Below are 144179 nucleotides of genomic sequence, written 5' to 3' on the forward strand. Positions count from 1 at the left end.
CACCAATCAGGGCCTTGATGTGCTCGGCAACAGTAACCTGGTGTGGAAAGAAACTTTTTTTTGGAGAACGTTTCTTTGGGACCATCAGGCGACATCCTAAAAATGTGTTAAGGGACGTCCCTGGAACAAGCTGGGAACTAGACAAAAACCTCCAGCGGACCATGACAGAATGTCCAATGTTTTAAATGTTATTGGACACAGGAATGTTCTTGCAACGTTCCCATGAAACATGTCTAGAACATTAATATTGAATAGTCTGAGAACACGGTAAACATGTTCTGGGTCAGTTTTGTTTCACATTAAGGGCCCTATTCAATCTGTAGTGCTGAAGATCCGCTTTATAGCGTGATGCACAATTAAAGGCAATGTTCTCATGGTCGCGGAGACTCCATTCACGGTTAACACTGCATTCACGGTACGTATTCACGGTAAACACTGCATTCAAATATTACCTTTGCATTTTAACACGGATCTTCCGTGATACTTCGACGATACGGATTGAATTCAGCCCTAAGGGAATAGTCTCTTGGAAACAATCCTTGCACTTCACAGGAACATTCCTATGAAAACGTTATGTAATGACCTAATGAGACTCTTAAGGGAACGTTCTCTAAAGTTTGTCGTTAGCTAGGCTTTTACACACATATTCTAAACGTCTGAAACAATGTTCGCATTTGTTTTTTGAATCTTTGAAATGTATTTCATTTTTTCGGTGTGGTCTTGTTTTCCTGCCGCCACAGGATTAGTGGCAGCTTACTGAGTTTACTGCCAGACTTTAGTCGTCTGTAAGGAAGGAGGGGCTCCTTCTTGCTCTTTGGACTATGATCCCAGCAGGCTTGAGTGTCAAAGAATTGGTATGGTTTCACTTGGAGGTAGTTGAACAGGACTCAGAGTCAACATCACAAATGGCACCCTATTCCCTTCATAGTGCATTACTTTTCACAAGGGCCTATAGGTCAAGTCTGTCTCGCTGGTCAAAAGTAGCGCACTACGTAGGAAATAGGGTGCCATTTAGGAGAGTACCAGAGAATCAGAGTCAGACACTGTCTGGCGAGACAGATAACGAGGACAACATGATTACATCACAGAAGGGAATGGACGATCAATGGCAGCAGCCTGCGATCGATAGCCATGCTCTTTAGGTTGGAGCCGCTGTAGCTGGGCTTTGTCTACTCCACAGCAGTTTATCCCGGCACTAATCTAACACGCCAATTTTATATCTCTACTAACAGCACTATAATTCACAGACAGAGCGAGTGAGAGAGGCCCCCAGAGGAGAGAAACAGATAGAGATGGAGCGGCAGAGAAAGAGACAGAGACAGATTTCCTCTGCTCCTTTCATAGGGGTGGTATTATCAGTGTGGTATGTGAGGTGTGGACTTACAATGTAAAGGACACACCTAGAAGAGCTGGTGCAAGTCCATCTGTCTGTCATTCCAGCAATAGCGTCGATTTGAGTATGTCCTCTTCCCTGAAGTTAGTTTGTTTACCTGAAATGAGGTACCGGAATAGGATAGAGTTTAGTATGGAACATCCACAGGTATGTATGACACATTAGACACAGGTATGAGAAGATACATTTCTACACAGTTACTAACCAGACATGAAAGCCGTTTTAATAGGGGTCAAACCACAATCGTGTGCGCAACCACTACAGAAGGTACATAAACACAAGTGTCTTCAATATATCACTTGCATGTGCTCTCAAACATTAAAAAAATGACGAGATCCGTGAGCAATAAGCACATCTTTTTAACAGGGGCCTGATTGGTTATTGTCAGAATAGTCATGTGTTGTTTGAAATGTCTACGAGGCTTCAGAGCTGAAAGTCTGTGAAAGGGAAGGTGAGCTTGAAGGTCTGAGCTTGATCTCAATGCTAACACACCGTGCGCATCCCAAATTGCACCCTATTCCCTTTTGGGTTCACTACTTTTGACCAGAGCCTGTCCCTGGCAATTCCCAGCCTTACCTCACACTATTCCCATTATAGTGCACTACTTTTGACCAGCGCGCGTCAAAAGTAGTGCACAACATAGGGAATAGGGTGCCATTTGGAGAGACACGACAACGCGGCAGCAATACGCAGACACGACAACAACAGAAGTGATAAGACCTTTGTTAAGGTGCCTTGTTTGCGAGGGAGATTATATTATTCTGGGAGGTGGTGAGGGGGGGTGAGGAAGAGGGGTGGGGGGGGTGAGGTGGAGAGGTGAGGGGGGTGAGGAATGACTGGCAGGGGGTCACTAGAAAGGTGTGACTCAGAGGTGCAGCGCCGGTCGAGGTCTAATCAGCTCACTACTATCCAGGCTCATCCTCCAGAGCGCCGTTTGACATATCCCTTCAACGCCGCTCACAACTCTGCTCTCCTCACCTTGGTTCTCCAGTCTCCTCCACACTGGGCTGGTCTCTCAGCATGCTTCCCAAATGGCACCATATTCCCTATATAGCGCGCTACTTTTGACAGAAAGGGCTCTGGTCAAAAGTAGTGCGCTATATAGTGAACAGGGTGCCATTTGGGATGCAATCTCAGTCTAAGCCCCACTGCCTGTCTGCCTGCCTGCCTGCCACACTCTATTGACATTAACCCACTCCGCTATCAGTCCCTCGCCTCATTAGCTTCTGTTTAGCTGTTTTTTCTGAAAGCTAGTCTAGGCGCACACGCTCACAAACACACGAACACTCGGAAAGCTCACAATTCTTCCCAGGAGTAAGTCAGTTTGACGGTTTGGCGTTTTGGAGGTTGATTGTGAACTATGTAGATGACTTTCACTCCCGGTGTGATGTCCATGAAGAGAAATGGTCATCAAAGTCGCTAGCTGGTTCCGGTTGACTGAACTGTGTCTGTGTCGGTTGTATTGGTATGAGGTAGTTGTCTACTTTTGACTCGTTGGCTTTATGATGTCTAAGCAGACATTACAAATATGCAGCCTGTGACTCATGAAGTTAATGGTTACTTTACCTTTGGTTAATATCATAATCAATTAGGAAATAGGCACCGACTGTATCTTCAGACAGCATGAGCAGTACTTTGGAATCAATCCAGGACAACATTTCCTCCAAGCTTACTTCTGACAAAGAACCAACGAAGTGAGAATCTGATGCATTGTTGCTCCAAGGACAGAAATCATTAACTTAGATGGTAAAGAGCAGATTGAGAAGACGTGTGCTTGGCTAGCATGTTATCATACCATAATAAGTAGCAGATACTGGCGTGGTTAGTGTGGTTGGCATGAGGAAGCGCAGTAGCCTGTTCCTGTGGCATAATTAAGCTATATTGGCGTTTGCAAGGTTCCTGGGTTAATTTATAGACTCTATTCGATAGGCCTGAGGTGAAATGGCACACACTTGAAGGACTCGGGATCATTACACAGATAGTATCTGTGTCCTCAGGTTTCGAAAACCGCAGATTGAACAGATCATGCCGAAGCAGAGTTTTCTCACCATAAACATTGATCTTGCATATCCAGATTTGTCACGTCAACGCAATTATCATTTGTTTGTTGTCTGTTGCTGAAATGGCCATTACGGTTTCACAACAGAAGAGGGCCTTGATTTCATGCACATGAGTCATTGTGTTTTTGCCCTTGGTTTCTAGCTATGATTTCAGCACATTTAAACCCATATGTGTGACAAACCACTCTTATCACAGAAACACAGGATCTATTTAGCCATCCTCTAAAACAATCTATAATTTGGTATTTGTGTGACTACCAGTGAAGGAATTGGGACTGATGTTACACACGGAATGTGATATGTCAACAGAAGTGGCATGAGACTCTCTCCTAATCAAGCATTATCCCAGTTAAGGCCTGGATGTTCTAACCATGCCCCTCCACCCCTCCACCCCTCCCCTGCGCGTTGGGTTCACCCTACTCCGTAGTTCAAAGTGGTTTTGCCTGTCTAGCCTTGGCGCTTAATGTTGAAGTACTGGGAGCGGCTGCAGGGAGCAAATAAAACATCTTTACAGACTCTGTGACACACCGAGAGCTACAATCCCAGGTACTGTTATTGTGCAATCTCCATTGTAACTCAAAATGAAATGCCTTCAGGACATATCAATCCTTTCAATACAAATCACGACCGATGTTCTCTAAAAGTGTGATTGTACCGTCTTAAGTGATTCAAAGATAGAAAGATAATTCCACCTGGGGAAAGGTTGTGGGATAACTGGCGTAAGTGTGCCAGTTTCACCTTTTGCAGATTGGCAAAGGTTCAGGCCAGGATGAAAGCCCTCAAGCCCTGAATCGGGACACCTGCCATTTGAAACTCTCAACCTTGTCCTTGGTGATGGTTTTCTATTGGGTCGAATAAAGGAACTTCCTTTTACCAAACAAAAAGAGAACTAGCTGGCACAGGGTGTGTGTGTGTGCGTGATCACTCTGCAGCATTAATCCATCAAAACCTCAGACAGAAGGAGGACTTAGAACAGTCATGGAAGGACTTAGACCAGCAAAAGCTCTGTTCAGCCCCTTTCTTTCTGCCTCGCCACATGCTTGGTTAACACTGTGTTGTGCAAAATTAGCCACCTGGTTAGCTTTGATCAGATCAGAGGCAAATCGAGATCCTCCATGCCGGCTCAAACTGGTGAGGGGAACATGCTCGAACAACCAATGAGTGCTTTATTTGGGTATGGCTGAGGTGGATGGGTGTTTTCAATCAAGGCCTATGGAATATGGCCCCAATCACGTGGCAGAAAAAAAGGATTGCGAAGGTGGTGTAGGCTACATCCCAAATGGCACTCCATTCCCTATATAGTGCACTATGTAGCGAATAGGTTGCTAAATAGGACATACCCGTAGTCACCTGGAAGGGAGATGGCCATGGAGAGAACTGATGAGTCATCCATCTCACTACTCCTCACAGTGGATTATCCATCACATGCAACAGGCTCAGAGGTGCTACGCAATTCATAATGCCCTCAATCCCCCTTTAATGATTTCATCAAACAACTCTTATTGTTGCTGTGTCACTCCTGGTAGCAGTTAGCATGGCTCTCTGCTACTGCTCTGCTGGTCCCTGGTGACTATGTTCTACTATTTATGAGAGCTTTCCCTAAATGGACTAGTCTCTAGCACTGTATAAACATTATGCTGTTGAGACTCTGCCCCAGTGTTCAGATCCTCCAGATATTTCACATCCCCTCCCCCACCACTTTATTTTACCTTTATTTAACTAGGGAAGTCAGTTAAGAACAAATTCTTATTTTCAATGACAGCCTAGGAACAGTGGGTTAACTGCCTTGTTCAGGAGCAGAATGACAGACCTTGTCAGCTCGGGGATTTGATCAAGCAACCTTTCGGTTACTAGTCCAACACTCTAACCACCAGGCTACCTGCCGCCCCACCCTCTGTCCATGGCCTCAGAGTAGGGTGAAGTTGCCCATAGATGCTGATCTTGGGTCAGTTTTGCATTTCCCCCACTAATAGGTGAGGATTGGGGGAGGGGAAGCTGATCCTAGATCTGTACCTAGGGGAAACTTCACCCCGGAGGCTATGGCTGTGTCAATGCTGGAGAAGAGATGCTTGGCTGGGCTGTGTTCTTGTTGTCAGCTGTGCTTCCAGTGGACTGGTTGGTTCCCTCGGAGCCCAGGCAGCAGCACAGCCTCCTAGTCGTCTGTACAGGTTGCATTATTCATGGCCTCCAGTCTGCATTATTTACATTGCTTACCATTTTTACATTTCACACATTTAGTTACCAATTTACAGGGAGACCTTTTTCTCTTCTCCTCGTGTGATGGAGGTAATGTACCCAGTCGGTTCGTTGGCACAAGACATCATGGCGTCAGCCACCAGGGCAGAGCGGAGGTGGTGGTGGGTTGGTGGAGTCTGAGGGTAAGGGCTCCACCTGCCTCACCAGTCCCCACCACACCGTGTGGCAATCCCTGTGGTTTTGAGGCACCTGGGTGACATCACTGGCATGTCTGCCTGGGTCTACATCTCAGAGTAGTGATACCTGAACTCCTGTTCACTGCCTGTGACCTCAGCCCGAGCACTGCCCTTGGTTTTTGGAACGTCTCCTGCAGCTGCAGGCTAGTCCTCCCTGTGTTTACTCAGGACTTCCACGTTGACGGCTGCTGAAATGTACCTACTGCCGAGACAACTGAGATTCTCCTGTCACTCTGGAAACAAAGAACATAGAGGCATTTCAAGGGTGTGTGCACAGCTATACGTAGATAATCAAGTTATTTTTCTTGTACTCTGAACAGAGGGGGACTCTCGGTTTGGCCTGACGCTCTGCTAGCTAAACTGGTCATCTTTTGGCAAGGGTTTCATCATGTTCCTGCGCACATTAAGTGACATGTAGCCACCTGTCCTAATATCACCTGCCCTAAGCTGGCATGAGCCTGGCACGTGCCACGGACACAGGGCTGGCAGTGCTGGAGGTCAGCCAGGGCAGGTTTAAATTAGACCTAACCCGTCTCTCCTGTGGTGGCAGGATCTCCCCCGCTCTCGTGCCACATACAAATATAGGTTCATCATAACTATTAATATTTCTGCATGATCACTATGATATGGAATACCAATGTTAACCAATAGTTCACCCAGAATACATTATTTTTTACTTATAGCCATTTTTAAGAATAATCTCCAAATGCTAAGTAATCCATTGTTTGTTCGACCCAAATCAGCACCTCCTTACTGAACAAAGGGTTTTGTGATTACATACAAAGCTCCTCCCATTAGACTTTTAGTCAACCAAGCCCCAGATTTTTTCCCCTGTGATACTTATTTATGTAGTAATATGCATATGCAGTATCAGAGCAGAGAAATACTACAATTTACAATATGAGCTTTTCCAGAGCAACTTACAGTAGTGAGTGCATACATTTTCAAACTGGTCCCCCGTGGGAATCGAACCCACAACCCTAGCATCACAAGCGCCATGCTCTACCGACAGCCTCACAGGACCACTATTGCTTCTACAACGGTCATTCACTGTGGCAATATCTTAAAGGTCTCTGCTAATGTTTTCTATTGTGTCAGAACAGAGTGGTTCACTCATTACCAAGTCCTAGATAAGGAGTTTACTTAGGTAAACCCAGAAAATATTGATGAAAGCAATCTAAACAGATCACAATCTCTTTGTGAAGCTCAGATATGATCTGCCATACAGCATCAATTGGATACTGATGAACATTATATGCATACATTGAGTTTTGGTCATCTCCAGAAGCAAAAAAAAGGAATCATTATCCGCAATGGGGCCTGCTAACAAAGGCCTGACCATCGAGGAGCAGAGGCAGAGCGTTAATATGTCTCCCAAGACAAACAGACACCATCTTTGAGAGCGGTCCTGCAAACGTGTGAAGACAAGAGAAAGTAAGACAATTAACGCACATACCTCGCCTGCTGCTATGGGCCAGTGAATACAGTGGTTACCATGGCTTAATCTGTCAATGAAGTGGACTTTGGGGGACAAGCTTTGTGGTCTGATCCCTGGCCCAAACAGACAGCAGCGTGTTTGTGTACACTTGACAAGCCATTTCCAATAACCAATGGCCCAGGATGTGGAGGAAGGAGAGGCCTGGGATAACAACCTCAGAACACCCCAAGTCTCTTCCCCCAAAACACCATTCAAACCAGGACACCTTTTTATGCTGATCTGGTTTTATCCATATTTTGGGGATTATGGTTCCATTCATTTGGGGGAATTTATTAAGATAGGCCTAAACATAATTATATTCCATAATAGGCCTGGATGTTATTAGTTAGGAGAGAGACTGAATAATAAAATATGTTTAAAAGTTTAAAATTCGTTTTTAAATGTTTAGTGCTAAGGAATTCCCTTAGTTCCAAGGCTGAACGTCTGACCCTATAGGCTTATATGCTTCCACACAACATATTTGTTGGCCTATTGTAACAATAAAGAAAATGTAATTCAACATTTGTATTAAAAGGTGTTACACAAAGTAACAGAAAAGTGTTGGCTACTCTTAGAATTTGTGTTTGCACATGGTATTGCAGTGTCGTTTCAATAATTACCATTTGGCGAATTTTGGAAAGGCTCATGTACAGCGCGCATTACGCATGTATCATTAACATAAAATTTGAATTTGAGTTAGACCTAATTTGCCAGTTTTGTCCATTTAAAAAAAGCCTGCTTCCTTGCAACGCTGTATCTGAAGAAAAATTGGATGGTGGCTCTTAAACGTGAAATGCATCCACATAGCATATGTGTGCTCCACGGCCAATGGCAGTGTCATGCGCATTGATATGTTTTATTTATTTTTATGCAAGAAAATAAACGCAAGGTTTTTCACATAACATAGGATGTTCTCTTTTTATGCAATATCAGACTGAAACGCAATTTGTCCTGCTACTTTCTGTTCTGACTGAAAACGGGTCTAAAATGCTTAAACTAAAATGAGGGGTTTCGTGCCCGAGTCAAATTGTATAGTTGGATAGGTGTGCATGCATTAGTTTAGTCTAAATTATATTTCCTAATAGCTGTTTTAAAAAGGTTTATTTTTGTTCTCTGACCCGTCTAGTTTCCAACCAGCGGCTATGAGATGCAATACTAACACTGGGCTGTATGGTTAACCAATTGTACAACTTCTTGACAACTTCTGGCTTATTCATGCAGCCTTTCCACCCAGACACTCTAACATAGACGTACTCTTACACAGTGAGGAACACCCAGTCAGTCAGAGACATGCGCACCGGTGCGTGCACACGGATTTTCAAGCTATTTCCCACAAGTGGGGAGTCAACGTGTACCAAAGTTTATCTAATAATTCTAGACACAACATTCGAATCACCCACACTAAGTCAAATAACATAACAACATAGGCCTATAGGCTACTAGGTGGGTTTTCATCAATTGGTTCGTTTCAGGAACAGAGGAAGAGAGAGAGAAAAAAACTGCAATTGATGTTTTCCCATGGAGTACAGCCCCTCCCCTCTAACCCACCCTTCAGGTGGAAAAAAATCTTGAAAGATTGTTTTACTCTTTGTGGGATAACATCAGAAGGGTTTGTCTGGGCGAACCAATCAGGTCCCTCCCTGCCATAGATCGGTGCTATAATACATAGCAGTAAAAGCGGTCTGCTCGCACAAGCGGCTGTAGCTCGACTACGCAGAGATTCCGTGGCTAATTTTCTCACTTTTTACCCACGCAGCAACGTCTTTCCTTCGATGTGTTCCGTTATTCTTTTAAAGAGGCGTTCATTTCCGCACCTGCCACGGTAGTGATCGGGGGGCACGGTAGCCTACAGACGAACTAGAGGAGGAGACAAGGACATTGTGGAAGCAGCGGAGCGAGAGGCAGGAGAGACAGAAACCGCCGCCGGTTGACAACATACTGAGGCTCCGAGTAATTTAGATTTTTATGGACGAAATGCTGCTGTTGACAAGAATCGTTCTGGTCGGGTTGATCTCCTTGTCCTTGGTGTCCTCTGGGATGGGTTGTGGACCGGGCAGGGGCTACGGGAGGAGAAAACATCCGAAGAAGCTGACACCTCTTGCGTACAAGCAGTTCATCCCAAACGTCGCGGAGAAGACCCTAGGGGCCAGTGGAAGATACGAAGGCAAGATCACGCGGAACTCCGAGCGATTTAAAGAACTGACTCCCAATTACAATACTGACATTATCTTTAAGGATGAAGAGAACACCGGTGCGGACCGGCTCATGACTCAGGTAAAACGGATACATGTTTTAATGCGGTGCATCTTCTAGCACACTGTCTAACACAACCTTTCACATAAGGGTGAAGATTGCGCACCACAAATAAGGACATATTTAGGTCTCGGGTCTGTTCTTTTCAAAGCAGATGTGTGAAAAGGTTGCGTTTCAATCTCAGAGCATTGCACTTTTGATTAGGTCCTGCATGGGTAAGGCTTTCATAATCAACCCGGAGACATGACTTAGGCTCTACTGGCATTTCGGTAAGACGCCCGGCCTTCATGATTGTGGCAGTTTATTTGAAATATTTATGTGGTTCTCTCTCCACATATCTATATTTGTATCAAGGCCTTGTCTTGTACAGACGCACACAGGCTGTTTATGCATTAGCCTACTAGACATCATTTGGATATTCAGCTATCGCACCGTTAAGATTTAGATGACATCTTGTCTTAAATCTTAATTTCAGTCATCTGATCTGACATCTATGACTATAGCAGCGGTGTTGTTTATGCGTGGTTGGCGCATTCAGATATATTCTTGCATAATGTTATTCACCCTTTCGCAGTATAGTGTTTATCGGCGCGGGAGACTGACATTTCTTTGAGAATGTTCTGAACACTGTCTCTACTTCATAAATGGGTGGGCCGCGGCCAATTAGTGCAATGATATAGCAAGGCGCACCGACTGCGTCTTGCGTAATGCATTTGCTTTGGAAAGGCTAAGTGGCAAATAAGCATTGTGGTTTCTGTGAATCAGATTTCCCTTAGCCGAATGCTAGTCTGTGATGTCTTCATAAGATTCTGGGTGGCTAGCTTTCATGCATTGTCCATAAAAATATGGGTCAGAAATGCACAGTCTGGATAGCATGTCTCGCGCCCATAAGGTTACTTGATTTCCAGCTACTGTTAGGCTAAATTGGGTGTTTATTACGCTTATGCCGCACTTGCTGTGCTGCTATTTTAATAATAACCGAATTACTTCAGTCCGGCCACCTTAAAATGCGACTGAACCTGAAGTAGTGTGATAGAGGTGCGCGAGCCGGACTCCCTGGACAGTCTACAGCGACATGGGCACGAGCTCTGATTAAATATTCACCCTGGGTGCAGTCTCAACATCTCTCTTAAACGCTCCCTTCCCTTCCTCTAATATATACGTTATCACACTTTAAATGGAGGCTAGAGTGAGATTCAACCATATATTCTGTCTATAGCCCTCGGCCACTACCCGTTAAAGCTGTGGTTGAACAGGGAACTGTGCCAAGGACTCTGCTTTTTGGACACACCATGCGCGTTCATCTCCATTTACCTGCCTTCTTTATCGATCTGAATAGAGTAGAGGATGTATTTTGGGTTTTGTTCTGTTATCACTGCATAAACAAATGCGCAAAACCATAAAAAAAAAAAAACATGAATTCCATTGTGAGTGACAAAATAAGATCATTGCTCTCTGTTTTGTGCTAGACTGTAATTCAAAGAAAGGACATGTTTGCATTAGATCAACCAGGCAAGGCAAAGGAGGCTCATAAACATAGGCGGGGGAATTTGAACGCATGACCTTTGGTCAATGAGAAGAGGAAGCATAAACAAAGTTCAGACAAAACATGTATTAAGTATGGAGTGCTCAGTATTTAATTGCTGTTTAGTGGCGCACTGCGTAGCCCTAATGTATAGATGCACCTGCAACAACAGCACGAGTTAGAGATAAACCAACGTTCTATCTGAATAATATTTAGAGCTAATGCTTAGCATCTAGAATATGTTTGCCATCTTCTATATTGGATGGTTGTTGTGCGTAAAGGTCAATCCAGTGGGCTGTCGTGGGGACCGCGCGGACGCTCTGTGGGTGCACAGGCGCACTGAAAGTTATAGGCTATACGATCGATTCCTGGAATAGTCTCACTGTTGTTTAATCAAACTGTCATTTCAACTGAGATTAAACGTGTGTCTGTTGTGGTTTCCTAAATGTAAATAAAAGTCCAGTTAAAGTGATGACAACTCATTTTGAGTGAGCGGCTTAACCAAGCCGCTCCATCAACTACAAAGACAAGTTCGTTTCGAGGAAAGTTAATGACGTCCTCGCTTTACAGACATTTTTTTAGCGCGCAGCCCCCGAAGAGTCTGTCGCGAATAAAAACATCACATGGTCGTCTGTAGCAAGCACAGCTTAATGTGAACGGAATATTGCCACGCAAACGAGGCGATATTGAGACGGACCAGTGGGTTGTTTGCACTGACAGGTAACTGATAAGTGTTTCCTCTAACCAATTTATTTGTGAGAAGGTTAAGAGGCAGGCTGCGGGCTAGGCTTGTTGAACAACTTTAGTCTGAGCACAAAGCGCCGCTGAGGGATCCTGCTGGGCTTCACGGTGGCTGAACATAATTTGGCTTGATTTGCGGCACACGACTCAATGAATTAATAAATAGTTTAGTCTTCACGGCTCTTGACTCCGGCTATCGTACTCAGAATGTTTTTTTCATCCACTGCATGCTACAAGTGCGAGTATAATGTTGGTTTGTTTTGACCTCTCGCAGGAAAGACCGTTTAGGCTAATTGAGATACCACTGGTAGACTAACCTTATGACCAGCATGTCTTGGGGATCGTTGCCTACAAACGGAAAAGAATTGTGTGTGTGTGTGTGTGTGTGTGTGTGTGTGTGTGTGTGTGTGTGTGTGTGTGTGTGTGTGTGTGTGTGTGTGTGTGTGTGTGTGTGTGTGTGTGTGTGTGTGTGTGTGTGTGTGTGTGTCCACCTCCAGTTGAGTAGTCCTGTCACATCCCAAGAGCTGTGGCGACAAGACTAATTCAACTTTCCCTCTGGTTGCGGTGAAAATACGCTTTTGGGATGTTTTATTTTACATAGGCCCTATTTGTTAAATGTGAAGAAGAGTTGTCTTGGAGAAGGCCAAGCATCTCACAAAGGGTCCCGATATAGGTTAGGAAGTGCAACGTTCCAATTACAGGAAACTATTTTATAACTCAGCTATTTTTGAAGATTATCCTCAATATCAATTATTTATTCAAAGAAAACACACATCTTAGCCTACTAAAGATTCTTGGTTTCATTAAGTGATATATTTTTCTCATTCTAATGCGTTTTTAATATGTCATTAATTACAGCATTTCGTTTTTATTGGAGTCTATCACATCTTATATAATCTTGGGAGAGAGTACAATTAGGCCATTGAGCGGTCGCACCTGTCCAAGGACCAGATCTATATATTTTAGGCCAGTGAAGCGAATGCAATGCCTTATCAATTTTTCATCACAAGCTTCTCTATCTGAGATGTGCCCCTCTGACGCTGCTCTTCACGCAGAACATTCGAGCTTAGGTAATTCAAACAAACCATTCACATGGTTGTGAGTAGGCATATATCCCATCACATAGGCTATATCACTCCATACAACATCATGATGGACGGTATTGACTGAATCTCAGTTGACGTTTAGTGTGGTGGAATCTTGGAGATATTCAGGTTTACCAGATGTAATGAAATGTTAACTATTTAATGATTTGTACTTTGGAAAGACCATTGAAGACCTTGAAATATAGTAAAATGGCAACTCTATAGGACAATGGTTTTGGCCTCGAACCATGCATCTACAAAATCGCCCATACCTTCAGGCATTGAATTAAGATTATGAGCTTAATATCATAATATCTTCATTTATTACTTAGGCTTAAGGTCTGATACACATGAAAGGGTATTAGCATCTAGTGAATCGTGAATTTGATATATCTTAATAGACAACTGGTCCATTTTCCTTTCCCCAGAGATGTAAAGACAAGCTGAACTCCCTGGCTATCTCCGTCATGAACCAGTGGCCAGGGATAAAGCTCCGCGTCACCGAGGGCTGGGACGAGGATGGGCACCATTTCGAAGAGTCCCTACACTACGAGGGAAGGGCAGTGGATATCACGACCTCCGATAGAGACAAGAGCAAGTACGGCACGCTGTCCAGACTTGCAGTGGAGGCTGGATTCGACTGGGTCTACTACGAGTCCAAGGCCCACATCCACTGTTCTGTCAAAGCAGGTAGGGTGTCAAGTTAAGAAGCCGTTCGTCACCATCACTGACATTAAAAACGAATGTGAATGGGAAAGATGGTAATAACAGGGAATATAGCCACCCGCCCTCCCCTTCAAAGCATTATTATGTCCGATTTAAACTCGCACATTTAGCTTGTCTAAATTCCAGTTACTGACATTAGCCTACATCAAACCCACAAAGGAAGTTGCACGGACGTCGTATAAAGGCCTATTTCTCACCGATGAACGAATAAAGTTATTGATGATAAAACGTTTTTTTTTTTTTTTAACAATATGCTACTCCAGCTAGACAATTAATCAACATAGATGATTGGATAGAAATAAACAACGTTTCTATAAATAAATAAAAACGTTTCTAGGATATTATCTGATGCTTCCTCGTTAACCAACCTTCAGCTCTCCACAATGTGTCCTCGCGCTATTCACTTGTTATACCGTGATCTCTTATCCTTTCATCTTAGGCCTATCAGTTATATTTCTTCCAGATTTATAGGCCTATTTAGATTTCAAATAAGTAGGCCTACTCCATCTTTATAGTAGTTGTGTTGTGTATGGGTCATTTCCTGTTCCTGTTTAATGCATAGACCCTACCAGACTTTTTTTTCATGATCTTTTATTGCCCCACACCGTCTCTTAGATGGAACCACGACCTTATATTTTCACAAAATCTATTCCCACACTCATAAAATGCCTTGACCTATACTTTCATGTTGTGCCCTGTTCCTGTAAGCTAACTGATAGGCTATGGACTCCAATATCATTGCACGCCAAGAGAAGGCTATTCGAGTTAACTAACCACATTACAGCTTTAGAATGTGTAGATTTGTATTATTTTCCGAACGAATCAATCAATTCTAGGCCTATGTTTGGATCAGTGTTAGCCATCCAAAATGTAGATGAATTTTACCAAAGTACTTCAGACAAATCTTTCGGGTTGATATCATCTCTTTGAGTTTCCTAAAAAACATATGGAAATCGACTCAGCCCTATTCTTCCTGAAGAGCACATTTGCGTTTTGAATTGAATGGAACATCAATTTAAAATTCAACACACTCGTTTGGACATCATATATTCCGTGTCATTAGGGGTCATGTGACTTTACCAAAGGGATTTAGACTTACAAATGTTGAACTCGTTTGGGGCAAATCTAGTTTTCAATTGTCACCTTATTTTCATGCCACGGAATCTTAAAATAAGATTAGATCCAGAAATTCAGAGCGGGTCGGTTCTATTCTGTGGATGTGTGTATTTACTGACAGTGTGATCCTGGAGATCGGAATGTAAAGAGTTCTCCAAAGGCCCGAATTATTGTCATCAAGATTGACAACAAAGCGGGGGGAGAGGTGGTAAAAAGAAGGGACATTGATGTTGGTCGACTGCAAGCATTTAGAGTCTTGGCCCTCATTTAAATTCAAATCTGCATCTTGAGAGGCTTGGAAAAGTGGCTCCACTGGGTAAATAGTCTTTGCGGCGCTCATGTTTTTTTTCTGAGAGTACTAGGCTATGTGTGTGAATTGTCACATAGAGGTTTCTGCACCTGAGCAAATATGGGAAGAGAAGCTGGGAAAGGCGCAAGTGTTCTTTTCCAAGAATGGCTCGGTCCACAAGCTGATTTAGAATGACAATGTTCGCTCTTTATTGGTTTTTAATTAACGTCAACAGACCCAGGGCTTTCGGTTTTCTCATCTTGTGCAACAAGAAGCAGCCAATAGGTCTACGTTAATGTGTGAAGGGGGGGTAATGTAACCTATAGGATATTGATAAATGCGCCTAAAATCACAATTGTCATTCCTCTTTCCTTTAAAAAGTATGGATGGAGACAATAGGCTTATGTGACAGTGGTTCATTCATAGGCAGGCCCATGCGCTATATACATATTCCACAGTGCTGAGCTCAACTCGCCCTGCTCTCATGGGTAAATCAAATAATTGATGGATATATATTCACAATCACTAATACAATCTCTTCTATTTCAACAGAAAACTCTGTTGCTGCCAAATCAGGAGGCTGCTTCCCAGGCACCTCTTCGGTAACTCTCAAAGATGGAAGCAGGAAGGCAGTGAAAGACCTCAGAGTTGGCGACAAAGTGCTGGCAGCCAACAGTGATGGGAACCTCGCATATAGTGACTTCATCATGTTCGTGGACCAGGACTCTGCAACCAGAAGAGTGTTTTATGTGCTAGAGACTAAAGAACCAGCCCAGAAAATCATCCTTACTGCTGCACATCTGCTCTTTGTGGTCAACAACTCAACGGATGATCTCCACAGCATGTCAGCAGTATTTGCGAGCAAAGTCAAACCTGGACAAAAGGTGGTCGTCTTTGATGATTTGCATAGCCAACTGAAGTCGGTCACCGTGGAACGGATTTACACGGAGGAGCACGAGGGGTCATTTGCGCCTGTGACGGTTCAAGGAACCATCGTGGTAGATCAGGTGCTTGCGTCATGTTACGCGGTAATTGAAGACCACAATCTAGCGCACCTGGCGTTTGCACCTGTCAGAATGAGCTACTGGCTGTCCTCGTTGCGATCCCCGAAAGACTACTCCATGCCCAACGCCACCTTACACGAGGACGGAGTGCACTGGTACTCCAAGATTCTATATCAATTAGGAACGTGGCTCTTGGATAGCCACGCGCTTCACCCACTGGGGATGTCAATAAACTCAAGTTGAAACCTCATATGGAAAAACAAAATGAGACTAATGTAGAACAATAAACAATAGTAGAATAAAAAAAAGACAGGCCCCAGCGGAGTTGGGATATTTATTTCAGTGACTTTTACATGTGTCCCTTTCAAAGAATGAATGGAGCCTTAAAAGTTTTATTTGAATAATTTATTCTTATGTGAACTAGCTGGTATCACACGGATGGATTCTAAAACTGTGTGACCAGCAAATTGTGCAGAATCTATTTTTGTATATCTCAAGTAAACCGCAAAGAAAAAGAAGACCATGTAAAAAGCAGCAAACTTCTTGACAGGTTGCAATGTTCTGTGCATATTATGTGCAGCTGACTGTTATATTTTGGGGATAAACAAACTTCGTGGGGGTCCATAAATTATATATTTTTATACACAGAATTGTAAATTAGATTTTGACAGATCGTTACCGAATCACATTTCGTTATTTGAAATAGTGTAAGATACGAGAATATATTTTAATTTAAATAGTTGGGAAACGACTTGGAAATCTTGTACTGTTTTGTTTATTATTAAGAAATCAATTATTTTGGAAACGTTTCGTTTAAGTTGTCAGAGTGGGACAGATATTCTGCCTCGTGTATATTTCCTCTGCTTTTGTTGTATTTCTTTTTTCTATTTCTTTGAGAAAATGTGAAATGCACATTCTGACAATTCAGTAACAGTATAAGTAGTAGCCTATAGAAAAAACGTTTCGTTTAATAAATGAATAAGTAACTCCTGTAAATTTACTAAAATGTATTTTTCTTTTCATATTTTGTAATAGGGAAATAGTTTTATAGAAATTACATGCGGCATATGCACAGTTTGGATAGTTTATAGCGTTCCAGTTAACTTTCATAACAGGGCGATGTGTCAAAAATGTCTAGAGTTTATTATTTATATGTTTATTACAAAATGATATAAAGAAAATATTCAAACCTGCAGTTGTTACATGTCTTTTTCTAATAGCTCTTGGAAATTGACATTCTGGGTCCATAAGGGAACATAGACTACCAAAATTAAAATCAAAATTCGAACTGTTGCTTCAATTGCATAACTTTGGCGCAAGTCTCCATGCTTGTGTCAAAAATGCGAGTTAAGCGCGTTTTTTACTCAACCCATGGAATAGTTTGGTGTTTAGCTATGAATACATTAAATGTGAAGTTTAACGTATCGAGATAAAATTGCAGGAATTCCGCTCTGCTTTGAACCGCATAATGTCTGCTTGTGAAATGTAGAGACCCCATGTCAAATTTAACGAGGTTAGCCTTTCGCAAATAACTTCTGAAAAACTTACAGACAGAACCGTGTTTGTTAGCCCTAAACCTGCTTGAAGACTCTGTGAGCAATTCCATTTACAGGAAACGTAGTTAAATCAAATATTTGCTCAATGAAGAGCTCACTGCCACATAATACACAAATGCCTGTCCATCCAAGGAACAGCGACTGTTGCGCTAAGATAATGGCGCAGTATTCCAAGTCCTGCTGGATGCATGCCCACCAACGCATGGAATACGGTCTGTATTTACTTCACACATTATGGTCATACAAATGAAAGATAAGCTGGCAAATGATTAAGCTTCTATTTACATTTGAGTAATTCAGCAGATGCTATTTTCCAGAGCGATGTGCCTTTCCTCAAGGGCACATCGACAGAGTTTTCACCTGGTCGGCACGGGAATTCGTTCCAGAAACCTTTCGGTTACTGGCCCAGCGCTCTTACCCGCTAGGTTACTTGTCGGCCTAAATCTATTGAACGTCTGTGTTCTGGTCATCACGAACCATTCGATTATCGATACACATCAAATCCATTTGATTTTAACTCAACAAAGTGAAAACGGCGGCATCAAGTCAATCTGTTAACATGTACAAGCGCGACACCATGTGGTTCTGGCACTTGACATGTTTCCTTACTCAGGCGACAGAGCAAGAGGGCGACACAAGCATCAACACCCATGACGTTCTATCTAGGGTGCAATTGTCTGAACGTTCTTTAACCTTCCAATTAAGAAGTGACTAGACAAAACGGACCAGCAGCAATAATAGGAACACCACTTTTGGTAAATTGGTAGGATGTCCCAGAAGACAATACTGTTGATGAGATTGCTGATGCTAAATGTTTGGTCGTGTTCTGTAAAAGGCTCTAGCTGGGAAAGTGGTGCAATGGTATTGGACACATAAAATATTACATTTATTTGACATACAGTGCATTCGGAAAGTATTCAGACCTCTTGACTTTTTCCAAATTTTTTACATTACAGCCTTATTCTAAAATTGATTAAATACATTTTTTAACTCATCAATCTACACACAATAACCCATAATGACAAAGCAAAAACTGTTATTTTTATTTCAGAAAATGTATTAAAAATTAAAAACAGAAATACCTTATTTACATACGTGTTCAGATCCTTTGCTATGAGAATCGAAATTGAGCTCAGGTGCATCCTGTTTCTATTTATTATCCTTGAGATGTTTCTACAACTTGACTGGAGTCCACCTATGGTAAATTCAAATGATTGGACATGATTTGGAAAGGCACACAAATGTCTATATAAGGTCCCACTTCTGCAGCATAAAAGGTCCAACTGAACACAATGCCCTCCATCATTCTTAAATGGAAGAAGTTTGGAACCAGCAAGACTCTTCGTAGAGCTGGCTGCCTGACCAAACTGAGCAATCGGGGGAGAAGGGCCTTGGTCAGGGATGGTCGCTCTGACAGAGCTCCAGAGTTACTCTGTGGAGATGGGAGAACCTTCCAGAAGGACAACCATTTCTGCAGCAGTCCACCAATCAGGCCTTTATGGTAGAGTGAGCAGATGTAAGCCACTCCTCAGTAAAAGGAACACGACAGCCCGCTTGGAGTTTGCCAAAAGGCACCTAGAGGACTCTCAGACCATTAGAAACAAGATTCTCTGGTCTGATGAAACCAAGATTGAACTCTTTGGCCTGAATGTCAAGCGTCACGTCTAAAGAAAAACTGGCACCATCCCTACGGTGAAGCATGGTGGTGGCAGCATCATGCTGTGGTGATGTTTTTAAGCGGCAGGGACTGGTAGACTAGTCAGGATGGAGGGAAAGATGGAACGGTGCAAAGTACAGCAAGATCCTTGATGAAATCCTGCTCCAGAGCTCCCAGAACCTCAGACTGGGGCAAAGGTTCCCCTTCCAACAAGACAACAACCCTAAGCACACAGCCAAAACAACGCAGGAGTGGCTTCGGGACAAGTCTTTGAATGGCCCAGCCACTCAAGGACAAAAAAAGAATAAGGCTGTAACGTAACAAAATGTGGAAAAAGTCAAGGGGTCTGAATACTTTCCGAAAGGACTGTATACATCAAATACACACCCCAGGTAAAAGGTAGTTAACACTTTACATGAAGGGGGTATGTTTAAGGCATTTATAACACCTTTATGTATGTTGCAGTAGCATTCATACAACATTCTTAACACATTTATTCATTCATAAGTGGTCTTCAAAATAAAACTCAGTTTTTATTTTAATACAAAAAGTTATGCTAGTAGAAAAATCTGGTGGGAGTAAGCCAAATGGTTATTGGTGTTACTGGCTGGGTGGGTTAAAGTCTTGGTCTTCTAAAGTCTAGGGCTAAGCATTAGTTTGTCAATCTATTACAAGTCTTCAGGTCTCAGTTAAGATTGCTTAGCACCACATTTCAATGGCAAACAATTGCTCAGGTGGCATCCAGGCATCCAGTTCAATAGTATTTAAAATCTTTCAAATACTGTGAGCTTTCCCATGAGCCTGACCTGAAGTGCCAGATGGTCAGGTGGGGTTTTCACTTTTGGGACTATTCCATTGGGCCAGGCAAGCTCAATCAAGCACAGCTAGCTTATATATTTAAATATTTACACTGAACAAAAATATAAACACAACATGTAAAGTGTTGGTCCAATGTTTCATAAGCTGAAATTAAAGATCCTTGAAATGTTTCATAAACACAAAAAGCTATTTAGCTCAGATTTTGTGCACAAATGTGTTCACATCCCTGTTAGTGAGCATTTCTCCTTTGCCAAGATAATCCATCTACCTGACAGGTGTGGCATATCAAGATGCTGATTAAACAGCATGATCATTACACAAGTGCACCTTGTGCTGGAGACAATAAAAGGCCACTCTAAAATGTGCCGTTTTGTCACACAACACAATGCCACAGATGTCAAGTTTTGAGGGAGCGTGCAATTGGCATACTGACTGCAGGAATGTCCACAAGAAGTTTTGCCAGAGAATTGATTGTACATTTCTCTACCATAAGCCGCCTCCAACATTGTTTTAGAGAATTTGGCAGTATGTCCAACTGGCCTCACAACAGCAGACCACGTCTAACCACACCAGCCCAGGACCTCCACATCCGGCTTCTTCACCTACGGGATCGTCTGAGACCAGCCACCCGGACAGCTGATGAAACTGTGGGTTTTGCACAACTGAAGAATTTCAGCAAAAACTGTCAGAAACCATCTCAGGGAAGCTCATCTGCATGCATAAACTACGGACAACGAACACAATTGCATTTTATTGATGGCAATTTATATGCACAAAGATATCGTGACGAGATCCTGAAGCCTATTATTGTGCCATTCCTCCGCCGCCATCACCTCATGTTTCAGCATGATAATGAACGGCCCCATGTCGCAAGGATCTGTTCACAATTCCTGGAAGCTGAAAATGTACCCAGTTCTTTCATGGCCTGCATACTCACCATACTTGTCACCATTGAGCATGTTTGGGATGCTCTGGATCTACGTGTACGACAGCGTGTTCTAGTTCCCGTCAATATCCAGCAACTTCGCACAGCCATTGAAGAGGAGTGGGACAACACTCCACAGGCCACAATCAACAGCCTGATCAACTCTAGGCGCAGGAAATGTGTCACGCTGCGTGAGGCAAATGGTGGTCACACCAGATACTGACTGGTTTTCTGATCCACGCCCCTTCCTTTAAAAAAGTTATCTGTGACAATATTCAATCCATCAATTAGGGCCTAATTTATTTCAATTGACTGATTTCCTTATATGAACTGTAAGTCACTAAAATCTTTGAAATGTTTGTATGTTGTTTATTTTTTGTTTGTTTAGTGTATTTAAAAGATACACCCAGAGCTGGTGCCATCCCCTACAGCCATTGTGGCCTTTAGCAATTAATTTAACCCTCAAAACTGTTACAAGGGTAATGCCCTTAAGGCTGACCTTGTGCTTTCTCCGAACATGCTGTGTGAATAGTTTCTCAGAAGGTTGGCTACTGGGACACTAAGAACACACATTTCAGTTGTAAAATGGATGAATCGAGTTTTATTTGAGGGGACTTTAATTTTGAATAGTCCTTATAAAGTATGTTGAATTCATGTGTTATGAATGATACTGCAACATTCAAAGGTGTTACGTATACCCCCTTCATATAAAGTGTTGTCGAAAGGTAAACAAGGAATGATGACTTTCAGAGACCGATCGATCACAAATACTAAGACTTAGGCTTCACTCTCTTGAATACATTGCGGTAGGATTATTAACCTATTACATGAATGAACTGTGATAAAAAGGTCTATAGAGCCAAGGTATGGTTGGTCAATGTTTAATGCTGTACTACGGAGTAGCTCTCTACATCTTATACTGAGCAGAGTGTAAGAGCAAACGAAGACTAGAAGTACAGAGTAAATGGCCCCCACAAGTCTCGAAAAGAGGTAGGGCCACTGCAAGGTTTCTGAAGTCTGAACATTGTTGCAACACGACTAGGAATTCCACTTCCTTCTCTAGAGTCACCTACATTGTGTATTGTTGTTGATATTGTGAGGTGGAAACTTGGGAGAGACAAAGCGGCACGTCTCCTCCAGAGCGTTGACCTTGAGTCTCTGGCAGATACAAAAGCGGCTGAGAGAAAGCATTCCGCAGTGGAGGTAAATAAAGCTCTGGCTAATCCCTGTGGGGGCCTTGTGTTTGACTGCTGCAGTTTGAACAACCATTTCAACAATTGGGGACATTTGCAAACATGAGCAGTCATCTGGCATTTTGGAAAACACAACTTGGGTTTCTTAGGGGGTCAAGTTGCTGCAATGGCAGGGACAATGATGGCTGCTTGAAAATGAAAGTTTGCATAATTTATTTTGTATTGATGTATTGCATCTGCTGTCACCAACAACCATTAGGTGTGTCTGCAACACTGTAAATGGTTGGTAGTAAGAAGGAAAAAGCTACAGAGGCTCTTCCTCAAAGAGCACATGTGCATGAGTACATAACTCCAAATGTTCAAAGGAATTTACAGTTGAAGTCGGAAGTTTATACACTTAGGTTGGAGTCATTAAAACCCGTTTTTCAACTACTCCACAAATTTCTTGTTAACAAACTATAGTTTTGGCAAGTCGATTAGCACATCTACTTTGTGCATGACACAAGTCATTTTTCCAACAATTGTTTACAGATTATTTCACGTAATCACAATTCCAGTGGGTCAGAAGTTTACATACACTAAGTTGACTGTGCCTTTAAACAGCCTGGAAAATTCCAGAAAATGTCATGGCTTTAGAAGCTTCTGATAGGCTAATTGACATCATTTTAGTCAATTGGAGGTGTACCTGTGGATGTATGTCAAGGCCGACCTTCAAACTCTGTCTCTTTGCTTGACATCATGGGGAAATCAGCCAAGGCCTCAGGTAAAAAACTTGTAGACATACACAAGTCTGGTTCATCCTTGGGAGCAATTTCCAAACACCATGGGACCACGCAGCCGTCATACCGCTCAGGAAGGAGACGGGTTGTCTCTTAGAGATGAACGTACTTCGGTGAGAAAAGTGCAAATCAATCCCAGAACAACAGCAAAGGACCTTGTGAAGATGCTGGAGGAAACAGGTCCAAAAGTATCTATATCCACAGTAAAATGAGTCCTATATCGACAAAATCTGATAGGCCGCTCAGCAAGGAAGAAGCCACTGCTCCAAAACCGTCATAAAAAAAGCCAGACTACGGTTTGCAACTGCACATGGGGACAAAGATCGTACTTTTTGGAGAAATGTCCTCTGGTCTGATGAAACGAAAATAGAACTGTTTGGCCATAATGACCATCGTTACATTTGGAGGAAAAAGGGGGATGCTTGCAAGCCGAAGAACACCATCCCAACCATGAAGCACGGGGGTGGCAGCATCATGTTGTGGGGTGCTTTGCTGCAGGAGGGACTGCTGCACTTCACAAAATAGATGGCATCACGAGGCAGGAAAATTATGTGGATATATTGAAGCAACATCTCAAGACATCTGTCAGGAAGTTAAAGCTTGGTCGCAAATGGGTCTTCCAAATGGACAATGACCCCAAGCATACTTCCAAAGTTGTGGCAAAATGGCTTAAGGACAACAAAGTCAAGGCATTGGAGTGGCCATCACAAAGCCTTGACCTGAATCCTATAGAAAATTTGTGGGCAGAACTGAAAAAGCGTGTGCGAGCAAGGAAGCCTACAATTCTGACTCAGTTACACCAGCTCTGTCAGGAGGAATGGGCCAAAATTCACCCAACTTATTGTGGGAAGCTTGTGGAAAGCTACCTGAAACATTTGACCCAAGTTAAGCAATTTAAAAGGCAATGCTACCAAATACTAATTAAGTGTACATAAACTTCTGACCCACTGGGAATGTGATGAAAGAAATTAAAGCTGAAATAAATAATTCTCTACTATTATTCTGACATTTCACATTCTTAAAATAAAAAGTGGTGATCCTAACTGACCTAAGACAGGGAATTTGTACTCTGATTAAATGTCAGGGATTGTTAAAAACTGAGTTTAAATGTATTTGGCTAAGGTGTATGTAAACTTCCAACTTCAACTGAACATAGGCATACTTTTATAATCATAAGAATGACTTGAGTATAATTCGTTTCTACCTATAGTTAGCACATCATACTAGGCATCAATCGCACTGTGATATTTCACCTGGTTAAATAAAGGTGAAATACATTTTTTTTTAAATCAATCACACTGCCTTTAATTTCAAAGTTAATTCAAGAAAACCAAAAGACAAAATACATTGGTGTTTATTTAGGTATGGAATCACTTAATTATTCAACAATGTACATTGTATCTTGTATATTTTGTAAAACTAATAGCATATTTCAACATGTTGCATCTCAGTTTACAAAGGCATCTCAAGCAAACATTTCACAGACAAACACTGAAATTCTTGAACAACGTTGGTTTGTACAATCTTGATTGATCAACATTTCTTTCAACACAAATGTGAAACATACATTTTGGTATATTTTCAACAATTCAAGTCAGTTTTGTCAGTGCTTGACAATATCACACCGTACACGGTATAAGAAATCAGTGGTGTCTTTTTTATGATCCAACCAAACATTTGAATGCCGAGCATAGCTGGCATGACTTGGGTGGAGCGGAAGCGTGTGGCTTTAAGCGTGTCTGATCTGTGAACCCGGGTGTCGTCACAGATGTTAACCTCCATCCATTGGGCTAACAAACAAAGGTAATCCAGGCAGGGCCCCTGCTTGATACAGAGGGTTAAGAGCAGCAACAACCACAATAACAACACACCTCAACTGAGTCAATGCCAACCTTGGAGGTTGGGAGGATAGGGTTACAGGAAAAGTTGTTGATGGAAGAAGCGTAAGTCTGACCAATGGGGTTTGAGGCCCAAAACCATGCTGCAAAATCAACTGAATTATCAAGAGGAAAAAGTAGTCAATCGTGTTCTCACAGGACCTGCAAACAACCAAATCGTGCTAACATTGAGAGGCAAGCCGCCAGTCCACGGGATCACACCTAAAAAAGAAAGAAGAGGAAAGGAGTCAACTATGGATATTCAGCCGTGGTCCTGCAACAAAAAAACTAAGCGCTTCAGGAGCCCATCCAATACACCTAAGTGAAGAATAAGAAACGTTAGTAGTTTCAAAGTTCGGAGATCTTTTAAACGTCAGGCGCGTCTTCAACCCAACGGCCACGATAACATTTTAAGCAGCATGTACAGTAGTTGTATCTTAGAAAGCCATTGACATTTAAAATAATCAATAGGAAACAATTAGATGATGTGAGCAGATCAGTCAATCAGTAGATGTAGCATCCTGTTTAAAACCTAAATTAGTGCAGTTTTCCCAAAAAATTATCAACATTGAAACAGCTAAAGTGGAGTGCTCCAAACCTGATGACACAAAAAGCATAACGTTCATCGTAAAGTACATGCAAGTACAACGGCAATAAAAACCTTTGAAACAAGGTACAAAAATAGGTCCAATATGAACCTGGTTCTCTGTTACAAGACATAACCTTCATGTCTTTTACTAATGGGACTTAAATGGCATTGCCAATACTTTTCAAATCCATAGGATTCAAATTCAATACAAAAAAACATTGAACAACGTGCAAAGAAGCGGCCAGTTCAAACATATAACAAAACAAAATAAAACCTCAGTAGAGTCAGAGAAAGCACAAAATGGGAACAGTGACAAAAAAAACAAAAAAAAACTTTAAAATTGTACTCAATTGTAACATGTAGCCCTTTGCGACTTACAAGGAGTACAGGAAACCACTAGGTAACACATGAGTCTTCCTCTGCTCCTTATGCTTACAGCTAATACTATGGCATCGCAAATAATTAATTATCAGTGCTGTGTGTTGGGGAGGATGGGGGTAATTAAATGTAAAACTATGAATATATACACTATGAATAAAGATACTCAAATACTTGACAAAAAAAAAAAAAGATTCATTGCCAGAAATAATGGCATATTGTACCCAATTAGCATGTAATGGAACTATGTAGCCTACATTCAAACTACGTAGCCTACATTCAAAAGCACAAGTTACCTAATCTTACTGATACACCTAGTTCCCAAATTGAATTGTGCAACAGGAAATTGTTAAAGGATTTGGTAAAACAGCACAGGGAGGGGAGTCAGTATACTGTAAGAGACAATAACCAGGGAGGATAAAAACTAACCAATACCTTAAGAAAAATATTAAATTACAATGAATGACAGCTGGCATCCGAATTGAGCTACCTCACCGCAACGACAAATAGACATCAGACACACAAAGTTGCGGGCTAGAATAGTTCAATCGGCTTCACATAACCATATTTCCATGGTATATATAGGCCATATTTTATTTTCCCTTTAAAACGTCTTCAAATATCTACAAACAGAAACAGGGTCCAGGCTCTCAAGTTTTTGTTCAACATACAAATGAAATACTTGTAGAATAATGAAAGTCTGGACACACATATCTATATATAGATATATATATATATATATATATAAAAATAAAAAAAAAGGTTAACGTGATACAACAAAGCACATAATGAGAACTCAAAACGTTTGGAAAAGTGATAAACATTCAGTGAAAGTTATAATTGTTTGATGTTATGTACATGACTACTAATACACTGACAATGGTTGCCCCCACACCTTCCCAAATGGAACAGGTATTGCACTAAATTATACAAAATAATGGAATTATACTGCAACTGTTTTATTCTGATATCTTATTATGGGAGGTTGGTCACTTTTGGAAGCAAAATAAAAACCTAACCAAGCTTTGATCCAGCAACACTGAAAGGTACTATGTTGTTCACTGATACAAATATGCATTTGTTGCACCAGATACCAGGTTTCAGTAAACCTGAAATCCATCATTAATAAATAAAATACACCATGAAAAAAAATATGATGTATATATGCGTGTGTGTATATATATATATATATATATATATACACACGTTCATTACCTAGATAATCACTCAGGTAGAATGAGTTTGTAAATATGTTTTTTTTCTTTTAAGTAAAAAAAACAAGTATGAGCTTTCCTTTTGCAGCTTGGTGTTCTAATCAGAATTATAAACAACAAAAACATAGATTGGCAAGACTGCTAGAACATTCTGAATTGTGGCCAAATGCAAAAACCAGTATCCTTGTTTAACTATTGAGTCAAAGTAAAATGTACTATTAAATTAAAGTTTACTATTAAATTAAAGTAGAAGTTGTAGCTCAGGTTAGAGTTCTATATGATCAGAAACAAAACTCAACTGTTTCTAAATGACCCATATCAAAAATCTTCTGAACGTATCAGCCAACAATAATCATATCAGCAATACAATACAGAATCTAAATTTATGGCAACTAAAACACATCTGCTGCAATGTAAAAATTGTACCCTGCAAAAATTGGACGCTTCAAAAAGTTTTTTTCCCAATCAATCTGTAAGAGATTTTGTTGACAAACTATAAAACTACCAACCATACTCAGCATTTGAATCATTATACCAATGTAGCATGACAATCTTAAACCCAGTGTTTCCCCTGTATTCATTTAACAGCGGCGCACCGGTGCGGCTAAATTGTTGCCGCCACACCAAATATATATATAAAAAAGTGGAATGGAAAAATGTTTTGTGTAAACTTAAATGACAAAAACCAGACAAAGTACTTAGAAATGATCATTTAATCTTTGAGAACTAGAAATCCACAAAATAAAAGCTAGACAGTTCATATTTTACATTTTGGATTCTCCCTATGAATTTATGAGTATTCTTTGGCCTGGCTGGATTACCTACCGGGCACATACCCAGGGGCCCGATTAGGGTACCCATTGCTTTTGTTATGTGTGAGCATAACACAGCCATGGCAAAACGCGATACATAGAATTGCAGGACATTTTGCTGAGAAACCCGAAATTTGTCTCTCCGCCGCCAATTCTGAATCGAATTAAGCTGCGCCAACGGGTTGACCACGCCTATTACCACGCCCCCCCCCCCAACACGAACACCAGATAAACCCCTTTATGATCCTTGCCTGACCCCCCACCCCCCTTCTGCGACAGTTGCCACCACTGCTAAAACAAATTCTAAGGGAAACACCGATAAACCATTAAAATGGAACTTTAATGACGATTTACTATGGAGCGAACACACACCCACTAAACTTGACATGTACCAATGAAATAAGAATATGCCAACAATACACAAAACTAAAGTTGAGTGCGTCGCAAAAATGTAAATAAAGTCTAAAACGGATTCCGAGATCACACAAGCGTAGACGCCCTATTCATGTTTACCCAGTTAAAAGACAGAACTAACGGCTCCCTATTCAAGTACACGGTTTTTCCGATGGTCAAGTAACGCTACTGGTCAAAATGGACACACTAGCATCATAAGGGCAATTAAACCAGTCTTTCCGCGTAACGTCAATGAACTTAAATGTAGAGAAAACCTAACAAATACACACTATTTATCCATGTCATCCAGCCTAGTATTCCTCCAGAAGTGAAAAGTGAAGACATGGTGGTCAGTCAAAAAGGGCTTTCTTTAACAGAACTGTGTAAAGGAATAGGTTAAGAACGTCCTGTATTTTGCATGGCTAATCAATCGAAATTCTATTTGAATAAAAATCCTTGGAATCGTTACCTGATGCAAGTGCAAGTTTGAATCACCATAATCATACCCTCAAACCAGATTTAAAAAAAAAAAATGTTTAAATGGCTTAAATTCTCCACTAGGCTGTGCCCTTTACTCAGAAACAAAACACTACTTGAGGAAGGGCTCTACCCAAAAAGTCAACCCATCGCATCCAACCCACAATAATTATGAAATGCTGCCATCTGTAGAAGGAAAATGGCACTGCCAGAAAGGAAAATATGTTGTGGCAAGCTTCGCACCTATTCTACACCGGTTTCTTTCAGTCAAGACCTACATCAGCAGCTTGCCTCGAATCAGAAACACCTGTTCAGAAAATGTGTAAAATCTCCAGGTACAAGTTAAATGTCCTAAACTCTTTTCCCTAATCGTTGATATAGATGGTGTTCACAACTGAGCTGAGGGTGGGAGCAACCATTATCCAGTGTTAACCACTACTTCTTGTTGTCGTTAGATGCAAACCTTTTACTCAAACCTTTTCCCCATCTCAAATTTCTTCTGTCAAAGTTTGAAAAATCACAGACTATCCAGCATCTTCCCTCTAGTCACGTCTGTCCAAGTGTCCAGACCAGCGACCATAAACATATTTGTCATATGAAACCGGCATTGAACCTCCCCCTTAACGGCAATTCAAACATGAGCAAAACATGCTGCTTTGTGTTGACGTTTTCCCACAGTAGATAGTCAGCAGGCAAGGCGGTCGGGGGTGCTTGTTGTGAGGAGGATGAGGGTGCTGTGTAGGTTCGTGTTCCATAGGGCTGTGGTTACATATAGCTGAAGGATTTGTACACCGTAGTCTCCAAGCCACATGAGCGTCAGGCGTGACGTCCTGCGCTGGGCCCTCGCCGCCACCTTCTACCGCGCGCTTCAGACATCAATCAGTGACACATCAATATGGGACAAATCTATCATATGCCTGTATGGTTCCAAAAGAAAGATGCATCGATGAGTAAGCGTTCTAATTTGGTGTTAGGTGTAAACCCTTTTCATAATGATACATTTGGGGGGGGGGACACACTACATTTTCAGAGTAGTGACAGAGGATTGGGGTGTTTTAAAAATGGAGAGTGAAACAAAGTGGTTTATTTACCTGTTGAAGCTGACTTGGAAACTCAAGGCATGCTGTGGATTGTGAAATTTGGCAATGGCTTTCCTCTGCTGGGGCAGCATTTTGAACATCTGCGGCAGCATGAGCAGAACAAGGGGAGAGCAGGCGTGTTTACAACAGAGCAGTTGCTGCTACCCCCATCGCAAGCTTCTCTCATCCACAAGAGGGCGCAGGGGTGGATGGGGCAGCCAGGTGTGGTTATATTACATTCTGTAGCTAGGGGGTGCTAGCAGACCACAATCGGATCCACATTAGTTAAGAGTCCAACAATATGAGAGGGAGCATAGAAGACATTCTACCGGTGGAGCAGGGAAGCATGGAGGGAGAGTAGGGTAAGCGTCCCAAATGGCACCCTAGAATGCCCTACTTCAAAAAAATTATAATACATGTCATTTTTTATTTAAAGTTGAGCATTCTAGGGTGCTATTTGAGACGCAAACACAGATGGAGACAAGGAAAGCAGGCCTACCTGGATGGGGCCGATTGAGTTGAGCAAGTTTCGGAGTTGCGCGTCGGTGGTGGATGTGGAGAGGCCGTCTATGGACACAGTGCAGGCCTGGCTGTCCCCTGCCCCTCTCTGGCTCTGTCTGGTAGGAATCAGGCGCCCACGGCCCAGCTGACTCACCCCTCCCGCCCCCGCTGCCCCTCTGGCTCTGCCACACCCCGGGACAACCACCTGCACCAGGCAGGGAGGAAAGAAAGGGGGAGGGGGGAAAGAGAGGAAACTGCTTGAACCTCTTATGCAGGTATGTTGTTTTAATACCGCATTCAGCCGAGTGGCAACGAGATGCGTGATATCTACAGTGCATTCAGAAAGTATTCAGACCCCTTGACTTTTTCCAGTTACATTAGACTTATTCTAAAATGGATTAAATAGTTTTTATTCCTCATCAATCTACACACAATACCACATAATGACAAAGCAAAAACAGTTTAGAAATCTTAGCAAATTTATAAAGAATAAAAATGAAATATCACATTTACATAAGTATTCAGACCCTTTACTCAGTACTTTGTTGAAGCACCTTTGGCAGCGATTACAGCCTCAAGCCATCTTGGGTAAGATGCTACAAGCTTGGCACACCTGTATTCTTCTCTGCATATCCTCTCAAGCTCTGTCAGGTAGGATGGGAGTGTCTTTGCACAGCTATTTTCAGGTCTTTCCAGAGATGTTCGATTGGGTTCAAGTCCGGGCCCTGTCAGAGTGACGATCGGGTTCTTGGTCACTTCCCTGACCAAGGCCCTTCTCCCCGATTGCTCAATTTGGCCGGGCGGCCAGCTCTAGGAAGAGGCTTGGTGGTTTCAAACTTCTTCCAATTAGGAATGATGGAGGCCACTGTGTTCTTGGGGACCTTCAATGCTGCAGAAATGTTTTGGTAACCTTCCCCCAGATCTGTGCCTCGACACAATCTTGTCTCGGAGCTCTACGGACAATTCCTTCAACCTCATGGCTTGGTTTTTACTCTAACATGCACTGTCAACTGTGGGACCTTATATAGACAATCATGTCCAATCAATTGATTTTACCACAGGTGGACTCCAATCAAGTTGTAGAAACATCAAGGATGATCAATGGAAACAAGATGCTCCTGAGCTCAACTTCAAGTCTCATAGCAAAGGGTCTGAATATTCCTATTATAAATTGACAAACATTTCTAAAAACATGTTTTCGCTGTCATTATGGAGTATTGTGTGTAGATTAATGAGGAAAAAACTTTCATACATTTCAGGATAAGGCTTTAACGTAACAAAATGTGGAAAAAGTCGGAATACACTGTACATTTACATCCTTTAGCAGTCTTATCCAGAGAGACTTACATCTACCAGAGTCTACTGTTTTCAGCATGACTGAAAATTCAAAAACCTGCTGTTTTTTTCTCCATTTTCTCATAAACACCTCCAGGCTGCTGAGCTGGTGCTTTAGCTTGATTGACTTATTATATTTCTACATACAGTGTCAACGTCAAAACATGACTGCTGCCTACATGCATCTGTTGTATCTTCATACGAGAGCGAGGGAGGGAGTGGTGTGTTCGTTCGTCAGCCACCGCGGCGGAAAGGGGGAGCGACCCCAGAGTACAAAGAAGGAGAGAGCCAGCCAACCAGGCGTCATGGTGGCTGCCTTTCCCTGTCAGTGTCGCCGAGCCAAGAGCGTCCGTCCTGTCCGCCGAGACGGCGGGCTGGTGACAAGCGTGCAGAGGCCAGGGGACCCCATGTAGCAGTCGTGTCACGCCGACTCTCAGCTTGTCAACATTACTACACCTGGCATACTGTCCTGTCTTAAGTTATTACCAGACCTGCTCCAAATGGTACAGCTGCTAACATAAACGTCAGGGGAACGCCAGAGGCATGAAAAACATAGCGAATAGCAATGTATTAAGAGAGGATTTTCTTACATCTATATTTAAAAGATGAGTTCTAGGTAGCGCTCCTGTCAAAAATACACCTGCCCTTAATATGACAGTACTGGCTGGTGGACCAAAAACACAGTTTCAGGCCCTGGTAAGTAACGCTATAGCGTGTTAGCTCGGCCCTGTTTAGAGTCCACCGGTTCCGTCCCAAATGGCACCTCAAATGGCTATGTAGGGAATAAGGTGCCATTTGGGACACAAACACATTTTTTTGTGTAGTGCTCGTAATGGTGATAGGTGTGAGTGGATATAACCTACCCTGTTGCCCATGCCCCCTCTGCCCCCCTGTGTGACCAGGCCCTGTATGGGCTGTCCTCCGGGGGGGCTGGCTAGGGTTACCTTCCTCACTGGGCCCTGGCGGAGCTGGGGGGCTGGCCTGGTGGCCTGCTGCTGGATTGGGGCGCTGGCACCACTCACATCTCCTCCCTAGAGATCACACAGTACAGGGAAAGTAAATAGACTGCAGGGCTCTGTCCTAAATGGCACCCTATTCCCATTATAGTGCACTACATTTGACCAGAGTCCTATGGGGGGCTCTGGTCAAAAGTAGTGCACTTTGTATGGAATAGGGTGCCAACGTAGTGCACTATCGCAGGCCATAGGGTGCCATTTGGGGCGCATTCGCTAACCAGACTTTCGACTCATTTCTCGGTTTTAACTGTTACAGTGTGGTCCGGATGGAGTCCTTCGATTGGATGCAAGGGCCTGGCGACGCAGAGAACACAAGACCGATCACGGATTCCAGACATCAAATCGAACATCAAAACGGTCAAAAAAGGTCCTGTTGAAATGAGCCAGTCTGGCTTTCCTGTTCTCACACCACAATACCCATGAAGACATTAGCTTTGAGGCGGAGCACTGTGGGCCTCATGCTGAGAATGGATCCAACATGGTTACGCTCTCGTTATTAAATAGTTAGATAGCTAGGGCCGTACAGCCTACACACATGCACACCCACACGCGTAACGAGATGAAGGCTGTCTCTTCTCTCCTCCTCCTCCTCTTAATGTGACAGATCAATACTAGGAAAAGAGAGAAAGACAGCAGAGCTATCTGACTCGGACCGGTCTCCTGCTGTCATCCCACAGTAAATGGATTAATCCTCCTATAGAAATCTACAGCTGCTGATTGCACCCATCAGATGCTAAGCTGCATTACACCCGAGTGACACCGGCTTCACATGTTCCCCGTCCCTTTACCCCACCCCGTCTCCTCCCCACCCCCCTGGCTTTTGTAGCGCATGTTGCATTGTAGGGCCCTATTCTGCCTGATTAAACCCCCCCCACCCCTTATCTGCACTGCCTAAGCTATACAAATCCAATTCCCTCAAAAGTGGCGACTCTTTCTTACACAGGTATTATGGCGCAGAGCCGCCCTGCTAAGGGAAGATTAATTGACGCGAGTCGTGGGTTGACGTTTCTATGGCTCACACACCTGAGAGGCGGCTGCTGGAGAGAGGGAGGGAGGGAGCGAGATAACATTGTCAGGCTGCCGATGACAGCGGAACAATGTGTGGCGGAGGAGAGAGCATCTGGAGAATCTGCTTTTTCAGCACAGCTATGGGCTTCCTCTCTCCCTCGGAGATGCGGCACTTCAGATAGCTAGGAACAGGTTTCTATTAACGTGGCTGACACTCCGTTATCTTCATTTAGGGCATCAGAGAGAGAGAGAGAGAGCCTGCGATGCAGCCTTTACAGCCTTATCCTCTGGGATGTGAGCAAAGCAGCTTACTCCAAAATACATCACATCTCACAACTGCCTCATCAACGACAGATACGAATGTTTATACACAAAGCCTTTTCCAATTTACAACCGTGATTAATTCATAATTAAGGCGGCGGCAGTAGTGATTTGAACCAACGAGAATAAAATGATCCAACGCTGACAAAGGAGGGATTTCTGAATCTGGACCGAGTTGGCTCATAACCGTCTGTTTTGCACTTAAAGTTCCGCCGTTTAGATCTTTTAAAAACAATATGGGTATGCCTTCAAAAAGGACAGTGGTGTCTCAAACACCAAATACATTTAATATATGTCAGAGAAATGCCAGACAGTTCACATTAATGACTGGTTCCTATTAGTATTTTAAAGCTAAGATGGGTGTGGAAGCGCCTCATTTTCAATACCACCACAAAAACAAAGGAAATGGGACACTTTATGGATACATCTTGCCAAAATGACACAGAGAGCCATATAGCATTCCAAATAGGTTACAAAACATGTGGTCCGAGGGAGTGGGTGACATTTAAAAGTATCTGGAAATTCTTAGGTTGAATTCACTTTCAAGGAAACAATAGAGGGTACCGAACGAACCGCAGGACAAAGGCAAAACGAAACAAAGATGCTGTTAATTTAGGATTGCAAAATTCCGGTACATTTTCCCCAAATTCCCAGGTTTTCCTGTTTATTCCCTTCGGATTCGGTAATTCTCCCGGAATTTTGCAACCCTATTTCTGTCAGTCCAAAAGCAAATCACTAAACCAGGAACTCACCCCTCCTAGAAGCTTGACCACTCTTACTTTCTGTGGGACTTGTGGCCCCGCTCCGTCTCCACTGTTGGCTCGCTGCATCACAGTTCTCTTCACCCCTGATTTAGGCCCCAGAGCCTGGGCCTGGCCTGAACCCAGACCCGCCATCGGGACTCCCTGAATGGGCATGTTCCCCATGAGAGGGGCCCCACCTGGTCTGACAGGGTTCAGCTGGGTAACGTTCCTCCTCTGCTGCCCGTGTTGCTGTTGCCACTGGACCTGCTGCTGAGGGTTGGGACCAGGGCCACGCCCCTGCTGGCTGCCCTGCCAGCCTGGAGCCAGGGCTTGCTCACCCTTGGTCAGGCGGGTCTTGACGTTCTGGCGGAGTGCGGGGGGCGTCTGTGGGGTGCCGTTGGGAGGGAAGGCAGAAGTGCCTTGCTGGGGCTGTTGAGGTTTAGGAGGAAACTGCCTCTGCAGTTGTTGTTGGGGCGGTTGTTGATGTTGTTGTGGGTCACCCTGGCCGTTGATGCGTTCCAGTAGCTCCTTCTTGCGGACGCTGGCCTGCATCTGCCTCCTCATCTCCTTCCTCTTCAGGATCTCTTCCCGGAGACGCTTCTGCTCCTCGATCTTCAGACGGTACTGCCGCGTCTCCTCGTCCTCGTCCGGATCCTACAACAAATCGAACAATACGAGAAAAATCACAAAGACACAAACTCACAATGTGTTAGCAACACAGACTTGCTTCCCCAATGGAACCCTATTCCCTATATAGTGCACTACTTTTGACCAGAGCCCAATGGGCCCTCAGACTAGTGATGGGGAAAGAAATCGATATCTTTCTGACAATATTGCATTGATATTTTTGCGCTAGCTTGCTGTACCTGCACCAAAACTCCAGTGTTTTTCCTTCATATCTTGCTCTTTTTAAATAGAGAGCACATTTTGTTTTCAGCACTTTTATTTCCACGATTGATCAAAACTGGTTCTCTCATGGCTCTCTCTTGTCCCTCTGCAGCAACCTTTTGCACTCAGAACCTGGACTCTACAAGGTGTCGAAAGCATTCTATAAAGGATGCTGGCCCATGTTGACTCCAATGCTTCCCACAGTTGTGTCTAGTTGGCTGGATGTCCTTTGGGTGGTGGTCTATTCTTGACACACACGGGAAACTGTTGAGCGTGAAAAACCCAGCAGTGTTGCAGTTCTTGACACACCCAAACCGGTAAGCCGGGCACCTACTACCATACCCCGTTCAAAAGGCACTTAGATCTTTGTCTTGCCTATTCACCCTCTGAATGGCACACAATCCATGTCTCAAGGATTAAAAAAATCCATCTTTAACCGGTCTCCTCCCCTTCATCTACACTGACTGAAGTGGATTTAACAGGTGACATCAATAAGGGATCATAACTTTCATCTGGTCATTCTGTCATGGAAAGAGCAGGTGTTCCTAATGTTCTGTACCCTCAGTGAATACATAGAATCGTGATAATAGCAATACATAATCGTATTGTAAGGTCCCTGGCAATTCCCAGCCCTTCCTCACACTATTCCCATTATAGTGCACTACTTTTGACCAGCGCTCGTTAAAAGCAGTGCACTATAGGGAATAGGGTGCCATTTGAGACGCAACCATAGAGTTATACAGTGTTTACCATTGGGACCGTCTAAATTGGAGTGACATTCACAGTAGCAATGAGAAGCAATACCCCCCAGAGAAATATACTACGATGGTATTGATTCATCTTCTAATGGACTCCTCTGTGAACGAGTCTCATCTCATTTCTAACCTTATGATTGGGCCATTAAATAAATAGAACTACCTCATTTAGGATCGCGGCGGGCTTCGCTCGGCTTATCTCAGGTTACTGAATTTTACAGGCACACCGTCTGTCAAAATAATAAAGCATTCTCAAATTAGCTTCATGCCTTGAATATGTGATAAAACAGAGAAAATGATTAACAAAATAAAACTTAAAGCCCATTTTCTAAATTCTTCCAATATTGCAAATGAGTCGCACATGGAAATCCCAGCCGTTTCCCGTTGTTTTCCCGTTGTAGCCATAACACTGTTTAATTTAGACAGTCCTTTTAGGTGCGTCCGAAATGGCATCTTATTCCCTACATAGCACACTACTTTTGACCAGAGCTTTATTACATTATATAGGGAATAGGGTGCCATTTACATGTGGTGCAGAACTGACCTGTACTGCTGTGTTTGGCCGAGTGCTTGTGGAATCCCTGCGAACCACCGTTCTTCCAGGTGGCCCAGGGAGCTGTGCTGCAGCCATGTTGGCAGCAGCAGGCTGGGCTCTTCCTCTGCCACCGCCGGGTACCGGCCGAGGGTTCAGGCCCGGTCGCGCCCCTCCTTGCATTGCCCTGGAAACGGGCCTGACGTTGGAGGAGTTTGGCGCAGAGGCGGGGCGGACGTTGTTCGCGTTTTGGTTGCCAGGTGCCACGGGGAGCTCGCGGAGGTTGCTGTTGCGCTGGGGAATGACTTTGGGGGCAGGAGGGCTCTGTGGAAAGGGGAGGGATGATTTGTATTGACATTTGCTTGATATGCGTAGCCTATATAACCAATGTGATTTTCTTTTTGTGCCCGTTTGGGTTTTTGATTAGTAAGTAAAGCATGTCAATTCATTCAAAAATCGTTTGGAACTTGCCATAAACCTAAACAGTCCTATGACCGATTGTGAGCACAATCATTTCACAATTCTGAAACGAAAAGGGAAAAACTAAAACGCGGCTCCTCACCATCCTCGGCCTGATGGGGGCGTTACGCTGCTGGAGGTTCTGGGGGCGGGGCCCGCTAGGGTGCATCTGTCTGGGGCTGCCGTGCTGCTGCATCTGCTGCTGGTGGAAGGGGGGCTGGCCCTGCCCGCCGCGGTGCATCATGGGGCCTTGCCGCTGCTCATTGGGATGGGGGTGAGAGTGGTGCTGAAGGGGCGGCTGAGACAGGTCCTGTCTGTGGTGCTGCTGATGTTGTTGCTGCTGATGGGATAGAGGCAAGTCATGATGCTGGAGCTGCGAGTGGAGAAGGCCGTGCTGCATCAAGCCCTAGTTTAATTTTTTTTTTTTTTATCAAAAAAAGACAAAGCGGGCAGAATGAGTGATTTTAAGACGTACTGTTTTGACAAATAACTTGAACATGGAAAAAGCCACAGTTCTGAATTGTCGTACGCACACGACTCAAGCTTCAAGGAGAAACTGTTACATGCATTTGATTAACCTCCAATCGGTGTCCTCATATAGCCGCGGTAACCGAGGTAGAACTATGAGTCGTACACTAGAGGGCACTCTTGTCTGTGGCTCACCATACATACCACATGGGAGGGAGGTCTCAGAAATACGAACAGCTTTTATGACTGCTTCACTAACAGGGAATATTCAACGAGCTTGACTTATTTATGTGATCATTACTCGGGTTTCCAACATTTTAATAATCCAGTGAAAACTGGGTGAAATACCCGATTGGTTTATAAAATAAGAAAAGGCCCATATTTCACATGACATGCATCTCAACAGGTACTGTTTAATTGCGGATCGTGAAGAAGCCTGGAAAAAGCCAGAGTTTACAATACAAACTGAACAAATTCCCTTTCATGCAGAGTAAATACTAAACAAACGAATTAACAAAAAGATAACATTCCCATTTGTGGACCAACGCTTTAATCATTCCGCACGCCTCTTGCACAGGCAGAGTGCAGGCCACCACCACACATGTTATTGGTAGTAGATTCACTTACTCTCATCCGTACCTGCATCCCAAACTGGAGCTGCTGTGAGGGGAACGGCCCGGGAGTCCCCTGCTGCTGGGGGAAGCCGGGCTGACGGTGGCCCATGAAGAGCCTGGTGTTGGTGGGTCCGCTGTGCCCAGTCAGGCTCTGGGGGTGGCCCTGGGGAGGCAGGTTAGGTCTGGGGGGCTCTCTCTGGAACATCCCTAGCTGGCCCCCTGGACCCTGGCCTGGCTGGTTGAACCCTCCTGGGCTTGGCTGGTTGAAGGCCATGTGGCCCTGGCTGGAGAGCTGGTGGTTATTACTGTTCATGAGCAAGCCGGGGTTCTGGTGATCGAACATGAGCAGCTGCTGCCCTGGGAACCGCCCTGGCTCTATAGAACAGGAGGGGAAATAGGAGGGAGGAAAGAACCACAACTGAGACGTCAAGTTGTTTGCCGCATCTCCACTCACTTTCAATACATCAGACAGCGACTGCCAATACATAGACACGACACAAATATTTGATGGTATTCTCATTCCACATAAGCAGTAAATGGAGAAGTGATACGCATGTACATTAGGAGCCCCGACTCATTTCGAATGCATGCATGAGCACATGCATAACATTAATTGAGTTAATGGAACTCCGCAATTACCCTTGCAGCGTACCCTGAAGGTGTACTGCTAGGGGTTAATACCCAGAAGGGTTAGATATGCTAAGAGAGAAGACGTAACCCCTTAAAGGCAGGGAAGGAGGCATGGGTGGGTGAGTTGGGTGTGTGGGGCTAGGTAAGCAGGGCGACATCCCAAATGGCACCCTGTTCCTTATGTGGTGCACTATTTCTGACCAGAGCTCCCTGGTCAAAATTAGTGCACTATGTAGGGAATAGGGTGCCATTTGGGACACACTAATAGTGCACTAAAAAGGGAATTAAGGTGCCGTATGGGACGCAGAGCTGTGGTCTCACCCCCGATGAAGAAGGGTTCTCTGTCCTGGGGGGTGGGGGGAGGCTGGTTCCTCCAGGGCTCCATGTGATGGGGGGGCCTCTGGGGCGGCTGGCCGAAATTACCCGGCACGTGCTGTTGCTGGAAGTCCCCCTGTCCCTGTGATGGGGGGAGAGGAGCACACAAACGCTCATGCATTTAATTCCACATTGGGAACCACTGTAATCACAAACTAATTAAACCCCCCCCCAAAATGGACATTTCGGGTAATAATATTATACTAGAAAGGGAGTGAGTGCTCAAAATGTAATGGCTAGGATTATTCTCATTAGGCACGATGTTGACTTGCGTGAAATGTATATTTGTGCACACAAATATTCAGAGAAAATACCAAATACCTCTAATTCACTAGAGTAGTCATTGGATCATAGCAACATGACAAATCTGCCATTTTGGTCAGGAAAACGTCCATTTGAGAAACAGTTCCAATATTGTAAAATATCGTATGAAACAATGTGAACTACAGGATCGCTATGGTAAACCTGCACTAAAGCCAACATATACATTTAGTTGACGTGACCTGCTCGCGTTCCGGGAACAAGGATGGCAAAGCATTTTGGGCTTGGGTTAAATCAGTGCTAATTTCTTTGTCCCAGCCACCCATTTTGTATGTACAACAGCTTTCCACACAGCACACAATCCCCCCCACCGTGCTGCGTCTAATCTACCTTCAAGGAAAAGCAGCAGATAACGATCCTCTAATCCCTCCTTGGAATAAGAAGCCCCCCTTACAGCCCGTCTCTCCTTTATCCTCTTAAACATCAGTCTCTGTTGAAAAATTAACCTTCAACTCAACATGTGGCACTTCCACAAATGCGGTGATTAGACCTCCCTCCCTCCTTGCCGCTTTATAAATGACTTAAGATGCTATCTAAGCTTAATCCATCCTGATTCGCCGGTAGACTGACGGCATTTAGAGAGGGATCGAGGGGTGTTTTTGAATGCTGGACTGGCGAGAGTCGCCAAAGTTGCTTAACAGAAAGTTAATCAACGAGGCTTAACGAAGCAGAGGAGGAGAGGGAGCGGATCACATTGTTAGTTTGGACGTTAAAGCTCTGTTGCAAAGGTCAGTCCGGTATACACAATGGAGGCTTGGGTGTCTACATAATACCTCTGGAAATTTGTATGAATTTGATAACGCAGCTCATCCTCTGAGTGTTAATCCTCGATAAACAGGCTGAGAGGTGCTCAATGTGTAACTGATGCTGCAGATATCCCCCTCGGAAAGAGAAGAGGGCTAGCTAAGACAAATGTCATACAATGGACCGGGCCAAAATGTCAAACCATTCAATGAGAAATGGAAACGAAGAGGATTAGAAGTGACATTTCTTTTGGTCGTTCCCTCTTTGGACATAGTGTTTTGTACAAATTGCATATTGTTGCCACTGATGAGGGAGGGATTTCACCTTTCTAAGGACAATGGTACTGTTGACCAATGAGTCTGAAAGACATGTTAGATAAGTGCCTCTACCGTCGCACAGAAAATGTTCCCGATGGAACTTCAATGTCATCGTTTAAAGTTCTTTGTAGCTTGGACAATGTGGAACCAAGGCTACTTTCATGTTTTCAATATCTAACCTGATGATATTACAATGTATTCATACTTGGAATAAAATGGCTAAATATAATGATACTTTCACCACAGTGTTTCCCCTAGGATTTTTTTCAGCAACGGTGGCAAAGTTAGCATGGGTGGTGTGATAGCGGGCATGGCCAATTGCGCGGTCTCTGACCAAAGATTTTAAAGGCTATCCTCTTTGGCTGCTTTAAAGTAAATTTCCTGCAATTCTACACATTTTGCCAGGGGGCAGAGACCACGTTAGTTTATAAAAAACACATTTCCTGCAATTCTACACATTTGGCCATGGCTTATGGCGTTTTATGTTATCTGAGGGACTAAAACATAACAAAATCAATGGGGGCCCCCATGCCATAACATTTTTATTTTAGATTCTCTGACTAGTTTTTATTGCCGATCATTAGTTCTCAAAGACATATAGCTCCTTTATCTTTTCTATATACTTAATATCTGGTTTTAGTTTTACCGTCGCAATTTAAAAAAAATGTATATTTCTTGCCGTGGCTGCAACGATTTAGAAGCGGTGGCCAGCTACGGCTAAATTAATATACGGTACGGCACCACCAAGCACTTGATATAATGGATACTATTTCAACTACATGCAAATTACAAACATAAAAATATATTCTTGACTAGCAGTTTTTTCATCATGATAGCCCCCTAATGAGCTCTTAATTGGAACCCCTGATTAACAATATTGTTCATATAACGCTATTACAGGGGCATAATCTCATAATCTCCGCCGCCTCCTTGAACAATTACATTTGATAATCATCTGTAATCTGGTGCCCAGTCGTACATGGATATTGCAGGTCTTTTTGTCACATGCATTTCAAATCACGTCTGTGGCAACAGCAGCCTAAAAGTGATTGACAGCTGGGGAAACCAACACTATGCTTGGCGTCAGCTTAGCCTCTCCCTCAAACTCTGACAAATGTGTATAACAGCTCTGCTACACACACTGAAGCACTCTCTCTGCTATCAATGTCCACCGCCATCACAGACTGATGGAAACTGGCACTGGAAAATTGAAATGGAGAGGAGACGAGGAAGACTGAATAAAATGTAGGCAATTTCCAAATAACAGACTAACGCGAGACCCTGGCTCATTTGTAAACCTTTTGCCAAATGCAATTGGACGCAGCCATTTTTTTAATGTTTAAGCTGATTTGCATAAATCCATATAAAACGCTCTTCCCGGGAAGGTGTCAGTCAGCACCAGCGCCACCTGATGCCTAGGCATCATTAGCTGGGAGAACTGAGTGTGCATTCCAAATTGCACCCTATACCCTACACAGTGCACTACTTTTGACCAGAGCACTATGGGCCCTGACCAAAAGTAGTGCACTATGTAGGGAATAGGGTGCCATTTGGGATGCAGCTGAGTAACTTGAGGCATATTTGGCTGCCTAGCCAATCCACTTCCCCCACAATGTTTGTAATCACTTTTTTAAAAAGCATTCCTTTCCTGCTATCTCTGTAATGGGTTCTAGTTTACTCTGAGGCTCTTCAATGACTCCATATTCCTTTCTTTGACTACCTGACTATCTTTTTAGCTCAGAGTATGAAACAAAAACTGTGTTTTGGCCATGTTTTACCCATTCAAACAGCCTTCTAAAGGACTGTTCTGCTTTGGGACAAACTTGTCCTAAAAAGTGGTATTTTCACTGGCAAAAAAAAGTGGTATTTTCACTGGCGGTGGTAGGCTTTATCCCGGGCTGCGTGCCAAATGGTACCCCATTCCCATAGGGCTCTGGACAGATGGAGTGCACCATGTAGGGAATAAGGTTCAATTTGGGAGGCCGCCCTGATTTCAGGATTTCATTATGATGCCAACCTCAGAGTCTGAGCCCTAGCGCATCCATGAAGAGTGCAAACTAAACTAAGCCTGCCACCATAGCCACTGCCTAAAGCCCCTATCAACCATTTCCAGTTGTGCAGACAGACTTGGTATCAGAGTTTACAGATTTGCTCTAACAGTATTTGGACCCGAGTGGGCATCTAATTGCCATAATGACATTTCTCTCACAAAAAGGTCCACACTGTTAACGGAGACGGGGGAGCAGCTGCTACTCACAGGGAACCTCTGAGGACCCACAGCAGGTCTGGGCTGGCTCTGGGCAGGAGACAGCAAGGGCACTGCAGACAGAGAAAGATGTAGAAGATTGGGGGGGGGGTCGAGAAAGAAAATGGGAATAGGAAGAGAGAACGAGTGTGGGGAGAAGGAGAGGCAGTCCATTAGACACCCCTTTGTGAGCTGTTTACACAGGCACGTTTTAAGGCTCTCACACGTCGCACCGAATGTGGATCTGGCGTTCGTCTGAGAACCGTTTTTATATTTCACCTCCAAAATGAGGCAAAAAGGAATTAAAGAATGAACATAGTAAAATCATGTTGTAGTTCTCTTAAGGACCACAGGTTAAGGTAGATAGGTACATTTGGCTCTGAGGCCACTTCATCATACACTATTAGCTAGGGTTTTTTGACTTTAGTAAATATTACATGCATCTTCAATTCATAATCAGTTTGTTGTAACTGGTAATAGGGATTAATTTAACGGCAGAAATTGTAAAGGACAGTATGTTGTATATACAGCACATTCGGAAAGTATTCAGACCCTTTCCACTTTCCCACATTTTGTTACATTACAGCCTTACTCGAAAATTGATTAAATAATTTTCCCCCTCCTCATCAATCTACACACCATAGCGACAAAGTGAAAACCGGTTTTCAGAAATTTGTGCAAATGTATTAAATCTAAAAAACAGAAATAACTCATTTACATAAGTATTCAGACCCTTTTCTATGAGACACGAAATTGAGCATCTTGTTTCCATTGATCATCCTTGAGATGTTTCTACAACTAGAAGTCCACTTGTGGTAAATTCAATTGATTGGACATGATTTGGAAAGGCACACACCTGTCTATATAAGGTCCTACAGTTGACAGTGCACATCAGAGCAAAAACCAAGTCATGAGCCACCGGGACAGGATTGGGGAAGGGTACCAAAAAATGTTTTCAGCATTGAAGGTCCCCAAGAACAAAGTGGCCATCACCATTCATACATGAAAGTGGTTTGGAACCAACAAGACACTTCCTAGAGCTGGCCACCCAGAGAAACTGAGCAATTGGGGGAGAAGGGACTTGATCAGGAAGGTGACCAAGAACCTGATGAACTCTGGAGCTCTTTCACTGACCCTCTGTGGAGATGGGAGAACCATCCAGAAGGACAACCATCTCTGCAGCACTCCACCGATCAGGCCTTTATGGTAGAGTGGCCAGACGGAAGCCAGGCCTCAGTAAAAGGCACATGATAGCCTGCCATAAAGGCACCTAAAGGACTCACAGTCCATGAGAAACAAGATTATCTGGTCTGATGAAACCAAGATTGAACTCTTTGGCCTGAATGCCAAGCGTCACGTCTGGAGGAAACCTGCCACCATCCCTACAGTGAAGCATGGTGGTGGCAGCATCATGCTGTAGGGATGTTATTCAGCGACAGGGCCTGGGAGATCCATCGAGGGAAACATGAACGGAGTAAAGTAGTAAGAGATCCTTGATGAAAAGCGCTCTGGAGTAGGTTAGGATCTTAAGACTGGGGTGACGGTTCACCTTCCAACAGGAAAACGACCTTAAGCACACAGCCAAGACAAAGCAGGAGTGGGACAAATCTCTGAATGTACACATCTGGACAGAGGCAAATAGGAACTAAAGAACGAGGTTGCAATCACTGCCAAAGGTGCTTCAACAAAGTACTGAGTAAAGTGTCTGAATACTTATGTAAATGGTTATTTATTTATTATGGGATATTGTGTGTAGATTGAGGGGGAAAAAATGATTTAATCCATTTCAGAATAAGGCTGTAACGTAAGAAAATGTGGAAAGAGTCAAGGGGTTTAAATACTTTCCGAATGCACTGTATGGGTTCAGGGACATTTGCCAACCTATTTATAACACTCCTGTTGTCCTGTCCCCCTCCACACACACACTCTGTCACACACACACACTTTAATGGCAGTCTGGAAAGACAGGGCAGATAAACAGATTGAGGAATGGTGATGCTGCCGAAAAAACAACAAACCCATTACTGGCTTTGAGAAGTATCCTCATGTCATTCAACCCAAACATGACACTTTTCAAAGCAGTGCACTGATAACTGCCAACGAAATTGCATCTTATGCCTTCACCTAAGTTGCAAATACAACATCCAACAGAAGAGGCACTATCAATAATAAGTCAGAAGCCAATGAAAGAGGACCAGGTGTGCATATCAAATGGCACCCTAATTCCCTATATAAAGCACTACCAGGGCCAACAGTAGTGCATTATCTAGGGAATGGGGTGCTATTTGGCCCTGCAAACATGCGGAGCAGCCCAAAGTGCAGACCTACCTTGTGCAGGGGAGGATGCAGGGCCCCTGAAATGGGGGTTGATGTGGATGTTCTTGGGCTGCTGGTGGTTGTGTGAGGGAGGGGGACTCATCATGCGGTGTGGTGGGTCCATCTGGGGCCTGACTGGTGCCCCGCGTTGGGCCATGTGCAGGGGGAGGAGGGGCTGCAGGGGCTGCTGGGCCAGCAGGCCGCCACTGTGCTCCTGGAAGGAGGGCCCTCGAGGGCCACCCTGGCGATGGTGCTGCTGATGAGGATGATGACGTTGGTGGTGAGGTGGAGTCATTCTCGAGGGAGACTGCTAATTGGAGGTAACGGGAGTGATGGAGAGAGAAAGTGATGGAGAGAGGGAAGACCGACAAGTCAGATATGTCGAGTAACAGAGGCTATATACGGCTCAAGATTAACGGCTCAAGGCAAGTGCCCAGAGGGACAACGCACTGTACATATCTGATATTAGAGAAGCTTCCATTGAAGAACACACTCCGGGTTCTATTGGATAAATAACTCTCCAACCATGTGATGGCAAGCAATGTATGAATTTAGTTGTCAATAACAATTTATGATCAATAACAAAGGCTGCACTGAATTCTAACAATACAGCTCCAACTATCATGTTATTATCCATTTATTTGAACCAAATCAGTCATCTGAGTCAGTGCAGTACTGTTGAGTGCCCTATATGCATGTTGAAAGGCAGTAGTTAACTTATTTGGGCAAACAATTCTCTCCATCAGTTTACTAAGAACAGGTAGCAAACTGATTGTGCAGCTGTTAGAACCAACAATGAGTGCTTTACTATTTTTAGGTAGTGGAATTACTTTAGCTTCATTCCACACCTGTGGGGACACACTCCTTTAGGCTTTGGTTAAATATATACAGTGGCTTGCGAAAGTATTCACCCGCCTTGGCATTTTCCTTATTTTGTTGCCTTACAACCTAGAATTAAAATAGATTTTGGGGGGGATTGTATCATTTGATTTCCACAACATGCCTACCACTTTGAAGATAAATATTTTTGTGTGAAACAAACAAGAAATAAGACAAAAAAACTGAAAACGTGAACGTGCATAACTATTCACCCCCCATACTTTGTAGAGCCACCTTTCGCAGCACTTACAGCTGCAGGTCTCTTAGGGTACATCTCTATAAGCTTGGCACATCTAGCCATTGGGATTTTTGCCCATTCTTCAAGGCAAAACTGCTCCAGCTCCTTCATGTTGGATGGGTTCCGCTGGTGTACAGCGATCTTTAAATCATACCACAGATTCTCAATTGGATTGAGGTCTGGGCATTGATTAGGCCATTCCAAGACATTTAAATGTTAATCCATAAACCACTCGAGTGTTGGGCCTTTCAGTGGGGCCTTTCAGAACAGGTGTGTATATATACTGAGATCATGTGACACTTAAATAAAGTCCACCTGTGTGCAATCTAACTAATTATGTGACTTCGGAAGATAATTGGTTGCCCGTGTCTTATTTAGGGGCTTCATAGCAAAGGGGGTAAATACATATGCACATACCAGTTTTCCGTTTGTTATTTTTTCAATTTTTTTTTGAAACAAGTCATTTTTTCAATTTCACTTCACCAATTGACTATTTTGTGTATGTCCATTACATGACATCCAAATAAATGTATATTACAGGTTGTAATGCAACAAAATAGGAAAAACACCAAAGGGGATGAATACTTTTGCAAGGCACTGTAGCAAATAGGGGTGGGAATAAAGTCTGCTACCATTCTCAATAGTTTCCCATTAAGGTTTTCTATACCTGGTGGCTTATCATTAATGATGGATAATAGTTTTTCCACCTCTCCCACACTAAACTTGACCAAATTGAAAACAGCAATCCTAGTCTTTCATTACTACATATTAGAGGTCAACTGATTAAAAATCGGAATCGCCGATTATATAGGGCCAATTTCAAGTTTTCATAACAATTGATAAATCGGCATTTTTGGACACTGATTATGGCCGATTACATTGCACTCCACGAGGAGACTGCGTGGCAGGCTGACTACCTGTTACGCGAGTGCAGCAAGGAGTCAAGGTAAGTTGCTAGCTAGCATTAAACTTATCTTATAAAAAACAATCAATGTTAACATAATCACTAGTTAACTACACATGGTTGATGATATTACTAGTTTAACTAGCTTGTCCTGCTTTGCATATAATCGATGCGGTGCCTGTTAATTTATCATCAAATCACAGCCTACTTTGCCAAACGGGTGATGATTTAACAAGCGCATTTGCGAAAAAAGCAAACATCAATGCCTTTCTTTAAAATCAATACACAAGTATATATTTTTAAACCTGCATATTTAGTTCATATTGCCTGCTAACATGAATATCTAGGGAAATTGTGTCACTTCTCTTGCGTTCCATGCAAGCAGAGTCAGGGTATATGCAGCAGTTTGAGCCGCCTGGCTCGTTGCGAACTGTGTGAAGACCATTTCTTCCTAACAAAGACCGTAATTAATTTTCCATAATTGTACATACTTATGACATAACATTTAAAGTTGTGGAATGTAACAGCAATATTTAGACTTAAGGATGCCACCCACTAGATAAAATACGGAACGGTTCCGTATTTCACTGAAAGAATAAACATTTTGTTTTTGAAATTACAGTTTCCGGAATTTGACCATATTAAATGACCTAAGCCTCGTATTTCTGTGTGTTATGTTATAATTAAGTCTATGATTTGATATTTGATAGAGCAGTCTGACTGTGTCCACATCAACGAACGATCATGGTCCAAACACACCAAGACAGTCGTGAAGAGGGCACGACAACACCTATTCTCCCTCAGGAGACTGAAAAGATTTGGCATGGGTCCCCAGATCCTCAAAAAGCTCTACAGCTGGACCATCGAGAGCATCCTGACTGGTTGCATCACCACCTGGTACGGAAACTACCCCCTCACTGTTTATCATCTATGCATAATCACTTTACCCCTACCTAGATGTATAAATTACCTTGACTAACCTGTACCCCCACATTGACTCAGTTATTGCTATTTTGTTACTTTTTTCCTTTTACTTCAGTTTATTTAGTAAATATTTTCTTAACTGCATTGTTGATTAAGGGCTTGTAAATAAGCATTTCACGTTAAGGTGTACACCTGTTGTATTCGGCGCATGTGAGACATAAAATTAGATTTGATATTGCCAATCATTTCAATCACTATTTCACTAGTAAAGTGGAGAAACTCGGAAGCTGATGCCGATTTAAAATCGGCCGACTTTTATACATATATTTGTAATAATGACAATTACAACAATACTGAACGAACAATGAACACTTATTTTAACTTAATATAATACATCAATAAAATCAATTTAGTCATAAATAATGAAAAACATTTCAATTTGTTTTAAATAATGCAAAAACAAAGTGTTGGAGAAGAAAGTAAAAGTGCAATATGTGCCATGTAAAAAAGCTAACGTTTAAGTTCCTTGCTCAGAACATGAGAACATATGAAAGCTGGTGGTTCCTTTTAACATGAGTCTTCAATATTCCCAGGTAAAACGTTTTAGGTTATTGTAGGAATTATAAGACTATTTCTCCATGCCATTTGTATTTCATATACCTTTGACTATTGGATGTTCTTATAGGCACTTTAGTATTGCCAGTGTTACAGTATGTCCCGCTCCTTGCCCCTACCTGGGCTCGAACCAGGAACACATCGACAACAGCCACCCTCGAAGCATCATTACCCATCGCTCCACAAAAGCCGCAGCCCTTGCAGAGCAAGGGGAACAACTACTCCAAATCTCAGAGCGAGTGACGTTTGAAACGCTATTAGCGCGCACCCCGCTAACTAGCTAGCCATTTCACATCGGTTACACCAGCCTAATCTTGGGAGTTGATAGTCTTGAAGTCATAAACATGCTTGAAGCATTGCGAAGAGCTGCTGGCAAACGCACGAAAGTGCTGTTTGAATGAATGCTTACGAGCCTGTGGCTGCCTACCACCGCTCAATCAAATATCAAATCATAGACTTAATTATAACATAATAACACAGAAATACGAGCCTTAGGATCATTAATATGGTAAAATCCGGAAACTATCATTTAGAAAATAAAACGTTTATTCTTTCAGTGAAATACAGAACTGTTCCGTATTTTATCTAATGGGTGGCATCCATAAGTCTAAATATTCCTGTTACATTGTACAACCTTCAATGTTATGTCATAATTGCGTAAAATTATGGCAAATTAGTTCGCAACGAGCCAGGCGGCCCAAACTGTTGCATATACCCGACTCTGCGTGCAATGAACACAAGAGAAGTGACACAATTTCCCTAGTTTAATATTGCCTGCTAACATGAATTTCTTTTAACTAAATATGCAGGTTTAAAAATATATACTTCTGTGTATTGATTTTAAAGAAAGGCATTGATATTTATGGTTAGGTACATTCGTGCAACGATTGTGCTTTTTTCGCAAATACGCTTTTGTTAAATCATCCCCCGTTCGGCGAAGTTGGCTGTCTTTGTTAGGAAGAAATAGTCTTCACAGTTCGCAACGAGCCAGGCGGCCTGCATATACCCTGACTCTGTTGCACAGAACGCTAGAGAAGTGACAATTTCACTAGTTAAAAGAAATTCATGTTAGCAGGCAATACTAAATGGTGCCTCTAGAGACAAAACCTCTCATCATCACTCAATGCCTAGGCTTACCTCCACTGTACTCACATCCTACCATACCCTTGTCTGTACATTATGCCTTGAAACTATTCTTCCGCGCCTCGAAACCTGCCCCTTTTACTCTCTGTTCCGGACGCACTAGAGGACCAGTTCTTTTAGCCTTTAGCCGTATTCTTATCCTACTCCTCCTTTGTTCCTCTGGTGATGTAGAGATTAACCCAGGCCCTGCAGCCCCCAGCATCACTCCCATTCCCCAGGCGCTCTCATTTGTTGACTTCTGTAACAGTAAAAGCATTGGTTTCATGCATGTTAACATTAGAAGTCTCCTCCCTAAGTTTGTTTTATTCACTGCTTTAGCACACTCCGCCAACCCGGATGTCCTAGCCGTGTCTGAATCCTGGCTTAGGAAGGCCACCAAAAATCCTGAAATTTCCATCCCCAACTATAACATTTCCCGACAAGAAAGAACTGCCAAAGGGGGCAGAGTTGCAATTGACTGCAGAGATAGCCTGCAGAGTTCTCTCATACTATCCAGGTATGTGCCCAAACTATTTGAGCTTCTACTTTTAAAAATCCACCTTTCCAGAAACAAGTTTCTCACCGTTGCCACTTGTTATAGACCACCCTCGGCCCCCAGTTGTGCCCTGGACACCATATATGAATTGATCACCCCCCCATCTATCTTCAGAGTTCATACTGTTAGGTGACCTAAACTGGGACATGCTTAACACCCCGGCCGTCCTACAATCTAAGCAAGATGCCCTCAATCTCACACAAATCAAAGAACCTACCAGGTACAACCATAAATCCGTAACCATGGGCACCCTCTTAGATATCATCCTGACCAACCTGCCCTCTAAATACACCTCGGCTGTCTTCAACCAGGATCTCAGCGATCACTGCCTCATTGCCTGCGTGCATACTGGGTCCGCGGTCAAACGACCACCCCTCATCACCGTCAAACGCTTCCTAAAACACTTCAGCGAGCAGGCCTTTCTAATCGACCTGGCCTGGGTATCCTGGAAGGATATTGACCTCATTAAGTCAGTAGAGGATGTCTGGTTGCTCTTCAAAAGTGTTTTCCTCTCCATCTTAAATAAGCATGACCCATTGAAAAATTGTAGAACTAAGAACAGGTATAGCCCTTGGTTCACCCCAGACCTGACTGCCCTTGACCAGCACAAAAACATCCTGTGGCGTTCTGCATTAGCATCGAATAGTCCACGTGATATGCAACTTTTCAGGGAAGTCAGGAACCAATATACTCAGTCAGTTTGAAAAAGCTAGCCTTCGCTTTCCTAACAGAAATGTGCTTCCTGTAGCACTAATTCCAAAAAGTTTGGGGAAACTGTAGTCAATGGAGAATAAGAGCACCTACTCCCAGCTGCCCACTGCACTGAGGATAGGAAACACTGTCACCACCGATAAATCTACGATAATTCAATAAGCATTTTTCCACGGCTGGCCATGCTTTGCCCCTGGCTACCCCTACCCTGGCCAACATCTCAGCACCCCCTGCAGAAACTTGCCAGAACACCCCCACTTCTCCTTCAGCCAAATCCAGCCAGCTGATGTTCTGAAAGAATAGCAAAATCTGGATCCCTACAAATCAGCCTGGCTAGACAACCTGGACCCTCTCTTTCTAAAATTATCCGCCGAAATTGTTGCAACCCATATTACTAGCCTATTCAACCCCACTTTTGTATCGTCTGAGATCCCCAAAGATTGGAAAGCTGCCGCGGTCATCCCCCTCTTCAAAGAGGGAGACACTCTAGACCCAAACTGTTATAGACCTATATCCATCCTGCCCTTCTAAAATCTTCGAAAGGCATGTTAATTAACATAACACCGTCAATTTTAAATCCCACCGTACCTTCTACACTATGCAATCTAGTTTCCAAGCTGGTCATGGGTGCACCTCAGCCACGCTCAAGGTCCTAAACAATATCATAACCGCTATCAATAAAAGACAGTACTGTGCAGCCGTCTTCATCGACCTGGTCAAGGCTTTCAACTCTGTCAATCACTACATTCTTATCGGCAGACTCAATAGCCTTGGTGTCTCAAAGGACTGCCTTGCCTGGTTCACCAACTACTTCTCAGATAGAGTTCAGTGTGTCAAATCGGAGGGCCTGTTGTCCGGACCTCAGTCTCCATGGGGGTGCCACAGGGTTCAATTCTCGGGCCGACTCCATTCTCTGTATATATCAATGATGTCGCTCCTGCTGCTGGTGATTCTCTGATCCACCTCTACGCAGACGACACCATTCTGTATACATCTGGCCCTTCTTTGGACACCGTGCTAACAAACCTCCAAACGAGCTTCAATGCCATGCAACACTCCTTCCGTGGCCTCCAACTGCTTTTAAATGCTAGTATAACTAGCATCACTACTCTGGACGGTTTTGACCTAGAATATGTGGACAACTACAAATACCTAGGTGTCTGGTTAGACTGTAAACTCTCCTTCCAGACTCACATTAAGCATCTCCAATCCAAAATTAAATCTAGAATCAGCTTCCTATTTCACAACAAAGCCTCCTTCACTCATGCCGCCAAAACATACCCTCCTAAAACTGACTATCCTACCAATCCTTGACTTCGGCGATGTCATTTACAAAATAGCCCCCAACACTCTACTCAGCAAACTGGATGTAGTCTATCACAGTGCCATGTGTTTTGTCACCAAAGCCCCATATACTACCCACCACCGCGACCTGTATGCTCTCGTTGGCTGACCCTCACTTCATATCCATCGCCAAACCCACTGGCTCCAGGTCATCTATAAAAGTATTTTCTAGGTAAAGAGCCGCCTTATCTCAGCTCACTGGTCACCATAGCAACACCCACCCGTAGCACACGCTCCAGCATGTATATTGCACTGGTCATCCCCAAAGCCAACACTTACTTTGGCCGCTTCTCCTTCCAGTTCACTGCTGCCAATGACTGAAACGAATTGCAATAATCTCTGAAGCTGGAGTCTTACATCTCCCTCTCTAACTTTAAGCATCAGCTGTCGTAGCAGCTTACTGATCACTGTACACAGCCAATCTGTAAATAGCACACCCGACTACCTCATCCCCATATTATTACTTACCCTCTTGCACCCCAGTATCTCTACTTGCACATCTATCACTCTAGTATTAATGCTAAATTGTAATTATTTCAGCCTCTAGGGCCTATTTATTGCCCATCTCCCTACATTTGCACACACTGTACATAGATTTTTCTCTTTTTCTTTTCTGTATGTTTATGTGTAACTGTGTTGTTTTTGTCACACTGCTTTGCTTTATCTTGGCCAGGTCGCAGCTGTAAATGAGAACTTGTTCTCAACTGGCTTACCTGGTTAAATAAAGGTGAATTTTATTTATTTTATAAAAACGGAATTAAATGCCTCTGTTCTCTCTTATCCTGTTTCAAAACCATGGAGGAAGGTTGCATGATCAATTCTCATTCCCTAGGCTTCCAGGCCTAGTAAACATCTCTTTGTCCATGCTTTGTCCTGTTCTGTAATCTTTGGATCTATATTGCTTAGAATAATGCCTTGTAATGCTTCTTAACGCCTTATGCCTTGTTTGTAAATCCATTCATTGTACACTGTTAATTAAATATCTGCCTTTGATATAGACCATTTTCAGACCAATTCTTGCTAGTCAACATCAACTCATTGCCTAATGCTGGCTTGAATATTTTATTGTATGTCTTGAGTCAGATAATGTTAATATGTTAATTCCTTAGTCTAATTACGAGTCGCATGTGATGTATAAATAATATACTGTATAAAAACAGGTCAAATATTGCAGCCCACTATAGCAGTCCCAGCCACAAGGACTATCTGCATCACGGGCTGTGTTCAAGCTGTAAAAGAAACCTTGATAGCTAGTTAACAGCTAGGCTAGATGCTACGCCAAGCAGCTCTTCATTCTAACTTTTGGTAAGCAGGATCCCCGGACAGATATAGTGGTCGAAGCAACTGAGGCTAACTTGAGTTGCAGGATCCCCCCCCCCAAAAAGGGAACTAGTAACCAAACTTTTTCACCAGAATAATTTTTTCAGACACATTCAAAACATCAAACCGAGCTCGACCTCTTTCCGCGTTCAACAACTGATATTCAACCTTCAAAGGCGTTGCATACAATTGAAGTCGGAATTTTACATACACCTTAGCCAAATACATTTAAACTCAGTTTCACAATTCCTGACATTTAATCCTGGTAGAAATTCCTTGTTTTAGGTCAGTTAGGATCACCACTTTATTTTAAGAATGTGAAATGTCAGAATAATTGTAGAGAGAATGATTTATTTCAGCTTTTATTCCTTTCATCACATTCCCAGTGGGTCAGAAGTTTCCATACACTCAATTAGTATTCGGTAGCATTGCCTTTAAATTGTTTAACTTGGGTCAAACGTTTCGGGTAGCCTTCCACAAGCTTCCCACAATAAGCTCCTGACAGAGCTGGTGTAACTGAGTCAGGTTTGTAGGCTTCCTTGCTCACACGCCTTTTCAGTTCTGCCCACAAATTTTCTATAGGTTTGAGGTCAGGGCTTTGTGATGGCCACTCCAATACCTTGACGTCATTGTCCTTAAGCCATTTTGCCACAACTTTGGAAATGTGCTTGGGGTCATTGTCCATTTGGAAGACCCATTTGCGACCAAGCTTTAACTTCCTGACTGATGTCTTGAGATGTTGCTTCAATATATCCACATAATTTCCCATCCTCATGATGCCATCGATTTTGTGAAGTTCACCAGTCCCTCCTGCAGCAAAGCACCCCCACAACATGATTCTGCCACCCCGTGCTTCACGCTTGGGATGGTGTTCTTCGGCTTGCAAGCATCCCCCTTTTTCCTCCAAACATAACAATGGTCATTATGGCCAAACAGTTCTGTTTGTTTCATCAGACCAGAGGGCATTTCTCCAAAAAGTACGATCTTTGTCCCCATGTGCAGTTGCAAACCGTAGTCTGGCTTTTTAATGGCGGTTTTGCAGCAGTGGCTTCTTCCTTGCTGAGCGGTCTTTCAGGTTGTGTCGACATAGGACTCGTTTTACTGTGGATATAAATACTTTTGTACCCGTTTCCTCCAGCATCTTCACAAGGTCCTTTGCTATTATTCTGGGATTGATTTGCACTTTTCACACCAAAGTACTTTCATCTCTAGGAGACAAAATGCGTCTCCTTTCTGAGCGGTATGACGGCTGCCTGATCCCATGGTGTTCATACTTGCGTACTATTTTGTACAGATGAACGTGGTACCTTCAGGCGTTGGGAGCATTTTCCAAAGGATGAGCCTGACTTGGAGGTCTACAATTTTGACTTGGCTGATTTTTTTGATTTTCCTATGATGTCAAGCAAAGAGGCACTGAGTTTGAAGCTTGGCCTTGAAATACATCCACAGGTACACCTCCAATTGACTCAGATGATGTCAATTAACCTATCAGAAGCTTCAAAGCCATGACATCATTTTTCTGGAATTTTCCAAACTGTTTAATAACCTGTTGGGGATAGGGGCAGTATTTGCACGGCCGGATAAAAAAAACATACCTGATTTAATCTGGTTACTACTCCTGCCCAGTAACTAGAATATGCATATAATTAGTAGATTTGGATAGAAAACACTCTAAAGTGTCTAAAACTGTTTGAATGGTGTCTGTGAGTATAACAGAACTCATATGGCAGTCAAAACCCTGAGACAAATCCTAACAGGAAATGGAAATCTGATGTGTGGAATCACTTCAAACCTTTGCCATTGAAACACACAGGGACTTATTAATCATTTAGCACTTCCTAAGGCTTCCACTAGATGTCAACAGTCTTTACAAAGTGGTTTGAGTCTTCTATGGTAGAAACTGACCCAGAGAGGCTTGGGAAGTTGGTCACAGGGGGAGGGCTATTACTACTAGGACACGGGCGCCTATGGGAAACCTTTTGTTCCGAAACGTTTAGTAAGACAATGCAATCGTCCGCCTTGAATATTATTGAAGCTCTGGTTGAAAAAGGCCCTAAAGATTTATGTTATACAACGTTTGACATGTTTGAACGAACGTAAATATATTTTTTTTGCACATTCGTGACGACAAGTCCCTCGCGCTTCAGTACATTATGAGTAGCCTTCGGAACGCGCTAACAAGAAGGAACTATTGGGACATAAATTATTAACTTTTTCGAACAAAACTACATTTGTTGTGGACCTGGAAGTGCCTTCTGATGAAGATAATCAAAGGTAAGGGAATATTTACAATAGTATTTTTGATTTTAGATGGTTCCAAGATGGCGCTAACATGTATCGCCTAGCCTATTTTTCTGAGCATACCACGTCGTTTATTGCAAAGTGTGATTTCCCAGTAAAGTTATTTTTAAATCTGGCAATGCGGTTGCATTCACGAGATGTTAATCTACTATTCTTTGAATGACAATATAAAATTTTAACAATGTTTTCGAATAGTAATTTTGTAAATTGTAGCGCTGATTCACCGGAAGCATTTGAGGGAAAATATTTTCTGAACGTCACGCGCCGATGTAAAATGCTGTTTTTATATATAAATATGAACTTTATCAAACAAAAAATACATGTATTGTGTAACATGATGTCCTAGGAGTGTCATCTGATGAAGATTGTCAAAGGTTAGTGCTGCATTTAGCTGTGTTTTGGGTATTTGTGATGCATCTAGTTGCTTTGAAAATGGCAGTGTGATTTCTTTTGGGCAGGGTACTCTCCTAACATAACCTAATGTTTTGCTTTTGCTGTAAAGCCTTTTTGAAATCGGACAACGTGGTTTGATTCAGGAGAGGTGTATCTATAAAGGTGTATCTATGTTTGAGAAATTGAAGTTATAGCATTTATGAGGTTTTGTATTTCGCGCGACGCGATTCCACTGGCTGTTGACTAGGGTGGGACGTTTGCCCAGACAGGTTAAAGGCACAGTCAACTTAGTGTATGTAAACTTCTGACCCACTGGAATTGTGATGCAGTGAATTATAAGTGAAATAATCTGTCTGTAAACAATTGTTGGAAAAATTACTTGTGTCATGCACAAAGTAGATGTCCTAACCGACTTGCCAAAACTATAGTTTGTTAACAAGAAATTTGTGTGGAGTGGTTGAAAAATGAGTTTTAATGACTCCAACCTAAGTGTATGTAAGCTTCCGACTTCAACTGTATATGGATGAACATCTTAAATAAATGGATTATATGCTTCAAGAGATGTCTAATAATAAAAAGGCTACGAGAAATTAAATCCAATAGGCGAACGAGAAACAAGAAAAAAATTGCCTACATAGCTGTGCCTTATTAGTTTTGCAAGTAAACATTGCGACAATATTAAGCAAGCATAGCTTTAAATCGTCTTGCACACATACACTCAAGCTAATCGTAAACAATTCTTTAATTTAAAGTGACATTACAGAATATCAAGAGATAGATAATCCTTTTATATTGTGTCAGATTATTTTAATAAGATTTACCTGCATGCCCATATGTAGAGGCACCATTGGGAGCCTCAGGTCATTCATTCGTCCTCTTCCTCCCCCGAAGTCTCCCATCCCAAATCCGGGGAACCTCCCTCTTAATCCTCGACCTCTGAATCCTCCTCTATCTCCTCCTCTTCCTCCTCGGCCCCCAAAGCGGCCCTGCTTCCTTTGGCGCTCCTTCTCCTCAAACTCCATCAGGTCTGCTTTGGCCTCTTCAGACAGCTCTGGTGGGCAAAACACATCCCCACGAGGTTAACATTAGAACATTCAAATACAAGCCATTCAGTAAGACTTGCTCAATTTTCTTTTGATCCAAATTGTTTAGGTACAGGAGTTAAACTTGAAATGCCCTTCAACCAAACAACGTAACCAAACAAAGCACAAAAATCTATTAGTTTATATAACAGTGCAAGGTTGTACATAAATGTACCTAATGTTTCAGGAATGTTCCGTCTTTTGGTTCCCGCATCCGCCAGCCGCACAACACCAGACGTGACATCTTTGCGCTCCGTTTTGAAACGCAACCGTCCAGACTCTCCATCGTCGTCTTCCTCTTCATCCTCGTCTTCCTCCTCCTTCACTTCTTCCTTTGGCTCTGGTTCATTCTCAGTCTTTAGAATTATAGGGATCATCTTAGCCATCAATTATCAACAACCCATCAGATACAGGTAACTGCCAAAATAATGGAACACTTCAAAAAATAAGGGTACATAGTTATATTGAAAACAGGTGCATCCACACAGGTGTAGTTCCTGAGTTAAACAATTAACATCCCATCATGTTTAGGCTTATGTATACAAATGCTGGGCAGGCCATTATTTTGGCCCCATATTCCCCCCCCCCCAATAGGAAAACGATGCCCCTATCCACAAGACAGGAGTGGTTACTGAATGGGTTGATGAGCATGAAAACAATGTAAACCATATGCCATGGCCGTCTCAGCGTTCTCCACCACCATCAACAGAACAGCAAATGATAGAATTTCTCGTGGAAGAATGGTGTTGCATCTAGTGTTGTCACGATACCAACACTTTACTAACAATACAATACCAGGCCAAGTATCACGATATAGAGTAGTATCACAGTACCACGGGGAAAATGATTGATTTTTAAATCTGTGGCCTAGCATCCTGCTCGCCCCATCATGTACATGTGCTACACAAAATCCTGTCACTGAAATTCACTCTTGAATTTAAACTTCACACTGTTCAGTGTATAATAGAATACTGCAGAGAGCTGATAGCCCAGATTTGCAAAGGCGTACCTGGGATTTGGCTGGAGGAATGGGAGGAAGAAATATATTAATATATATGCATGCCATTGTGGCAGTAAGGGAAAAACTTGCCTAGTTAAATAAAAGGTTAAAAAGTAAAACTAAAAAACAAAAACGGCATGACAGCTTTACTAGAGTTAACAGACACACAACCTCCTCGCCCACGCACCGTCTCCCTTGCTCTCAAACTTACATCACTCTCTCGCTCTCCCACAAACACTGCTCCCAACTTTTAAAAGGTTAGGCACTGAACAAAATTTAAGGAGCACCAGAAATAGATTTTTTATATAGTTTAGGCTCACATTAGGCCAATATGAATCCTACCTTTGAAGCATATCATGAGTAGCAGACCCTTTTCCTTTCTTCCTGTGCCAATGAAATTTGCCTAAACCTACTGTCAAGTTACCAGGTTGTTAGCTAGCTAGGTAACATGACTGAACAACGTAATTTGTTATCAAGCCAATAATTAGCGACCAGGGATTAGTTCAAAAAACAAAACACGACATGGTTTGTGAAATGATATTAAATGCGCGCAAATCCCGATAGAAAAAAAGGCATCTCTGGAAATATGAGTCATACTGTTGTTTTGAACCGTTTATGCTAGTTTTCTTTGCTGTAAAGCTGCAAGCATGGCTGTCAATTTTTCCCTTTGGCACTCAGAGGCTACATGAAGGTGATCTTGCAAAGTCTACTCAGAATGATCTTTGCTCTTGCTTATAACAGGTGATGAAATGATACAATGTATCAACGTCGCTCACTGTGCGCTCTGCTCCAATGTAACAAATGTACAAATCTACCAACAGACTCATCTGGGTCTGCATCCCGCTCACCATCACGGCTAAATTACACTGAACAAAAATATAAAACATATAAAAAGGTGTCAGTCCCATGTTTCATGAGCTAAAATAAAAGATCCCAGAAAGATTTCATAAGCACACAAAGCATCTCTCAAATTCTGTGCATAAATTTGTTTACATCCCTGTTTGTGAGCATTTCAGCTTTGCCAAGATAATCCATCCACCTGACAGGTGTGGCATATCAAGAAGCTGATTAAACTGCATGATCATTACACAGGTGTACCTTGTGCTGGGGACAATAAAAGGCCCTCTAAAACATGCAGTTTTGTCACAATGCCACAGATGTCTCAAGTTGAGGGAGTGTGCAATTGGCATGCTGACTGCAGGAATGTCCACCACAGCTGTACCAGAGAATTGAATGTTAATTTCTCTACCATAAGCCGCCACCAAAATCTTTTTAGAGAATTTGGCAGTACATCCAACAGACCACAAGTAACCACGCCATCCCAGGACTTCCACATCCAGCTTCTTCACCTGCGGGATCGTCTGAGACCAGCCACCCGAACAGCTGATGAAACTGTGGGTCTTCAAACAAAGAATTTATGCAAACTGTCAGAAACGGTCTCAGAGAAGCTCAACTGTGTGCTCGACAACTGCAGTTCGGGGTCGTAACCAACTTCATTGTAAAATCTTTGAAATTGTTGGAGGTTGCGTTTATATTTTTTGTTCAGTGTATATTTTAAAAGCTGATGGAAGAACAGATGCGCATGAAGAGCGGACAGAGAGAAGCAGGTGAGTGAGGGCTGAAACAGCATGTAGCTGGCTGATTACAGCTGCCACACGTGATATGCACATGAGTGAAGTGGATATTATTGGCCCTGCGCATACAAGAGACTAGTGGCTATTACTTGAATTCAACTGAATTTATAAACTGACTTTATAAACATGCACTAGCAGGATCTTTAGATCAGTAGGGATGAAAAATATGGCAGTATCATATGAAACGGAACTACGATATAAATCAATATTGGTGTCAGAAGTATCATGACGTTTTGGTACCGTGATACCGGTATACCGGGGCGGCAAGTAGCATAGTGGTTAGAGCGTTGGACTAGTAACTGAAAGGTCGCAAGATTGAATCCCCGAGCTGACAGGGTAAAAATGTAATTCTGCCCCTGAACAAGGCAGTTAATCCACTGTTCCTAGGCCATCATTGAAAATAAGAATGTGTTCTTAACTGACTTGCCTAGTTAAATAAAGGTAAAATAAAAAATGTGGAAACCCATGCAACACTAATCGCATCCCTCCAATAGAGTTCCAGACAATCTATGCCAAGGTACACTGAAGTGGTTCTGGCCCAACGCCCTGTTAAGACACTATGTTGGTGGTCCCTTACAAAAGACGTAAGTCTAAAGTCTTGAATAAGCTACAAACAACATTTATCATTTTCATAAATTATGCATTGTCCATAGCAGAATTGTCAGCCATTGACTCAATGCAAGGCACCAAAGAGGCATCAGAGAGAGAGTGGCTTTGACTTATTGGTTAGTGTCCCAAATGGCACCCTATTCCCTATATAGTGCACTACTTTTGACCAGAGCGTCTTAGTAGTGCATTATATAACAGGGCTCGACATTAACGCTTGTCCTCTTGTCCAGGTACAATTTTAAATAAATAGTCGGACAAAAATACAGATTTAAGTTATCCGTATGGACAAGTAAAACTTTTTTTTTTACAGAATAATCATAACAATCTAACAATTATTAGATCAGAGAAGACAATAATTGGATCAGAGAAGCAAACATTGGAATAACATTCAAATCTATTTTTACATAATCATGTTTGACAAATATAATGAAGGATAATTAACATTAATGTCTAAATGGTCACAAGACCAGAGTGAGAAGGACAGTGCGTTGCGCACCACACATCACCCACCTTGAATCTGAGCGGAGGCGGTCAGCATTTAGAAAATGATTCAACCATAAACTTAATTGTTTTAAACCTGGACATTTTATATCATTTTATGAAGCATGTCTTTCTTCAGAAAGTATTCACACCCCTTGACTTTTTCCACATGTAGTTGTGTTACAGCCTGAATATAAAATGTTTTTGTCACTGGCCTACACACAATACCCCAAAGCGGAATTAGGTTTTTTGAAATTTTTACAAATGAAAGCTGAAATGTCTTGAGTCAATACGTATTCAACCCGTTTGTTATGGCAAGAAGAAATTATTTCAGGATTAACAATTTGCTGAACAACTTACATAATACATTGGACTCACTGTGTGCAATAATAGCTTAAAACCTCTCTGGGATAGGGTCTAGTTTCCTGAATTTCCGCCTGACTGACGTGCCCAAAGTAAACTGCCTGTTACTCAGACCCAGAAGTCAGGATATGCATATAATTGGTAGCACTGGATAGAAAATAGAGGTCGACCGATTAATCGGAAATAGAGGTTGACCGATTAATCGGTTCCTGGTTCGAGCCCAGGTAGGGGCGAGGAGAGGGACGGAAGCTATACTGTTACACTGGCAATAATATAGTGCCTAAAAGAACATCCAATAGTCAAAGGTATATGAAATACAAATGGTAGAGAGAGAAATAGTCCTATAATAACTACAACCTAAAACTTCTTACCTGGGAATATTGAAGACTCATGTTAAAAGGAACCACCAGCTTTCATATGTTCTCATGTTCTGAGCAAGAAACTTAAACGTCACCATTTTTTTACATGGCACATATTGCACTTTTACTTTCTTCTCCAACACTTTGTTTTTGCATTATTTAAACCAAATTGACATGTTTCATTATTTATTTGAGGCTAAATTGATTAAATAAATAAAATTTGGCATCGGCTTTTTTGGTCCTCCAATAACTGGTATCGGCGTTGAAAAATCATAAATCGGTCGACCTCTAATAGAAAACACTTTGAAGTTTCTTAAACGGTTAAAATAATGTCTGAGACTATAACAGAATTGATATGTCAGGTGAAAATCCAACATGATTTTATTTGTTTTTTGAGGTCCCCGGCTCTTATAATGGAAACCTATTGTTCTTACGTAAATCCGTCTCCCAGATTGCAATTCCTATGACTTCCACTAGATGTCAGTCTTTATTCAAGGTTTCAGGCTTGTTTATTGAAAAACAAGCAAGAATTGAGTTTTGGTGAGAAGAGCACCAGAACAATATCAGTCTTTCGGGGCGCACGCTTACTAATTTTCCTTTCCTGTTGAACATACTACTTTTGGTATGAAATATTATAGTTTATTTACATTTTAGAGTACCTGAGGATTAAATAGAAACGTCGTTTGACTTGTGTGGACGAAGTTTAGCGGTAGCTTTTTGGACTTCTTTGTCTGCATCTTGAACGAGTGGATTACTGAAATCAACGGCGCCAACTAAACTGACTTTTTGGGATATAAAGGATTTTATCTAACAAAACGACCATTCGTGTTGTAGCTGGGACCCTTGGGATTGCAAACAGAGGAAGATCTTCAAAAGTAAGTGATTAACTTAAAAAAATAATAATAATAATAAATAAAAATTAAAAAAATTAAAACATTTAAAAAAAAAATTAAATAAAAAAATACAAAAAAATACAAAAAAAATACAAAAAAAATACAAAAAAAAATAATTTAAAAAAATCGCCATTTGTGATTTTATGAAGCCTGTGCTGGTTGAAAAATATGTTGATGTGGGGCGCCGTCCTCAGACAATCGCATGGTATGCTTTCGCCATATAGCCTATTGTAAATCAGACAACGCAGTTAGATAAAGAATTTAAGCTTTTAAACGATATAAGATACTTGTATGTTCATGAATGTTTAATATTACGATTATTTATTTGAATTGCGCGCCCTCCAATTTCACCAGATGTTGTTGGCTGGTGTCCCGCTATCCCTAATGAACATTACCCAGTCACTACAAAAGGTACAGGCGTCCTTTACTTCCAGAGAGGAAGTAAACCACTCAGCAATTTCATAATGAGGCCAATGGTGACTTTAAAACAGTTTAATGTCTGTGATAGGAGAAAACTGAGGGTGGGTCAACACTGTAGTTACTCCACAATACTAAGCTAGAGCATGAAAAGGAGGAAGCCTATACATAATACAATTTTTCCAAAATATGTATGCTCTTTGAAAACAAGGTACTAAAGTAATACTGCTAAAAATGTGGCAAAGCAATTAACTTTTTTGTCCTGAATACAAAGTGTTATGTTTGGGGCAGATCCAACAACAGACATTACTGACTGAGTACCACTCTCCGTATTTTCAAGCATAGTTGTGGCTGCATTATGTTATGGGTATGCTTGTAATTGTTAAGGACTTGGGAGTTTCAGGATAACAAAATAAACGTAATGGAGCTAAGCACAGACAATCCTAGAGGAATACATTTGGTTCAGTTCTTTCCACCAGACACTGGGAAACAAATTCACCTTTCAGCAGGACAATAACCTAAAACACAAGACCAAATTGACACTGCAGTTGCTTACAGAAGACAGTGAATGTGGTCGATTATCAGTTTGACTTAAATCTACATGAAAATCTATGGCAAGGATTGAAAATGGTTGTTTTCAACGGGACAGGTACAGGATAGCAACAACTGCCCGAGTTACACCAGGAATGCACAATCCCTCCATCAGTGCTCTGACTGTCCGCAATAGGCTGAGAGAGGCTGGACTGAGGGCTTGCAGGTCTGTTGTAAGGCAGGTCCTCACCGGCAACAACATCGCCTATGGGCCCAAACCCACCGTCGCTGGACCAGACAGGACTGGCAAAAAGTGCTCTTCACTGACGAGTCGCGGTTTTGTCTCACCAGGGGTGATGGTCGGATTCGCATTTATCGTCGAAGCAATGAGCGTTACACCGAGGCCTGTACTCTGGAGCGGGATCGATTTGGAGGTGGAGGGTCCGTCATGGTCTGGGGCGGTGTGTCACAGCATCATCGGACTGAGCTTGTTGTCATTGCAGGCAAACTCAACGCTGTGCGTTTCAGGGAAGACATCCTCCTCCCTCATGTGGTACCCTTCCCGCAGGCTCATCTTGACATGACCCTCCAGCATGAGCAGTATGGCTGGTGGCATTGTCGTTCTGTGCATGATTTCCTGCAAGACAGGAATGTCAGTGGTCTGCCATGGCCAGTGAAGAGCCCGGATATCAATCCCATTGAGCATGTCTGGGACCTGTTGGATCGGAGGGTGAGGGCTAGGGCCATTCCCCCCAGAAATGTCCGGGAACTTGCTGGTGCCTTGGTGGAAGAGTGGGGTAACATCTCACAGCAAGAACTGGCAAATCTGGTGCAGTCCATGAGGAGGAGATGCACTGCAGTACTTAATGCAGCTGGTGGCCACACCAGATACTGACAGTTACTTTTGATTTTGACCCCACACCTTTGTTCAGGGACAAATTATTCAATTTCTGTTAGTCACATGTCTGTGGAACTTGTTCAGTTTAGGTCTCAGTTGTTGAATTTTGTTGTGTTCATACAAATATTTAGTTTGCTGAAAGTAAATGCAGTTGACAGTGAGAGGACGTTTCTATTTTTGGTGAGTTTATGTGCAGTGGTTGTATGAATTTTAGATGTGTCGTCCAAGAGTCTGTTTTGAACCGTAGACATGTTTTTGGGGGATTGTAATTGTAATGGTAGCCTATAAAATATTGCAACAAGGGTGACCAGCCATCCTCCAGGAGAGCCTTAAAGGGGCAGTGTTTTATTTTGAGACAAGTTTGAATATAAGAACCCAATAGTGTAGCCTACATTTTTATCTGTTTCTCTATGGTAAAAAAGATAGTAATGCATTTTATTTTGTAAAGTGGTTTCTTGCATCATACAATGATGTAAAAATGGTGTTACAGACCATTAATTTTTGAGGGGACAAGCGACTTGAGCTTTTCGACAAGTTATAATAAAAATACTTGTCCAAAGGACAACTGGCTAAAACGTAAAGTCCTGTATAGGGAATATAGAAGGAATAGGGTGCCATTTAGGACGCACACAGTGAGTGAAGGAGACCCGTTCTGTTCCTACCACTGTGTCTGCGAGCTGAGAGACTTCCTCCTCCTCTGGGGCTTCCTGTTGCTCTGCCTGCTCCTCCTGCTTTTCTCCACCTCCATAGCTTGGTGAGTAATCATCCACCTACAACAACAAGTGGAGAGATCCAGAGTGTCATAGATGTATTGTACATTCTACCATCCTATTATGGCTCATATTTACTATCAATGCTAGCAGGATATTAACGCTGGCCTGAGATTACAGCCTGTGTGGGTTTAGCCTAACTTTATCCCCATGGAAATGTGAAAGGAATAACGGTTGAACCAAAAATACTGCTGTGTTTCCTTTTAATGAAAATATTAACAGCAAGCATAAAAGGAGAAAACATTATGGGGGGGGGGTTAGAAAGGGGGAGCCTCTTGAATTAACATAACAGTGGGAGCAGGCTTTGTTACCAATTCCTGACGGCATTTGAAATTCTATGAGATGTAAATGTTTGACATGATATACAGAAATGTGGGGGGAGATAAAAACAACCTCTGGCTCAGTGGTGAAAATATCATCACGCTAGCTACTGCTTTAATGGCCCCCTCTAGAAGTTCACGACTCAATGCCAGGAGGAACATCCCACACAGGAAGCTGAATACAGTTTCACGGTGCCGAAACCCGGGATTCCAGTTATATGATAATAAAAAAAAATGTTGGCTCTCCAACGTGTACTTGATATACCATGTGGTCACAACTCACGTAATTACACTCATTTCAAAACATACTTCCAGTGAGAAGCCACTAGGTGATTCATGACTGTCAAATGAGGTCAGTGTGTAGGTCGCAGGACAGTGTTTGGTGTTCCGCACCATTAACCTGCCAACCCAAAACATAATATTGCAGACAAATACCCGTTGCAGCAGAAGGATAGACGGACAGACTGTCCCAAGGGAACAGAAAGGAATTAATCCTTTAAACTGTTCCACATGTTACCTCTGAATACCACCGCAAACAGAAGTATTTAAGCACGGGCAGTCGAGTGACCTTGTAAACATAGTTATTACACACAAACGTGCTCTACGTACTCACTGGGGTTTTCAAAGTAAGTATGAAGTAGAACCGTGCAACCCTACTTAGAATATCAAAGGCTTTATCTTCAGTGTGTAAAAAAAGTGATGTCTTTTGTCAGCCATCACGCCTTAGTAAATAGGACAATAACAGATGTCACATTGATCTAGTCTTCATCTTTTCCCCTCTTCACTCTTGGCTTAGGGGTTTGGGAAATAACTAGAGGAAATCGCATCAATCATTTCATCCCACTTCAGGACTGTATGGGGTGTCCTTAGGAAGGTCAATAATCTTTCCACCAATGTGACACTTTATCCGAGTCGAGTGCCCGATATAAAAGCCCCCCGCGTTAACCTCTGCCGATTGGCAGCGCGTCTTCCTCGCACAAAATGGCTCTTTAGCCAGACAAATATACAGGGCTACCTACCTACTGCCAAACAAGATGTCAACACCAACTTTGTCAACGAAAGGAAAAAAATCAACTGGCAGAGAGTGATAATGAATCCCCCCCCACCTTCAACCCCTATCCAACGTACATCTCCTTTAGCGTCCCCTGAATATATTTGATACGTGCCCCCTGAAACCTGAGACAGGGAAATAAATCCAAGTTATCGTTTCAAGATGTAATGGAGTAAAAGAGAAAGAGGGGAGACGAGGACTCACTTGAAATTCATCGTCTAGAGGCTCATTGATTTGAATGTCTAACACTCCGTCGCCCCCAGCCTGTTCTCCTGAGTATTCCATTTGGCCGTCTGGTATCTCCATGTCATTGGGCAGGCTGTACTCGTCCACGTACTCTCCCCCCTCCTGCTGGTAGCCCCCCTCTACATCTCCTAGTTTTTCTTGGTAGTCTATGGGGTTCACCTGCTGGTCAAATTCGCATAGAGTAGCATTGAGGCTAACGCCCTGGCCACTGAAAGGCAAAAACACACAATTATAAACAAAGGACACTGTAGCTCAAAAATTGCCACATAAATTGTCTAAAGACTAAGTATGGAAACACAAATAGCATGATCAGACAACGTGGATACAATTAACTTACATGTTTTGATCTTCTTCATCGCTTTGTAGAAGGTCGTCGTTCAATTCCTCATCTGACACTTCTGAGGGATCCTAAAAAAAAAAAAAAAGAAAAACAAGCCAGAACGGATCAGTATGTTTTAGCTCATGTTGTTTATTCCTTGCAAGCCCAGGCTTTAAAATGGCAAGGTCGACTATAACACAACTCCTCGAATATCAACCAAAAGTTACAATATGATTGAATGTGCAGGCCTAGGCATGTTCAAATCGGATTGCTAATCTAACAGATTAAGTCAATATTTGAATCAATAAAATAGTGAGTTTCAATAAACATGGGGGGGGGGGTCTCCTCCAGTCCAAAAGTATGTTTTTTCCCATGTGGTGAAGGCAATCTGGGCAGGTTAATAAATAATCAATAAACGCCCCTGTGGTAGAGCCCCCTGTCAAAAGTCACTGTGAACTAACTATGGGATCTAGGCTATTTCACCTATCCTACAGCTGGTAGGCTACATTAATAACAGCATGCATAATAGGTTAGCATGGCAGAGGCATCTATGAATGCTATGAAAATAATCACAAACAGAAGCCAGGGAGAGTTCTTTGTCTTACCTTTTTGGCTGTCAGCCAATCCTCCTCGAGCAAATCACTCTCAAGATCACTTTAAGAGAAGAGATCAACCAAGTTAGCGTAGATCCTTTTACAAAGCTAGATATTGGGCTACTCTCCACGCACGTTTACAGCTAGCCTAGACAAGATTATTTAATGAAGCCTAAATTGTCATTCTCATGAGCAAGGCCGGGCAATAGGCTACATTCTTACACGGCATGTTTACGATAAGCAGATGCCAATGTTCCACAATATTTACACTAGGCCCGACTCTGCAAGGCCCATATAGTAGTGATAGAAATGTTGTTCTCATAGGCTGCAGTCACTGTATCGCTCCTGGGTCATGTTCAGTTGGTCCCAAACATGAGAAAGCACTTCAAAATGTACCACCTCAATTACTCTCCTACCAGGTCTTCTCATATAAACCTACATCATATTCAGATCATAAGCTCATTATAGTCATATTGTTTCTTATAGTGTTGTGAAAATTGTTTAGTCTAAATTACAACAGTATACTTTGTGTACATAATCGCCAAGCTCCATTCATGAACACACGTTGTGACAAAGTCTCCGCAAGAGACAGTCTCTGCCTAAAATCTATTTTAGGCCTATATTTTGTGCATGAGTTATGGGCTTCATAGTTGGAGTAAGGAACTACTGTACTAGTATAGCCTAATGTCAGAGGACAAGCCCAAAACTGCTGTCAGTAAAAGGAAAAGGCATGTAAAACTTGCAAAAAGGTTTAAAACATTCATGTTACACCTAGCCCTTGATCATGACTCTCAGTTCCATCACACATAAGAGTCATTGGACGAAGGCGACTTCTGTATGGGGAAAGTGTTGTTCAGAACTAGCGTCGGGGCTCTAAACATTAACACCCATCGCTTGTGGTACGGTTTTAGAAGCGTAAGGACCTTATCTTTCATATCTGTGGCATTTTTTATTTTTATTTTTTTAAACAAAAGATAAGGTTAACTTGATACACTTTTATAGGGTTAGTGTTCCCACACGGCCATATCTCCATCTTACAATGCTTGTTTACAGAAAACAGAAGGAAGACAAGAGGCAACCACCTGTGCTAATTAGCTATTTAGGGGCATGGCCTGAGGCCGTCGGCCTATTTTAAAAACATTTGCGGACGTCTAGTAAGGGACCGTACATTTGGAATATGGAGTTCCTCATCAATCATACGGGAAATGCCATCGGCGTCCCTTATGTAGGTTAGTGTTCCCACACGGCCATTTCTCCATCTTACAAAGCTTGTTTACGGAAAACAGAAGGAAGACAGGAGGCGACCACCTGTGCTAATTAGCTATCTAGCATGTCCCGAACACCTGTGGGTAAGTGTAACTCGGGAAGTGTAGAAGTGTACTTTCGTCGGATGGAGGCACCCATAGCTGTATGGATCTGTGCAAAACTGCTACAGTAAGTGTATATTTTATTTTATTTACGTATTCTTTCTCGCTGATGAAAGATCAGGGCCGTAACACAAGCAATGATTATTAATAGTTGAGAATGGCGCAGGAGGGGATGGCTGCCATTTTACGGGCTCCTAACCAAGTGTGCCATTTATTTATTTTTTAAACTTGTTTTGTACATATCGTTGCTGCTACCATCTCTTATGACCAAAAATAACTTCTCGACATCAGAACAGCAATTACTCACCTCGAACTGGACAAAGATGTTTTATTTAACGAGTCCAACGCGAAGGAAATACTGCTTTCCTTGGGAACGGGCCCAAATCCCCGTCATTTGCGTGAAGAAAAGACATAGAAAAAGGGGGCGGAGGTCAGGCTGCCTTCTAAGAATTCGTAGGCAAGTAAACCCCCACTACCATCCGTTCTATAGGCCAACATGCAATCATTGGAAAACAAAATGGATGATAAACGATCAAGACTATCCTACCAATGGGACCTAAAATCTGTAATATCTTATGATTCACCGAGTCGTGGCTGAACGACAACACAGATAACAGAGCTGACGGGATTTTCCAACCATCGGCAGGACAGAGAAGCTACATCTTGTAAGACGAGAGGCGGGTGTGTGTGTATTTGTCAATAACAGCTGGCGCGCAATGTCTAACAAAGTCTCGAGGCAATGCTCGCCTGAGGTAGAGTATCTTATGTAAGCTGTAAACCACACTATCTACCAAGAGAGTTCACAACTATATTATTCGTAGCCGTCCATTTACCACCACAAACCGAAGCTGGCACGAAGACCGCACTCAACTGGCTGTATTAGGTCATAAGCAAACAAGAAAATACTCATCCAGAAGTGGTGCTCCTACTGGCCGGGGACTTTAACCTGTTGAGGTGTAGGGGGCAGTATTTTCACGGCCGGATGAAAAACGTACCCAAATTAAACTGGTTACTACTCTGGCCCAGAAACTAGAATATGCATATTATTAGTAGATTTGGATAGAAAACACTCAGAAGTTTCTAAAACTGTTTGAATGGTGTCTGAGTATAACAGAACTCACATGGCAGGCAAAAACCTGAGAAAAATCCAACCAGGAAGTGGAAAGTCTGAGAATTGTAGTTCTTTTGATTCTCAATCAAAACTACAGTTTCTGTGGGGTCACGTTGCACTTCCTAAGGCTTCCATTGGCTGTCAACAGCCTTCAGAAAGTTATTTCAGCATTCTCCTGTCACTGGGCAGATAATAGGAGCTCAGTCAATGAGTGGACTGCCTGTGGACAAAGGAATTGGATATGCGCGATCCCGCGAGCACGCCGTTCCTTCTTTTTCTTCTTGAATGAATACGCTATTGTCCGGTTGGAATATTAACGCAATTTTACGTTAAAAATACCATAAAGATTGATTTTAAACAGCGTTTGCATGCTTCTAAGTACGGTAATGGAACATTTAGACTGTCTCTGATACCTCGCTCGCGCGTTATGCCTTTGGATAGTGCTCTGAACGCACGAACAAAACGGAGGTATTTGGACATAAATATGGATTATTTCGAACAAAAACAACATTTCTTGTGGAAGTAGCAGTCCTGGGAGTGCATTCTGACGAAGATCAGTAAAGGTAAGAGAATATTTATAATACTAATTCTGAGTTTAGGTGACCCCGAACTTGGCGGGTGTCTGTATAGCTTGCTGTGATGGCGAGCTATGTACTCAGAATATTGAAAAATGTGCTTTCTCCGTAAAGCCATTTTAAAATCTGACACACAGCGGTTGCATCCAGGAGTAGTCCATCTATAATTCTTTAAATAATTGTTATATATTTTGTCAACGTTTATGATGAGTATTTTTGTAAATTGATGTGCACATTCACCGGAAGTTTTGGTGGGAACACATTTTCTGAACATCACGCGCCAATGTAAAATGCTGTTTTTGGACTTAATCGAACAAAACATACATGTATTGTGTACCATAATGTCCTAGGAGTGTCATCTGATGAAGATCGTCAAAGGTTATTGCTTCATTTAGCTGTGTTTTGGGTTTTATTGACACATGTCCTTGCTTGGAAAATGGCTGTGTAATTATTTTTGTCTATGTACTCTCCTAACATAATCTAATGTTTTGCTTTCGCTGTAAAGCCTTTTTGAAATCGGACAATGTGGTTACATCAAGGAGAAGTGTATCTTTAAAATGGTGCAAAATAGTTGTATGTTTGAGAAAGTTGAATTATGGCATTTTGTTGTTTTGAATTTGCCGCCCTGATATTTCACTGGCTGTGTCCCGCAGGTGGGACGCTAGCGTCCCACGTAGCCCATAGAAGTTAATGCAGGCAAACTTAAATCCGTTTTTACCTAATTTCTACCATCATGCCATATGTGCAAACCAGAGAAAAAGAATAACTCTAGACTACCTTTACTCCACACACAAAGATATTTACAAAGCTCTCCATTTGGCAAATCTGACCATAATTATATCCTCCTGATTCCTGCTTACAAGCTAAAACTAAAGCAGGAAGTACCAGTGACTCGCTCAATACGAAAGTGGTCTGATAGTCCTGTGATGCGGATGCTGCACTGTTTTGCTAGCACAGACTGGAATAGGTTCCGGGATTCATCCAATGGCATTGAGGAGTATACCACCACAGTAATCGGCTTCATCAATAAGTGCATCGACGACGTCGTCCCCACAGTGACCGTGTGTACATATCCCAACCAGAAGCCATGGATTACAGGCAACATCCGCATCGAGCTAAAAGCTAGAGCAGCCGCTTTCAAGGAGTGGGACACTAATCCGGACGCCTATGACAAATCCAGCCATGCCCTCAGACGAACCATCAAACAGGCAAAGCGTCAATACAGGATTAAGATTGAATCCTACTACACCGGCTCTGACACTCGTCGGATGTGGCAGTGCTTGAAAACTATTATGGACTACAAATGGAAACCCAGTCGCGAGCTGCCCAGTTACGCGAGCCTACCAGATGAGCTAAATGCCTTTTATGCTCGCTTCGAGGCAAGCAACACTGAAACATGCATGAGAGCACCAGCTATTCCGGACGGCTGTCTGATAACGCTCTCTGCAGCCGATGTGAGCAAGACCTTTAAACAGGTCAACATTCACAAAGCTGCGGGGCCAGATGGTTCTTCCTGCTTTAGTTTACCAGGACGTGTACTCAAAGCATGCGCAGACCAACTGGCAAGTGTCTTCACTGACATTTTCAACCACTCCATGACCGAGTCTATACCTACATGTTTCAAGCAGACTACCATAGTCTGTGCACAAGGAAGCAAATGTAACCTGCCTAAATGATTACCGCCCCATAGCACCCACGTCGGTAGCCATGAAGTGCTTTGAAAGGCTGGTCATGGCTCACATGAGCATCATCCCAGATACCCTAGACCCACTCCAATTCAAGAGTTTCAAGTTCCTTGACTGAAAAGTTTTGGCATTGATCACCTGATCATCCATAAGTTCTACAGCTGCACCACCGAGAGCATCCTAACCGGTTGCATCATCGCCTGGTATGGCAACTGCTCGGCATCTGACCTTAAGACGCTACAGAGTGTAGTGCCTACGGCCCAGTACATCACTGGGGCCAAGCTTCCTGCCATCCAGGACCTATATACTAGGCGGTGTCAGAGGAAAGCCCCAAAAATTGTGAGACTCCAGTCACCCAAGTCATAGACTGTTCTCTCTGCTCCCACACGGCAGGCAGTACCGGAGCGCCAAGTCTAGGACCAAAAGGCTCCTTAACAGCTTCTTCTCCCAAGCCATAAGACTGCTGAATAATTAATGAAATGGCCAGCCGGACTATTTACATTGACCCCCCCCTTTGATGTTACACTGCTGCTACTCACTGTTTATTATTATCTATGCATAGTCACTTTACCCCTACCTACATGTACAAATTACCTCGACTAACCTGTACCCCCGCACATTGACTCGGTACCGGTACCCCCTGTATATAGCCTCAGTATTTTATTGCACTACTTTTGATTATTTGGTAAATATTTTCCTAACTCTTTCTTGAACTGCATTGTTGGTTAAGGGCTTGTAAGTAAGCATTTCACCTGTTGTATTCAGCGCATGTGACAAATAAAGTTTGATTTGATGTTTCTAAACGTTAAAACACAGTGTCGGGATCGTAGTTCCCATGAGACAATCGTGGGCGAAGTGAATGGCTGAGAACCGTAAGGAGGAGGCAGAATGCCGCCTAGAGTTTGAGAGCTACAGTATGTTACACCAAGCAGCTGAGATACCTGTCTAAATCATCTTCGCCTCTCCTCCTGCGTGATCTCTCTGCACCTGGCTTGTCATAATCTTCAAAGTCATCATCTGAAAACAAAAAGACAAGGCTCTGTTAACTTGTTTGATGGCAGGGTCTTCAACCCCAGTCCTTGAGGGCCACAAACATTGTACATATTTGCTTTCTAATTGGCAAATGATGATGATGATGATGTGGGAAACCAGATGTGAAAACTCGCGCCAATCAATCAGAGAAACGAAATCCCGCAATTGACCACCCCTGCTGTTTCAATTAATGAATGATGTGGTCAACTAGCTATAACAGTTTACTAAGCAACAATTGTTTAGTACTTTTAATGATATTTAGGCTGTTTTAGATAGTTCAAAGCAATGAAAATGTAGCAACAAGCTAACGTTAGCCAAATTCAACGTTAGTTAGCTAACGGTAGCTAGCTGGCTAACCACTTGGTTGTTGGCTAAAAATATCAGCACACTACACAACACGTAAACATGCACATTTAAACGTTGGAACTAAATACAACACATAATGAACTTGTATCACGATGCCTAGAGTTTTTGTGGATTAATGATCGTAGCTAGCTACATTTTAGGCCCATCTCGTCTGGCTAGCAAACCAAACGTGTTAGCTAGAAAGCCAAAAGTCTACCGAAATAATTGTGGTAACCATACCTCCGGGGCTGTCCGCCATTACGCAAGCCGGTTTCCTCAGTGTAGGCGAAATTCTATATAATTGAAGAATACATTGAAATGTTTACTCCTTCGTGTTTAAATCAAGCTAACGTTGTTTACCACAATAGGCAGAGAACCTGAACATAACCATTACAGAGTGAATAAGTTCTGATGCATTCTGGGATAGAATAATGTCCTTCCTAAACGCTGATCCGAAGAAAGTTTATTTTACCTACAACATATCCATTTAATATTTGTGTGTAGGATAAACTGGTCCTAGATATTTTGGTCAACCTCTGCAGTTCATGAGACCCAATAAGTATTCACGATATCTAATTACAATACATAATGAATGAAACTGTAAAAGTATACATATTTTCTTAATTAGAGTAGGAGATACTGAAACATGAAATATAGCCTACAATACACTAGCTATACAATATCAGTAATTTGGGTAACGTGGTATAACTAGCCCCCCTAACAACAATGTCCAATTGCTGACACAAAAAAGCAAAGTTTGGAGAAAAAAAATGGTATGTGGATGATGGTAATGCTTAGGCAAACAAACTATGAAGGGAAATTAGTGGCTACAGTTTACACTTTTTAAACTTTTTTACAAAATGGTATTGCACATCTCACTATTAATATTCTCACTATGATGAGATTTTGATGTAAGGTCCCTCTTCTAATTTCCGCACCAAATCATGTCCAAGTCATCCTAAAGTATCTAAAAAAATTACGCTGTAACTCAATTAAGTTACTTGTAGATGATTTGGACATGACTTGGAAACATTGACTTGCATTGGATTGCTGGAGGGGCAGTTTCCCCCAACACTCACCTTAAATGTCACTGCTTTATTACAATTGTTATCTCTAAACAACTGTATTACGTATCTTTAGGCTCCCCTAATAGTATATACAGTAGAAGTCGGAAGTTTACATACACTTAGGTTGGAGTCAACCACTTCACAAATTTCTTGTTAACAAACTATAGTTTTGGCAAGTCGGTTAGGACATCTACTTTATGCATGACACAAGTAATTTTTCCAACAATTGTTTACAGACAGATTATTTAATGTATAATTCACTGTATCACATTTCCAGTGGGTCAGAAGTTTACATACACTAAGTTGACTGTGCCTTTAAACAGCTTGGAAAATTCCAGAAAATGATGTCATGGCTTTAGAAGCTTCTGATAGGCTAATTGACATCATCTGAGTCAATTGGAGGTGTACCTGTGGATGTATTTCAAGGCCTACCTTGAAACTCAGTGCCTCTTTGCTTGACATCATGGGAAAATCAAAAGAAATCATCCAAGACCTCAGAAAAGAAATTGTAGACCTCCACAAGTCTGGTTCATCCTTGGGAGCAATTTCCATACGCCTGAAGGTACCACGTTCATCTGTACAAACAATTGTATGCAAGTATAAACACCATGGGACCACGCAGCTGTCATACCGTTCAGGAAGGAGATGCGTTCTGCCTCCTAGAGATGAACATACTTTGGTGCGAAAAGTGCAAATCAATCCCAGAACAACAGCAAAGGACCTTGTGAAGATGTTTGTTATGTTTGGAGGAAACGGGGAGGCTTGCAAGCCGAAGAACACCATCCCAACCGTGAAGCACGGGGGTGGCAGCATCATGTTGTGCGGGTGCTTTGCTGCAGGAGGGACTGGTGCACTTCACAAAATAGATGGCATCATGAGGCAGGAAAATTATGTGGATATATTAAAGCAACATCTCAAGACATCAGTCAGGAAGTTAAAGCTTGGTCGCAAATGGGTCTTCCAAATGGACAATGACCCCAACTTCCAAAATTGTGGCAAAATGGCTTAAGGACAACAAAGTCTAGGTATTGGAGTGGCCATCACAAAGCCCTGACCTCAAGCCTATAGAAAATGTGTGGGCAGAACTGAAAAAGCGTGTGCGAGCAAGGAGGCCTACAAACCTGACTCAGTTACACCAGCTCTGTCAGGAGGAATGGGCCAAAATTCACCCAACTTATTGTGGCAAGATTGTGGAAAGCTACCTGAAACGTTTGACCCAAGTTAAACAATTGAATGGCAATGCTACCAAATACTAATTGAGTGTATGGAAACTTTTGACCCACTGGGAATGTGGTGAAAGAAATAAAAGCTGAAATAAATCATACTCTCTTCTATTATTCTGACATTTCACATTCTTAAAATAAAGTGGTGATCCTAAGACAGGGAATTTTTACTATGATTAAATGTCAGGAATTGTGAAAAACTGAGTTTAAATGTATTTGGCTAAGGTGTATGTAAACTTCAGACTTCAACTGTATATACAATGTTTATAGATCTAACTTACTTATATTATGTATATAACTCTTTCTAAATGACAAAATATTAGATCAATTTACCTCAGAAGGGGGGGGGGGACAGTTACTATGGGGGGCTGTTTACCCCACGTTACTTTACTAACCCAATTACCCATTCTTCAACAATGTTGTTTTTCTACCAAAGATATGGCACCTTTCAGTTTTCCAACATACATATTGAATATATTTTTTTCAATGCTATCAGGTTTCACTATTCCTTGGTTGCATTATTGTGACTGATTAATATGCTTTCTCGTCCAAATCATGCAGTAGCACCATTGCTCTTGTCTTATTTTCTGTATCAAGCTTAGTGCTGTGCTGCGTTGAAGCATCGCATCAATTTAATTTCTGGTCTGACTGCATAGAGACTTTCCTCTGGGATTGTGGTTTGGATAGGATTCAGACAAGGTTTATCAGTCTCACTGGCAGCTATAGGAATTAAGAGAGGGGAAATGTCACAAAAATTATTTGAGGATAATGAGTTTGTCACAATGATGTTGGAGTGGAATTGTGAATAAAACATGAAGTATCCTTGAAACAAAGAACTCAGTCCCTTGGGAATAACATGAGATTATCAATCACTCTCAGACACATATTATTTAGTACAGTAACTGACTGGTGTAAACATGACCAATGTAAATAGATTGTATTTTACTTGATGTTTCTAGATAAACACACGCAATTTACATTGAGGTCTAGTCATTATGCAATTCCAGAAATGGAGTTAATCTTATTGAAGTGATTCAAGTCAGTCCTTAGATTTTTTTAAAATTTTTGGACCAAAGCCTTTTTCAGTTAACGTTACAAAGGTTTCCATTCTAAATTCTGGGGTCTATTAAGCTCTGAAGAAGGAATCCAAGTAGTTGTCTGTCTGACTCTTCAGCCAGACTTTGCAGCTGGGTCGTTTCACCAATTTAGTGCCTTTTGAGAAGTGTAACTTGGTCCATTTTGGGGGGGGATTTCACCTAGTTAGTCATAAAGAGCACATGTTCATCTTAATAAAAAACAAGTTTTCCCATCTCAAGAGGTTAAATAAAAACATGACTATAGTACGTGCCTATTAAGTGCCAAATAATGCAACAGGGTTGTCTTAACAAGGTTGACCGCAACAGGGTCAATGATTTTCTCTTAAGTCAGCCATAAATCCCCTTGTGACAGGGGGAATGGAAGCTTGTTGTGTGCAACAGGGAGTGGCAATTTAATGCAAGCTTCACAATTTGTTTCACTGTTAAAACATTTCTAGCCTGTCTATCTATGGGTAACATGGTTGACATGTTATGCTTGTCCCACTCGGTTTTCCACCACAAGCACCAGAAAATTGCCAAAAAGAGTAAAATCAGATCACTTGCTTTTACACAATGATTTGACTATTAATGTTCAATGTTTCTTTTGAAAAATATATTTAAAAAGGAATCATTTCACCATTTTAAATTGAGAGTTCAGTTCACGTAACAGGGTTGACCTTAAATTGAGGGACAGACGTAAATGAATCACTAATCACATGAAATAAATGATAATCTTCAGTAATGACTACATCAAACAAAATGACTAGGGCTTTACAAAGATGGTGAAAACTTACAGAAAATCTGGGGTTAAGTTGGTTAAAATTTTCCTAGAATTCACAGAGGGTGCAAAGGGGGACATGTCAAAATAATACATTTTGGCACTTTAGCAAAACTTTTTTCAAATTAAAAACATGAATAAAATATGAAAAAAATATTTATTGAATTATACATGTGGTCTTTATTAAAGGGCACTTCATTTAATATATAATGTTTTTAAAATGCAATGTTGGTGCACAATTTCTACTTAAAATATCAAAGAGATGCAAAAGGCACTGTTTTCGTGGAACGACCCAGCTACTGCTAAAGTCTAACCCCCAAATTCCTCTAGGGCTGACAAACGTCAACAAAGACCCCTAGAGACACCAAAGAGAGGTGAGCAGTGAAGTGAAGCCTCATTGTATTGGCTTATTATGGGGTCCCGCAGTGAGGAAGAGGCCATTTTGTAGCACCACAAGGTCAATATCTGAAAGCCAGAGCGATGGAGGGGATCAGCCGTGAGATTTTTAATTTGAGAAGGTGTAAAGGGACTTTCCTGGTGAAAGACAGTCTGTGAATTATAATGGACTGTGGGGATTGGGAGGATAAGATGTTGAGCTGGTGAATGTTTTCCTGCTTTCGTGTGGAGTGGTGTATTGATAAAGCATACAGCCTTTTCCCTATTTCTCCATGACTGTCTGTTGCCTCCCTTAGCATGGCATGCCATTTATTTTGGTGTTTGGCAGGTAGGCTTACCTTCTGACACACATTTTTTTAACAATATCTCACCAATAGTGTCTGTAAACAAAGACAAGCCTTTATGCATGCAAGTACAAAAGGAAATCCTCAAGCAGTGAATAATTAAACCCTTGGGGCTTGTCAAGGATACTCCAAATGTGTGTCCAATGTCCAGTATACAATGAGCACAGAACAACATTAGCTATCAGTACTAACATGTAACCAATTATGGTAAAGGTACAACTGTAAAAACATGAATTGAAAAGATTATAGATGAGATATAAGTTTCAGAAAATAAGACAATTATTTTGACTTCATACATTTTACACATACAAAACAACCATGTCATCATAACTAATAAGTACTTTCATCATGATCAACATTATTGCTATGCATATTAATATACATAATGGGGATACCATCTTAAGAAATATTAACAACTGAACACAGCTGCTTTTAAGGTGCTGTGTGATGTTTTTTTCCCCCCCGACTAAATGCTGAGTGGTTGTATATACTCATCCCTCCATCCTGATTGTCTTTCCCAAGAATATGGTGTTATTTCCAATAGCAAGTGCCGAAGGGAGCTGTCACATTCTATTACGGCACCCTGAATGATTCTGTGCCCTTTTCCAAATCCAGCGGTTTTCCATAACAATGCGAGGGTGCAAAGCCAATGGCGACAATCATTTATCATTTTCAGTTAACGGAGAAAAGTTCTTCCCGCAACAAATCTGTCAATTTGCCTTGTGTAGATTCACTTGACAAAGCCTCAACCTCATCTTGTTTGTTTTTGTATGTAAGCCATTTGTATGTGCAAATAATGAATCATTATTACAACAATACAAACTATCCTGAGAAAGCCCTATAGCATTGCAACGAAACATGTACAGTACCAGACAAAAGCTTGGACACACCTATTCATTCAAGGGTTTTTCTTTATTTTTACTATTTTCTACGTTGTAGAATAATAGTGAAGACATTAACACTATGAAATAACACATATAGAATCATGTAGTAACCAAAAAAGTGTTAAACAAATCAAAATATATTTTAGATTTGAGATTCAAAGGCAGAGGTGACTCTGGGTCTTCCTTTCCTGTGGCGGTCCTCATGAGAGCCAGTTTCATCATAGCGCCTGATGGTTTTTGCAACCGCACTTGAAGAAACTTTCAAAGTTCTGGAAATATTCCGTATTGACTGACCTTCATGTCTTAAATTAATGATGGACTGTCATTTCTCTTTGCTTATTTGAGCTGTTCTTGCCATAATATGGACTTGAGCCCGTGTGGCTCAGTTGGTAGAGCATGGTGTTTGCAACGCCAGGGTTGTGGGTTTGATTCCCACGGGGGACCAGTACAGAAAAAAAAAAATGTATGAAATGTATGCATTCACTACTGTAGGTTGCTCTGGATAAGAGCGTCTGCTAAATTACTAAAATGTAAATGTACCAAATATGGCTATCTTCTGTATACTACCCCTACCTTGTCACAACACAATTGATTGGCTCAAACACATTAAGAAGGAAAGAAATTCCACAAATTAACTTTCATCAAGGCACACCTGTCAGGTGTGCCCTGTCACATCCTGACCAGTAAAAGGGGTTATTTGTTATTGTAGTTTGGTCAGGGCGTGGCAGGGGGAGTTTGTTTTGTGTGTTTCTGGGTTTTTGGTTTATGTTCTATGTTATCTAGTTCTATGTGTTTATCTAGCTTGTCTATTTCTATGTTAGTTTTGTCAATTAGAGACAGCTGGTTGTTGTTATCTCTGATTGGAGGCCATATTTAGTTGTGTGTGTTTTCACTTGTGTTTGTGGGTGGTTGTTTCCTGTATAGTCTGTGCACCTTACGGGACTGTTTTTGTCTTTTGTTTAAGTGTTTACCTTCACCTTCAATAAATAAGAAGATTATAAATATTCCCGCTGCATTTTGGTTCACTCTTTACGACGACAGTGACAGAACCACCCACCAAAGAAGGACCAAGCAGCGGAGGAAGGAGCAGCAGGAGAGCTACTTGGAGTCATGGACATGGGAGGAGATCCTGGATGGTAAAGGACCATGGCACCAGGCTGGGGAGTACAAGCGCCCGAAGGAGGAGCTGGAGGAAGCTAAAAGGGAACAACGGAGCTATGAGGCATTATACCCTCCATTTCAGGAGGAGAGGAGGCAGCCCCCAAAACGTTTTTGGGGGGGCACACGGGGAGTTGGGGTAAGTCAGGCAATAGACCTGAGCCAACTCCTCGTGCTTATTATGGGGAGCGTTTGGCGTGGAGAGCACCGTGCTATGCGGAAGTGCACACGATCTCGCCCATCCGCACGCACAGTCCGGTGCGGTCGATACCAGCCCCTGCAAGTGCCGTGCTAGAGTGGGCATCCAGCCAGGAAGGAGTATGCCTGCTCAGCATATCTGGCCACCAGTGCGTCTCCTAGGCCCAGGCTACCCTGCGTCTGCTCTACGCACGGCAGCCATCATTCCTCAGCACAGCCCAGTTCGCCCTGTGCCAGCACTCCGCCCGTGCAGGGCTATAGTGACAACTCAGCCAGGACGGGCTGTGCAGGTTGTGCGCTTCAGACCTCCGGTGCGTCTTCAAGACCCAGTGATCCTGTTCCTGCTCCTTGCACTAGCCCTGTGGTGCGTGTTACTGTTCTGGCGCCTCCAAAGCCAGCCCCACGCATCAGGCCTCTAGTGCGCTTGCCCAGTCCAGTACGTCCTGTTCCTGCTCCTCGCACTAGCCCTGAGGTGCATGTCACTAGTCTGGCGCCCCCAAAGCCAGCCCCACGCATCTGGTCTCTAGTGCGCCTGCCCAGTCCAGTATGTCCTGTTCCTGCTCCTCGCACTAGCCCTGAGGTGCGTGTCAATAGTCTGGCGCCTCCAAAGCCAGTCCAGAGCTTCTGGCGACAGTTCCCTGTCCAGAGCTTCCGGCAACAGTTCCCCGTCCAGAGCTTCCGGCGACAGTTCCCCGTCCAGAGCTTCCGGCGACAGTTCCCCGTCCAGAGCTTCCGGCGACAGTTCCCCGTCCAGTGCTTCCGGCGATGTCCTACAGTTCGGAGCCGGCAGAGATGGCCCACAGTCCGGAGCAGGCAGAGACGGCCCACAGTCCGGAGCCGGCAGAGACGGCCCACAGCCCGAGGTCTCCAGCGACGCTCCTCAGCCCGAGGTCTCCAGCTACGCTCCTCAGCCCGAGGTCTCCAGCGACGCACCTCAGCCCAGAGCCTTCAGCAGTGGTCTACAGCCCTGAGCCTTCAGCGGGGGTGGGCAGGTTAGAATGGGGACTATGGCCGGAGCCAGAGCCACCTCTGTAGTTGGAGGATTGGGGGGGGGAGTGTAGCACAGGAGCCATCGTTGACGGTGGCCACCCTCCCTTCCCTCCCTTTAAGTTGGGGTTATTTTTTGTGGGGTTTTTGTTTTCAGGTGCATTCGGGGTCTGCACCTTTGGGGCGGGTACTGTCACGTCCTGACCAATAAAAGGGGTTATTTGTTATTGTAGTTTGGTCAGGACGTGGCAGGGGGTGTTTGTTTTGTGTGGTTCGGTTTTTTTGGTTTCTGTTCTACATTTTCTATTTCTATGTGTTTATCCAGTATTTCTATTTCTATACTGCTCAAAAAATAAAGGGAACACTTAAACAACACAATGTAACTCCAAGTCAATCACACTTCTGTGAAATCAAACTGTCCACTTAGGAAGCAACACTGATTGACAATAAATTTCACATGCTGTTGTGCAAATGGAATAGACAACAGGTGGAAATTATAGGCAATAAGCAAGACACCCCCAATAAAGGAGTGGTTCTGCAGGTGGAGACCACAGACCACTTCTCAGTTCCTATGCTTCCTGGCTGATGTTTTGGTCACTTTTGAATGCTGGCAGTGCTTTCACTCTAGTGGTAGCATGAGACGGAGTCTACAACCCACACAAGTGGCTCAGGTAGTGCAGCTCATCCAGGATGGCACATCAATGTGAGCTGTGGCAAGAAGGTTTGCTGTCTCTGTCAGCGTAGTGTCCAGAGCATGGAGGCGCTACCAGGAGACAGGCCAGTACATCAGGAGACGTGGAGGAGGCCGTAGGAGGGCAACAACCCAGCAGCAGGACGGCTACCTCCGCCTTTGTGCAAGGAGGAGCAGGAGGAGCACTGCCAGAGCCCTGCAAAATGACCTCCAGCAGGCCACAAATGTGCATGTGTCTGCTCAAACGGTCAGAAACAGACTCCATGAGGGTGGTATGAGGGCCCGACGTCCACAGGTGGGGGTTGTGCTTACAGCCCAACACCATGCAGGACGTTTGGCATTTGCCAGAGAACACCAAGATTGGCAAATTCGCCACTGGGGCCCTGTGCTCTTCACAGATGAAAGCAGGTTCACACTGAGCACGTGACAGCCGTGACAGAGTCTGGAGACGCCGTGGAGAACGTTCTGCTGCCTGCAACATCCTCCAGCATGACCGGTTTGGCGGTGGGACAGTCATGGTGTGGGGTGGCATTTCTTTGGGGGGCCGCACAGCCCTCCATGTGCTCGCCAGAGGTAGCCTGACTGCCATTAGGTACCGAGATGAGATCCTCAGACCCCTTGTGAGACCATATGCTGGTGCGGTTGGCCCTGGGTTCCTCCTAATGCAAGACAATGCTAGACCTCATGTGGCTGGAGTGTGTCAGCAGTTCCTGCAAGAGGAAGGCATTGATGCTATGGACTGGCCTGCCCGTTCCCCAGACCTGAATCCAATTGAGCACATCTGGGACATCATGTCTCGCTCCATCCACCAACGCCACGTTGCACCACAGACTGTCCAGGAGTTGGCGGTTGCTTTAGTCCAGGTCTGGGAGGAGATCCCTCAGGAGACCATCCGCCACCTTATCAGGAGCATGCCCAGGCATTGTAGGGAGGTCATACAGGCACGTGGAGGCCACACACACTACTGAGCCTCATTTTCACTTGTTTTAAGGACATTACATCAAAGTTGGATCAGCCTGTAGTGTGGTTTTCCACTTTAATTTTGAGTGTGACTCCAAATCCAGACCTCCATGGGTTGATAAATTGGATTTCCATTGATTATTTTTGTGTGGTTTTGTTGTCAGCACATTCAACTATGTAAAGAAAAAAGTATTTAATAAGATTATTTCTTTCATTCAGATCTAGGATATGATGTTTAAGTGTTCCCTTTATTTTTTTGAGCAGTGTATGTTGGGGTTTTGGTAGGACCTCCAATTAGAGGCAGCTGGTTGTCGTTGCCTCTAATTGGAGGCCACATTTAGTTGGGGTTTGTTTCAGTTGTGTTTTCTGGGTGGTTGTTTCCTGTATAGTCTGTGCACCTTACGGGACTGTTTTCGTCGTTTGTTTTGTTTAAGTGTTTTCCCTTCAATAAATAAGAAGATGATAAATATACCCGCTGCATTTTGGTCCACTCCTTACGACGACCGTGACAACACCTGTTAATTGAAATGCATTCCAGGTGACTACCTCCTGAAGCTAGTTGAGAGAATGCCAAGAGTGTGCAAAGCTGTCATCAAGGCAAAGAGTCTCTATGAAGAATGTCAAATATAAAATATATTTGGATTTGTTTAACACTTTTTTGGTTACTTCATAATTCCATATGTGTTATTTCATAGTTTTGATGTCTTCACTATTATTCTACAATGTAGAAAATAGTCAAAATAAAGAAAAAGCTTTCAATGAGTAGGTGTGTCCAAACTTTTGACTGGTACAGTACATGAAATGATCTATGTAACAGAGCATTCTACTTGTGCAGGTTGTGATATTATCAGAAACACTTCGGAGTGTGAAATAACACACACATAAGACCTTTAAAATCAAAAGGATATAGTATCCAGCCTATACTCTGTCTACTCTGATCCCCTGAAAATGACAATCATCTTGTAATGTAGGCCTACGTGTGACAGGATATATACCTTAGTTTTGGTCCTTGTTTCTAAGGGAACCATAAGTAGTGGTGAACATGTAAAAATCTATAAAAGCACCCAGAAGATGGTAGCTAAATGAAGATGTCTTACTCAGGCCATTTACCATTGGGAGGGGATTGGGGGGGGTAAGTACTGGTCTGCCTGACAGGGTGGCTCTCCCATAGGCACCAATGTAATAGCAGCTGGATCTGGTCAGCTTAATTCATTTTTATTGTTCAAGAAAAAATGTAGTGGGATGTCTCGCTTCCTCTTCTGTCTGTGTCACCCCCTTCTGTCTCTGTCACCCCTTAAAGTTATGGCACTGCAATAATCTATTTTGTTTTCAGTTGGTTTCATGTGTTTGGAGTATCAGATGGGGGGTCCAAGCACAATGAATCTGACCTACCTTGTCATTGTTTTTGGTCAATTGTGAAGTAGGTAAGCAGCTTCTAAAGTCTGTGAAAACACTTTAGTATTGTAGGAAGCATTGAGCCATCCAGTGAAAGTAACAGAGATCTAAGAAGACATTTGTCTTTTGCTATGAACCTGTTTCAAACAAGCAAACCTAAGCATTTATACTTAATACATAAACATTGGTTGTTTACCTTACAGAAAAAACACATCAACTTCACATGTGATCACATGTGATCTTATGTGAAGAGAATGTGATAACATGTGACGAGAATGTGATAACATGTGACAACATGTAAAAGCAACATGTTATAACATGAAACTACACAGGTGAAAACATCATCTTATGTGATATAAATGTGATGACATGGGAATGCAAAATCTCTGTGACACCATTAAATTACAAATTTGAGCACATGTGAAAACATGATCTGAATCTGAAATAAATGTGACAGCATGGGGATGCAAAATTTCAACAGTTTTTCACACGTGAAAAAGCAATTCCACATGGGAGTTTGATTTTCACGTTTTGGTTTTTCAGCAAAAACACGTTATTCTCATAATCTATCTGTTTATTTATCTATCCTATGTATCTATCCAGTCATAACTTTCTTTTAACAGTTTTATCATTTGATTAAGAAATGAATGTATGGTTGAAGTAAGGGATAAACACCTGGGATAAAATAAAGTTGTTTAATTCATTTTAAACTTCAACAATGCCTCCTTGTCGTTTGTACTCTATTATTACAGTTGGCACATACTGTGATATTCTAGTAGGAGAGTGTATAAAAGTGTAGTAGGCTAGTCTGAGTGTAGTTATTTGAGATGAAATATGTGATCTATCTGCCCCACAATCCAAAGTAATAAGGTTGATAAACTACACTATCAAAGTAATAAGACCAATTATTTAACTAAATTTAAGTTTGACTATATTTAACTGCTTTGCTTAAATAAAACATTTTAAACTTCTTCCACTACACCAAAAATATTTGCTACGACTTAAAGCAAGTTCCACAAATTTTTATTTTTATATGGTCAATTACCATATAGGGTCAAGATGTCCTGGGACACACTATTGGGATTGTCAAGAATAAAAATGTTACATTTCATGATAAACTGTAGCCTCTGTGAACGGATGTTACAGAATTGATAACTGTCTGTCTGCTGGCATTTTGCTCAATTATTGCATGTAAAATGTGCATTTCATATATTCAAATAATTATTTCAATTGTGCATTAATTCAGTTAAGGATTCATCCAGAATAGGTGCACTACACTAACATATCCACAATGCACTTTATTTCACAATAGATGGGCTAATCAAGTGTTTTGACAGTTTTCCCAATTCTATTTTCAAGTTCAAGCTTGACACAGTTAAACGTAGCCCAGCCTAATGATTCTTTTCAGCCCCAGTATGCAAGCACGAGGGTTATCATTATGTCCTTTGTCATTGGATGCCAGGTTCAGATTCACAATGCCATTGGCTCTTTGGCTGTCAGTCTGAAGTGTTGCTCTTTTTTTTTTTTCGCGGGTCGTGCACGCGCAACACAGACAGGCACGTAACTGTTTTGAGTCTGTCTGGTGTCTGTCTGAAACTGAACAAATTGGAGATGGAGTTTTAAGTCTCCATCTAAATTGATAAGAAATAATGAATTCAATATGGGAATTTACAATCACTCAACAACGCTCGCGATTGAATTACAGCGCAATTTAAATCAATATTTAGGCTGACGCTTTGAAAGTTTTTTCAATGTTTATCATCAGACAATTCATTATTTACAGGTAAGACAATCAACCGTCTGTAGAGCGCGATAGGCTACTATTTTATACAAGCTTACTAAATAAATGCTATCATTCATTGCTGTTAAAATTAATATGTTATGATAAAGAATCGGAAATGTGAATCGGAAATGTGTTTTTACACATGCTGTTAAATTGACTTCATTGCTGTATATAACGCATGCCTTATGTGATGTGAATTATGCACTGCCAAACAGACAACAGCATTGTTGCTTTTGAGGAAATATGCATCCCTCATTCTTCGTCCTGTTGACTACTTTGTGAAGATGCACAGGTGACGCACCTTTGCTCACGTGAATACCTATTAACCATTTGAGCACCTCACAAGAGAGTGCCGCTTATTTGTTCAGCATTTTCAGAGCCAGAGGATGATGGCCCTTTTTTAAATGTTACACGAGTAACAGTGTGTTATGCCGAGTTCATGTGGTAGTCGGAACTAGGAAAGTCGGAAATGTCCGACTTGCTAACTGGTTTAACGTGGCACGTGTATGACTACAACCATTTAGGAAGTCGAACATTTCAAAGTTCCGACAAGCACTTGAACGCTGGATACATGTTACTCCCAAATATGTGTAATTTGTTGATTGATGACATTTTTTTACAACAACATTGTAGGCTAAATGAGAAATTTGAACTGATGTAGACCAGCTGCACTGCGCGTGTGGTAAATACCACGGCATTGTTGGCATGTGGAAAAAATAGTTTTCTAGTGTGCTCTTAACCCGCAGGTATCATCTTCTTCCGTCCTGACAAAAAGCCTATTTGCCCGAAGTTTAAGCCTAATGGAGCGTTTCAATGGAGCAGTTATTTGAAAGGTTGGTTCTGGTTGAAAAAGTAAATTACAAGTAAATGATGATAAGTAAATTACTGAGGTATTGTAAAATTGCCGTCTACCTGTTAATGTAAGGCATATGAGATGGCCCATAACCCAAAAAGTACATTCTAAGCTACCAATTGCCAAAAGAGCTCTTAGTCATGAAAATTGGATGTTGGAACTGTGTCAAAACACGAGTAACAGGTAGAAGTTTTCTTTATTCACACAATCAATGTAAAAGCCTATAAGGCAATATAGCCCTGAAGATGAACCAAAACGTGATTTGTGTCAGCCAGTAGGTTTATTAACCTATGTTTATTAGCTGTAGTCTTCTGTACCTGTCTAAGGTGGTTTCCTGTCATCTCTTGCCATTCACCGAATTTGGTATAGGACACTAGAATTACTGTTAAGTTTTTGTTGAAGAAGCCATTCGAATTGACTGTGTTAAAAAAAAAATGAAATTGTGTAGCCTGAAACATTTACATAGTTCATAGATTTTTCCATTGCATGCACAATAAGCTTCTACGAATTTGACATGTTAGATAAGAAGGTGCTCTTCAGCGGGTATATCCACATTTTTTGTTGCCTCAGTCAGAGATTCTACTTTGCATGTGAAATAGACACCTTTGCTTAGTCATTGTAGCTGTCTAAAGAAACAGTAGTCACATGACTTGGAAGCTACCCTCATACCCGCCTCTGGTTTGACAGGACAAGATGGCGGCTGCTGAAATCATAAGGCATTGTTATTTTCTATCGCCTATTGATTCTTTGGCTATTTGATGAGACAAACCTTGGACAGAATACTAGAACACAGTGCGGTTATCTGCAATAGATCAGAGAAAGCATAGATTTATTTGTTACTGCTGAATGTAAAGTGAGCATTCATTGCACCAAAACCCCCTTTTTGTTTCTTTGATAATATAAAAAAATTCTCGGCACTCTTAGTCTCTTTTTCCCACATCAACCCTGTTGTTCATATGCACAAATGATATGGACTATCCCACTGTCTGGTTTTGTTTATCTTTCAGTAAAAATATCCATAGTATTCAGTCTTACGCCCCTCGTCGTCACTGTAGAGGGGAGTGACAGAGTTCAGAAAATGAGCAGGGCAGCCTGGAACATTGAGATCTTACAGGCACAGCCATCAGCATTTTGCTCATGGTACATAGTGGCTCATGGCATTATGGTTTGACATAACTTGTGCAAGTAATAAACATGTCTTTGATGCTGATTCTGATGTAACAAATGTGGTTAATGGACACAAGATCCCTTAGCCAACATTTAATAAAGTGAAAAGTGTACAAAACCACACATTATCAGAAGGAGTTGTAATGACAAGTTGATGTACAGTAGACCTCTAAAGAGATATCGTAATAGACGCAAGGCCTCTTTGGGTGCTGTTAAACACCCATAAGGGTGTGGTAGTCGGAAAATGCTATCATTCATTGATGATAACTGTAAAAGTTATCGCTGGTTCTGTTATGTTTATCTGTGAGTCTTATCAGTGACCGGCCTGGACAGATCACTTAATGATCACCTGTTAAAGCTTGATTTGTGCATCTGCTGTCCAACCTAACCCTCACTGAGTCTTAAAGTAACTGTCTCGAGTTTCTAGATTTCTATGAAATATGACCTATAATTACAATATGAGTGAAAAAGATTTCCTTCCAAAAAAATGGTAATTAAAAAGCAGCTTTTCTGTGTTTGAATGGCGTGTGTCACGTTCTTGAAAGTGAGCGGACCAAGGCGCAGCGTGAGTATAGTTCCACATATTTATTTAAGTGAAACTAACAAAAACAACAAAACTTACAAAGACCGTGAGGACGTAGTGCCCAAACACACTAACAATCAATATCCCACAAAACACAGGTGGGGAAATAGCTACCTAAATATGATCCCAATCAGAGACAACGATAAACAGCTGCCTCTAATTGGGAACCATATTAGCACCAACATAGAAATAAACATACTAGATCACCCCCTAGTCACGCCCTAACCTACTACACCATAGAGAACCAAGGGCTCTCTATGGTCAGGGCGTGACAGTACCCCCCCCCCCAAAGGTGCGGACTCCGGCCGCAAGACCTGAAACCAAATGGGGAGGGTGGGGGGAGGTGATTAGTGTCGGTGGCGGCTCCGGTGCAGGTCGAAGCCCACGCCCAGACCCCGGATCCGGCCATTGCGCCGGGCTGAATGCCTTGCCTGGACTGGGCATCGGCACAAAGGAAGACTCCAGCCATGGAGCTGGGTTGGACGCTGTGCCTAGACTGGGCACCGGCGCAAAGGAGGACTCCGGCCCTGGAGCTGGGTTGGATGCCGTGCCTGGACTGGGCACCGGCGCAGAGGAAGGCTCCGGCCTTGGAGCTGGACTGGACGCCGTGCCTGGATTGGGCACCGGCGCAGAGGAAGGCTCCCGCCCTGGAGCTGGACTGGACGCCGTACCTGGACTGGGCATTGGCGCAGAGGAACGCTCCCGCCCTGGAGCTGGACTGGACGCCGTGCCTGGACTGAGCACCGGCACAGAAGAAGGCTCCGACCATGGAGCAGGACTGGACACTGTGCCTGGACTGGGCATCGGCGCAGAGGAAGATTCCGGCCTTGGAGCTGGACTGGACACCGTGCCTGGAAGCTCCGCACCGTTGACCGTCGCTGGAGGTTCCGGTCCGTGGACCGTGGCAGGAGGTTCCGGACTGGGAACCGTCGCAGGAGGTTCCGGACCGTGAAGCGTCGCGGGAGGTTCCGGACTGGGAACCGTCGCCGGAAGCTCTGGACTGGGAATGCGCACTGGAGGCCTAGTGCGTGGAGCCGGTACAGGTGGCACCGGACTGGTGACACGCACTTCAGGGCGAGTGCGGGGAATAGGCACAGGATGTACCGGACTGGGGACACGAACTTCAGGGCGAGTGCGAGAAGCAGGCACAGGACGTACCGGACTGGGGACACGCACTTCAGGGCGAGTGCGAGGAGCAGGCACAGGACGTACTGGACTGGGGACACGCACTGGAGGCCTGATGCGTGGGGCCGGCACAGGTTGCACCGGACTGGTGACCGGATCTTCTGGTTGAATGTTGAGCAGAACACACTTGCACAACATCTCTCTCTCCCAACTTCTCCATTGCCTCCCTGACAGTCTCTGGCTCTTCCCGCGGCTCAGCCGCCAGCTCCATGTGCCCCCCCCCAAATAAATCTTGGGGTTTCTGTGGCTGTGGTCTGACGACACGCGCCTCCGGAGTTTGCCATTCGGCTCTGGCACTCTCCTCGGCTCAACCGGCCAGCCCTTGTGCCCCCCACCCAAAAAACTTGGGGTTGTCCTTTGGCTTTCTGTGGCTGCGAACCCTGGCGTTGTCGCTGTCCTTCATTATTACCTTCCGTCTGCCGCCAAGGGAGGGTTTCGCATCCACCCATCACTTCTTCCCATGTCCAAAACTCCTTTACCTGGTGAACACGCTGCTTGGTCCTGGTTTGTTGGGATATTCTGTCACGTTCTTGGTAATGAGCGGACCAAGGCGCAGCGTGAGTATAGTTCCACATATTTATTTAAGTGAAACTAACAAAACAACAAAACTTACAAAGACCGTGAGGACGTAGTGCCCAAACACACTATCAATCAATATCCCACCAAACACAGGTGGGGAAATAGCTACCTAAATATGATCCCCAATCAGAGGCAACAATAAACAGCTGCCTCTAATTGGGAACCATATTAGCACCAACATAGAAATAAACATACTAGATCACCCCCTAGTCACGCCCTAACCTACTACACCATAGAGAACCAAGGGCTCTCTATGGTCAGGGCGTGATAGCGTGGGCGTGCCCCAATGACAGAATAGTGTGGGCGTATACCGGTCATTAAAAATATTAATGCGAGTAGACCGCTGACTGGCCATTTCATTTCACTATCCTCTGTGAGGAAATAGCAAGCATTTTTAAAACTGTCTGTTCGAGATACAAGTTTGAGGTGGGGTTTTTGAAGTGTTTTTTTCCCCCCTCCAATGTATGCTTTGGCCACATACGAGTATAGGATGAGTCAATAACGTTATTTGGGTATGAGTTAACAGAATATGAACTTTTAAAAGTGATATTTTCACAGGACAGTTACTTTGATGGTTTTTGAGTGGTTTAAGATTATGTTTGCAGTGTAGCCTAACTTGGGAAGTTTTATCTTTGCAGGTTTGTCCCCAACCTGACCTGAAATGGTTGACATGTACAATTTTCCAATTGCAATTAGAGAGGGAGAAAAACATTGCAAGCCATGCTCACGGTGATGTCTGTAAGCATGTTCATGACGGTCCAATGGACCTGGTTTAAATTCAAAAACCATACAATCTGTGTACGATGACATTGTAACAAAATCGGCTTCCTTTGGGAAACCTGCTATGCTCATCAACATATGTTTGAAATACATTTTGAATACATTTTTTGAAAGTACATTTTTCACTAACACTTTACTGAAAGCAGACATGTACAATGGATTATTATGCAATTATAATAATTAAGAACATTTCTGTTACACTTAAAATGGACTCTGTCCTTAATTTCATGTCTTTAATCCTATGTCAAGCATGGGTTATTTTTTTTGTTTTTCACGTTAGCAGCATATTAAAATGTTTCTTGTCTTTGTTTACAGAAGGCCCTTATGACATCTTGAACCCTGTACATAAACCCCATGTCTGTGGTGAGGACACTGTTCCATGGCTGATGGTAAGAATATTGTTGACCTGTTCGCTAAAGCACATTTGGGCATGTTGCAAGGAGAAAATAGTAACGCTAGGAATGCTATAAGGTGTTGGGTAAAGAGAGCAAGTGTTATCGCCTTGGGGGAGCATGACTCTGCTGCACAGGCTAATATTAACAGAAAATGAGTAGCAGCTTTCATCGTCAAATCTGTTGCTGAGAAATGGCACTTTGCATTCAGCTCTGCAGTCCATTCATTTTCAGCAACCACTTCTAATAAACTCAGATTGTTGATATCTTCACAAGATAATTACAAAATGTGGATCTGAAATCGAATAACTTTTCACCAGAGGCTTTTAGCTGGGGAAAAATACTGACGTATATCTCAGAATCATTTTACTACTCTGTTATTGGTTCCTTTTTGCTTACCACGCTCTAGTCACGATTTACATTTTAGCATCATGGAAATGCCCAGAGAGAATGTGGTTCATCTTAAAGCCCTTTTTATATTTTATTTTAACACTTCTTGGGGGATCTCTGTGCTCATACAATATATTACGGTAGGTTAAATTTGGTTGTTTAATCTTTTATCAGTGCACTGCACAACAGCGACACCAGCCAATGCTGCTTTCTAAATGGCTGGTTGTTTTTCCTATCCTGACTACGTAATGACGCTGCATTCTGGAAACAGGGCGTTTCCTTTGATATTGGTGTGGCATATTTTTTGAATCAAAGCATTTGCTGTATTTGAAGGGGTCTCCTGGCAGTCTGCCAGAATATGGGCCCACTTGCCTCTTCCCCCATGGCTGCACAAGATCATGACTATTTGCACAGCTGTACTCTTTGCTGGTCTTAGCTGTCGAAAATTCAAGGCCAGCATCCTCCATTTTATGGTGCAGCCGAAGGGGAAAGAGTTTGCGCTGTAATGTAGCTACTGGATCAGGCTAATTGAAAATGCAGGGCGTATGATTAGGAACCAGGACAATTTCGACAAAAAAATAACCCGATATGCAACTGAACAATGTTAAATCGTCAGTGAGGGAACTAATATGAGAGAGGTCCCTGAACATGGATTTATGTTTTTATCTTTATTTCATCTTTTTTTCCCCCTTCGTACAAGGTCGTTCGATTTTAGATGATTGCATTGAGACGGGTAACCATTCACTTTTTATTGGGTATCCCCAAAAGTTTCTTGTCAAAATCTGCGTCAAATGTTATCATATGAATTTGTCTGTTTGTGGTTGACTGTTCTCCACAGTTAAATTATATGATTTTACATTTGATCGCGATCCAACATATCCTATGATTCAAAATTAAGTGAAAAGTATAAAATATAAAACAATTAAATTAAAAGATTTCACTATATATTATATATAATTTTTTTCAGTTTTCAGGTTATTTACAACAGGTTATCCCGTTGTTTTGTAATGTCTTAAAATAAACATTTAACCCTGATAAATACAGATAGTGTGACACATGCAGACCTATATATTCCCTAATTTAAAAAACGTACCAAATCGTGTGTTATCTTTAGTATCAAATATTATCAGATGCTGCTTCTATAATGCATATTAAGAAAAAATGTGTTTAGTACATTTTCAAACCAAATGATTATTTATCGTGAACTTGAAGAATTGCAATCGAATTAGATGTATACATATACAGACCACAATATATAATATTAACTGATTAGATTATTGTAAAATACAATAGAATGATTCTTTGATACGTTACTTGGCATATAGTTGAATATCTTTTTGTTGTTGTTGCAATTTCCCATCGTTATTTGACTGCTTTTCAAACAAAGGTTACACAACAATTTTTGTACTTTAATATTGTATCTTTTGGCAGTCATTTGCTGTAACACAGTGAACTATTTATTGCGACTCATCATTACTGCAAAACTCAAACGGTATATATGGGGATATTATGAGTGTACTTTTGCAATAAAGGTAACTTTAATGTTTCAATCAATTATTGCACTATAACTGACTGGATGTTGCATGAGGAATGAATTAACAAATCAACTCAATCCCTGAAGTGGACATTTGCAACTAAACCTTTAAAGCTATACGACTTTGAGTGTGCAGTTTTATAGTTGCCCGGCATGATCTTTGAATTATTTGTAATTACCTTTCTATATATTATATGCCAACATGTTTTTAAACAAGCAAATCATTATCAGGTCTTTTAAAAGTAAAAAACTAAAAGTGAGAAAAAAATGTATACCAAAGAGAATCCATAAACTGTAAATCTCCTTACATTTACCTTTCTCTCTCTGTCCTTTGTATAGTCTGGTTGAAAGTATTTCATAATGTAAACTTAACATGTTCCCATATAGTAAAAACTGTAGCTACAAACTATTTTCTAATTGTGGGGTGTGTGTTTCTGGTACCGCTCTGAATGGTGGCCTTAGTTTTACTGTAAAAAAAAAACTTTTACGAAGGTCAACCTGTGTTTCTATACCACCTAACACAAGAATGGCTGCCAGTGACACGTTAAGCTGGCATGCTACTCCCTCGCCACAACAGTAGAAAGAGGACTGTTGGTTTGTGTGCGTGTCGGGATGTGGAGGGCGGCGGTGGTGGTGCGGGTGGGGGGGGGTGGGGGGGGGGGCTTTGAGGGTTGGTGGTGTAGGAGAATCAAGCTTCGGCTTAATGTCAGGTTGTCTGCACTACAGTCCTTGATTTTTCACTGTTCGCTCAAATTTCTTGACCTTTGGGGTGAGACAAGGCAATGCCCAGTACAGTTGTGTTTTGTGCCTTGAGTTTTGTGCAGTGAGATTTCTGGGGTACATTTGGGTTTGGAAAACAGGGGCTGATATAACAGGTATTAGAGATAATTTGACATTGGGGGTTGTGGCTGAAGTATTTCCTCAACAACCAAAAACGTAAAGATGTCCTAAAGTTTGAAACAAGGCACTGCATGACTGAGCTTTAGTAAACTGTTGTACTGTACAAACAGTACAACAATAACACAAATTCTGCTGGAGAATAATATAACTTTATTTGGTGTTAAACCGTGTTATTATTATGAATACTCTGAGGTTTGAAGTAAGTTGCGAAAGGGTTGGCTGTGTTTAAAAGACATGAGAATTCAGTTCTAGGCAGCTACGATAGTTTAAAGTGTGTGTTTCGATATAAGGAAATGTATTTCGTAACATAGTGTAACAATCTACCATTTAGCTTATCCTCTGCTCCATTGTAGCTCACTTGGTAGAGCATGGTGCTCACAATGCCAGGGTTGTGGGTCAATTCCCACGGGGGACTGGTATGAAAAAAAAGGTATTAAAATGTATGCACTGGATAAGAGCATCTGCTAAATGACTATACATGTAAAATGTAATCCAGTATGTATAAGTAAACTAACTTTGTTTTTACTGTTGCCTAAAGGGCTATCCATATATAGGGCTATGGGTATGAATTTAGAAAAGATGTCCCCTGACCATATATTAGTATTTTCTGTGTTTTATGTCCAAATCATCACAACGACACTAAAATGGACTGCATAGCTTAATTAATACAGTTACTTTAAAGCTAGAATCCTTAGTTGCTACATCAATTTTTGGACTTATGTACATATACCCATTGATTCTTAAAGAATATAATTTGTAAATACCTCATGAGCTTAGTTCAGATGTCGTACGCCGTCAGAACCCCAAATATACTCCAATGTTTGTAAACAAAGTAAATGTAAACAAACTGTGTATAGCCTCAAAACATGGTTAAAACTATAATGGCGCTATCATGGATGGTCAGGCCGTGCATCCATAGATCTGTTTATGAATTTGAGCGGTTACATTTCTCCTGGCCCAACCCTCAGCTTTTTACCAAAACAGAGGTGGGGTGGTCCGCTTTGTTATTATTTCAATTAAAGATTCTAGCTTTAAGATGCCATGAAATTCCAAAAATACTCACATCAGGGATAATGTCAAAATTGCTAAAAGGTAAGCACTGGTCAAGTAAACAAAACCAAAACAAGTATTGTGGTCTTGTCCATAGACTGCATACATGGTAAGGAAACCAATGTATGTATTTTTGTAATTTGAGTGAACTATCTCACTTTTAAGGTGTTGATATTTAGGACACTTTCTCACACAATATTTCTTCTGATATTACAAGGCCGGAGCCTTCACGAAGTGTAAAATCATTTAAGGAGACATTGTAATAATAACAAATAATACTGTGTCATGTTTGTACAGTATAGTACACATTTCACGTTACTCATGCGTTCAAGTCTGGTACGCGTGTACCAGGATCCTGGGCGAACTTCTCAGACATTAAAGCCTACCTGATGAGTATGCGCTTTCGCCTCACTTATAAATGAGAGAATTGATCAAGCCGTCTTGAAAGTTGTCTGCATGACCCCTCTGTATGTCTGGGACAGGCAGATCTTTGATTACTGGGAGGTCATCTGCAATAGGATGGACGTGTCGCTCAAAAGTCAAAGGACAAGGTTAAGACAATGATGACGCTATGCGTTTATCCGAAAAAAGCAAGAATATCTTGGAAGTCATCGAAGGTCCTCTTTTGACTAGTCTCTATTTGAAGTGTCTGCCTTTTTATTTGGGTGGGAGGGTCTCTTTAGACAGAAAAAGATGAGCGGGACAAATAATATATGCCAATGGAAACATGGAGTAAACATCAGCTTAAAAGCACAGTTGCAAACGCGCAATTTAGTTTGAATGGTAAATAAGTGAATGGTTTGTTTCAGATGTTGACCGCGCTGCTCCGTGTGAATGCTAAGTGCTTTCCCATGTTCCACTGTTCTAGATGCAGCTGCTGGTTTTAGGATGTGCACACACAGCGTGTCCTTCCCACCCAGCTGCGTAACACTGACAGCTCCAGCAATTTCCCCTGTTTTCATTTGACTGCAAATCCTTCAGCCACTGCCTTTTAAATGGGGTGTACTCATCTATAAAACTCTCCATAAGAGTAAAGAAAAAGCGGTATGGGGTGGGTGAGCAACGTCTGACTGCGACCCCTAGCCTTGAAGACTGTCCAGATTGAATAGAGAGACCTTTTGGCTGGAAACTTTTGTCCTCGGGTGGTGTCTTATGTTAAACACGTTTTGTTTTCTTACTACGAAGTGCATCACTTTCGTCGTAAGATACAGTACGACGCATTCATGCCACGTCGCTGCCATGGTTACTTTTTTTCCCCCCACTTGGGATAAATTGGCCAATGGTACAGATGGTCATGGGTTGCTTTCATGCTATTCCGTCGTTATTGCTTTGTTTATAGGAAAAATGGAAAGTGTTTAATAAAACGGAAATGAGAGAAATGTATTCCTATCTGGAGGTGTCGGTTTTGCAGATTAATGAAATGGACTGTTTCTCTCTCTCTCTCTCTCGATACAAATTTGGTTGAACTACTTGTACTTTTTGACTGACCATTAGTCAGCTGAGTTTTTTTGAGATGACATAAAAAAATCTCAAAGGAAACAAAATACAGTACATGGCCTATCACCTGCATAGTTAAGTTAGCGACCCTCCTGGAGTATTCCTTCCAACGCGCTTCCTCGTATGCGTGGCACTTTTTGTCCTGCAGGTGTGTTCGCATATTTTCTTAATTAGGGTCTCTCATTAGCTTCAGCTGGAATACCTCCTCTCTCTCCTAAAGCACTGTGACCTTTCCTGAATTGACGGCCAGGCAGAGCAGAGTTTGAACCAGTCTACCCCGCCGGTTCCTCGTAACTAGAGTACGATGCACCATGACTAATTAGTAAATCTCACCTCGCTCAAAGGTGGAGGAAATTCTTTATTGTACAGGGAGGTTGGGGGTTGGGGGGTAAATGCCCACCTGCTGCAAACCGTGGAAACCCACATCAGTCATGAGACCTTTAGGGTGGATTTCATATCTCACTGAGCGCGAGCTAGCATGCCTTTTGGCTTGTTTTAAACATTTAACTTCACAGAAGTCAAAATGAGCAAGGGAAATGTCCTTTCTCCTGTCACACAATGGTGTGGAAAGGTCAGGCCTAATGAAGTCAGAGGTTTAACCCCTGGTATTCAGTGACTGTGCGCGGGCCCCCGCACCACCTCACCCCATCAGCCATGTGGGTTAATCCCCTTTTGATGCTAATTGATAGGCAATAAACACAATCCTTATCCAGGAGCTGTGTTTTGTCTTCCACAGCCCAACTCTCAGTGTCGGTGACACAAGGTGGTAAAGTGCTAAACCAAATGTGAAATTGATATTTTTCATGTTTGTGTGGCAGTTCTTTTTTTATAGACGCTTACAAAGTGCTCAGTGTTCAGTTTGTGTCATCTGAGGCTCTTAGCAGGGCTTACTGCCATGACCTCTAGGATCCCTCGTTGATCTCAATGGTAAAGTTTGTTTTGACTTGACCTCTTTCATCTTCAACGCCATCTTATGGATGGTTGCACAGCTGTAAACTGTTGGCTAATTACTCGCTTCCACAAAGTTTTAATGAGTTGGCTGGACTTGGAGGAATCACTTGAAAATGGAGGAAGCAGGAGTAACATATTATTCCATTCTCTGTACTATTGGTCACCTGTGGACAGGCCGTTACACAAGCCCTTATTCATCAAGCAATCAGAAGCTCAAATATGAGCACCAAGTGAACATCATTTTCATGAAAAATTCAAGCTTGATCAATATTAAAGGGATCTTCCGGCAGAATGATATTTTGTGTCAACTCTCAGTTGCTGTATGCAAATGTCTAGTGGTGAAAATGCGGTGTTCCGTGGCATTTGTGACCGAGCAGTATATTTGGGTGGCTAGGGCATAATTAAAGATGGGTTTATGATCATGTCAAGTCTTGTGCGTATTACAAAAAAAAGTCTGGTGAAGTCCAGTTTATTAATAAGGAACCGCATATCAGTAGAATACTCAAGTTTATGAGTCAAATGTGGGGTTTGTCTTTTTTTTTCCTTTATTTTACCCATTTTCATAAAACATCACATTTGATCCTCTGGTTTGCCATCTAGTAGCTTTACTCTCCCCCTTTTAAGCGTTTTGCATGTTTTTCCGTGGCGCTCATTGTTAAAGACTTTGCTTACTTTCATTAACTTCAGGACTGTGGGCAAATAGTGGTGCCAAGGAAACCACAGGCTATGTCTTTTGGATAGCCGTTATGCATCGACAGCTCGCATCACACCAGGCTGCAATGGAGTTAAGCATTTTATTTCTACTGGAAATCTTTTATCTCTTTTTTTTTTATTAGTTACTTTTAGCAGAAATTGTGCATAGCGAGAAGAAAAACAGTTTTCAGAAGCGTTTCGTCAATAAAGCCCCAGGTTTTTTAGAATGTTGTTGGAGTAAACAAAAGTGGAGTAGGTTAGACTGCCATTTCCACCAGTCTCTTCAACTAGCACAATTAAGCAGGCTGTTCCAGCAGTGTGCTCAGCGGTGTACAACAGCACACTTTGGCTGGGAAATGCCAGGTGTCGTGTCTGTTCTTGTTCATTTCACACGGTGACTCGAGTCCCTCCCTGGAACGCCATTCGCTGGTCTCCGTAGGATTGGAAGTTGTTTACAATTCGTTTGTTACCAGAAGTAATGGGGAGCCGTAAGACCCGATAACGTCATTTGTTGCACGGAAAAGACTCATATGGAACAAACGCTAATTGCAACTGGGACTGTGCTCATATACTCCACTTGACTGCAGACACCTACCCTCTTCATGCCACGGTCACCCATGTCATCCCAAAACGGTCGAAGTGAACTGAGTCAGTCTCAGACATCCATCTGTAGACCTCATCCTTAACCCCCAGACAGCAATATCACAATGACCTTTAACCTTAAAGTGTCATTTGCGGAGGAACAAGTCATTAAAAGTGATTACAGTCCAGGATGAACTGACGATCATGGATTCAAAGTCTTATTGTTCAGCACACGTTCACCCTGAAGAATGTTTCACTGGTGCCTGGAGGATTATTGAACCATGTAAAGAAATCTTCGAAATATTGCTACGGTATGACATTTACATTTTGGTCATTTAGCAGACGCTCTTATCCAGAGTGTAGGGGAGAACGGCTGGTCGTCACACTTTCTGCTCGCATCTGTACGTTTTATTGACAGCACCAGTATATCACCATTTTCAGTATGAGGAGAAAGGCCAATGTCTTGGGTTGAAATGGGGACCCATTTTATCCTCGTATCTTATTCCATCATGGAGTTATAAGCCATCAAACACACACCTGCCCCATCGTGGGGTTGGCTGTCACACAGTATAGAGTTGGTTGTCGCAATGTTTGCTAGTAGCTTATTTCTTCCTTTCGTAACAGGAAGTGAAGCGATATAGCAAACAAAGTCTTAGAAATAGCCAACGTTCTTTGATCGAACGATATTCCTAACAAAACGCCGCATTTTATGTCTTTGGAATAACATCTGACATTGTGAGTAAATGTGTGTGTGTGTGTGTGTGTGTGTGTGTGTGTGTGTGTGTGTGTGTGTGTGTGTGTGTGTGTGTGTGTGTGTGTGTGTGTGTGACAAAAGAAATGTGTGTGAGAGACAGAAAGGTAACGAAGGGAGCTCTTTACATTACAATCAACCAAACAAGTCCTACAGGCCCTAGTTTTAGCCCACCTGGACTACTACCCAGTTATATGGTCAAGTGCCACAAAGAAGGACACACCGATAGGCAATTACAGTTGGCCCAGAAGAGACCAGCACGGCTGGCTCTTAACTGTACATGAAGGGCTGATACCATTAACATGCATGTCAATCTCTCCTGGCTCAAAGTAGAGGAGAGATTGACTGCACCACTACTTGTCTTTGTGAGAGGTATTGATGTGTTGAAAGCACCGATCTGTCTGTTCAAACAGCTAACATACAGCTCAAACACCCATACATACCCCAGAAGACAAGCCACCAGGGGTCTCTTCACAGCACCCCAAGTCCAGAACAGAGGCTAAGAAACACACAGTACTATAGAGCCGTGACTACATGGAACTCTCTTCCACATCAAATAACTCAAGCGAGCAGTGAAATCAGATTAAAGAAACAGGATAAAACAGCACCTCACGGCATAACACGGACTGTGGAGAGAGACACGCATACGCAAACACAATCTAACACACGCACTCTACATACACACATTGTAATATTGTATTATTGTAATAGTGTACATTTTATATTGTACATTTGTAATAATAGAGTAATAATATATTGTATAATTGTTTTATTTATGATGTAGGCTGTTGTTGTGTTGTGATGTAATTGTTTTATTTCTGTTTGGACCACAGGAAGAGTAGCTTGGCAGCAGATCAAATCAAAATCAAATCAAAGTCTATTGTTCGAGGACACAGATTTGCAGATGTTATCGCAGGTGCCGCGAAGTGATTGTGTTTCTAGCTCCAACAGTGCAGTAATACCTAGAAATACTTGCAGTAATACCTAGAAATACAATCATGGGAGAGCGTGGACGCAGTCCCCCACTACCACAAACTATGCAGTCGAGATTCCCACATTTGGGGAATTCGCAGGGGTCAGCATGGCCGGAGTGCGATGGGCGAGACTCGCCGTAGGTGAACCTCCTTCGTGGTCAAGGTGTCTGCCAGGTACAGTAAGTATTTAATGGGGATCCTAATGAATACTAAATACTAAATGGCACAAGCGCAAAAGAGCTTGGGGTGTATTGTGTACTGGCAGTGGCAATGTTGATAGTGACAATCAACCCCACATTCCATGTGCTCATTAAGATGCTAGTTACCATATGATAACTAGCATTTTAATGAGGGCGACGATCCGAGGGTGACGATCCCGAACTCCGAAATAGGTTTGAAATATAGCTTTCCGTTTTCTCCTTTCCACAACATAATTGTTCATGGATACTCCCATAGTTCAAACATTTTCAAAGAAAATACCAATAATTCATTTTTTTACTTTCACCAATGAAAAATATAAATTCCCCTCACCTCAATGTTTTGTCATGCTGACATGAATTGACCAGGTGGATGAGTTCTTACGCAGTGCCATTTAGATTGGGAGTAATTAGCACTGTGTCAAGCAACGCGTGAGACCTCCAGCCCTGGTCTCCCCTAATCTTATCATGATGCCTGATAATGATAGTTATGTAATTGCAACGTTCTCTAAAATGTTCCACAAAGGCTTGATTTTGTTTTATATCTAGTCGTAGACAACATTTGATGAGTTCTCTGGAGATAATTGCAATCTGCAAGGATTTTCAGCTTCTGAAACGATACATAGAGACCAGTTTCTGTCCAGTGTCTTTTCAAAGATGGCCGTCCATTCCTCCAATGGGGATACAATGGATAAAGTGTTAAGGGGCCTCCTCTCTTTGAGGACGGCTGGCCGGTTGGATCCTCTTGTTCTCGCACTGTACCATGTCCAGAGAGACACCATTCAAATCCCTTATATTGGCCAAGAAGAGACATCGGCATGTCATTGTTGAGAAAGGACAAGCTTTGGTAACTATCCCCTTCAGATCAACCAGGTATAATTTTACCATCAGAATAATTAAGCCATTCCTTTCTACGCTACAGCAATGTATTTGTAAATTCAAAGACATTCTCAAATGTTTGATTAATTCATTATGAATTCAAATGTGTGGTTATTAACAGATGGCTTGAGAGTGGTGCTCAACAGCCGAATTTAGATTTTTGTTGTTTTCTGCTGTTATGCAGCAAAATCCATATTTACATAAATCCTCCAAAATGGTTAGAGCCCATCTGACAGAGCTGTACACACTGGCTTTATTTGCAAATGCAGATTGGGTCCCAATCTCTGGGCTGAATGTGTGAGGCTTTACTGTATGTTTGCTTATCTGTCCAGCCATCCCATCTATTCAAATAGCATCCCTTTAATTAAAGGGAGGCGTGGCTCGGTGGGCTTATTCTCTTCCTGGGACCCTTTCTCTTATTTTGGAGACCAGATGGCGGAGGGGCACAGAAGCTCCCCTTTTGTGCAAACGGCCCCTGTGAAAAGAGCCTCTCCTCCCTAATGTAATCAGTGGCACCGGAAGGGTCCATTCTGGGCTGTGAAAGGAGACAATTTGGTCTGGACACGTCCAGATTAGAGAAACACAGAGTTCATCTCCCGGCCCTGCCCCCTTTGACCAGGGCCCTGGCACAGAGTAGCGTCAGCTTTGATCAGTGGAGGGAGGAGGGCGACGATCCGACCTGCCTTCTTTACCCTGTACTTGGCTGCTGCTGACACCGCCTTCCGGAAAGAGCCGGGGGGGGGTTGGCCTGGGGTGGTGGCCACCATGACCTGTCTAGACAGTGTCGCAGGTTGCTGTGGTGTTGCCAAGGGGAAATGATGAACTCTGACCTTAAATGCAGTTGGTTAAGAGTCACTCTGGTCATCCAAAAGGATGTTTTTTATTTGGAGGGGTTGGGGGTGGGGAAAAAGGGCGGGGCGTGGATGTGACCCACATAATATACAATCTTCTGGAAAGGATCACTAGCATGAATGCAAAAGTTTTTCTGAAGTTTCATTTATTTAGTTTTCCGTGAAAATATGTGGCGCTAACTGTCCTGAGAAGCAAACAAACATTTAGGTTTAATAGGTTTGTTAGCAGATTATACCTGCTCACTTGGGGACCAAGACATGCAGATGATCTACATGGGAGCTTTTTTTCAGGATGTTCAGTATTTTACAGTTGGACTTCCTCTGACATCTAATTTCATAAAGTTTTCAGTAAGTTATCTTTTTTAATATATATATATATATATATATGTGTGTGTGTGTGTGTGTGTGTGTATACACATAAATAAATGTATTACTTTGGTTATGTGTAAAGTAACCCAACGTACTTGTATTCTATTATTATAATATTTCAGTAATTTGGGATTTTTTTCCCCCTTAACTTTATGTACAAATACAGTGTAATAAGAAGGTAAATGGTTTTTAAAAATGTTTTGGAGAAAAAAAAAGTTGACTAAAAAACAGTATTACTGTTTTTGTTTTGAGGGACACGAAATTGCTGTATCATTTCATGAGATATCCATTTGGTCTGTTGCCAGTTTTGACTCAGCTTAGCCACCCACTTGACTATATGAGAACAGAATTGATCAAATATTGTAAATAAATTCAGTTATTACAATATGGTTTCTCGATTTAATATATAATATCACTGTTAATAAATGGTCACAAAACGTGTCAACGTAGTTTGTCGACTTTTGCTGCGCCTTGTCTAAAAGAAAATAATCTGCAACACATGCATATTTACAATGCACATTTTTTAAAGGAAAAGCCATTCGTGTAGCATTAGTACCACATAGTACCACTATTTTCTCATAGTCTGTGATGACTGGCGCCTATTCACCGGCACACAGCCAGCTGCAGGAAGCAGTGGTTGTTCCTGTGGAACGGTGGGTGAAGTGATTCTTCCATCATGGCCGCCATTGCCACCCCGCCCTCTCGCCTGCCACTCAGGACTAGCAGTAAAATGGAGTGAGCGAGACTAGAGAGTGATGTGCTATGTGGCTGCTGTGGCACACTCCACTGAACCATAACCCTTCCCGTTCACCATACCCGAGCTTAGGGGCTCTCTATACGTCTTAAGGTGCTTTTAAACTGTGTTAAAGCACAGTAGTGTACGAAGGCGAGAGTTATTATGTGAGTGAGTGCTTAGGGAATGAATCGTTTGCGTAGGACAGCACAGGTAGAAGATACTACTGATACAGATGATGGGTAGCCTCGCCCGCCACCATTTTCTCAATGACTGTAGCCACAAGAAACGGTTGACAGTGCAGGCCGTTCAGAGTCTCAACGATAGAATTGACGTCGCCTCGCCATGGTAGTGCGTGGCAGACCGCACAGAAGTATATTGATCTGGATTAGCGAGTAGTGTTACTTGCGAAAAATGACTTTAAGGTGGCTGTTTTTGCATTTGTCTAGGAAGCAACTAGGGATAGTCATCCCAGTGATGACACTGGTTGAAATGATGTCTTTTTAAACCGGTTTTACAGCCAAAATGACGTCTTTTTAACCAGTTGTGTAGTTAAAAGGATGTCTTTTTAGCCAGTTTTGCTCACTGGGATACAGTAACCAGTACATCGTGCGTTGAGGCTTATCTTCTTGCGTTGGATATGTTTTTGTTGTCAACACTAGAGATGGAGGCGAGGATGTTTTCTGCACAATTTCACCAGCTACTCTGTTTAGCAGTGAAACGTCTTCCTGATGATTTATGTGTTATGTGGGCAAAACAGAGATTTGGTTATATGATCATATCTTCTTCCCGCTTACATAACACGGCCGCGCCATTTATCTGCGGTGTCATGTCTCCGGTGATCCTTCGCGTCACCATAGAACACTGTGTCATTTGAATTCCAGAATTGCACTGTATCTCAGAAGTAGAATGGGTTTCTGCGGTGTAGGGAGGGCATTGAGTGGTCTGAAACGTGGTAAACCTTGAAATGGGGGAATATATTTGACCTTCGGGTTCATTGCGGTGATTATACGTCATTGATGCCAAATGACTGTTTTTTACGGAATACGATAACGAACCCCATTTGCGATACTCTTATCTGTTTGCTTCTAAGTCACTATACGTATTACATGTATGTTATTTTGTTGCTCATGTGCACCAGCAACTTTAGACGTAGCCTAATTCTGGGATTGTTCTTTACAGTATATTGACGAACCTGAATTTTGCCTGAGAAATGAATTGTGTGATGGAGTATACAGCACATTGGCATCCAATCTACACACAATTCTTAGGAAAAATGGGTTGGATCATGCAATAGTGTTAATATTAGGTTGGATCATATAAATCAAAGTTCTATTTTTAGGCACCCCTGGTAAATATGACATTCTCATTGGTTCACAATGTATATTTGTTTCTTTGTTGGTTTTTTTCTCACAGCGTGTGAGGAGGATGGCTGTGCTCTGCACCACGAAGAAGATGTCATGCTGAGGATGGGTTTCTGCACTGATGTTGTTGGTGTGATGTACTGTAGCGGTGGCTCTCTCACTGTGTCTCTGTTGGCCATGATGCGTAACCATAGAGAGTGAGTGACAGCCTGGTCTCCACACAGCATAGGGGGCCTGAGGTGAGTAGGATGTGCCCTTGGCCCTGCCTGTCTGGCTACCTTTGTTTCTCGCAGCAACACAGACACATACAGAGCCTTCAGAAATTCAAAATGGCTTCAATAAATAAAACATTCTCACCCATCTACACACAATACCCCCATAATGCCAATTGTTTGCAAATGTATTGACATTGAAATACAGAAATATCTAATTTCTCTGAGTCAATACTTTGTAGAAGGACCTTTGGCAGCGATTACAGCTTTGAGTCGTCTTGGGTATGCACAACTGGGTTAGGGGATTTTTTTCCCATTCTTCCATGCAGATTTTCTCAAGCTGTTAAGTTAGATGGGGAGCGGCTGTGAACAGCAATCTTCAAGTCTTTCCACAGAATTTCAATGAGAATCAAGTCTAAGCTTTGGCCGGGCCACTCAAGGACTTTCACATTCTTGTTCTGAAGCCATTCCAACATTGCTTTGGCTGTATGCTTGGGGTCATTGTCCTGTTCTAAGGTCGTTTGCACTCTGAAGCAGGTTCTCATCAAGGATTTGCCTGTATTTGGCTCCATTCATTGTTCCCTCTATCGTTACCAGTCTCCCAGTCCCTGCCACTGAAAAGCATCCCAATAGCATGACGCTGCCACCACCATGCTTCAAGGTAGGGATGGTGTTAGACGGGTGATGAGCTGTGTTTTTGTTTTTCTCCAGACATAGCGCTTTGCATACATTTTTGTCTCATGAGAACACAAAATATTTTTGCCTATTGAAATCAAAATCTCACATGCCTTTTTGCAAACTCCAGGCGTGCTGTCATGTGCCTTTTTCTCAGGAGAGGCTTCCATCTGGCCACTCTCCCATAAAACCCAGATTGGTGAAGTATTGTAGAGATTGTTGTCCTTCTGGCAGGTTCTCCCATCTCAGCCAAGGAACTCTGTAGTTCTGTCAGAGATTTCATTGGGTTCTTGGTCACCTCCCTGACCAAGGTCCTACTTCCTCAGTTTAGTCGGAAGGACAGCTCTAGACAGAGTCTGGGTAGTTCTATATTTTTTTTCCATTTCCCAATGACAGAGGCGACTGTGCTCTTGGAAACTTTCAACACTCTAGAGATTGTTGTATACCCTTCCCCAGCTGTATGCCTCATCACAATTCTATCTCGGAGATCTACTTACTTACTTACTGACTTTATTGTTTTGTTGCAGTATCATGTACACGTTTAAAGTGGCATTTAAAAAGAGCGCCACACCAAACATCGCACACACTGAGGGATGCAAAAGTAAATACATCTGTTTTGGGGATATAAATAAAGAAGAAAAATTACAATGTTCGGTGTTAAAATGAAGGATTTGAATATGGTACGGAATATGGACTAAGAGAAACCTACCTTCTCTCGCTGTGTATCCCACGGTTTGGCACCATGAGAGATTGATCATGACAGTTCAGCATGAAACAAATTATGTGCGGACTCCATTTCCTATGTTCATGATCTGCGGTGTGTTTGTCAGTGCTCCCAAAATGGTGGGTCAAACCCAACCGCACACTGTGGCCAATTTCTACTCGGGAACGTCGTTTGTGGGGTCTTAAAAAAATATTGAATGTCTAAAAATCACAGCAACAAAGTTTGGGAACCACTGTTGTAGTATTGCCGAGTTCAGCATTTAGTTCATCAGGGGGTCTCAGATTGCTTCTGTGATGAAAACTGCATCATGGCTGCGTTTACAAAGGCAGCTCAATTCTCATCTTTTTTCCCACTATTTGGTCTTTTGGCCAATCACATCAGATCTTTTTCAGAGCTGATCTTATTCATCAAAAGACCAATTAGTAAAAAAAAAAGATCTGAATTGGACTGCCTGTCCAAACGAAGCCCATGACACGCGGGGTGTCAGAGTCTGTGCTAAAAAGGTTTATTGGTCAACTCCAAATTATAGACTAGGTGTAGAAATGACTGAGGCGTAATGAAAAATCATACAGTGCAATGAACATCCTTTCATACTAGTCTGTCCATACTGCTCCTTTCATAATCTGTTATGTAAGTGAAATGTGAATAGAAACCAGAAACCATGACATGAAATTAATGAAAAACCACCTACACTGCTATTGTATTTCACTGCAGCATTTATAAACATTGAACAGAAAGTTTATATGTGGGTTGTTATGTCATATGTGGACTATATACTTTCAGCATTGGATGAAAAAGCTGTTTAGGCATGAAAATTAAGGAATTGTGGGGAATTGGAGCTAATGCTTTATTGATGTTCATTTTTGACTATTTTCTCTCAGCCCTACTGCCAGTCCCTCAACAATATCGTAGCATGTTTTTACTTTTGCAAGTGAATCGAATCGTCCAGCAATTCAATTGAATTCTGTCTGGTATGCATCCATCAATCAATCAATCAGCAACCTTATTTCATTGGTTAGTTTAGTCCAGGAAGTGGTTTTAACAAGTTTCTAGATTCTTAAATTCCATGGCATATCTTTCTTCTCTTTTTTTCTTTAAAAAAAAACTTTTTGGATGAAAATGCTTCCTAAGTGAGAGAATGGGTAGGGTGGCCTACACCAGGAAGGGTCATTCGATATCCTACATGAGAAAAACAGGCAAATGGAAAGTTCCCTAAAAACTTCTAGCATTCCAATGAAAACTATCCCGTGTCTCTTTTGCCAAGGGGTCACTCAAACACAGTGTGTGAAATGAGAGTTGCCTTCTGTGTGACTTCTTAGAAGGCGTCCGCTTCTCATTGTCTGCCCAGTCAACTTCTACAGGCCCCAGTGCCCTGAGTCCCATACATAAGAGATCAAGGGTTACCAAGGTGCTATTGAGAGAGAAGGGCTCAATGTGAAAGGGGACAAACTGGACCACAAAATACTAATTTCCTTTGCATGTTAGGTGCCCTGGTGGGGATTCAGACAGGGTCACTAACACAACTGCTGGAGTTTCTGTTTGTAAACGGTCCCCAGCTCTGTGCAGTGTGTGTGTGTGTAGCTTGATAATGCATTGAGGTGGTTGCCCAAGGAAAGTTGGACCTGACTATGGTCAAGCAGTGCCAGATAGAAGTACCTCATTTAGAAAGGTAAAAGGTGCATCTGTCCACTCGGGTTCTCCCCACAATGTCCAGTCACTGAGCTCTGGCATTAACTTGTATTCTAACAAGATTAAAATATATTTGTCCTGGGGATTAGCATAGTTAGGTGCCCTTTTGCCTTCTTTTTTTTGCAGTGGTGCGGTGACACTGGGCTTTGATCTGTGTTGCATGGCAAGGGTCCTGGCTTGGGCCTGGCCATTCGACTGCCAAGTGTGAAATTGGCCTGATGTCATCCCCATTCTCCACCTTTTACATCTTTCACCACTTTAATTATGTTTCCGCTACAAAGCCTGGGCACCTCGAAGCAGATTCAACTCGAGCTATAGGAAGCATTTAGAAACTATGGTAAAATGACACAGTAGGGGAGGGTGAGGGCATAGCAGGATGGGATCCTTTGTAGGAAAGGTAGGCAAGGGACATTGATACTTTTCTGTTATTTTCTGTTATCTCCCGCTTCCTCTTTCTTGGTCTCTCTCTCTCTGCCACCTAACTACCTGTTGGTGGAGAACTTTTGAAAAGTTCTATGAACTTTCAAAGCAATTACTTTTACTCTCCTTTAAAATTGTTGTTTTTGAAGTGCGCATTTTAATGCACACATGCATGTTCATACAGTTGTTTCTTAAGGTAATGTGCTCCCTCGGTTAACTAACCATTCATCTCAATGGGAACCAATCATGTTTTATTTGGATAGGTAGCTCTCAAACACAGTAAAGTTATGGTTTCTAAACCACTTTCTATGCTTACATTTAACCTTCACACGACAAGCAATGGTTTTGGGGCTTAGCAGTTATTTTGGTTTTTGAAGTGTGATGGGGTTTTGATGTTGGGTTTGAAACTTTGGAAATTGACGGAGGTTCCCATCGAAAGGCTGCATAAAAAGCTGCAGAAGTGTGTGGGTGTGTGTGGACGAGAGGGAGGAAGGGAGGGGAAGAACGGAGGGAGGGAGGGAAAGAACGGAGGGAGGGGAAGAACAGAGAGAGGGAGAAAGAAATGGGGGAGTGAGTTTGAGTTTGTGGGTGAGAAAGTACTGTGTATTGAGAATGGGTTACGGGGGGGGGTGAGCCACCTGCAGCCATGACAGGAGGATTTGACCTTCATTGGTCTCTCTCTCTTTCCTTCTCCCTCCTCTTTCTGTCTCACTCTCTTCTTCTTTCTCCTTTCCTTTCCCGCCTGGCCACAGAACCACAGACTCCTTTCAGAAGCAGTGAGGACTGACCAGTCTGCAAGCGAGACACTGGCCTTTCTCCCATCATGCCAGTCACTGACTGTTCTAGGCGTTGTGTTCAAAGACTAGTGCCACAAGTATGGAAATGCAGATAAAGCATTGTAACAAATGAAAGAGGGAAAAAAAGGGTTAAATGCCTGGAAATGGTCACCGTCCACCACTTGTGCCACTGCCTGGTGCATTTTCTTTTGTTTTGAAAGTTTTGCCAACATTTTCAGTTGTTGACGGATCTGTAGAGCGGAGGTATCTATCTACACACGCAGATTATGAGAGCCCTCAATGTAAATAACATATTTTTGTTTCTTTGAATTTAAGATGACATTAACAATGACCTATCACAGTTTGCTGATGATATGCCCGAATGTACTCTTTCAGGTAAACATTCTACATAGTTTGTTAGATACGGAAACATACAACTGCCATGTAATGTTTACGAGAAAGCAATCAAAACAGTATAAAGCAAGCCTGTTTAGTATTACGTTTTGCAGGCTATATGTTATTTGGGTAATTCATAGAAGCTCTGTAAGTATGTAAAACATGTTTTGTTTTTTATATTTCCCCCAGAAATATCCACAGTATATCTATTGTCTTAATCAAGTATCCCCAAACAGTCCAAATGGAGGAGTAGTCCAATGGTGGTTTTGGTTATATTGTGATGATTGAACGAGTTGAACCAGTCGTAGGCTGTGATATAAGGCCCACCTGAGTAGTATGAGAAAGAATATGGGAACATAGCAACATTTATCTAGAATTATATCCAATACATTTGATCCATCTTTAATTTGTAAAAAAAAAATGTTTTGTCAAAGTGATGAAAAAAACATTATTCACCATTTTGTGTAATGTTGTGATTGTCCTTCTCATAATAAAAATGAAGACATACTCAATTGTGATGTCTGTGTTTTAAAGTTATATGTTTGTGTCACCTTTTTATGAACTAACCTGACTTGTGTGATGACAACACAAACCTGGGAACGTAAAGCTGTTGGTTGAAATTCACTTTACGGCTTTTCATGAGCAAACATCACGGTTATAAGACCTACTTGGAACTTAAGCCAATACCAGCTTTGTTGTGATATTGCTATTTTCTTGTAGGCCATTGTAAATGAAAAAGTGTTTTGGTGTTGTTATTCCTTTTTATTTATCTAGTAGTCTTATTGATAAGGTAACTGTAATGTCAATGGTCTTGAGAAGGGAGTGTCAGTTTGGGGGAGTACTAGGCCTAATAACAGCTCACCACTTAAACTAATGCACCCTTCTGGGCTGGACCTAACCTCTCTGGGGTAGTAATAGTTGCAACAAATGGTGGCAAAATCCAAATCATGTAAATGTTCTAGATTTTAGCTTTTTTTGGTGCATTTTGTCATTGACCTTTTTGGTCGAAAGGTTACTACAAATGACATTGGTGATTTTCCCAGTGGCGTTGCCAAAACAATGACGCCATCCAAATGGACTCCTTGGAACAACTCTGACGTCACCCCATTGAAGTTGAAATGTAAAACAGTTAGGTAAGGGTTAAGGTTCGGGTTAGGATTAGGTTCAGATTATGGGCAATGTTTGATGTAAGGATAGTGGCTAGGGTTAGGGTTTAGGGTATGGCCATCACAAGTATCCCGGATAGCACTAACCATTTGTCAGTGGAGGGTCAACGTTTTCTTTCCGATTTTTCGGAAAAAAATGATGATGCCAGAGAAGTGTTAAGTGTATTATCTTCGAGGTTTATTTACTTTTCTTTTCCAGTTTTTCAGGAGGAAGTTAATTACACAATGAATACATACATGATACAAATGATGTACATTATACCAAAGAATACTTTTGAACATAAAATAATTAAAAATAACATTGTATAATAATACAACTCCGTGTTGTAATTTCATTTAAAACATATTAGCCTAGGCCTATAGATAGATATTCGCTGATGAATATATTCTTTATGTCATACCAGCAGTTTTCATAAAGGCAATAATCTTGAATCAATAGTCTGCATTTTGAAGTGATAGGCTACTGCTTCTCTGATTCGGCACAGTTCTGTTTCATAAAAAGTTCGCACTTGAACTTTAAGGCAAAGTGTGTTCAGTTTGGTGGATTTTAATTCACACACACTTTTCCCAGATACACAACAAAACAATTAAAAGGCAAAAGTCCACAATTTGGTATGGATACAGTCTAAAACTTAGCTCGATCATACTCTCGTTGACAAAAAACAAAGTTTATAAACACAGTTATTTGCCCAAGTATAACAAATTGCAGCTTTCATGCAAAGGCCCCATAAACCAATTTCATTCACGAAAAGAAGTTATTGCAAGATAAAGAAGCAGTGTAAAAACCTCAGAAGTCTACTCTAAAGCAACACCGGTCATTGGATAGATTTTTTTTTCTCTCAATATAATCTATATAAATACACATATGAAGTCCTTTCAACAATAAAAGAGATTTTCAACAATTGTTATACAGTCACTAACGATTTCGCCTGTTTAATGATATATATGGATATGTATATGAAATAAAATGTATATAGAGAAAGAGTTCCATGGGATGTATATAGACCATATGTTCCGATACCTTGTGCCTACTTTTGATAAAGTAGACCTATAATACTTTCAGCCAAGAGTGCATTAAACGTTTTGTCATCATTGTCATTATGCTACAGAGTTGTCTCTCGCGTTATAGGCAGCATTATAATAATTCAAAACATTTTGCTACAAAAGATGATTTATATTGCTCTTCAAAAACTATGTATAGAGGCCTCGGTGCATTGATATAACACAGAACACGCTAATTGTTTATGGGAATGAACTTGCTTTAGGCTATCCTACGTATTAGCAATGTAGGTGTTCTGTCTGCTAACCAAAACATTGTTAACCAATCACTGATGTGATAATACGAATTTTCGAAAAAATAGTATCAAAATCCACTACTTTTCAATTAAGTCTGCACATCACTGACATTCAAAAACCCTTGCTATGTCCTTTTTACACTAAACCTCAACCCCAATAAAACCATAACAACCATGGAAATAAAATATCTTGTCAGCAAATTTATTAAGATTCACAGTTGCCTGGATGCAGCAGAAAATATTCTTTGGACTTAAGCAGGTTGTTTTTCACTTCACTGACAGATCTCAACGTCAAGTGCCAGTTTAAAGCGCTATAATGTACAATTGAAAATGAATAGCAATATAAAATGAAGCGTATAATAAGCATTTGTACTTTTCCTGGAAGAAAAACGACACACGTTACAAGAGATTGAAAACATACATTTTTACAACATCTTTTCATAGACATGATATTGCAGAAATATCTCTATATATTGATCAATTTATGCTGGTATATTCTATACACTGGCCCTTTATTCGGTGAAATTATTGCATTGTTATCTGTATCTCGAAATCAATCGCTGTCTGATTTGTCATCTTTTGACGTCGTAGCATGATTGTACAGTCCCTGTGCCATCAGGTGCAAGGCTAGGGTGTTTTTTGCGCCCGTGGCCTTCTTGATTTTTGCCCTTTTGTTCTGGAACCAGATTTTGATTTGAGATTCGTTAAGACCGAGTTCTTGGGCCAAGGCCTGTCGCCTCTGTTCGGTCAAATACCGGTTCGTTTGAAACTCGGTTTTTAGTCTTTGAAGCTGTTCAGCTGTGAAGGCCGTCCTTGGTCGCTTGTCCTCTTTGCTGGCGGTTTTCTTCTTTGGTTTTCGAGATCTCGGCCCTGTGTTTAAAAATATATATATTATTAGCCAAAACCAATCATAATATGAAATGTGAAAGCTTAGTGTAGCCTAGGCTGTAAGTGTCCCAGTTACTACGACTGTAGTAATGAATTCGTTAATTTAGGCCCTACTTATTAATTTATATTTGCGCTGTAGGTAGCCCATTAAAAAAGCCCATTTGCTACGTAATGCAAAATAGGAATTTGAGTGTCATTTGGTCATTTCAACGCACATTAATCCATATTACACAAGAATTGTCAAAATAGTTAGAAATGAAACCGTAGTTCCGCACTTCTATAGGCTACTTATACTACAACCATGCATTTGGAAGAGATATAGATGGTAGGTAGGCTAATAGGCTACTGATGGAGTATGTCGGAGTTTGTTATGGTCATTGGAGGAATTGCTGAGAAGGCCTGAAATATATCAACACAACTGGAATGCCCGTCTGAAATTGAAATACTGAATAATATCAAATATATTTTTCGTAAATAATTGATTTCTAAGACCGCCTTTCTACTTTCATATACAGTAGAGGTAATAGCCTATAGGCTTGTTGATGTTGTCTAGTGGAATACAGCGTAGCAGGTTTCTGAATTCGGTTTTTGGCTGTTGCAAAATACTATTCCAAGTTTACACTTTTGGTGGGTAAGCATGATTGGTTGTATTTGAATATTTGTTTCATGAAAATAAACATTGACCTCAGCATTGATGGTTTTTATTTAGGCTTAATTGTTTCGACTATTAGGCCCATAAGATCGTCAGCCCAAACGATTTGATGAAAAAGTGGTGACATCCGTTTGGGTAAGCAGGCCTGGTCGACAATCAAATAAATAGTATTGAATACATTTGGAGCTCGCTGGAGATGATAAAACGACGTAAAACGTTTTAAGATAGCCAGCCAATGGGGATACCATCGAATAATAGTGCACTCCATGCAACGAACGTTACGTAATGCATGAGAACATTTTGTACAATACGATTTTTGGAGTAAGTAGTATATAGAATACTGATGGAAACGTTCATGTTTTCTGTGCTAATAGGCTAAATATTTAGAGACCAAGGCAGCTCCATTGCGAAAACTCATGCATTAACAAAAACAGTGGATTTGCACGACAGAATTATCGAGGAAAAGTATGCTATTAAGTCATTAAACACATTTTTGGGGACATTCAAGAATTCTATGGAAGACGATTATTGCTTTGGTTATATGCGCGCAGATGTTTATAGTAACCTATAAACTAGTAGTAGTAACCTAGTAGTTAATTGGCTAGGATCTAGCCCAAAACTAGCATATTCTTATTATGGGGTTATAATCTAAACACTCATATAAAATACAATTCGTGGGAGGTTATTCCAAAATGACTTCAACAATGTTGTTGGCTTATAGCCTATTTTGAAATATATATTTATTTACAATTCGATTCATTCATCCATTCATGTTCTAGGCTATTTATGCCGCACATTTAGGCTACATTAATGTGTAGACTTCCAATACCCCTGCGTTAAAACATTTCAGCTTTAAACCAGTGCAAGATGCTATTTTTAGCGCCTTAATTAGTCTTGATATTGTTCCCTATATAGCTTTCGTGGATAATGATATCGTATATAATGTTTTTATTGTTATTTTTATGTTTGCACGGACACATTTAGAATATTTTGCAAGGTTAAACCTTCTATTTTCCATTTTCACGTCGTAAAACAGGCTAACACTGTTTGCCCTTCTTTCCTTATAGAACTCGGTCGAGGCGTTTGAGGTCAGTGTTACAGCGGGTTGGGGCATTTCAGGATACAAAGACGAAGGAAATGAATCGTAGCCTACCTGATGAGGGCCTGTCTGAGTATCTGGTGCAGTACACCCAAGCTGGCCAGAGCATAGGCTGTTTGGATGGTACATTTGAGCTGGCTTGAGAACTATCCGAGTCCGAGCTTAGGCACTGATCTCCATTCTCTCCGCGGGGTTTCAGGGGCTCTTCGGTCACTATTTCAGCCTTATTGGCCACGCCGCCTGGATGAGGAGTGGAAGTTCCTTCGGTTGGCACAGTACTCCCCACTTGCTCCGTTCTTGGAACAGCCGGGCTATGGTTCTCTCTGGTAACGTGACTATTTTCTTCCTGGTCTGTGTTGCCTTCTTTTTTCCGCCCAAAGTCCGGCCGTAAGATATTATCGATGAAGAAATTGGTGACTCGATGCGGGATCTGCTGAATGTTTCCCGGCGCTTGTAACAGGGGAAGTATCGCTCTGTTTGACTCATCCGCCGACACTTGACGTTCCTCATCTCTGTTGCTATGATCATTTTCTTCCATACTGATACACTTTCCAATGTTCTTTCTTTAACCCCTTTATTGCTCTCCCGCACCGAAATGAGCGCAATCCACTTCTATGTCACGCGTAGCTTTTTAAATGTTTGAATAAAGGTTTAAAAAATAAACTCAAATCTTGTTGAGTGTGCAGGACACCATGCAACCCTTTGCGATAGTGCCCACAGACAAAAACATCGTTTTGGTCATATATTCCCAAACTTGGCTATCCTATATTGTTGCACTGGATAGACACCATTTGTCATTTGGCCATCCAACTTGGTACTATCCGTTTTCAGTCTATCCAATAAAAGTGCTTCAATGACTAAACTAAGGGTAAATAAAGAGGCTTCCAACTGATCCTGAAACACATTCACTCTTGAGTTTTGTTCTTATTTTCAATACGAGCCCCCCAAGTGACGTTGCAGCAGTTATCCTAGACACGTGCCTTGGACCAATAGACTGGGAGATATTTTACCACATGACAGTGACTAGTGAGCGAATCGACAAACGTTCAGCCTCGCCTTTTTAAAGGAAAAGCGTTCTGAAATAAAACGAAATCCCTACCCTAAATATCTCTTATGTTTGACTTGACTATTATATAGGTGACTTTGTGTTGTAGTTGAAGGTTAATGTTTTCAATTCACGCGTATTGCATGCGTAATGCATGCATAATCTGGAAACGGTCAAACGCCATTTCATAAGAATAATAATATTGAAATAGACTCATTCTAAAAATGTTATTGTAAGATTGGGTTAAATATGGAGAGTCGGTTAATAGACTGCTGTGTGAAGTTTGCATTATACAACTATTCTGTTTCAGACAGATGAATAGCCTAGTAGTTGTCGAAGCGGTGTCCTAAACAACTAGGCTACTAAGGATAGTCTCTGCAACCAGAATTGGGTGGGGGATACCGGACTCTGTAGTTTATAGCTCGCATCGAAGCTGATTCGAATTAGTGGGCTACTGGGTTTGGTTTTTTTTAAAGTAATTTTTTTAACTCGCGCGTTTTCTATTTGGGACGTTGTGTACCGTTTTTTACTTGATTGAGCTCTTAATTTTGAGGAGTGATATTTAATGGGGCTATTGCTGACTCGTCTTGCATGCATCATGTCATTGACAGGGCATTGACCGTCCCAGTTTCTAAAGCGCCATAATAAATGGCCAATTCATGCAACCTCATAGCTAGTCATGCGATCATAGCCAGTCACGCAATCTCCAACTCCTTCTCATCTCCTCATGTTCCCTCCATAATTATTTAAAGTGCAGGTAGTGTTGAGTCCTTGGCTAGTTGCGCTCGACAGTCTGCGGTCTAAGAAACGAGAGGTTCGAAGCAAAAATAGGTCCGTAGCCCTTTAAAATAAATCAGTGATGCCAACAAACTGTTGTATTCGCCGTGCACATGACATAGAGTCGCGCCAAAGACAAAACTTGGGAGTAACTTTACTGACCAACTCCTTTACTGTTTTCTCTTAAATCAGGATCCAGGGCGCGCCTTGCAATAGTCGCCAAAGTTAAGTTGCTATTTGATCTGAAATGTAATGTAGGCTACGCACTGCGTAAAAGGACATCACTGAAGGACTGAAGGAGCGCGTGAGTGAAGGAGGACATAGCCTTTGTCAAATTTAGGTTTTTTTAAAAAAAAACGGTGAATTATGGAATTGTTTTTTTTTAACCTCTCCTGGGCCAGTGGGCAATATCCGATGTAAATTCTTATCAAGGTAATCGTGAAGTGTTTAATTTCGAATTCTTTGTAGGCCTATAGGTGCCATAGAAATGTTAAATGTTTGGCATTACAAAATTAAGAGGACAAAGTTGGTCTATAATTTCAACTCAGTCTCCCCAAAACGAAAATGGTGCATTGCCTATGTCATTGTTGTGTTAGGTCATTATTATTGGTACGTCCGAACATTCATGGACTATTCATTCCTCCAAAGAGTGTTGGGGAACGGTGGAATAACTCTGCAAGAGTGCGTTTTTAGAATGACAGTTCCTCTGTGGTGTACTAAGAACCTATAATTAGGTTGCATCTTTTTAGGTATTGTCCTGCGGTAAATAGCTTTTCCAAGTCATATGGCGGACTGTGCCCTATTTCGTGTGTGACTTATTGCATTACTATTTGTTTTCACTTTGTGTACGTTTAAAATGAAAGTTTGTCAGCTCAACAGAGAATAAACTTCGAACAGGCATACAAATGTTTTCTTCCACATTGTGTAGGCCTATTGGCTCGTGCAAAACGGCCAAATCACGTGAGCCCGCTATATTAATGATAGGCTATATTACTTTTATGTAATTTTGACCAATAGCCTAACTCTGGTGGTTTTGAAAGCGATTAATAAATTCCTGCATTTCCACCATAGAGCGATCTCCATACGTCAGTCATTTTCTAGCAGTGCCACATGGTTGTAAGCGGCGGCGTTCCCTGCACCATGCACAACCATCATGCACCATGCCGTGACCGTCTTATATCTCCAGCTGACAGTGAAAGTTCTGAGTAAAGGATGTAATTAGATAGGCCACTCTCAAGCTGTGATTGTTTCTCACTTGTGAGGGATGTCCAGATTATCCAGAGCACAAATAAATGAGCAGGAAACAATGGCGGCCAGACAGGCCCGCTACCACCGAGGCTTGGCCTCTAACCCCCGAGGCTTGGCCTCCGCTTCTCGAGTCTCTCGCTGCCAGCCACAGCAAAACAGGGCTGGCGTGGAGGAAATCACACGATTTCGAGTCAAGAGTCATACAGATTTAACCACAGCCAATAATAAACAGGATGCTTCAATGGGCCTCTATGTTGGTATTCTTGTTGCAGAAGATTGAGGAAATCGAGTTTTATGCGTTTTGTTATGCAGGCTCCTATAGACCGCAATGGCATATACGTGTCAATATGCTATTGAAGGGCTACGTTGGTTTTTATTGATTATATTGGACAATATGGCATAGTATATCCCTTAATTGTAGGCGTATTCTATTGTGGTGTCACATGCACCCGGTTAATTAAGAGACTTTTCTTGAAATATTGATATAGAGGCCAGCCTACCTTACGTTTTCTTCCACGGTGCACCTTGTAGGCTATGCTGCACACTTTCGTGTTTTAAGAAGACTGCGTTGTCTCGATATCCTGTTTTTTGGTTTATGTTACCTAAAGGTTAAGTTAAACGAACTCGAATTTGGATTAATTTAAAAGGAACAAATACATGTTACATTTTATGCCTTATTGTTGTATAATTTCCAACAGCTTTTCGTGACCCATAATCTGTTTTTCGCTGTAGGCTTGTATTTCTTGCAATTGTAGCCTATAGTTTATTCTTGTAACGAATTTGACTAATTCGGTGTGGATCCATAGCCTATATTCTCTTATTGCTGTGTTAAATGCGTGAATAAATTCTACATTTAGGTAGATTTATAGGCCTATTAATACAAGATAATAAACTTGCATTTATTCACAACCTTCTTAGGGCAGTCTTTACCGCTATCTCTGACTGCAATATGCCCTCGTTATGCATTTATGCATTGTGCATATCATTTAGTTTTACGATGGATATGGTAATTCATCTCTCGTAGCCTATGGTAGGCCTACATGAGATGTATGCTTTGCCATTGCGTCAGTTTGGCAATAACGCCCCCTTTAAAACGTAGTGAGATGCGTAAAGGGCTGTGCTACATTGACATTTTTATTCTGCCTGAATGTGACATCATTCTGTTTATCATGTGTTGTTGGTGTTGTTGTGCACATTGTGTATCATTCAGCTGGTGGTCAATGCCTCAACGGTCGTTATACCCTTATATGATTTACTAAACATGTATTGGGTATTCGCACTTCTGCACCAGTCTAATCCCCCAGAAAAAAACATCGCGCCCTGACAGCAACCCTATAGGTCTACTATTCCCTGGACACTGGCGCGACGAAGGAAATCAGATATTTTACCCAAAGCAGTAGGCCTACATTTTCAACGAATTCCTAGGGATTTACTCTTCAAAACACCTCTTGCGATAGTTGGCAAAGAACGATGGTAATGTCAGTTATGTCGTTTATGGGTATAGGCCTTCATGCGTATGCTAACCTGATAATTCTACGCCACTTTTTCCTATGATTGTAAGTATAGCCACGTTAAAAATCAATTGAGTCAGATTAAAGAGGTTATTAACACGATAAATAAAATGCAATCCGTAGGTTATTATGAACGTTCACATATAGTATCCTAACCAATTCAGTTAAAATTGGACCGAAATGCTGCTTATATAAATGTTTTAACCAATAACTCAGTTATGGTTATGTAAACTGTATGTTTTCGTTTATAAATTATGTGCACCTTCAGGGGAGGTGGAAATATTGATCATCCTTAAGGCCATGCACGCATACAACCTAAACCTGTCAAATGTTCTTCGAAACCAGTCGATATACAAACCTGCAGTGTGCCTGCTAAATGACTAATAAATGTTATGCAAATGTTTAATGTAGACTAGCCTATACATGAATCGAGAAGTAACAGTGAGTTTATTTCAGTCCAAGACTGTTCAAGACTATCTACTTTGGAAGATGCTGTGACATACAATTATGGCACATACAATTATGGCACACCCCTCTATATAAATCAAATTGTATTGGTCGCATACACATGTTTAGCAAATGTTATTACGGGTGTAGCAAAATGCTTGTGTTCCTAGCTCCAACAGTGCAGTAATACCTAACAATACACACACATCTAAAAGTAAAATAATGGAATTAAAGAATATAGACATATTTGGACGAGCAATGTCGGAGTTCGGAAGTTTAATAATGTAACACTAGTCACTTTAATAATGTTAACATACAATTCACATACTATATATTCTATCCACATACTGTCCATAATGTTTATACATCCCAGCACATATACATATGTAAAGTGACCAGTGTTCCATTATTAAAGTGACCAGTGTTCCATGTCTATGTACATAGGGCAGCAGCATCTAAGGTGCCTCTAAGGTGCAGGGATGAGTGTCCGAGTGGTAGCCGGCTAGTGACAGTGACTAAATGCAGGGCAGGGTACTCATCCCTGCACCATAAGCCCCCTTTGTTCGTTCGATAGATTTTTCGTAAGCCTTTTTGATTCCAAATGATCAATGATTCCAAATGATCCAAATGATCAATATCTTTGATTTGATCAAAATTCAGTGTTGATACATTTCATATGAGCTATATGCCTACCAATTGTGGGTACACGCGTACAAGCGTTTTTCCCACTGATACCTTTGAAATAGACATTGGTTAGCCTAGGCCGACGTGTGCGTATGCATATAGGCCTACTGCAAACCGTCCTCGAGTCCCTAACCCTATTTTCCTGTTTTTCTTTTGGCTTTTCTGAGACGTCATAAGAACTCACTGCCATGGATTGAGAACCCCCACTACAAAAGGTGACGCGCAGGGAAGGATTTGTGAATGGACACCGTGCACAGTCTGTGCCAGCTCACAGATCATAGGGCTCTGAGATCGTTGCAGATGTGCCTTATTCGCATCCCTCCCTCTCCCACCCCGGCCACCGCCCCTCCCGTCGAATGGGGTCGCTAAGATATCAGCTCTGTCTCCAGGGGTCGGCCCAAATCCGCCAGCTTCCTGCATGTGCCCTTTCAAAACGTGAAAGCACATCTCCCCCATTTGACGATTCTGTATAATTTCTGTGGTTTTGTCTCGGTGAAAGCTGCTTTTTTATTTTGTCATCCTGGGTCACTCAAGAACAGAACAGTCATATCACAGTCAATGTACAGATCAAATCCACACATCATCAAACCTAGGCCAAAACGTTCCCTGTCTTTATTGTTCCCTATTCTTAAAGGCCCAGTGGAGTCAAAAACGTGATTTCCCTATGTTTTATATTTCCACACGATGAGGTTGGAATAATACTGTGAAATTGTGAACATGATGTTAATAGTGTTAGAGCTGTTAGTGTTAGAGCTGTTTGAAAAGACTGCCTGAAATGTCAGCCTGTTTTGGTTGGATGGAGTTTTGGCCTGCCTCTCTACCAATAACAGCTAGTTTTCAGTTTTCCTCTCCCCACTCAGACCACTCACAGACACCCCTAGCAACATTCTTGCTTGAGAAATTGCTCTTTGCTATAAGAAGCTATTTTTGTATTTTTTTTCAAACTATTTTAATTGAAAACAATCACAGGTACTTTATTGTTAACCAGAAAGAATTTGATATCGAGATAAAAACGTATGCATTGGACCTTTAACTTAAAGTTCATCACCCGAGGTTGAAGCTCCCCCAAAAATCTAGTTTCGATTCTCCACCCTATGTAATTACGATTTAAGGGTGTCCAATCCCCATCCTTTGTTTTAGGATAAATGTTTCTTCAAGCTAATCTGACCGCGTCACCGTCGAGGTCTTGCCTAGCGAATGGCCACTTGAAAGTTTTGAGTGGAGATAATTTATAGGTTTAATAACTCTTAATCCACTTGATCGCCCTGGCGTAGATAAGTCTCCTTTGAATTGGGATTGCTCTTTAGGGATCCCATCGGATTTCGCCATAGAGGTCCTAATCGAGTTTACCGCAGCCCTGACGAACCACTGCTGCATCCCCCGAACGCAATCAAAGTATTGATCAGATGAAACTAATTGAACGCCAATCCGTTGTTTAATTGCAACTATCTACATATGTTATTTGTGTTGCTTGAGTTTAAGATGCAGAAGAATTGGGAGAAAAACTATTTAGAACTTTGGTTAAGTCAGTGTCGTCTATTTAAATGTTTGTCTGCAGCTACATTTCTAGAAGTTTAGACCCACTATTAAACTCTCTTATCTAATCACAAGAAAAACAAAGAGCATGGTGGTGATTTGGCCTATAGTGTATAGGTAGACCTAAAACCAATTCCCAACATTTCTGACCATCAAATTCTGTTCTATAGGCTACGTCCTAATTACAATTGATAAAACGGAGATCAAACGCATTTTTATTTAATTGATGATGAATGTTTTCTGCTGTCAATCATTAGGCCTAGTCAACGAAAATACCACATGCTTACATTTCTGATTGTTTGCAAAAGCATCCGGCTATGATTTCTGGTCTAATTTGATATTCTTCTAATGTGGTCAGATATCTTGTGAAGATTTTTGAAAATATATAATAAAAAATGTGTTCCAGAAGTTTAGAAGGCTGAGCTGTCTTTGTCATCCGGATTTCTATTTATGTAAACTGAACCAAGAACTTTTGATAAATAGTCTATTTCTAAAATAAACGGAGCTTATTTCAGTATGAACAATGTTGTATTCAATCAATGTTACATAAATCAAATATGCCTATAATGTACAAATATAGGATAACGTTTACTAATCAAAGTTTTAATGTTGACACAATGTCAGTGTCAAATGCAGGTAACATCAATTTTGACACTTTACATGCAATTAGCATATTGTGCTTTTTTTTTGTCCTGATTCAGAATATAGTTTTTTATTTTTATTGAAGTGCAGTTTGGTAATCCGGTCTATGTAAAACTTCTCAGTTAATTGTTTGAATTCCACATATAAGGCATAGTCTTTAAGGAAAAACCTTGTATGGGCTATAAAAGTTATGTCGGAAAAAAGTGTCCTAGAAGTCTACAGTGTAGCCTATTTGCATGTCAAAGACCTTACAAAAAAAAGACTGGGTAAAAGACTGGTTTTGTCCAGAAGAGAATATATATTTTTTGTGTTCGTTACACATTTCCCTTGTAGAGGCCAGGCCTAAGCCTGCTTTAAAAACTCGACGAAAAGTTCTAGGATTCGCTCGAGTTATTTAGGTTAAATGTGTCAAAATTGCTATACTTTTTTCACTTAAAAAATAATAAATAAATAAATATTGGACTTAATATTGTAGGCCCATTTCACCACCGGTCTAATGTTGGAGCCTTGCCGTGTTGACGTTTTTATTCACCAATGGTAACATATAGGCTATACATCGGCCAACTTATCCTGTTGATGAACACCAAAGCGCGCATGCACATGTACGTTTATACAGCCGGTCAGCCAGACGTTTCACGTGTCACGACGTCTTACTTGTGACAGTAAAGAAGGAACGCCACGTGTAGGCTATTTCCGTGAGGTTAATGGGTATAGATTCTCAGTCATACAGAACAAATACCCTGCAGGGGGAGGGGGCACTTTCAGGCAATTGACACTGAAAATCTGCTCATTAATAAAACCGCGTCAGGCCAAACAATATACCCATTTAATGTAAACATGCTGAAAGGTCAACCGCACAAAAGCCCAGTAACAATAAAGTAGAGGTATGGTACCTGATCCAACTTCTGTAACGTATATGGCAGGCCCCCACCCAAGCGTATATGGGTCTTGAATATTTGCCTGTTTTACTACAGTATCCCCGACGCCTCGCGCGTTTTAGATGATCGAAATGCCCCCTGCACCTGTCTGAAGAGGTCTGCAATCAATTACCAGGGACCTCGACAGGTGGGAAGCACTTGTTACTCAAAACCCAACCACTTTCACAAGACTGTAAACTCAATGAAGCCAATTGTTAACTACAACTTTTCACGTTTCTAAAATGGTGTAAACGGTTGTAAAATCAACTTTGTGAAATTATTATGCGTTAAGGGTGTCGAAGGTTATCGATAATGTTTATTCATAAAAGTTATTAGCGAGTAGCCTATCGATCGAATATGTTTTGCACCTGACCTGGCCATTGGACAATCAATTCGAATGTTTTATTTTTTAATATTTCCACTAGATATAGGCCTATATTTTTGCTTTAATCTCAGATAGGTTATAGGCCTAAACACTTTTTTAGGCCTAAACTCAAAATCATGAATTAGCCTAAATTATGTGTAAAGGTTCATGTTAAAGCACTGTGGAATCATAAAGTAAAAATAGCATAAATTGCCAATTTTACACTAACCTTACATCTGTTTTGGCCAAGGACCCTGTAAATCGAATGTTTCGTCGAGTTACAAATGTGAGTGGGCAGTTGCAATATGCTTTTAGGTCCAGCTTATTTTTAATTTAAGAAAGAGGTCAATCGTTATGAGAAGTTATTCGACCTCTCTCCTTGTGTGGCATCATGCCCCTGCACTGTCCTCAGTTTTAGCTTGCAAAAATAGTGCTGCAGGATGTCATGAAAGCATGCATGTGTCGAAGCACCTTTCACCCCCCCTACGGTGAAATATGGTGATGGTGACTTTTAAATCGTCAGGCGGTATTAGTAAACGACGTTAATTCAATAACGTTTCAATAATGTTTCATTAGGCTATACACGGGTGTCAGAAGTGGAAGCATTATTGTCTGATGTAGGACCTATAACTCTTGAGTAACTTTAAATATGTTTTTCGTGATAATAATATAGGCCTCCGTTAAATCCGTTAGATTTTGCACTGAGTAGCCTACACTTTAATTCTTACATTTTTACATTTTGTACATATTTCTTTAAAGCCAGTCACGCTTTAAATTAACTAGAACTCAAAAAGACTTTACAGGGCATAAGTCTTAAGAGCATAACATAAATGTTTTACAAATCACACACGTTGACCTTAATTGTTTATAAGATATGCAAGAAAAGGCAGAAACATTATTGAACGTTGGTTGCCTATATAGTGCCTTTGGGGTCAAAAAATAAACAATTTTGAATAAAGGTTTTTTTACTAACACAATCGATTCTGAAGTGATTCTGGAACTTTATACATGTTTTTATTTTTACTTATAGGGTGAGAACTCAAGTGAGTAAGATTTCTCATCCATTACACACATGGCAAAATAAAGTTGAAAAGTATTCGTATTAGGTCAAATTCGCCTGATAATTTAATGTATACATGCATTCATTTAATCTCTATCGTGGTCATATGAGCCACCGAACACCCACCTTCACATCCATGACACTTATATCTCTGTCTCAACAGGTGTTTCTCATGCTGTTCGGGGCAATGCACCTGCACTTTTTTCGTCTGGCACTCTATTCTTGCATCCTGTACCTCGAATATGTTAATATGTAATTAGTATTGAACGAATTGAGATGTAATAATTCTAATATAGGGTATAGGATGAATTTTGGTTTATTGCATATTTGGCTAACTTTCTGCACTAGTGCATGCTTGCCGGGCGTTTGTTCGTTATATTGATGACCAATAACATTTCACTGCATTATGAATTTAGACAGATTTTCTTGTCTTTTTATCTTGTGGTAAATTTCTTCTCCTTATTTCTTCTTCTTTCGATTGTGGAAGCCCAATCACATGATAACTGTGTTTTTGTGTATGATAGTTACACTCATTTTGGGGATTATATTTAGGGTAAAGTGGGGTAACTAGGGCTTCCTGAGAAATATTTGCAATTGGTTACACAAAAAAAAGCAGTTTGGTAAAAATTAGGTATGTGAATGATGGTCATGCTTAGCGAAATAAATTATGATGGTATGTAAGTGGCTACAGTTTACACTTTTTTACTTATTTAATGAAATGTTGTTTTTACAAAAGGGTTGTTTTTCCCAAGTACCAGCCTAACTGGATCTGATGTGGAAAATGTTCATTTAGGTATCATTGACTTGCATTGGATTGCCTGAGGAGGGGGGAGGGGCAGTTGTCCCCTACACACTCACCTTAAATGTTACTGCTTTATTAAAAACAGATACAAAAAAAAAATCTCTAAACAAGTGGATTATTTATCTTTAGGCTCCCCTAATGATTTATATTTGAGATTCTTCAAAGTTGCCACCCTTTGCCTTGATGACAGCTTTGCACACTCTTGGCATTCTCAACCAGCTTCACCTGGAATGCTTTTCCAACAGTCTTGAAGGAGTTCCCACATGTTCTGAGCACTTATTGGCTGCTTTTCCTTCCACTCTGTGGTCCAACTCATCCCAAACCATCTCAATTGAATTGAGGTTGGGTGATTGTGGAGGCCAGGTCATCTGATGCAACACTCCATCACTCTCCTTCTTGGTCAAATAGCCCTTAAACAGTCTGTAGGTGTGTTGGGTCATTTTCCTGTTGAAAAACAAATGATAGTCCCACTAAGTGAAAACCAGATGTGATGGCGTATTGCTGCAGAATGCTGTGGTAGCCATGCGGGTTAAGTGTGCCTTGAATTCTAAATAAATCATCCACAGTGTCACCAGCAAAGCATCCCCACACCATCACACCTCATCCATGCTTCACGGTGGAAACCACACATGCAGAGATCAGCTGTTCACCTACTCTGCGTCTCACAAAGACATGGCGGTTGGAACCAAAAATCTCACATTTTGACTCATCAGATGAAAGGACAGATTTCCACTGGTCTAATGTCCATTGCTCGTGTTTATTGGCCCAAGCAAGTCTTTTCTTCTTATTGGTGTCCTTTAAAAGTTTCTTTGCAGCAATTCGACCATGAAGGCCTGATTAACGCAGTCTCTGAACAGTTGATGTTGAGATGTGTCTGTTACTTGAACTCTGTGAAGCATTTATTTGGACTGCAATCTGAGGTGCTGTTAACTCTAATGAACTTATCCTCTGCAGCAGAGGTAACTAATTGAAATGCATTCCAGGTGACTACCTCATGGAGCTGGTTGAGAGAATGCCAAGAGTGTGCAAAGCTGTCATCAAGGCAAAGTGTACCTAATTTGAAGATTCTCAAATATAAAATATATTTTGATTTGTTTAACACTTCTTTGGTTACTACATGATTCCAAATGTGTTATTTCATAGTTTTGATGTCTTCACTATTATTCTACAATATAGAAAATAGTAAAAATAAAGAAAAACTCTGGAATGAGTAGTTGTGTCCAAACTTTTGACTGGTACTGTATATATATATATATATATATAAAACTTTTCTAGATCTAACTTAATTCGATTATTTATATAACTTTTTCTAAATGATAAATGATTAGATCAATTTACCTCAGAATCCTTTTGTTAGTGACAAAAAACATTGTTTATGAGACTACTAACATTTGTTGCACATTTTTTTGGTGACATAAAGTGGTTTTCGTGAGCATTACAGGGGGGACAGTTACCCCAGGGGGGTAGTTACCCTACATACATGTCATTGTCTAAACTTATTTATTTAAAACCCTGTAACAAAAAGGCGCACCTTGATGGATTCTATTTACCAATGCAACGCCATGTCTCAACTTTATTAGGTTGTAATATGCTGGGCCGGTTTACCATATGCTAATCCACACCGTAATATGGGATGTGTGTGTGCTTTGTGTTTAATTTGCACTCTAAAGGATTTGTTGGGATGAGATGCATAATGTGGCATCACCTGAGGTTTATCGTGTCAACTCAATTTTGTCCTGTGGAGAGAAGAGAAAAGCGTCAGAAGCAGCATACAGCACTGCACACAGAACATGGGATAAAGGCAGAGAAGGCAAAGCCCTTAATCTCCATGTATGCTTGTTTTCTTTCCTATTCCAATTGTAAGGGATATGTTGAGTTGAAATACATGGTTGATATTTACATTTATATTCTATGCTATTCACTTGGGGTATATTTTCCTGTATATTCTTACTCACAGCACATGCTTGAGGTATCCATTTCATTATAAAGTAGTTATATATTCATCATACTTTGAATACTTGGATATCAATTGTCTGCTTTTACCATGGTGTTTACATTGTTTTGTTCTATCAGCTCTGCTGTTGGGATATTCCAATCAGACATTTATAGACGCAGTATTCTGAATTGGCATCTGCACTGTTCAATTCAAGGTCCAGGGGCATTGACCATCACAAGCCAACTGCAACACTGTTACAGGACTTACTAAATGAATGAATAGTCAAAACAGTGGGTCAGATATCAATCAAATGTATTTTATAAAGCCCTTTTTACACCAGCAGTTGTCATAAAGTACATACAGTTTTTGCACTTTTCTTAGATAACTCCCTATTTCTCTTAAAATATTTTTAAATTGAAGAAAACTTTTGGTCTCCACACCTTGCTATTGGATTTTCAACATGCAGAACCAATTTTATTTGAGTACATTTCTGTTTACAATTTTAATTTAGAAAATAAAAAGAAATGGCATGGACAAAATTATTGGCAGCCCAGAGCTAGTACTTGATTATACAGCTTTTGGCCAAGATGACTGCAGACAAATGCTTCTTTTAACCATCAATGAGCTTGATGCAGCTCTCTACCGGCAATGTGGTCCACAAATGAAGCATTCAAAGAAAAAACACCCTCCCTACAATCTAACATAAGTGAGGTTCGATAATGCTGTGTTGCTTTGCTACCTCTGGTACTGGGGGCCTTGAAAGTGTGCAAGACATCGTGAAATTAGCGGATTATCAAGGTGTTTTGGTGTCCAAAAACTGTGTCTCTGATAAAGGTTGTGGGTCTTCCAGAAGGACAACAACCCCAAACACACATCAAAGCACTCTGAAATGGTTCAAGCTGCTGGACTGTTCTGTGGCCAACAAAGAGTCCATATCTGAATCACATCCATAACCTATGGCGAGATATGAAAACAGCAGTTGGTGGAGGGCACGCCTCAAAAATGAAAGAGCAGGTTGCTGCTGAAGAGTGGGGCAAATTTCCAGTAGAAAAGTGCAAGGGTGCCAATATATTTGGCCGGAACCATATCACATTGACAAGGATATGTGGAGAATAGGAGAGGGTACTACATTAACGACTACAATTTGAATGGGATCTGCCCTAGGTCATTTGACCTAAAATGGAGTCCATTTGCAGCCATTTCAGTCAGCTCCTCTTTGGCATCCGCTGTAATTCATTATTCCATGCTGGCATGGAGAGTGAAGGAGAGAGGTACTGAGAGAGAGGTACTGAGAGAGAGGTACTGAGAGAGAGGTACTGAGAGAGAGAGAGAGAGGCTGGACAGAAGTGACTATGCTTTGGGTTGTGTCCCAAATGGCATCTTATTCCCTTAATAGTGCACTACTTTTGACCAGAGCCCTATGGGTCCTGGTCAAAGTAGCACACTGTATAGAGAATAGGGTGCCATTTGGGAAATACAATACATTACCAAAAGTATTTGGACACCTGCTCGAACATCTCATTCCAAATTCATGGGCATTAAGATGGAGTTGGTCCCCCCTTTGCTGCTATAACACCCTCCACTCTTCTGGGAAGGCTTTCCATTAGATGTTGGAACATTGCTCCGGGGACTTTATTCCATTCAGCCACAAGAGCATTAGTGAGGTCAGACACTGATGTTGGGCACTAAGGCCTGGCTCACAGTCAGCGTTCTAATTCATCCCAAAGGTGTTCAATGGGGTGGAGGTCTGGGCTCTGTGCAGGTCAGTCAAGTTCTTCCACATCAATCTCGACAAACCATTTCTGTATGGTCCTTGCTTTGTGCATGTGGGCATTGTCATGCTGAAACAGGAAAGAGCCTTACACAAACTGTTGCCACAAAGTTGGAAGCACAGAATCATCTAGAATGTCATTGTATGCTCTAGCGTTAAGATTTCCCTTCACTGGAACTAAGGGGCCTAGACCGGACCATGAAAAACAGCCCCAGACCATTATTCCTCCTCCACCAAACTTTACAGTTGGCACTATGCATTGGGGCAGGTACTTCATCCTGGCATCAGCCAAATCCAGATTCGTCTGACAGACTGCCAGATGGTGAAGCGTGATTCATCACTCCAGAGAATACGTTTCCACTGCTCCAGAGTCCAATGGTGGCGAGCTTTAAGCCAACGCTTGGCATTGCGCATGGTGATCTTAGGCTTGTGTGCAGCTGCTCGGCCATGGAAACCCATTTAATAAAGCTCCCGACGAACAGTTCTTGTTCTGATGTTGCTTTCAGAGGCAGTTTGGAACTCGGTAGTGAGTGTTGCAATCGAGGATGAACTGACTTGTTGGAATGGTGGCATCCTATGATGCTGCCACATTGAAAGAAAGTCACTTAGCTCTTTGGTAAGGGCATTCTACTGCCAATGTTTGTCTATGGAGATTGCATGGCTGTATTGTCAATTTATACTCCTGTCAGCAACGGGTGAAAGAGTATCCACATACTTTTGTATATATAGTGTAGATCTTGTGTAATGTAGACTCAGTAGACCTGAACGGCCCACCATGCTGTTTTATTAAGAAACACAAAAGAACTGTCAATCTCCCTCGGCCTGGGGCTCCATGCAAGATCTCACCTTGTGGAGTTGCAATGATCATGAGAACGGTGAGGAATCAGCCCAGAACTACACGGGAGGATCTTGTCAATGATCTCAAGGCAGCTGGGACCATAGTCACCAAGAAAACAATTGGTAACACACTACGCCGTGAAGGACTGAAATCCTGCAGCGCCCGCAAGGTCCCCCTGCTCAAGAAAGCACATATACATGCGCGTCTGAAGTTTGCCAATGAACATCTGAATGATTCAGAGGACAACTGGGTGAAAGTGTTGTGGTCAGATGAGACCAAAATGGAGCTCTTTGGCATCAACTCAACTCGCCGTGTTTGGAGGAGGAGGAATGCTGCCTATGACCCCAAGAACACCATCCCCACCGTCAAACATGGAGGTGGAAACATTATGCTTTGGGGGGACAGAACAACTTCACCGCATCAAAGGGACGATGGACGGGGCCATGTACCGTCAAATCTTGGGTGAGAACCTCCTTCCCTCAGCCAGGGCATTGAAAATGGGTTGTGGATGGGTATTCCAGCATGACAATGACCCAAAACACACGGCCAAGGCAACAAAGTGGCTCAAGAAGAAGCACATTAAGGTCCTGGAGTGGCCTAGCCCGTCTCCAGACCTTAATCCCATAGAAAATCTGTGGAGGGAGCTGAAGGTTCGAGTTGCTAAACGTCAGCCTCGAAACCTTAATGACTTGGAGAAGATCTGCAAAGAGGAGTGGGACAAAATCCCTCCTGAGATGTGTGCAAACCTGGTGGCCAACTACAAGAAATGTCTGACCTCTGTGATTGCCAACAAGGGTTTTGCCACCAAGTACTAAGTCATGTTTTTCAGAGGGGTCAAATACTTATTTCCCTCATTAAAATGCAAATAATTGTATAAAAGTTTTGACATGCGTTTTTCTGGATTTTGTTGTTGTTGTTGTTCTGTCTCTCACTGTTCAAATAAACCTACCATTAAAATTATAGACTGATCATTTCTTTGTCAGTGGGCAAACGTACAAAATCAGCAGGGGATCAAATTATTTTTTCCCCTCACTGTATACACACAGATCACGTCTAGATATTTACATTTCCTGAGTGTAGCACACACTGCTAAATGACTAACCTTGGTAGTCAAGTATGCTGTTCTGGGATAGGATGGAATCCTGTTGCCCTTTCCTTCTGCAGTCCACTTCATCTGTTCGTGTGATTCAATAGTATATGTCTATGTTCTCTTAATTTGAACAGATGTCCAATATCTTTGCGTGTGTGTGTGTGAGCATTTGGTTAAGAAACAAGTCATTCATTCTTGTCCAAGTTGTAATCATCCCAACAACTATTTGTTGACAGTTGACTCCTTGTCCTTTATCCAGCCAAGACAGTGGTTGATATTGTCAGCCTTACCACTAGGGGTCCACATCTGTCAAGTCAATGATGTCCAGACAAACTGAGGATAAATACTGTCATCTGGTGGTTACAAAAGCAATCACCACTGAATTGTTATTGCATCTTGCCTTGTTGTCCTGTTCTCAGGTTTTGTCCTTCTATATCATAATGTTTGGTCTTTGGTCTCATATAGTCGATAGTCAGGAAATTTAGGGCACATAGGCCAATATTCTCTCTCTCTTCTCTCTCTCTCTCTCTCTCTCTCTCTCTCTCGGTCTCTCTCTCCCATATATCGCTCTCTCTCTCCATCTCTTCCATATCTCTCTCTCTCACATATATATCACTCTCTCTCCCATATATCGCTCTCTCTCCATCTCTCTTCCATCTCTCTCTCTCTCAATTAAATTAAATTTGCTTTATTGGCATGACGTAACAATGTACATATTGCCAAAGCTTATTTTGGATATTTACAATATAAAAAATAAAATGAGAATCAAAATTGTCAACGGGACAACAGTAACAACAATAACCAAGGGTCAAAATAACCATACAAAATAACCATACATTCAACAATAACAATAAGCACACAGTAGAGGATATGTGCAGGTTGATTGGTCTGTCACACTGTCCCTCAACTTATGGCAGGCAGCAATGTAGTGCGCTGCCAACCCACAGCTCTCTGCGTCCTCCCCCAACAGGACGGGCAGCCTATCCTCATCAGAGAGGTCTTTGAAACCTTGAATAAGGGTTTCAAATTTGGGAAAATTACACTCTCTAATTGTTTTATGTTTTTGACATTTTGTCAGGAAATGCAGCTCCGTCTCAGGTTCTGCTGTTGTGCAGTGGTTGCACAGCCTTTCCTCTACAGGGAGCCAGATTTTCCTGTGTCTACCCTTCTCAATGGCAAGGCTGTGCTCACTGAGCCTGGACTTTGTCAAGGTTTTTCTAAGGTTTTGATCAGTAACCATGGTCAAATATTTAGCCACGGTGTACTGTCGATTTAGGGCCAGATAGCACTGCATTTTGCTTTGTGTTTGTTTGTGCTTGTGTTTCCCAATAAGCAATGTAGTTTTGTTTTGACTGTGTTGTAATTTGGTTTATTCTGATTGATTGGATGTTCTGGTCCTGAGGCTTCAGTGTGTTAGTAGAACAGGTTTGTGAACTCAGCCCCAGGACCAGCTGGATCTCTCTCTCTCTCTCTCTCATATATCGCTCTCTCCATCTCTCTTCCATCTCTCTCTCTCTTTCACACATGCCCCCATATGTTTTTAAGGTCTAATTTTCTCAGAGCAGAAGGAGAAATGTCTTCATCTCCATCTTTGAAATGTAGGCCACTAATACATGCCTTTAATTTGAAAACATCCAAAAAATAATTAGGAGAAAAACTCCCATCTAGCGGGACCAGTGTCAGTTAGAAGCACTTAGCGCTCCCAGAGAGAGAGGGAGCACTGAGGAGAATATCAAAGCTGGTGCACGTCAGTGTATATGATAGGGCCTGGGAGAGTTATATGTGTATCACCGGCTTAGCTGACTGGCAGTTAAGGGGGGAGAGAGGACAGGCCCCACTGCCGGGTTCCACCCCCGCTGAGTCAACTCCAGGTGAGGGGGCACAGCCACTCCAGTGTGCTCTGGGAAACACACACACACACACAACACACACACACACACACACACACACACACACACACACACACACACACACACACACACAAAGAGCATCAGCTGCACCACAAATGATACTATAGCCTACATTCTTCAGAATCAGAATCTCCATAATAGAACGTATAGGATTTTTCTGCTTTGCTGTTAAAACATCTTAAAATCATAAAGTCTTTCTGCTTTGCATAACATATAAAATCTACTGGCATGAAAGTTAACCCAATGTGTTTGTCCCAAGTCAAAATAACATCCCAAAGGTCTTCCTGGTGGTTTTACCAGCTAACAGCCGTAAATAAAATATCATTTATGGTGTAGTGTGTTGATCTATCCAGTTACCCAGTTGAATTAGATATGGCTGTGGGGTGGGTACGTGCCTGTTTTATGTTGATGAGGGGTACATATAATGACTTCACTAACTGTTCCTGGACTGTCTGGGGATCCTGTCTGATCAAATAGGCAGCGCTGGAGCTTCGCCACGTCTCTCAGCAGACGACTGCCCCTGTGGAGAATCTGTCCAGTAGAGAAGACCGTGTCCGAGTCCCAAAATGGCACCCTATAGCCTGCATAGTGCACTTCTTTTGACCAGAGGCCCTGGTCAAAAGTAGTGCACTAAATCGGGAATAGGGTGCCATTTGGGACGGGCACCCTTGTATGTTTCAGTCAGATGGTTGACATTTTATAGCCTATTCTTTTTTCCTCTGTTACCACCACCAGTTATTTTCCTTTGTAATGTCTGGTGTTCCTTATGTGATGGCTTGGGAATGTCATGAATGCCTGCAGGGCCAGTGAATATTTTGTTGTTGTTGAAATTTGGACTGTGCATCTTGCCAACGTGCATTCATCGGGAGTTGGCTATAACTGAGAAATGATGACTCATGTTAACTGTACATAATCAGGTACACATTCATTACAACTACAACATTAAGGCCTCCCCCAGAGAAGATTGAGATTACATACGATAGGCTTTTGACCCCACCTGAGGTAGATGGAGCATAATAAGGTACCGTAATATGTATCGGCCAACTGTCAAGTATCGGGGCAAGTTGGCCCTCAGGGCACTGCGTCAGGACCGGTGTTGTTTTCTAACTCTTTTATGTATGAGCGGACGTGAGGCAAAGGAGAGATTTGGATTTGATTTATTAGGATCCCCCATCACCCGGCGCCAATGGCGACAGCTAGTCTTACTGGGGTCCGACATATAACGAAAAAGACTTTACAGACAAAATACTTCACAATTTACATACACTTAACATGCAGTATGTGTGTGTGTGTGCACATCTATCAGTTACACATGCATGTCAATACATACACACAACAAGTAGGTCACATGGGGGAGAGAGAGAGAAGAGAGGCAGAGGAAATAGATACAGTGCCTTGCAAAAGTATTCATCCCCTTGGCGTTTTTCCTATTTTGATGCATTACAACTTGTAATTTAAATTGATTTTTTATTTGGATTTCATGTAATGGACATACACAAAATAGTCCAAATTGGTGAAGTGAAATGGAAAAAAATAACATGTTTCAAAAAATTATACAAAATAAAAAAACGGAAAAGTGGTGCGTGCATATGTATTCACCCCCCTTGCTATGAAGTCCCTAAATAAGATTTGGTGCAACCAATTACCTTCAGAAGTCACATAATTTGTTAAATAAAGTCCACCTGCATGCAATTTAAGAGTCACATGATCTGCCACATGATGTCAGTATATATACACCTGTTCTGAAAGGCCCCAGAGTCTGCAACATCACTAAGCAAGGGGCACCACCAAGCAAGCAGCACCACGAAGACCAAGGAGCTCTCCAAACAGGTCATGGACAAAGTTGTGGAGAAGTACATATCAGGGTTGGGTTATAAAAAAATATCTGAAACTTTGAACATCCCACGGAGCACCATTAAATCCAGTATTAAAAAATGAAAAGAATATGGCACCACAACAAACCTGCCAAGAGAGGGCCGCCCACCAAAACTCACGGACCAAAACTCATAACCCCGAAGGAGCTGCAAAGCTCCACAGCTGAGATTGGAGTATCTGTCCATAGGACCACTTTAAGCCGTACACTCCACAGAGCTGGGCTTTACAGAAGAGTGGCCAGAAATAAGCCATAGCTTAAAGAAAAAAATAAGCCAAAAGGCATGTGGGAGACTCCCCAAACATATGGAAGGTACTCTGGTCAGAGGAGACTAAAATGTAGCTTTTTGGCCATCAAGGAAAACGCTATGTCTGGCGCAAACCCAACACCTCTCATCACCCCGAGAACCCATCCCCACAGTAAAGCATGGTGGTGGTAGCATCATGCTGTGGGGATGTTTTTCATTGGCAGGGACTGGGATACTGGTCAGAATTGAACGAATGATGGATGTCGCTAAATACAGGAAAATTCTTGAGGGAAACCTGTTTCAGTCTTCCAGAGATTTGAGACTGGGATGGAGGTTCACCTTCCAGCAGGACAATGACCCTAAGCATACTGCTAAAGCAACACTCGAGTGGTTTAAGGGGAAACATTTAAATGTCTTGGAATGGCCTAGTCAAAGCCCAGACCTCAATCCAATTGAGAATCTGTGGTATGACTTAAAGATTGCTATACACCAGCGGAACCCATCCAACTTGAAGGAGCTGGAGAAGTTTTGCCTTGAAGAATGGGTAAAAATACCAGTGGCTAGATGTGCCAAGCTTATAGAGACATACCCCAAGAAACTTGCAGCTGTAATTGTTGCAAAAGGTGGCTCTAATGGGGGGTGGGTGAATAGTTATGCATGCTCAAGTTTATTTTCTTTGGTCTTATTTCTTGTTTGTTTCACAATAAAAAACATTTTGCATCTTCAAAGTGGTAGGCTTGTTGTGTAAATCAAATGATACAACCCCCCCCCCCCAAAAAAACTATTTTAATTCCAGGTTGTAAGGCAACAAAATAGGAAAAATGCCAAGAGGGGTGAATACTTTCAGAAGCCACTGTAGGAAGAGGAGAGAGAGAGATTTGTGTTGGCAGAGAGCAGTTGTCTAATGGAGTCCTTCAGTCAGCTCTGGGTGGAAATGAAAGAGGTTGAGGCTTCGCCAATTATTCTGCCTGAGTGGAGGAGGAGACGTTAATAAGAGGGGGAGCGTAGCCGTGGCGCTAGATCGCTGCCCTGTTGGGAGAGACCCAACGAGGGCCAAATTCAGACCGAAAATTGGACTCATTCCCAGAAATGTCCCCAGTGCAAAAGGTTAACTGTCAGTCCCCTGCTAGGTATAAATAGAAGACTGCTCTCCAGAAAGGCGTGTCAGGAGGGGGGCGGCAGATTGGGGAGGGGAGAGGGTGTTCCCCCTTATGATAGTGATCCTAGTGACAGGCAAGTGTATATACTGTAGGTTCAGGAAGGGCGGTGGGTTTGGGAGGGTGGAAGAAAAGGGGGAAAAAGCAGAGTACATTATAATGAGAGTTGAGACTGACAGGAACTAAGACAAAATACTGTCTTGCTCTATTCAGCTTCCCCTGCCGTAGACGCAACAATAACAAGCCGGGCTAACCAAGCTTCCAATAGAGCAGCACATTTGAAAACCATTGCTGTAGAGGTCATCTTGACACAGTAATTAAGTGGCAGGAATTCTTGTTGTCATCCAGTCTTGTACACATATGTGGAGTTCAACGCCAGGTCAAGTGAGAATTAGGGCAGTGAGGATTAAAATGGAAGAGAAAAAAATCCATTCTCTGCATGAAAACAGACAAAGTATTCCTCTTCCTCTATAATACTGCACTTTGTGATTATTATAATCTAACCATACAATAGTTTCTCCCTATAACACTTATTGTCCTTGTACAACCAGAGAGAGATGACTCACTATGTTACTCAGCAACTCTTATTACACTTAAGCATTAGCTTAAATCTGAACACTTACCTTTACACCTACACCTACCCTTACCCTAACCTTAACCATAACCCTTACCCTTACCCTAACCATAACCCTTACCATTTTACATTTCAACTTCAATGAGGTAGGGATGTCCCAATGATCCCGGACTTATTAGTGGTCTGACCAGGTGAATCCAGGTGAAAGCTATGATCCCTTATTGATGTCACCTGTTAAATCCACTTAAATCAGAGTAGACAGGTTAAAGAAGGATTGTTAAGCCTTGACAATTGAGACATGGATTGTGTATGTGTGCCATTCAGACGGTGAATGGGCAACACAAAATATTGAAGTGCCTTTGAAGGGGTTATGGCAGTAGGTGCCAGAGGCACCTGTTTGAGTGTATGAAGAACTGCAACACTGCTGGGTTTTTCACACTCAACAGTTTCCCGTGTGTATCAAGAATAGACCACTACCCAAAGGACATCCAGCCAACTTGACACAACTGTGGGAAGCATTGGAGTCAACATGGACCAGCATCCCTGTGGGACGCTTTCAACACCTTGTGGTCCATGCCCTGATGAATTGAGGCTGTTCTGAGGGCAAAAGGGGGTGCAACTCAATATTAGGAAGGTGTTTTTAAAAATGTATTATGTCACATTTGCATACCTTGTCTGTTTGTATCAATTACATTTTCCGATGGTAACGTTACCAAAGGGGTAAACTCTCATACAAATACTGCATGCATTGGGCTCAAAAGATATTGTATCTGTCTAGTTTCCTTCTGCTAAGATATGTGGGTGCAACAAAGTAGAAGCACACACATTACTAGGTGTTCCTTTTTATTTTTCCACTTGGATTCAAGGTAATACAAATTATACACAGCTGACATAAAAGAAACACTCACACTCTCTACATATTGAAATAATAGGTGCTTCAACCACCCCAAAAATAAAGCTATCTTTTCTCCCAGCAGCACACCTGGACTGCTTGCCAAATGGAACCTTATTCCCGATATAGTGCACTACTTTTGACCAGGCCATAAGGGCGCTGTTCAATAGTGCACTACATAGACGGGTTGGTTGTTTAGCGACAAAACCGACGAGTACGCAACTATGGGGCAAAGCAGATTGGGTTGGCTTATATTGTTGACAACATGTAATCTATATTTCTTCTACAATGTTTATTGAAAACATAAATATATTTGCACAATGACCACTTGTTGTCTCTGAAGTACACTGTTACAGTTGTTGGTTAGCTAGCTAGCATATTTTGGCCATATTAGCACTGACATGAAATCAATCAAAACACGTATTACAGAACAAGATTAAAAAAAGGAGCTGAAACGAGCTACTTACGATTCCCCACATTGCAGTTTGTCATTTGCGCTAGCAATCTGGCCATCCAAAATCAAAACATCACGCTGACTTTTGCCCCATGGAAGTGCCCACATCATTTTTGTGACGTTGTCAGTTAACCCACCTATAGGGAATAGGGTGTCATTTGGGACACAAACCTGAACTTGAGCAAAGATTCAAACCGAACCAGGTGTACCAACCAACCCCTCTGTAATCTATACATCACAACAACAACAAAAGAATAATAATACATCAGTCTTCCCCATTTACTAATGTTGAACTACTACGAGATTTTACAAACGGTTTGACACAATGTTTTTTTTTGTCTTCTCACGGTGAGAATAGTCATTGGTATACAGTCTAAGGCAAGTAATCTCTGACACTTTTAAAAAAAAAATTTTTTTACAAACACTGCTGTTATTGCTAATTTTCTGCTAATTTTCTATATCCACACTGCATATAATTCCAGAGTTTCACCTCTTAACCATTTACAGAAATAATAAATACAGAAGAATAAATCGGCTCAGGTATATATATGTGATTGCACTTTTATTCCTCTAGACCCCCAACTATCGAACTAAATAGGTATAGTGTGGTAATACCTGTCTGATTATAAAGGGAAGAGATTATACATGTAAGCAATATATAATTATGTACAAGTAATACAACTGAACTGGTATGGTAGTGACAAAAGCACTCAATTGTATAATACAAAGGCAATCACAGATTGCAAATCCTCTAGGCCGTAGTAAAAATGTCCTGTGCTCCCTCCTTCTCTTAATGTATGTTCCCAAACTTTAATGCCTAGTCTGAAACTTTAAATGGAAAATCAACCATTCATATACTAATTTGAGGGTTCATAGGTCAAGTCCAGGTGGCACACCATGTCCAGGAAGTCATCCAAAAGGTGAGCTTTCACACCCGATCATATTCAGGTGCCTTTTTTTTAATCATTACTTATTTTACTGCAACTATGAATATGCTAACTTAATACGCATCATGGTACATTCGTTCAAAACATGGTCACATCATCTGCGATCTCATGTATTTGGTGTTGGCATTCTAATTTCTCAGAGATAAATACTTATTTTGGTGAATTACATACAATATTGGGAACATACAATACATGTCATCAGTGACATACTGCTGGTCGCTGTCTCTGTGAGTGTCAGACATTTTTGCACAGCTCTGAAACCTTTCCCTTTTATGATAATTTTATACTCGGGCATAACAAAAAAGCTAACATTTAGCACCACCTTTTTTCCTCGTCTTTTCTGTTAAGACCTGCACACATCCACACGCACGCGTGCACTCCCACACCAGTAAAAAGCAAATAGTTCACTCTGAAACCAGTTAACTTTTCATTTCGAAGAACTGGAAGGTCAAATACTGTCCTGCCATAGTGAGTGAGGAGCTAGTGGCTAGAAGCTAGCCTAATGCTATATGGACCCAAACAGGGATAGCCTTGCGGCTAGCTGCTGGCCTTAAGCTACATGGACCGTAATAGGGATAGCATAGTGGCTAACTGCTAGCCTAATGCTATTTCAACCCTAACAGGAATAGTCTAGCAGCTAACTGCTAGCCTAATGCTATCTGGACCCTAACAAGGATAGCCTAGGGGCTAACTTATAACCTCATGCTATCTGGACCCGAACAGGGATGGGGAAAGGTATTTTGGCCACCAGGAGGTGCAGAAGTCATGGCACATTAGGTAAAGGAGATTCTGGCTAGCTCTTTGTTATAATGCACAGAAAACTAGTAAAAAAAATAATAAGAGTCTCTTTTCTTTCAAACTGAAATGTCTCTCCCCATGATGTCGGACTTTGTTCCATTATGCTGGTTCTCCGTATTGGTTGCCGTTCTTCTCGCTCCTCTTCAGCTGATCTCTGTTCAGTCGTTGTGCAGTTTCTCGACACCACCCTGAAGGGAGAGAGGGGAAACCCCATGTTCAAATATCATGTACAATGTCTCAAATCAATAAAAGCGTCTTCTAAATGGCATATATTGTTATATTATAAGCCAGGTGGTTCGAGCCCTGAATACTGATTGGCTGAAAGTCATGGTATATCAGACCGTATACCAGGGGTATGACAAAACATAACTTTTTACTGTTCTAATTACATTGGTAAGCAGTTCATAATAGCAATAAGGCACCTCTGGGGTTTGTGGTATATGACCAATTGCTAAGGTCTGTATCCAGGCAATCCGCATTGCCTGTATATTGGCCATATACCACACCCCCTCGGGCCATATTGCTTAATTGTACACTGAGTGCAAAAAACCATTAGGAACACCTTCCTAATATTGAGTTGCACCCCCTTTTGCCCTCAGAACAGCCTCAATTCGTTGGGGCATGGCACCTACAAGGTGTCGAAAGCATTCCACAGGGATGCTGGCCCATGTTGACTCCAATGCTTCCCACAGTTGTGTCAAGTTGGCTGGATGTCTTGTGGGTGGTGGTCTATTCTTGACATACACAGGAAACCGTTGAGCGTGAAAAACCCAGCAGCGTTGCAGTTCTTGACACACTCAAACCGGTGCGCCTGGCACCTACTACCATATCCCATTCAAAAGCACTTAAATATTTGATGTTGCCCATTCACCGTCTGAATGGCACACATACACAATCCATGTCTCAATTGTCAAGGCTTATAAATCCTTCTATAACCTGTCTCCCCTTCAACTACACTGATTTAAGTGGATTTAACAGGTGACATCAATAAGGGATCATGGTCAGTCTGTCATGGAAAGAGCATGTTCCTAATGTTTTGTCCACTCAGTGTAGATGCCATTTTATTCTGAATTTTGACCACTAACATGGCGTTTTATTCTATCTTGGAAAATATAGGAGGTATAGTGGAGATGGCTACGTCCCAAAGGGCACCGTACACTACTTTTCATCAGGGTTCCATTTGGGACACAGACATACTGTTACGAATAACTCCCATGGTGCTGCCCTTCAACTTGTCCTTGTTATGGGTCCTTGCTATCCGGGCGTTCCGTTTTGTACACTCAGTGTATCATCCACAATGGGGATTAGAGAAGAACATTACCGATGACTGTTACCTAAGGCTCAGTTCTGACTCCTTTACGGTAGACTATAGGACTATTCTACAGTGGATCATGGGGTCCTATGTATAGGTACAGCTGTGAGAAGATTCTCCTACGTCGGGGTTGTAGTAAAATGTGATATTCCTTCCTCTAGGCCTCCCTTAACTGTATACAGTCTGGAAGAAAAAGTGCTCCCTCTCACTTCCCCGTTCCTCTCGATTTAGAACATCCCGTCAGAGCACTCACTCATGTGTTAAGCATATGTAGAACATGCATCCCAAAACTTAGAACAGGGGCTCTGTTCAGTTCATTTATTTGGCCTTATACAACCAGTTATATACAGTATAACTGCCTCTAGAAACAGTTATAGGCTACTGATGAAGGACTAAAAGGAACAGCACATTGCTTTTAGCACTTTCAATACATGTTATTTATTAAGACGATATTTCAGCCATTTCAAACTTTTGGAAGCACAAAAAGGTGGGTGGAGCCATTTTGTTTTTGTGTGTCAGATATCAAAAAATTATTAGCCAGCGTCTCAACAGTTCAATCGCTGGTTTATCGAGAAACATGAAGTAAGATGCAAGTTTGAATAGACTGAATGAAATTTTAACAGTCTTAATCCATCTCACAGAGAGCGATCAAGAGTGAGAGTGAGAAGAAAAAAAAAGTGAGAGTGAGAAAAAAAAAGAAAGGAAGAGCAAGAAAGGGCTCGTGCCAACATTTCAAA

General features: G+C 41.9%; 4 protein-coding genes, 1 long non-coding RNA gene and 1 other non-coding gene across 14 annotated transcripts in view; 2 read left to right on the forward strand and 4 right to left on the reverse strand.

Moving 5' to 3' along the window:
- The first annotated feature begins 8992 nt into the window (after positions 1 to 8992).
- On the forward strand, positions 8993 to 17296 carry shha (sonic hedgehog signaling molecule a). Its single transcript, XM_014180670.2, has 3 exons — positions 8993 to 9636; positions 13395 to 13656; positions 15650 to 17296. Exons 1-3 carry the CDS (start codon positions 9328 to 9330, stop codon positions 16342 to 16344), a joined length of 1266 nt encoding a protein of 421 aa, XP_014036145.2. The 5' UTR covers positions 8993 to 9327; the 3' UTR covers positions 16345 to 17296.
- Positions 17297 to 24368: 7072 nt separating this feature from the next.
- rbm33a (RNA binding motif protein 33a) lies at positions 24369 to 74831 on the reverse strand. Of its 9 annotated transcripts, none has more exons than XM_014180673.2 (19): positions 74665 to 74831; positions 73989 to 74064; positions 68322 to 68370; positions 67735 to 67805; positions 67356 to 67605; positions 65673 to 65780; positions 58002 to 58182; positions 57566 to 57795; positions 45450 to 45744; positions 43134 to 43195; positions 39441 to 39576; positions 38503 to 38864; positions 37511 to 37813; positions 36961 to 37272; positions 34783 to 35427; positions 32549 to 32716; positions 30349 to 30555; positions 29862 to 29950; positions 24369 to 29687 (listed from the first exon to the last, which is right to left on the reverse strand). In XM_014180673.2, exons 1-19 carry the CDS (start codon positions 74681 to 74683, stop codon positions 29639 to 29641), a joined length of 3612 nt encoding a protein of 1203 aa, XP_014036148.2. In that variant the 5' UTR covers positions 74684 to 74831; the 3' UTR covers positions 24369 to 29638. The 9 variants fall into 9 exon arrangements, with proteins under 9 accessions (XP_014036148.2, XP_014036152.2, XP_014036151.2 ...); XM_014180677.2 differs by having other exon boundaries at positions 37511 to 37744; positions 38515 to 38864; positions 45450 to 45747; XM_014180676.2 differs by having other exon boundaries at positions 37511 to 37747; positions 38515 to 38864; positions 45450 to 45747.
- Positions 74832 to 87152: 12321 nt separating this feature from the next.
- LOC106590106 (uncharacterized) lies at positions 87153 to 112091 on the forward strand. The gene is made up of 5 exons (XR_001325010.2): positions 87153 to 87364; positions 88111 to 88197; positions 92827 to 92900; positions 106671 to 106857; positions 111091 to 112091. It is a non-coding gene; the product is annotated as an uncharacterized lncRNA (long non-coding RNA).
- On the reverse strand, positions 102249 to 102408 carry LOC123731563 (U1 spliceosomal RNA). Its single transcript, XR_006762773.1, has one exon. It is a non-coding gene; the product is annotated as a U1 spliceosomal RNA (small nuclear RNA).
- A 741-nt stretch (positions 112092 to 112832) lies between the features above and the next one.
- On the reverse strand, positions 112833 to 117526 carry en2a (engrailed homeobox 2a). The gene is made up of 2 exons (XM_014180681.2): positions 116665 to 117526; positions 112833 to 114841 (listed from the first exon to the last, which is right to left on the reverse strand). Exons 1-2 carry the CDS (start codon positions 117146 to 117148, stop codon positions 114525 to 114527), a joined length of 801 nt encoding a protein of 266 aa, XP_014036156.1. The 5' UTR covers positions 117149 to 117526; the 3' UTR covers positions 112833 to 114524.
- A 22343-nt stretch (positions 117527 to 139869) lies between these two features.
- insig1 (insulin induced gene 1) overlaps positions 139870 to 144179 on the reverse strand; it is an 11719-nt gene continuing 7409 nt past the window's right edge. The window contains exon 6 of the mRNA XM_014180682.2: positions 139870 to 142318. Coding sequence (XP_014036157.1) covers positions 142289 to 142318 — 30 coding nt within the window. The 3' untranslated portion in view covers positions 139870 to 142288. The remainder of the gene's footprint in view (positions 142319 to 144179) is intronic.

Source organism: Salmo salar, chromosome ssa29, assembly GCF_905237065.1.
Source record: "Salmo salar chromosome ssa29, Ssal_v3.1, whole genome shotgun sequence".
NCBI classification, from domain to species: domain Eukaryota; kingdom Metazoa; phylum Chordata; class Actinopteri; order Salmoniformes; family Salmonidae; genus Salmo; species Salmo salar.

What these genes read in the sequence shown, in the direction of transcription:
- en2a (XM_014180681.2), bottom strand. Translation starts at nt 117,148, where the DNA reads ATGGAAGAAAATGATCATAGCAACAGAGATGAGGAACGTCAAGTGTCG. An exon ending in CTCAGACAGGCCCTCATCAG is followed by an intron (nt 114,842 to 116,664) that starts GTAGGCTACGAT and finishes TTTTAAACACAG; the next exon opens with GGCCGAGATCTCGAAAACCA.
- shha (XM_014180670.2), top strand. Translation starts at nt 9,328, where the DNA reads ATGGACGAAATGCTGCTGTTGACAAGAATCGTTCTGGTCGGGTTGATC. An exon ending in CGGACCGGCTCATGACTCAG is followed by an intron (nt 9,637 to 13,394) that starts GTAAAACGGATA and finishes TCCTTTCCCCAG; the next exon opens with AGATGTAAAGACAAGCTGAA. An exon ending in CCACTGTTCTGTCAAAGCAG is followed by an intron (nt 13,657 to 15,649) that starts GTAGGGTGTCAA and finishes CTATTTCAACAG; the next exon opens with AAAACTCTGTTGCTGCCAAA.
- rbm33a (XM_014180672.2), bottom strand. An exon ending in GATGAAGAAGATCAAAACAT is followed by an intron (nt 67,606 to 67,734) that starts GTAAGTTAATTG and finishes TTTGCCTTTCAG; the next exon opens with TGGCCAGGGCGTTAGCCTCA. An exon ending in CCCCCATCAGGCCGAGGATG is followed by an intron (nt 37,273 to 37,510) that starts GTGAGGAGCCGC and finishes CCCTTTCCACAG; the next exon opens with AGCCCTCCTGCCCCCAAAGT.